We start from the raw sequence: 144,179 nt of genomic DNA on the forward strand, positions 1-144,179 counted from the left end.
GTGTCATTCATATTCTAAGTAATACCACTGTTATTGTATATGTCGTTATTCTTATTGTATGTTCGATATTCTTATGGTAAAAGTCATCATTGTTGTTCAATATCTGACGATTCTATTTACAAAACGTGTCATTCTTATTCTATGTTATGTGATTGTATAATTTGTATAGCGTCGCTGTGCTATTTCATGATATCGCGTGTGCTATTTATATCGCGGGAAATCCCACATACAATAAGAATATCAAGCTTACAAAAACAATAATGAACATACAACAACAATAACGTCTTTTACAATAAGAATATCGAACATACATGTGCAATAAAAATAACGACATATAGAATAACAATGGTAACACTTAGAATATGAATGACACGACATTGAATAACAATAACAAACATACAATAATAATAACATGTATACGTATATAATTTAGCAACGTTTGACATGCCATAATGCATTGGAATTTGTTATCAATTTTATCACGGCTTCCGCACACTGTCGCTTATAAAAGCATTGTTCAGAGAACGCGTGAAAATGAGAAATGATTCTGTAAGGGTGACAATGAGCAATTCCCAACAGTTTTCCATTAAATCTAGAAGAGCTTTTCAAATTGTTATAACGATAATAAAAATACACGAGAAAATTTCTCATATCGCACAAAAATCAATGTCACGTTGAGATACATTAAAATATACAATTACAAGTTTGAAAGCAATAATATCAAAGTTAGGCTTCAGCGAAATAGATCTAATGACATCCATGTACGATCTCGTAAATGTTATACATTTTTATTAAATAAACAAATATAAACGTAACCGGATATATATATATATATATATATATATATATATATATATATATATATATATATATATATATATATATATTACATACTCAGCGATCGTGTTATTGCATACTAGATGTACATCTGATTCATTGTTTTAGATACACAGTATAATAAAACGACACCTTAAATAACAAGAAAAGTATGTATAGGAAAGGAAGTTTAACATTTATTGTGTTCTTGATTTTTCAAACGGGTAAGTAAATATATTTTATACTCTTACGTTTAAAGCTTATAAAACCGAATTTATCGAGTATTCATAACAACTATCAAAAAAGTAGAGCTTCATATTTTAGTAATGGATAAGATCTTCCGGGATTGGATTCAATCATTACCATCAAATATTGTCACCAATTATCATTGTCATCAATCAGTCTATCAATCAATCAATCAATCAGTCATAAATATTAGGATGTATAATCGTGCGAGCTATGAAATGTATGTTGTGAGCTGAAGCCGACCGAGAAAAATATAAAGATAACATTTACATTTCATTCTATAATCAAGGTCACTACCATTTGTAAGGAAGAGTAATGTAAAACTGTATTTACTAGATTATGACTCGGGTATTGATCTTCACCAATATTTACCTATCGTTCCGATACCTAACAGAAGCAATTAAAAATGTTCCTTTTTATAAATACATACAAAACGATATAATCTCAAGAAAATAAAGGCCAATCATTGCATGATAACTGCTCAACTTTATAACAAGTTAGAATAATATTTTCTCAAAGTCTTAAAAATGTTTCATTTCAAAAATGAAATGCTAAAAGGATTAAATGTGTCAGCAGTATTAAATAAGTAATTAAGTATATATTAAATTTGTGTATTTCGCTTTACAACTGTAGGAAGCAATTTAGAAAAAACAAGCATCATGTTTAATTTTGGGTTGTGTTACTTTCTTTCCATGAATACATAATACATTAATGTCGAGGGCTTTTTGTATTAAAACTGAACAAGCTTTTTTAGGAAATAATATTGTGTTTATCTATTCATTTTTCTTCTGTTAAATTACTAGACATTAGAACATCTTGATTGTATTGTTAACTCTTATCTTTAATTCGTTTTTTGTACTATATTACATCATAGAGAAAATAATATATCTGTAAATAAACACCCTTCATCTAAATTATCAATACAAACAGACCACGCATTCACCCCTTTTTATAGGGAGTGTAATTTGAGTAACATTAAGTTAAATGGAAATAAGTAAAGGTTTATACGGTCCTACCGTCACTACCTGGTCCCGACAAATACAGTAACCTGAAAGGATAATAAGAAATCAACATGTATAATAGATAATGTATAATTCAAAGAACTAATCATAATAATTCGACATACATAATACATATGCATCTTTCAAAAGAATTTATCATAACAATTTTGATTTGATATTCTGTTATATTGATATATTCCGTCAATGTTGAATATTCGGACTTAAAAACGCTTAAATGGCTTGAGATTTCATTTCTAAGAGATAAAGTGATATTAGTTATATACTCTACAGCAATAAGAGTTTAGAGTATTTAACATCTGATTTTCTGTCAATAGTTGCGAGTAAGAAAAGGATAATATAATAAAATGCCGTTTTTGTTATATATCATTCTGTATCAGATTTAGTTTATTTGCAGATCAAGATTTATAAATTAAAATATGTGTAATGAGACAAAGGCATGGGCATTTTTGAGAACACATAATCTATATTGCACCGGGAGCGAACTTAGAGTAAGTGAAAGGAATCAGGCAAAATTCAATAGATTTGCTGTGTCACGTTTGTAAAGAAACCCAAAAAATAATTGTATCAAAGGTCTGACCTTTGTTCTTAGAGCTGTAGTGAATGATTGCATCAGAATTAAACAATTAGATAAAAGTTGCCACACATGACATATAGTGACCAAAATTGTCATAACGTACATGATGAAATCACGAAGGAAATGACTTAAACCAGCATCACATGCTGTATTGTCATTGTTTTCCTCATAACCAGCTTGATATTTACAATCACATGGACTGATGAAGTTATTTTATTCTTTATTGTAGTCTCATCCATATACAAATAATACAAATCATTAAATATACATAAACATAAAATGTACATGAGAATTCAAAGAGACGTTTATCTTTACTAAAATATCACATTCATAACTATAGTACCTGCGTTAGTAAATGTATCACAGTCACATTCGCTGTTTAGTGACTACAATCCAACTTGTGATGATGGGCACTCGGTGGTCCCGAGTGTTTCAGAAACTTGAAAGAATAATAAGAAATCAACATGCATGAAAGATATGCATCATTCAAAAGAACTTGTTATAATATTTCAATGTGATATTCTGTTATAAATATATATTCCTTCAACTTTGAATAATTAAGTCTTAAACTTTATTCTTGCATAAAAACTACTTTTTTCACTGGATCCGCCCATGTATAAACGGAAGAAAAACCGTGTGCAAACAAAGCAATTCACGTGCTGTTAATACATGATTTTTATTTTTGAAATGCTTTGCCAGGGACGTACGTATGTATGTATGTATGTATTTTTGCGCACACTGATATTTGGCATCTGCGTCTTGTTTCTTCCATAACAACCTCTTCTTGTAGCATTATAGATACAATGTAATCCATAGTATGTTTAGCTGTATCAGTTTCCAACCCCGAACGTACTGCCCCCATCAATGTACGCACTAGCTTCTCTTAGAGTTCACTTCCTTTACAAAGCGTCTGTTCAGTTATTGTAAATAACTGAATAAATAAGTATCGCGTGTAACTTGTGCTATTGCTCGTTTTTATGTATTATATTTATGATTTTTATATGTATCAGTCGGTATGTTTTTACCTGATATTTCGCAGAATTCATATAATAAACCTTGAAAGCTAGTCACTATCCTCGTACTCATCCGTACTCTAAATGTGTTCGTACTCAAAATAATTCGAATGTAAATTTATCATTCTTAAAATTGTGTTCCTGTTAATCGAATTTTTAAGTTATATGCACAATTATGGATACTATAACGTTTATAATAACTAGAAATATAAATAAGATGCTCAAAAACCTTCAAATCACGCTTTTGGTAGTGTTGTTGATATTTGTGCCCTGGTTATGGATATTTAAAACATGTTTACCGTTTCCAAGAACAACCGAATGGTAACTAAAAATGTACCGGAATTGTTAAGTCATCACATATGAAAACAATGCATTAAGTCGTCGTGTACTGTTTTTTGGTGCAAGAATAGCGACAGTACACGGTCGAGGTCACAAACATATCCCAAGGGCTTCTGCAGACGTTAATACCCGGTCACAAACAATCCCGCGGGCTTCTGCAGACGTTAATACACAAAAAAACGTGCATTATCCCTACAAAAACACTTTTATCGCCTAAGATTCCGTTTCTTAATATACAGCCAATTTTATAATATACTTCAACACAAAAATATTTTAACATATTAACATCAGGATTACTGTAAGTGCTACAGAAAAAGTATATCATCTAACAATTAATTAAAGATAGCTTTTCTGAAACAACCGTGAAGAATAAAAGAACGACTCAAAGCTATTTATTAACTTAAGCTTTTTTCATTCTCGAACTTTTGAGTCAGATTATATTGTTACAGGGTGTTATTGATAGTCATGAGTGAGTTTTCCATGCATATATAGGCTGTTGATCGGGAATAAGGAAAACGAAGAAAGTAACGAACTTGACGCTTTGATATTCTCAGCGGACGGTAATGAAATAAAAAACTCATTTTACCTTGCAGAATTGATTTGTAACGCCATTTAAAATGTGCATGTCATATTCACATAATTTTTACATGTAACTTGGCTCAGTAAGCATCCTTCATGTTTTTTTTATGTTCGTGATTGATTTTAGAATTTAACGCAACAGCGGAATGCTTTTAATTAAGCTGCTAATCAATTCTCTTCATCCGTTTTTTTTATCATTCATCATACAGGAAAACGCTCATACGGAACATGTTATGTGTAGCGGAAAGTCCTGGGTTCGTTTTCATCAAGAATTACATACATTTCATCAATCTTCGTCACTGAAGCTCCTACGTTAATGATTTACATGTCTAAATCTCACTTCCTAGACCGTTATTTTATATATATATATATATATATATATATATATATATATCCTTCCCTCTCTCATTTTTTTGTCACCCGTTCTTTTTATCTATCCTAAGAAACAGACCGTACTGATTCGCACGCTAATATTTGATGCCGCTTCTCAGGCCCAAATTCTGTCTAATTTAAAATTGTATTCGTAATCGTACGTCGAACATGTCACTCCAATAGGAACACTATTGTCATGATTGTGAAGGAGTATCATTTGGAAACAATCTGACTAAAGTACATCTCCTATTACGCTACGCATAGGATCTGAGAACGACCTATTCATAGCCTCGTTCTGACGACCCTTTCGCTAGCCAATCAGAGCTTAACTTACAACATTTTGCAAATCTACCTGTAGCCTTTACTTTTGATATTTACAATTCTTATATCGTAATGTGTCAGATAGTCGGTTAGCTCAGTCGGTAGCCCGCTTGCGTTGTAAGCGAGGGGTCCCGGGTTCGAATCCTGGAATGAACGCACATTTTCTTACTCTTTGACTTTTAGAACAAGTCGTCTGATTGGTTAAAATAAAAATAGCCATACTGGAAATCCAAAATATACAGAAGACGTATGTGAATGGGTCGTTCTCAGATCTTCGTTTAGAAGATCAAGTACTTAAGTCAGATTGATTTGGAAATGACGTAAACGGAAAATACTAAACGAAAAAAAAAAATAAATAAATAAAAGAGCAAAATTATAAACTTATTGATAATTCTTATAAGTAATAGGTACGAAAAAAGAACGTTTTGTCGCGACACATTTCATGTAACATCCAGATAGGTATTGTAATTATAGTAAACACCACATTATGGTCCGGCGACGGTTTGACAAATATTATATAGTCTTTCGGATTAGCTACAATTTCTACGTACAATAAAACCACAACACGATTTTCATCTGTAAGGTATCATATTGTATGTTGAACCGACATCTGTTCTCAAAGAGCTGGATCAAAGAAGTAAAACTGTTATATTTAGGCATCCAAAATTTCATTTACAATCTTATTCACCTTTATTGTAATGTATACGAAGATGTAATCGTTTTTCTCCTTGACCTCTACTGGCAAATATTACCTTTTTATCACAGTGGACGCCCAGTACAGAGATATAAGCCGGCTGGTTGCTAAACTACAGAATGGGTACAGGAAAGATGTATTGCCGACGAGGACGTCGGGATCGTATGTAGCAGTAAAAGTCTACCCGGCGATAGTACGGATAGAAGATCTTGTAAGTGTAAATTTATCATATATTAGAAAAAAAACACGCACGTTGTGAAAAAGAAACAAGCACTAATTTGATTGTAAATCGAAAAGTTATTTTTACGTATAGATACGTGCTTCAATTTTGTCGTGGAGATATGTACTAATATGGGCTTCAAATTCACCCCCTATCGAAATTCCACTTTATGAAAATTTGAATTTCGATGTTCGAGCTGGCTTGAAGGTCAAAGCTAGCTCAGAATTGAATTTCGATTTTCGATCTTCAATATCGGTGCCAACTTCTCTAGACTGATATAATTCCAATATTTATTAATTTAAGCAATTTGACTGATTTAGAAAAAGAACTAATAATTATGTTTGCGTTATTCGCAAGGGTTAACACAAGACCAAAATAAATAAAAAGATAATAAATAAATAAATAAATAAAACATTAATTCGATATTAAACAAACTTTACCCCACTATTTTATACATTTTCTAATTTAAGAGGATGTAATTTTAAAGTTGTAACTATTACAGGTCTATTTCAAAATGTATGATGTCGAACAGTATTTGGACTAGGTCGTAAAAATCAACCTAGGGTAAATAAAACGACCTACTTACTTGATCATACCGTATATAATTAAGTATAATGAATGCTATCCATTTAGGATTTAAACAGTAAGAGAAAGCGTTAATTGACTCCTTACTTGATGCGGAAACGATAGACGTTTTGGCATATTTTATTTCGACATTGTGTTATCTCATGTAGAGATATGTATATGTTACGCGTTGATGTAGCAATTTTCAGTCGCAGTAAGACGACATGCCTATGTAGAAACAAAGTGTGGTCTAAGCTCAATTTAATACACCAAGTACTGTGCATTCTGCAATATAAATGTAATAAAATATTTGACAATAAACGCATTGTCTTGGCCTTACATATGTCGCTGCCAAATTGTAACTAGATTACTAGTATTGTATTTCTCATTGTGTTCATGCAAATCGTGTATAATTACCATCATGGAAATACATAAGAGTACAGTTATTTTGTGGCGTGTCTTTAAGCTCTGAATCTCAGGCGAGCAATCTAGGACCATCATGGCCCTCTTGTTAATGATTTTCTCCTTACACTTCTTTCTTGGACATAACTCAGAATTACATAAACTACTGCAAGGACATTGTAAAGGTGATGAAGTTTAAATTTCACACAATGACAGATTCAGAAACCATTGAGAGAAAGTGCAGTCTGCTCTGTCTTACTCACTGTTTTAATTATCGCCCTTTATCTGATTTACGTATAAAACGTTTGTGCAGAGTATATCTCCAAAACAATTAAAAGAGTTTGATAGAAATTTAACAATGCTAGATAGTGCTGGGAGGACATGTATTGCACAAGAACCATAACTCAGCTTTGCTCACTTCGTTAAATATACCTGTTCTCCGCAAGTAATTAACAACTTCTCCGCATGAATCTGATGTGGAGGACGAATGATTTCAGACAAAATGTCTGTTATCAATCGTCGAGGAGAATAAACGCCTCGCCCGGAGAACGAACTCACGATCCCGCGTTCCGTAGATATGCGCTCTCCCAACGGGCTTATACCTGTTCGAGGCATATATCATAAAGTGTTGAAGGGCTTTTATTCTAACTTAATACAAAGATGACATATATCGACTGAAAGGGCAACGTACAAAAAACTGCCTTCTAAAGTTTTGACTTACTCCCACATTGAGCAGAACTATGAAAACTAGTTTCGGCTCAGTAACTTTAACTTGTCACAAAACTAGGAACAGGGATAGCTTTTATTTGGACAAAGAAATGGATAGGGTGGTAGATACTGGTTTGTTGTATATACCTTGGAACTTGAACATATATTTATATCCATATCAAAGTGTCAGATGTCAAACGTTGAAAACCCGTTTTGGTGGTGGTGCCGCGTTTCAGATGGAATTTCTTGGTTAAAATTTTTGTTTAGGTCCATTTTAATTGAATATGAGTGCAACGGCCTTGAAACTGCACACACTGATATATTGTTATCATATGAGTATGTTATGACCCTTTTTATACTCAAGAAAATTGAAATTATTTTCATTATATATTTTGCTACACTCTACTTTAAAAACTAAGAATAGTAGCTTTTAAACTCTGCACACTCATCATTATTAGGTTAGGATTTTTGCCAGGAACCATAACTCCAGCCTACATTTTTCAGAATAATGGCCTTTTCTGTACTAAGAAAATTGAAATTTCCTAATTAAAAGCGTTGTTTAGGTCCACTTTACTTGAATACTATGAGTCATTGCTTTAAAAATTATTTATAATTATAACGACTGGCTATTTTTGTAGTATGTTAAAAAAATCATTAGAAATGTGCTTTGCCTATTTTTTTTTTTAAACTGTGATGTTTGAATTTTATATTGTAACAAGTTGCGCAATAAGTATAAGTATAAGTATAAGGTAGAAAGGGAAACCACCATGTATGAATGAAGCGTTATTTAGTAAATAAACAACAGAAATTTGCTCACTTAATAACATGTTACAATGGAAGAATACTAGAAAATGGATTCATTAAATATTGTTTGAGAAGATTAATGTCCCAAGTGTAAAAAAAATCAAGAAAACATGCTTTTTAAGGACCCTATGCCTTTTGAGCATCTTAGTCTTGTCTTAAGCATCGTCTTCCTTTCTTTGAGTATCCGTATTTGTTGTGCGTATCTTAAAGATATCAGTAATATCATTATAATACTATATATTATCAATATACAGATTTTAGAGTTGTCATTGTGAATATTAAAGGCCAGAAGAGATCTGTCCAAATACTTTTAAGGCTTTTCTTTTTAAAGATTATTATATAGCAGATGTATTTGGTAATAATAAATGCGGATACTTGATCGAACAAATGACAGCGAAAAATGTTACACCAAATACGCAAAGAACTGCTGCGCGCTTCTGAGCAATATAGACCTATTGAAACTTTACGACAAATTACATTAAATTTTAAATGATATGTATATAACTGATATTATTTACGCGTATTTACTTTATTTAAAACAAATAGAAATTAGATTGTTCACCATATTTGTAACATTTTACTTTTCCACTTTTTCTTTTTTTAAACATGTTCCGTATTGAACCATCTGTTATAAAGCTTTCTCACTTAATTTATTACATCAGGTAACGGAGAACCAGCCCTGTATCTCCTCGCATCAAGACGTTACCACAATGTTATTTGTAAAATATATCATTAACCATAAATTTCTTTCCGAGCACATTTTTGAACTTGTTGACACCTAAATCAGGCAATATAGCTTTTTACAGCAGAACAGGCTAACATATAGCTGAAATGACAAAACAAAAATTTATTACGCAATATAATTATTAATATATTAGTAATACATTTGCTACATTTTAGTACAATGAGCTGCTTCATTTTATATTAGCGCGGTAGAAAAGTGGAAGGGATACCTAGCCGCAAGTTGATGAATATGGAAGCCATAATCTAACGAATGTGTAGAGAAACAGACGTAGTACCGGTTATGGACTGTAGAATGCTGCTCAAACAACATCATCAATGTGGAGTCCGCCGTGGAGTTTCGGCCCTCAAATCCATGAACATTTTCGGGGCGGATGGGCCCACAGTGGTGATCAGTCACAGTGCGTTGGTTGATTGTTTCCAGCTCTTCTCCTCCAATCTCAGCCACAACCAGCTAGACGCACGTTCAGCAGCTTGGCTCAGTCTCTGGATAGCCTTCCATCTCTCTCTGCTAGTAGTTCCAAGTTTCGACTGTTGTCATCAGTCGACAAACGGACTGCGAACAGAACCCTCTAACGCCTACTTCAACGGGGAACAGCCAAGTATGACAACCTCGTTGCCTGCAAAGTCTCACTTGCATTCTTTCCCTCGTAGGCCTCCTCATATCTTATCTCCCTTGGTACTGTAAGCTCGATGACGATGAGCTTCTTCCCCGCCTTGGACCACAGAACGATATATGGTCTCAAGGTAGTCTGGACCAATGTCTGTGAATACAATAAAATCTGTAAAAGATACTTTGAAAGCAAAGAATGCAAGAAGAACAAGTCTCATCCCGAGGTCCACTTTCATGTTCCATCCGGTAGTGCCGTCTAGGATCGATGCTTGCTGTGAGTTTGCTCTCTTTGCAGTTTCACCCGGCTTGGCAAAGGCGAATACTTAGGCGAAATGAATTTGATGGGGTATTACTTCCACGTTCTTTCTTTCTCTCTCCCTCCAGTCAGTCAGCCAATTCTCTGAGGACTGTGTCATGTCTCCATCTGTATCTTCACAGTGTCAGTGATGTTGAACAGGATGAAAGTACATACTCTAGTGTGCCTGGCCTGGTCTGTCACGTAGGCGGCATTTAGGGTTGGCTGGGAGTCGCAATCGGCAGAGGTTCGAATGTAATGGTAGAAGATCATAGACAGACCTGTGGAGAAACAACAGTCTCAGTGGTTCGTACTTCACGATGTCTCCTCCTGTCTGTGGTGTTCCACCTTGTCTATATGTTCACTGTGATCTCATTTCCACCGCCCTCGCTTGTCTGGTATGTTCTTCCGCTCTCCTGACCGTTGACTTGATCATGGCTCGCCTCTCTTTCTGGTCTGACCTGCTCCGCAGTAATATCTTGGTGACACCGATACCTTGACGTCCGACAGCAGTCATTCCGACCATGTCTTTGTGCTTGAGTGAGCTCTCTGCCTGGCTCACTGCCTCTGTTACAATCCCTGCTTCACGGATAAGTTCGTCCTGGGAGTCTCTCAGAGTTACCACCATTCTTGTCTTGGCTGTCTTGAATTCTTCCACCAGTGAAGACAATGGGAGCTGTAGTGTGTTGCTGTTCTCGTACATTCTTGCGCTGGTGAAACTTGGGGACATTCCTAGCCGACAAATGTCGGCTGGTGAGTCTCTCAAGGGATTTCACTGTTGAGCTAGGTACCTCGTATATTATCAAAGGCCAAATCAGCCTTGAGATCGAGTAGGGCGTGCTGGTAGAGTTAGGTTTTGAACTTGCCAGTTAGTCCTCTTCCTGGTTCTCAACTTTCTTGACATTGTCCCTATCCAGTGAACTAGCGTCAAATCACACACCAAGGTACTTTATCGGGCTCTTCACTATGAACGGGATCTCCTTGTTCTGTACCTGAAGTTTGAACCTCTCTGTCGTCTTGATGATGAGAGATCTGGATTTAGCAGCCTTGAACTTCATTCTTGTCCATGAGGCAACGTCTGTCAGAGCTGTCAGCATCCATCTAGCTTGTATTGCCAACATGAGGTCGTCCATAAAGCCTCGGCTAGATCGGAGGTAGATCCCTGATTCCGTCTTTGGTCCACAAGTCTCTCGTTGGGCGGCGTTGATCAGTAGGTTCATCCCCGTGATGAAGAGTACCGCGGAAACTGTGCATCCTGTGACGATCCCTTTCTCCAATTTCTGCCAGCCGATCAGCTGGTCACCAACAGTAAACCGGAGCTTGATTCCATCCAGGTAGCTGGTGATGGTTTTCTGAATGTGTTGGTCACACTGCAAAAATAAACGTTTTGAATTCTTTTGTTTAGGTACAGGAAATCCAGATTCCTTTTACAGAAATTGAATTGAAAAGGTATGTCCATCCATCAACATTTTTGAGTAAATCGCACGTATATCACGCAGAGAAAATTATTATCTATGAAGATTTACTAGGAAGAAACTGTAAATTACCCAGTCTAGTTCTTTGAGAAATGCCGTTTTTCTTAATTATACTTTGAACTCTAAATTCATTTTTATCAGATTAGTTCCAGACATATCTGATACGCATGAAACTGTTTCTAGTCGTAAAATGCTGATATAGTTTAAAAGATCGTGGTTTTAAAATCAGTAGGATTGTATTTGTTCATGCCATTCAATATATAAAGCAATTCGTCCAGTCGATTAAGGGGGGTGGTGGTTTAGTGAATAAGATGTCGGCCGCTCAGTCCAGGGGTCGTGGGTTCGAGCCCCACTGGGGTTACGACCATAACTTCTCATATGACACCAGTACTGGTTTTTCCAGGAAGCGGACTCGAGAGTGGTTCTAATAAGCTTGAAGTAAATAAAAAAGACCAGTACACAATTATACATGTAATTTAGTTATTTCTCATTACGTTATTTCACTACGAAAGCCAAAATGTAGCATTAAAATTTTCATCTAGATTTAACCTTTAGCCTGCTAAATTTCTAAAATGGACTGGTCCATCATTCAATTTGGACAATACCACTTCAAAGAGGTGTTTATATAAATTGACCGACTGAAAAGCGAACCGTGCAGACCATGATCAGCCTGCATGGATGTGCAGGCTGATCTCGGTCTGCACTGGTCGCAAAGACAAAAATCACTTGCTGACACATATTACAAACACATCTGGCTCATTGTACACCAGACATTTGCAATAATTGCCCATCAGTTATGAAGAAAACATATCTTTTTGCATACAACACATGTTTTAATACAAATACAGTATATGAATACATTAACAATCAAAGAAATTATAGCATTTGGGCCGGGCCACAAGTTCTACCTGCATTAGTAAAAGTCCCTTCCCTTGAAAAGATAACTATGATAAAATAATCAGTTTTACGAAATAAATATAAACGAGTTAGTTGAGCGATGATAACCGACCAGTCCGTGACTATGTTACAAACCAGTTGGGCACTATAGTTGATCATTGCTCGAAACAAGTGTCAGATACTTTGAAACTTCGGTTCCTATTTGAAACAGCCTTGGAACATAGCTAAACAATTTAACATGCTTCCCTAAACGACGGTACTCGGACCCCTGTCCTCTGCTAAACAGTTGGTCATTCAAAACCTATTTTCTATGAAAATAATGGGTCAAGTTTAAAACATTTTGAAATATACTATTCTTCTCCTTCTTCTGCTTCCGATCATAGAGAAGTTGTCTTTAACATGCAGCGTAAAACTTCGTACTTCTTACAAAACAAAGAGCACGGTGTATTTAACCTGCATACCTGCATATCCGTATACTAACGTATACTAATGCTCTTCTTCCATCACAATACAGATTTCCATCTTCACTATGCGCCGCTGAAATATTAGAAGCAACATCAAACAATATTAATGGTAATTTGCTAGCAAAACAAATCCATTGAGTCAGACCTTCAATTAAGACAGTAAACACAGAACTTTCTCTCGTAATTGTAGAAAAAGCTAATATTGAAGCCTGCACGGCGACGATAATTGTCTCAGCACGAATTGTTAAGCTGTCTCCATGAATTACTTATCAGTAATATTTTCTATAACTTCATTGATTTCAAGCTTTTAAATGGCATTTAATATGAATCCGGTGTATGATTCACACAGCGCCAGGAATTAACTCCTGATTATTTGTTCATTGTCGTACCTTGACACCCACTTTCCAAGATATGTAGTCGCCCAGGTCATTTTGAAATTGACTTAAAACTCTTGTGAAGACTCTAACAGATTTGATTCCATGAAATTTTCTATAGTGAACTAAAGTATATGTATATTGCTTTTGATGCTTTAAAATGATTCGCATATAGCTATTTGCTCTGTTACCACATTTAATGGCATTTTCTTCGTTTAGATACATTGTGAAACCTGTAAATGTAAAAGGAATGATGTAACACGTGTACATGAAGTCACGTGCTTGATGTTGAGCACGGTTCCACGGAGGCCATCATTAGCCACCATACATCATAAAATATGACACATGTCACAGTTAAAAACCAAATACCTGCAATTCAAAGATGTTTAGTTAAAAACAATTGTTTCCTTGGTTGAAGTCACATCAATTTTTTGAAAACAAAACAGATAAACAAAAGAATATGCTTTCTGTGATGAAGCTTATCTGTTTTAATCAAAGGCAAGAAAACGTTTATTCAGAACATCTAGTTACTCAAAGACTATTTATCCGTATTGCACGCCACAAGCGCATTTTCCTACCACATATATATAGTTTATAGCATATTTAAAGATTCAATTTCTATTTGTTTTCTCTCGTTTCAGGATGCATATAAAGAAGAGCTGACTTCTACAATCAGTCTATCTTTGGTACATATATAAACGCGAAATGTATTCAAATGAAAAGGATCGTTTTATCTGTACCCATAGCAACGCTTTCAAATTTATTCAAAGTTTCCTATTTCCATCTAAAATTGCATGAAATTTTCATTGTGACTATATTGTAGATGTCATGAAATAGGAGGACAATATGTCTCACTGCGGTAATAACAAGTGGAGAAATATTGATGTGAGAGCAGCCTCTTTTCTTTGCACACACATGAATTAAAGTGGACATCACGCTTATTGTGCACAACTCAGCGGGCGCAGTGGGCTAGTGGTAACTCTGACCACGAAAGCAGGATCGAGAGTTCGATCCCTCGCTTCTCCAACAAAAAAAAATACTAACATTTGGATAAGAGTCTCGTGTATGTGTGCTATACACAAGGCGCGCTAAAGAAGCAGTGAAGCTTCTGGAATTGGAACGTCTTCTGTATCTTGCACTATCCTCCCACTAAAATTACTAACACGCCCATATGGGTTTCCGATAGCGACTATCATTAATATATAAGCCATTTAGTACGGATATGATCAATACTGCATTTCTTAATGACTAATTTGTTTTAAACGTTTCGTGATGATAAAGAAGCAATCATAATTGTCTTCGTCTTCTTCTTAAATCACTTTATGAATGTCTAAAATGATTGTAGACTGTCTCACTATATATGAGATATTTATCAAAGCCATAATTGTCATCTTTTTCCTTTTATGACAAAATATTCCACTGAAGTTATTCAGAAATGTATTTTTTCAACAACAGTACTGGAAAGACGAGAGACTGGCATGGGATCCAAGAGATTACGGCGGTGTCACAGAGGTACGTGTTCCAGCGTCTACAATTTGGCTCCCGGATATTTCCGTCTATAATACGTAGGCATTTTATATTTATACAAGATAAAAATATGACTCAATTTCAAACTTTTTTTAAGTGTTTGTAGTTGGAAATTTAATCTAGCAAATATAGGTTTAGAAAAACTTCGGACACACTTTTCTTGTTTGTAAGAGTAAATGTATACATGAATACCGTTCATCTGTATTCGGTCGCGGCACTAACGACAATAAACAAAAAGCAACACAACGAAGTATTTCTGGTCTTTACCACAATATTTCATGTCATATGCATCAAAAACTGCGTGAAAATGAATATGATACCATCTAAGAAACAATTATGTGTACTTCTAATCAAGAAAAGTCGGCCATTGCCATCATGTGACGTCACATCACTAATTTCGCGGTATAGGTCAACAACTATAGAAATCAAACTATCATAGGTTAAAGAACACTAAATATTATTTAAACAATACAAAGCAGTAATTAATCATAACAATGAATTTTGAAATGTGTTAATTTTATTTTTATGTTCAAATTTTACCGTATTTTTTATATCTATATAACGTTTTATTAAAAATCGTCAAGTCCAAATGGCTATTTTCAGTCTGTATCCACCAGAAGCATTTCAGGACAAATTGGTTGAGGTGTCAAGTCTAGGACGTGTACTTTTTGTGAGAAACGTGCATGCACGATCATTCTGTCACGTAGATTTAACGTGGTTTCCACGTGATGAGCACACGTGTGAACTGATCTTCAGCTCCTGGATTTATTCTAGTCAGGTACACTCAGGTCATTTACGTTATATAGTAATTACCAGCACAGTCAGAACTGTGTTAAAGACCACCTGTGAACAGTGACTACCTGGCTACCGAATAAGAGGAAACCACTGCAGAATGACAAATAAGTACTGTCGAATGACAAGCTAGTGTTGCTGAACGACTTCGAACCACATCATAATCTAAAGTAACTACATAAGAATGGCAAGTTAGTATTGCCGAATGACAAGTAAGCACTGTCGACTGAAAACTTACCACAGCCGAATGACAATTAACCACAAAGTCGTGTTTAGCGTTCCATATATTTTCATGTATATTGCTTTAAAGGCAGCAGCTTCTTTGGTTGGACTTCTGTTCTTCTTTTTTATTACTATTCACGTTCCATAGATCGATCCTTTGTAGAGTATCAATATAAAGGTAAAGCGTATGACTTTTTGTACAGAAAGTGATGATGGAGTTTATGCACGTGAACACGAGCAGGACAGATGTTCCTGTCCTTGCTGACACAGACCCCAACATCATCAACCTAGACGGGAACAAATGGCAGCTGAGAGGACGAAAAGCGAGCGCAGAAATAAATCTGTTTACTTATTCTTGTTGTTTAGGTAGGTTCGCGTTTGTTATGGTCAATTATTTATTTCTAACACATAAGATTTAAAGGCTGAGCAGATCTTGTTCCAGGTAACTTGTAACAAAAATAGAATTTATTTTTGACTGATTTTCAATCAACTTTTAAAAGTCGTTTGTGTAAACAAAACCTTAAACGGGTCCAACTGTATGTGTAAGACGAACGATTTATAGAAAACCGAATCGGGGTCAGTTATAAGTAACATATCCTTTCAAATTTCCTGTTACCATAAGGTGAAGACTGTATTCATCTTGCTTTCCGTATGATCTCTTATTCACTTTTTATAGACATTCATTTAAGCCCTAAAATGAGATATTTTACATTGTGTACATATAAATTAATTATTGCAATTTGAAATGAAGGATTTGTAACCACCGTAGCACTACCATACTGCTGCCATTTCATTTATGACCTAAATCACTTTAATATGTTTTGGTAAATGGTGGGGTTTGAAGTTGGGGCAGGAGGGGGGCGGAGGGGGTGGGGTAGATTATGTATTAATTAATTTTGTACTTCGATGTATAATATGAGTTGCACGCCTTATTAAATTATTTATTGGTTATTTCCTTCACATGTTCTTACTACAGATGAGTCGTATGTTCAGCTCAAGATTGCAGCAACAGTAAAGAGAAATGCCTCACTTCTAACAGATATTGGTCCGTGGGCCAAGGCCAAAAAATTTGAAAGTCGTAACCCAGAAATTAGGCAAAGGTTGAGCTATACCATGATTTTATACTATCATTCAGGAAACTTTTAAGGGTGGATGTCGGTCTGAGCGACATGTCAGTAAAATTTAATGACGATTTTAAAAACGTTGGTGTCTAATAAATACGATTTAGCATTGCATAGGGATATCGCCGATTTGGATGGTAAAAGAGACATTTATGCGACATTTTTTATAACAAATCTTATCTTTTAATGTCTGAAATAATCAATAATTTACTTTTGTTGTCAAAGAATGCTACGATATGTATTATATACTGAATAAAATGTAAAAAGTAGGGGTTGATGTACCCCACCCACCACATTAGTACATATATTTATGCGGGAAATCTTTAGAACTTTTAATCCTTTATAAAGGAACAGAATCCTAATGTTTACAGTAATGAAAACGAAATGAATGAATAATTAACTAAAATTTCAGACACCTTTACACTTTAATATCAGTTGGCTAAACCTATGGTTTATGTTTTATTTCTGGGCTAATTGCATACTGACAGACCTATTCTTTGCTAGTGCAGTAAAAATGATGAAAGTATTGCAAAAACTAAAACGACCGCAAACGTTTTATGGAAGTTCCCTATGGAGAACATCAAAATGGAAGCAGATCCAGCAATATAAGTCTTTATTCAAGATGACAGCTATTTCAAATTAATCCAAAATTATTATACATATGAGTTAATGCAACAAAAGTTTTTATATTTTGATGACTTTAGTTCTCTTCTAGCTTAGGTCTTCTTAGTAGTCATTTTGTACGTAGTTATTAAATCACCCAAAATTTATGTTTGTTAAACTACCAACAAATTAGGTTATTTAGTTACGCAGACTATACAAATTTAGACGGCCACCACTTTCCAATTTCCAAATAACTGCTTTAAATTTGATCACACATGCACATATGAAAGAGGCGTAGCTCTTTAAAAGTCAAAACTATAACACGAATCACTTGATATTGATTGAAACATGTTACAGAGGATTTTACCGCTCACAAAATGACCACCTGAAATCGGCTACATGTACAAATATTGATGAGCTACTACTGTTTAGATATTCAGTATTATAAAACAAACCAAATAAGTTTCCAAGGATTGAAGTTTGGTTATCCAGATCAATCTAATAAAGATACTGTCCTGTCATTTTCAAACTGGTCGCCAAAAGTAAGTTTGCAAACATACATATGGATAAGATTTAAGTAATCATTGCTGTAATAGAAGTTAAAATAATTTCAATTGAAAACTACGTTACCAATATGAACTACTTCTATTGTTTTAATCAAGATGGCGCCATTTTCAAAATGCGTACCATAAAAGACATAACAGTAATATGATTTAAATACTGCTTTTATTTCTTTTAAATCTAAACATGTTACTCTCAATTTTCATTCAAAGGATTTTGAATGTAGTTAAAATGTAATATTAATTTGTATCAGAATGGCTGCCTGATAGATGTTACATATACAGTGTATCCTAGTGGAATAATGAGAAATGGAGAATGGAACATATCATGAAATTGTCACTTTCTTCTGAGGTAGTGAAAAAGATCATTGTACAAACACCTTTGTCTTTTTAAACATTTTAAAGGATTTATAATGTTCAATTGAAAACTACGTTACCAATATGAACTACTTCTATTGTTTTAATCAAGATGGCGCCATTTTCAAAATGCGTACCATAAAAGACATAACAGTAATATGATTTAAATACTGCTTTTATTTCTTTTAAATCTAAACATGTTACTCTCAATTTTCATTCAAAGGATTTTGAATGTAGTTAAAATGTAATATTAATTTGTATCAGAATGGCTGCCTGATAGATGTTACATATACAGTGTATCCTAGTGGAATAATGAGAAATGGAGAATGGAACATATCATGAAATTGTCACTTTCTTCTGAGGTAGTGAAAAAGATCATTGTACAAACACCTTTGTCTTTTTAAACATTTTAAAGGATTTATAATGTTCAATTGAAAACTACGTTACCAATATGAACTACTTCTATTGTTTTAATCAAGATGGCGCCATTTTCAAAATGCGTACCATAAAAGACATAACAGTAATATGATTTAAATACTGCTTTTATTTCTTTTAAATCTAAACATGTTACTCTCAATTTTCATTCAAAGGATTTTGAATGTAGTTAAAATGTAATATTAATTTGTATCAGAATGGCTGCCTGATAGATGTTACATATACAGTGTATCCTAGTGGAATAATGAGAAATGGAGAATGGAACATATCATGAAATTGTCACTTTCTTCTGAGGTAGTGAAAAAGATCATTGTACAAACACCTTTGTCTTTTTAAACATTTTAAAGGATTTATAATGTTCAATTGAAAACTACGTTACCAATATGAACTACTTCTATTGTTTTAATCAAGATGGCGCCATTTTCAAAATGCGTACCATAAAAGACATAATAGTAATATGATTTAAATACTGATTTTATTTCTTTTAAAACTAAACATGTTACTCTCAATTTTCATTCAAAGGATTTTGAATGTAGCTAAAATGTAATATTAATTTGTATCAGAATGGCTGCCTGATAGATGTTACATATACAGTGTATCCTAGAAATGAGCATATACAGTTCTAAACCTATCAAAGCAATTTAAGATACATGTATATTGATGTACCTTTAGGTTGTGCTTGAAAGTTTTATCTGTTTTGTTTGAAATAGAAATAGTCAGATATATCATACATCATTCAACAAAATCCTTTCAATGCGTATTCCTCTGAAATAGTGCCAAACTATTATGAATATATCTGTAGTCATGCATTTGCTTGACATAATGAACAGGTAGTACAGAGCTTCGCAGCTATAAACTGAGCAAGTCCTGGAATCAAAAAGTCGTGTATCGTATCTGTTTTTTTTTTTATTTGGTTGTATGAGCAATAATTATTGGTATTGTTGTAATTAATATTTAAAGTAACGTATGTTTCAATCCCTTTTAGGATGTAGCTTAATGATTTTACTACGGAATAAAGCACTTAACTAAAAAGAGTTTTTACAGATATGTCATGAAGATATCAAATTACCACTGGCGTTTTCCAAGCAAATAGTACAGACTCTGTAAGTATGTACATATGCATTTATACGTGTATGATGAACTTATTCTGATACTGATACCGAAAAGTGACTTCCACGCAACCTCTCATATCAAAATTTAGAGTATATTTCTGTCATATGGTGTACATAGGTGTTATAATGTGTCCTCTTGTGTAGTTCTGAAACATACGTTACCGAAATTAGATTAAGGTAGTTACTAGACTCAATGGTTGAAACACAGTTACATACCAAGGTAATCTAAATGTAACAGTTGAAATACACAAATTTTTGAACGAACTAGTTTCTTTGTATTTGTTAATAGTTTTGAAAATAGAATATTGAATTTTAGTAAGAACGCAGCACTGACAATAATGATACCACAATCAGGATATGAACAAGGAGTCTTATCTATGTTTCCGTTAAGGGAATGTAATATGAATTCGTAGTTCAGTAATTCCGTCCCACATTTTAAGTGATATTTGAAAATCATCATGGTCAGAAACAGAACTATTTTAAAAAGCATGTTTTACAAAAAGTGTCATTTGTTTCACTACATGTACCCATGTTGTACTGTATATGTATGATGCTCCATAAGTTCAAAATGTGCCGTGTTTATTTACTTCAGGAATTATATCAGCAACTTTGAACACATAATGCATATAAACCGATAATTTCAGTGATGAATACAATCTTACCTTCCGTGAATATCAAAACAACGCATTAAAATATAAAATCCTCTGTCTTGAAACCGCCTAAGTCCATCGAAACCCCAAAACTATAATAGCGTTAATGTTACTTAATGTAGCTTTAATATTACTTAATGTTCTGTGTAATCTGTATATTATTCATTTCATCTTTGTAATGCTGTAAAAACTGACTGAGTTGGTGCTTTGCGATGCCAGTAAGCATGATTCATGTATTAGCCTAGAATAATTATATACGAAATATAAAATTGAATAGGTGACCTTTAAAACCTAGGTAGGAGAGGTGGTCTAGTGGATAAGGTGCCGGCCGCTCAATCCAGTGGTTCTGGTTTCGAGCCTCACTAGGATCACGACCATGACCTCTCATATGGCACCAGTATTGGTTTCTCCAGGAAGCGGACTCAAAGAGTGGTTTCAAAAGGCTTGAAGCTTTCATTACAATCGAGCTATAACAAATAAGTATAAACTAAAACCTAGGTAACGTACATTTGATTCTTAGATACCCTCACGTTCTGTATTTATTTTGAATGAAAGACAAAAATATTCAGACTGCGTACAAACTGTAACCAAGTCTATTGTTAATTATCAATATGCTATCTTTTGAAGCAGAATCCATAAAATGCTATTAAATCTATGCTATCTTTACAGTGATGCTGAAAGAGGCACCGTTGTTTTACTGTAGTTTGTCGACATCCTATAATTGAGAATAGTTACAGGGTTAAGTCCAACAAAATTATAACGGTCATGTGTGCATAGTTTATCTTAATTAAAAGCATACAAATGCAATTGCTGGAGTATTTTCAATGTTGCTAATTCTTCAAGGTGGAAAATTTGAGTGGCGGCTGTTACGTATGTTACATTTTAAAGTATCTTTATCAAATAAAGGTTAAAATTATACATGAAAGCTTACTTTGACATCTAAAATAGAAGAAAATTATTGGTACCCAAAACCTTTCTGAATGAAACACAAATAGGCTTGATTTATTGAGAAACAGCATGTGATTTATATGTATTACATTTGCATGCACGTTGTCTATAACCTAAAGTGATTGCAATATTTCATATTTTCTCATGAAAATATATAAAATTGTGAATCTTAACACAATTATTTGATGATGTCTTATTAAAAAATATAGTAATTTTGATAATTTTATGAGTTATTTAAAATGGCAAAAATGTAGCTCGGGTGGGTGGGGTATTTTGACCCCTTAATTTTGGTAGAAATCGTCAAAATTTGGTAAATTTTTGTTACAGTGAAGCTTTAATTGATTTAGAACAGTTACATAAGCAAAACTCTAATATCTGAAAGTCAGTATTGAAACAATCTGTTAAGAATTCGTGTGTAGCCAACAATACTTTCAAAGAGAGAGAATTCCGCATTTTTCATACACAAGGTTTACTAAAATGTGTATAATTTTTATTTGACATACGGTAGAAAGCGACATCCGGTCTTAAACAATCCCGGAATGAATGTATTAATGGCTGAAGTGGATGAACCTTTGCCTAATTTCTGGGTTACGAAATCGAAAAACTAGAGGACTTTCAGAAACTGGCCCACAGACCATATGTTTATATTTCCAATGCTCGTGATTTCCGTGCTAGTGCTGTTTCAGTTTCTTCTACCAAGTAAAAATTCACCAAGACAAGCATTTGGTATGATTGCATCTACCATTGTTTTCTACTTTGCTGTTTTTAAATTGTTACTTATGCATTCAATAAGCTAAGAGAACTATTCCTCTGTTACGTTGTCTACTTAAATAAAACTCAGAAACCTGTTTTCTCTTTATCATATCTCCGCTTACGTATCTAACAGACATTTTAGTTGATATTACTTTATTCTAGGTCGACTTTTAAACAGGTTCTACAACGTACATTTATCACTCCTGATAGCATTCATCTCCATGAGTTGAACGCAAAGCAGGGAAGCTACTGGTTACCAGGTTCTAGGTTCATGACTATGGTATGACGCGACCATGGATCGAACCCACGGCCCCTCAACTCCCCGCAGTCAATGCGTACGCTCTAACACGAGGCAAGTGTGACGTCTAGCATTTTTTTGTATTTCACACCTAAAAAAACTAACTGACTATACTTGCAGTTAATGCAAATATATTTCAGGTCTATTGTTGGTGTTTGGAGAAATCCTTCCACTCATTGCACTGTGCCTTTATGTTCCAGCATATTCTAACTTTCCGTTTGTTGGTAAGTGGTCAACACTCAACAGTAACCTTTTTTTTTATTCTGTTGTGATATAAAATTTAGCGTCCTTTTGAGTTTCTTTGAGTGCTAGTAATATACACGACTTGGACACCGTCAATCAGTTTTCAAGAAACACGTGACTGTGTTGCTCGTCTGAACGGAATGCAGCTCGTGATATTCTCTGAGTGACATGCGTTTTGGGAAAAAACATAATGCATTAAATTCCAGCGTTTCTTACATAAAAAAAAAACAAAAACTGTTTCCGTGTTCTTTAAAGGTAAAAAATAATCTGGCCGTGTGCATTTTAATCCACAGAAATCAATTTAAGTGAATGCACGTTTACCACGCGAGATGATTATCATTTTCAATATTGTTACATCAAGGCATGTAGATATTGCATGCCAGCTAGGCTTTAGAGACAATTAATTCCTAAAATCGCATCGGAAGACAAATATTTATAGAAAGATAGGGTACAATAAGGGTCACTGTTTTAGATGAAAATAATAGTCTTACCGGAAGATGTAAGGAGAATGTTTTGGGGATTGCAAAATACTTTTAAGGTCTATATTGCTTTATTTCGTAATGCACAGTCAACGAAAATGCATAATTAAATTGTTAGAAAAACACTGCTTTCAAAGTTACACATGAACTTATACTGACATAACCATACTATGAAGGGATATACTAAAAAGAAATGATTTCCAACAGTTTGTAATATGTTGATGAAATGTCAATCCTATTACACGTTTGTTTGAAATAAGTATTTCCGAAAATAGGAACAAACAAGAAATTAATATATAATTATGCTTATAACAAAAGATGTGGAAGCCGCTTTATTATGATAATTTTACAGGAATGATAAACTTCTTCTGCATAATTTCTGCCACATGTGCTCTGATATTCTCTACAATCACAACAAACCTTAGTAGCATGGACAAGATGCCACTACCAGTTTGTCTACAGAATGTAAGTATTTTCTCTTCACCTTAAACAATCTCTGTCTCAAAATGGTGACTTTCGTCTTAATATTATATTCTTATATTAGTCATTAGAGATTTCGGAAGAAATGGATGATCAAATAACTGGAAATATGCAGGTCTAACTCATTTTTGTGATATATCTATTTTATACTCGAGTGCATATCTTTGTCCCTAGTCTGAATTTTACTTTTGTTTCCAGTTTCTCATTAAAGTTACACCAAAAAGGCGACCAGTTAACAGAAATGAGAAAAGCTATACCATAAACAACATACGTGAAATAGAATGGGACAATCTTTTACATGAGACTCATGAAATGGACGTCATAAGTTCCTCTAATGAACCTAACGGATCAGTAAATAGACCTAATGGATTAGTAAACCAACCCAACGGTGTAACAAATGAAGTCAACAACACTGAAAGAAGACAAATTACTGACATTGTGAATATAAAATCAGCTTTATCCAATATTCTATATGAACTAAAACAGATTCATTCATTGACTTATAATATTTTGGCGGGGAAAGAAAAGCCAGACTGGTTAACTTTTGCAACTTTCCTGGACAAAGTGTTCTTTTTGGTGTTTTTGGTGCTTTTCATTGTGGAAATAATTGTTCTTTTCCTGAGTCTGTAACAATAAGATTATTGTCATTATTTTTATAATCATACATTCATGATATTCATGTTAAACATCTATTGTTACACTGTACTTATTTTTCAAACATGTTGATTTAATGTTTCCTATTGATGTAATTTGCTGTTTATTTTTTTTTATTTGCATTTATTAATTATCATCGTCAAATGGACCATTTACAAGAAATATGTTTAATGAACGATTTTTGTTACAAGCAAAACCGCACCTTAACAATAAAATTGCTAACCTAGAAGTCGGAGTAGTTGAAAAGCAAATTTCTTTTGTTACAGTAAAGGACATGGAGATATTTTGAAATTTTCATTTTAGTCCTTTTAAATGTTTGCATTTTTGTAGTAGCATTTGTACTTACGTTGAAGAATACTTAGGCTTTAATTCATTGTTTAATTTTTAGGTTATTGAACATAATTTTCACAAACTACAATTATTTTTGTCCCCTACTTTTCACAGACTACAATTATATTTTTCTCCAGGGGACATTCCCTTTCATGCTTTTGAACTAAGAAATGACATCATTTAACTCGCCGTGATGCATTTAAAGAAGTATAGTGTACCATTTGCTGTGGCATATTTCACCATAGTGTACCATCTGCCTTGATTTAATGTTTAGAACATTTAATGTGACTCTTTATTATAATATGTAGTAACAGATTATGTTTGACATACAAATTTGATTTTATCTTGTTAGAATATTATATATTTAAAGATTTTCTTGTGTAACAGGATAAATTGTAAAAATAAAAAGATTTTTCTATGCTAAGTATTTATGTCGCTTGTACAATGTTTCAATTGATTCATGTTGTTATACAGCCTATGATGAAGATTTAGTGAAATTCCAATCACAGCAGTTGCTGTCGACCATATAAGTGACATCTTAAGAAGACTGTAAGTAATTGTACATACGGATGGAGGATAGTGCAAGATACAGTGGATACTCAAATTACTGGCTACCCTTGTCGCATGCCAGGTGAAAAGCTCCCATACAAGCGATTCTTATCCGAATGCTATTTTTTAGCTTGAAGACCGGGGGCTCAATCTCACAACTCTGGTTTCTAGGTCTGGCAACATTACCACTTGGCCACATCGTCCACTCTCGCTTAAAACATCATTCTGACAGCGAGTGCCCTTCAGGAAGACACTGAACTCTTTGATAGACAGTGTGTTGTCAATGACCCTTAATATGTTTACACTGTTCTTATCAGTGGAATTTGGATCATTATATATGACATCTTGCTGTGAAAGTATGTTATTTTAAAGTATACGGGCAGGGAGTCAACTTTATAATATGAATACAAGCGGATGCGGAGTGGCTATCGTGTTAGCAGCCGTTGTTATGGCAACAACCGGACTTATATGTCAGTTCCCACATTGTGGGATGGTAAAGTGTAATTTCGTAGATCCAGAAAATTGCACCGGAACAATCAGGATGGGTGGCGGCTACTGCGGCTGTTGCAAGGCATGTTTTACGGAAGTCGGTAAGTATTTAAGTTTTACTTGGGGGAAAAACTCAGTTATTTAAACCTCAAGGATATCCGGTACATATTGTAAAGCGCCAGCAGCAGCACTCAAAGGTCTGTATATTTACAGCTGTGATTTTGAAACTATGCAGTATGGTGTTAAAAATAAAGAAAAGTACTACCATATGTATGTCATGATATCCACCTTTGAAGTTTTTAAACAATTAGCAGAGATGGATTACTTATTGTACCTTTATGAAGTTTTCAAATTTGAAAATCTTGTATTGGGCCAGTGACGTTAGAATAGCTTGTACCGACATATTGGGCCAGTGACGTTAGGATAGCTTGTACTGACATATTGAGCCAGTGACGTTAGAATAGCTTGTACTGTTGCTACTTAAAATCAAAGTGTCATTATGCGCATCTTACTGCATATAGTGTGTTTTGGTGAATGTTTTATGAAAGCAGTTTCCGGTTGCTGTGCATTTAAATGTGTTAAATTATCGACAATACCGCATTATTATAGTATTTGAAGATGATGCTTTAAAAATAAAGAAATCGGTGTAGTAAAATAATAGTTCTGTACGCAGGGATCTCCCATACCTATATGTAGAGATTTCTGAAGTTGAAGGGAAGCAACTCCTGCGTGCAGTTTGAATTTTCTTAAAATACTGCCCAAGTCATTAAACAAGAAAAGTCACATTTGGATAACTTATTATTTTGTACTGATAACAGGAAGAGTATGGTATATCGGTTTTAAAATTATAATTTCCTCCACCCTTTTTACACACATCTATTTCAACTGGATTTTTACTTGAAAAATACGCATAATTCCACTTTAATCTTTTTCACTTTTTGTACAACAGATCTATAACTTCTTCCCAAAACTTACTGTTTAGTCCATCTTTTCCGTAACAAGACTTTTTCTTGATTTCTTTCAAAAAAAAAAAAATTACATCATTTTATAGAACTCCAAGGGTGATAATATAACTTTTTAAAATCTTAAAAATATGTTAATACGTTTTGACTTTATCGTTAAAATACAAAAGCTATTGGGACAGCAACGCTCGGCTACTTAACAGCCTTTCCACTAAAGGAAATGACCAAATGGATGAATATAAAAGTAGAAAAAGAGGCAAAAATTTGTAAAAGATACAAAACAGTTATCGAACCTGTACAATGCATGTCAGCTCATCACAGTGGACAAGAAAATGAAGTTTCAATCGATTCCCATGAGTGGGTAATGAGCTACCAGCTTACATACAAAAACTCAATCAGAATGTATTCCATTGTAACTTTCAGTCATTATTGACATATCTTTTTAAAATGTCAATTTTGGCTCTACCTGTTCCCGGATTTTATCAAACTTTCATAACATTTTATTAAGCACAAAAGCAAAATTACCATAGTAACCCGTAGTAAAAGTATGGATAATTTCAAGAAAACCCGAAATTCCGCAAGCTGCAGAATTTTATGCAGGGACAACTACAGTTTTGGCAAAAAAGGACATTATTAAAAATTCACAATGTTCCGACTACGATCCTTGAGGACCTATGGAATGATGTATTGTGTATATCTGGATTTTGCAAAATTAAGCTGTAATACACGGAACCCCTGTTATGGAGCTGGTGGGTCAAACAGTAGTCCCAAACATAACTAGAATCCAAGGCGTCGGAAAATTACTTGAAGTTATCGACAAAAATCCGAGGGTACAGTCTCGGACTGAGGTGTTTCTTTTTCAAAAGGAACCAATTTTATTTCCGACAAGTTTATAAAAGTCTAAGAATTATTGATTAATTAACCATTTTTCCATTTTCATAACATCTTACCGCTTTTACGTTCCATTTACAGGTGCTGGCGAAACATGTGAAAAAAGTAAAGACCCCGTCGATGCATTATTTTACCCGCCAACTGTTTTATGCGAGACTGGGTTCTACTGCGAGCACAATACTTCAACATGTGAACCCCTTCCTGGTTTCAGTCTTGGATAGACACATTTTGTTGTTCAAAACTATTTACACCGCAATACGCAAGACCTAATTGTTTTGTCCCCTACTTTTCACAGACTACAGTTATTTTTTTCTCCTGGGGACATTCTCTTTCATGCTTTTGAATTAAGAAATGACATCATTTAACTCGTCGTGATGCATTTTATCTTGTTAGAATATTATATATTTAAAAGTTTTCTTGTATAACAAGATACATTGTAAAAATAAAAAGATTTTTCTATGCTTAGTATTTATGTCACTTTTGAACAATGTTTCAATAGTTTAGTGTTGTTGTACAGTCTATGATGAAGATTTAGTGAAATTCCAATCACAGCAGTTGCAGTCGCCCTTATAAGTGACATCTTAAGAAGACTGTAAGTAATTGTATATACGGATAGAGGATAGTGCAAGATACAGTGGATACTCAAATTACTGGTTACCCTTGTCGCATGCCAGGTGAAAAGCTCCCATACAAGCGATTCTTATCCGAATGCTATTATTTTTAGCTTGAAGGCCTGGGATCCAATCTCATGAATCTGATTTCGCAATCTGGCAACATTACCACTTGGCCACTGCGTCCGCTCTCGCTAAAATCAAACAACATTCTGACAGCGAGTGCCCTTCAGGAAGACACTGAACTCTTTGATAGATAGCGTGTTGTCAATGACCCTTAATCTTATCAGTGGAACTTTGATAATTAAATATATGACCTTTTTGCTGTGAAAGTATGTTATTTAAAGTATACAGGCAGGGAGTCAATTTTATAATATGAATACAAACGGATGCGGAGTGACTATCGTGTTAGCAGCCGTTTTATGGCAACAACCGGGCTTATATGTCAGTTTCCACATTGTGGAATGGTAAAGTGTAATTTCGTAGATCCAGAAAATTGCACTGAAGTTCCCCTTGTTGTTTCGCATGCTAGGTGAAAAGCTCCCATACAAGCGATTCTTATCCGAATGTTTTTTAGCTTGAAGACCGGGGGCTCAATCTCAGGACTCTGGTTTCTCGGTCTGGCAACATTACCACTTGGCCACTGCGTCCTCTCTCGCTAAAATCAAACAACATTCTGACAGCGAGTGCCCTTCTGGATGACACTGAACTCTTTGATAGACAGCGTGTTGTCATTGACCTTAAACCTGATTACACTGTTCTTATCAGTAGAATTTTGATAATTAAATATATGACCTTTTGCTGTGAACGTATGTTGTTTTAAAGTATACAGACAGGGTGTCAGCTTTATAATATGAATGCAAACGGAAGCGGAGTGGCTATCGTGTTAGCAACCGTTGTTATGGTAACAACCGGACTTATATGCCAGTTTCCACCTTGTTTGTTGGTAAAGTGTAATTTCGTAGATCCGGAAAATTGCAACGGAACAATCAGGATGGGTGGCGGCTACTGCGGCTGTTGCAAGGCATGTTTTACGGAAGTCGGTAAGTATTTAATTTCACTTTGGGTAAAGCTCAGCTATTTAAACCTCAAGGATTGTAAAGCGCCAGCAGCAACACTCAAAGGTCTGTATATTTACAGCTGTGATTTTGGAATTATGCAGTATGGTGTTAAAAAAAAAGTACTACCATATGTATGTCATGAGATCCACACAATTCGCAGATATAGATTACTTATTGTACCTTTATGAAGTTTCAAATTTGAACATATTGGGCCAGTGACGTTAGGACAGCTTGTACTGACATACTGGGTCAGTGACGTTAAGATAGCTTGTACTGTTGCTACTTAAAGTTAGTGTTATTACGCGCATCTTACTGCATATAGTGTTTTATGAAAGCAATTTCGGTTGCTGTGCATTAAAATGTGTTAAATTAACGATAATGCCGCAAAAGTATTTGAAGATGATGCTTTAAAAATAAAGAAATCGAAGTAGTAAAATAATAGTTCTTTTCTTTAATCTTGTACGCACTGGCAGGGATCTCCTATTAGCGGCTGTAACCGCCAACATTATTAAATATACAATCCATTCATAAACAAGTCAGTCAGTGCAGTGCATTTCAACGCCGTCTAGTTTAAAACTCCATCCTGTCCAATAAATTTGCATTCAACGCATTGTATTTTAAAACCATTTAATGCAAAACTTCATTCCATCTATTTAAACATTTAACGATGCATTGAAAAACTTGTTGCGATGCACCGTACTAAGAAATTATTCAACAAAACATGATACCATGCAGCTCAATGTGAAGTTTCAATCCATTCCCATGAGTGGGTAATGAGCTACCAGCTTACATACCAAAACTCAACCAGAATATATTCCATTGTCACTTTTAGTCATTACTGACATATCTTTTTAAAATGCCAATTTTGGCTCTACCTGTTCCCGGATTTTATAAAACTTCCACATTTTATTAACTAAAGCATAAAAGCAATATTACCGAAGAAACATTTTGTATAATTTAAAGAAAGCCCGAAATTCCGCAAGCTCCAGAATCTACAATTTTTGCACAAAAAAAACCCCAAACCCGGACATTATTAAAGATTAACAATGTTCCGACTACGACCCTTAAAGACGCTTGGAATGGTGTATAATCTATATCTGGATTTTGCAAAATAAAGCTGCAACACACGGAACTCCCGTTTGCAACACACGGAACCTCCGTTTGCAACACACGGAACTACCGTTTCCAATACACGGAAGCTCCGTTTGCAACACACGGAACTCCCGTTTGCAACACACGGAACCTCCGTTTGCAACACACGGAACTCCCGTTTGCAATACTCGGAACCTCCGTTTGCAACACACGGAACTCCCGTTTGCAACACACGGAACTCCCGTTTGCAATACACGGAACACCCGTTTGCAATACACGGAACCCCCGTTTGCAACACACGGAACCTCCGTTTGCAACACACGGAACTCCCGTTTGCAATACACGAAACCTCCGTTTGCAATACACGAATTCCCGTTTGCAACACAAGGAACTCCCGTTTGCAACACACGGAACTCCCGTTTGCAATACACGGAACCTCCGTTTGCAATACACGGAATTCCCGTTTGCAACACAAGGAACTCCAGTTTGCAACACACGGAACCTCCGTTTGCAACACAAGGAACTCCCGTTTGCAATACACGGAACTCCCGTTTGCAACACACGGAACTCCCGTTTGCAATACACGGAACCTCCGTTTGCAATACACGGAACTCCCGTTTGTAACACACGGAACCTCCGTTTGCAACACACGGAACTCCCGTTTGCAATACACAGAACTCCCGTTTGCAACATACGGAACCTCCGTTTGCAATACACGGAACTCCCGTTTACAACACACGAAACCTCCGTTTGCAATACACGGAACTCCCGTTTGCAACACACGGAACCTCTGTTTGCAACACACGGAACCTCCGTTTGCAATACACAATCTCCGTCTGCAATATACGGAACTCCCGTTTGCAATACACGGAACTCCCATTTGCAATACACGGAACCTCCGTTTGCAACACACGGAACCCCCGTTTGCAATACACAGAACTCCCGTTTGCAACACACGGAACTCCCGTTTGCAATACCCGGAACTCCCGTTTGCAATACACGGAACTCCCGTCTGCAATACACGGAACCTCCGTTTGCAACACACAACCTCCTTCTGCAATACAAAATGTACACGGAACTCCCGTTTGCAATATACGGAACCTCCGTTTGCAACACACGGGACTCCTTGTTGCAATACACGGAACCTCTGTTTGCAATACACAACCTCCTTCTGCAATACACGGAACCTCCGTTTGCAGTCTCGGACTGGGATGGTTTTTTCAAGAGGAACCAATTTTATTTGCGACCAGTTTTTAAAAGTCTTAGAACAAATTGATTAAAAAACTTCCGATCTGAAAATTATTTTTCCATTTTTCAAATATCTTACTGCTTTTACGATTCATTTCCAGGTGCTGGCGAATCATGTCACAGTGAAACTAAAGACTCATTATTTTACCCACCAACTGTTTTATGCAAGACTGGGCTCTACTGCGAGTACAATACTTCAATGTGTGAACCCATTCCTGGTTTCAGTCTCGGATAGACAATTTTGTTGTTCAAAACTGTTTACACTGCAATACAAAAAAGACCTAATTGAAACTACTAGTCTTGTTTTTCCGTTCCTTTATTTTTCTTTTCTTTGAACACTCCTTTTTTATTTTCTACTCGTTTCTTTTAGTGCTAGCATTTTTCTGGTTTCGTAAAATACTATTTCAACACGGTATCCCGAAATTCCTTATCTCGAAGAAGTTAACATGTTCCGTCCCGAAAACACCTAAACCTATGTTCAATTTAAAGTCCAGTTTCAGTTATCGTCCGATGGAATTCGAGATACCGACTTTCAACTCTACATCGTAACATGTTTGTTCCTTGCCCCTCACCGATGTGAGTTCGAGCCTCACTCGGGGCGCTGAATTCTTCATGTGAGGAAGCCATCCGGTTGGCTTACGGAAGGTCAGTGGCACCTGGAGTCTTCCTCCGCTATTAAAGCTGGAAAGTCGCTATATGACCTATAAATGTGTCGCTGCGACGTTAAACCCAACAAAAACAAATAAAATCTTTGTTCCTCATTTCTTAAAATACTATGATCCAGCAGGCGTCGATCCGAATTTAGGTGTAAAAAAATCTTTACAGATGCCAGTACTGGTTTGACGTTACGGGAACGTTCTTCGAGCGCGCCAACATTCTTCTTGGGATAGTGTTCATCTTACTTATAAAAGGCTAAAACTTGGAGACGAGATGTAGCTCTACTCGAATAGTTTGCATCTCAGTCAGTTATTTTGATTATTTCTCCAAGAGAATGTCCGGAAACTTGAATTAACTTATTAAGGCATCACAGAAATAATTTCTATTTATATTATTAATTGCAAGTGTACTAAAATATATTTGAAATAAATACATTTCAACATGTTATGTTATGTGTCATTTGGCGTTGTAATCCAGGTCAGAATCACGCGACAGGTCCTTAAAAAGACAACGTTAAAACTTGTGATACAGTACCGGACACTTAAACCCCCATTGTTCAACTTCCACGAAATGTACATGTATTATGAATATAATTGGCTGCCGATTATATATAAAAATCATTAATCTTAAAGTGTGTCGGAAAATTGAAGCCTAAAAATATTTGATATTTAGAGCAAGGGGTTTCGAGTGGATTCAGCCTCGTTTCAACAGGAAGGTCTATCAGTTGTTCCAGTTAGTTATATGTCATGACAGTTTATTAATTTACCACCGTGGCTTATGGTAGCGGACCTGCAATGACAGAATTACGATATTTTTTTCATTTTTGATAGGCTGAAATAATCCTAAAAATACCAAAAATGGTAGTGTTCACCATAGGTGTGAGAAGTCCCGGGTTCGATTCCCTGTCAGACCTGAAGTACTTTTAGTCTGTTACAAACGAATCGATTTATTTACTACTGTAAATACTTCAGACATGACCGGGAATCGAACAAGGGAACTCTCCCATCTAAGACGGACACTACCGCGTCGTTATAAAAGCTAGCTCAATAGCAAGGATATAAGTGCATGCACCCTTATACTCTACCCTACTACAACAACAATATCTATCTGTTTCCAATGTAATGAACTAGATGGCCCAGTTTTAAATGCCATCTAGATTTCATAAAGACAAACATTCTGCTTTCATATAAGTTTTGACCCAAGATAGCCCGTCATAAAGTAATCTATTTTGAGTAGGTTTCATGTAGATCAGGAATAGAGTGTGTACAAAGTTTTTTCTATGATTTCATATAAATGACCTGTCAACTTCGTAAAGAAAAACCTTCGGAGTAGATCAGTCTCATGAAGATCAGGCAGAATATTGTCCTCTAAAGCTTAACCTTGATTTGAGGTCCAGTAAACTAGCCTGAAGATGTTAATCCCGAAGTTGCAATAACTACATGTTTATAAGTTACCTATTTTATAACGTAACTTTTTGTTGATTTTTCTTTAAATGTCAGATAATGACATTGATACTGTACATAATGCTGAGCACCTTTTAATTATCTAAATGACAGTTTTGTTTTAAATTCTTCACTTGTTATCGAATATGACAACATTAAACTTTCAGAATATCTTAGCTTGCAGAATGCAACATATTTACTTTTCCATGTTAAATATTTGAATTAGTTTTTGGTTCTTACAGAAATATGAACAAGAGCTGTCTGATGACAGCGCGCTCGACTATTCGAAGAATTGATTGAAGAATGGGGTCAAAATATTTCCACGGATATTAAGACAAAAGAAATAAATATATTAGACAAACAATGTTCCTGTATTACTTTGATTTCGATAAGTCTTGCACTAAATGGCAATATATGAGCCAATTTCAAAGTCCAAAAAGGGCCATAATTCAGTCAAAATAGTTATGTACTCTTGCCTACTGATGTAAATCATAATGATAAGCAAGTGTTCAAAGTTTAAAAGCCATATGTCAAATAGTTTTGACAAAACATGGCCTTGTATGAAAACAGAACCAATTTCAAAGTCCAAAAAGGGCCATAATTCAGCCAAAATAGATGACAGAGTTAATATGTTCTCTTTCCTACAGATAGAGACTATTATACTAAACAAGTGATAGAAGTTTCAAAGCCATATGTCAAACACTTTACAACAAAAATGAACTGGTACGAAAAACTTAACCAAGATTTCTAAGTCAAAAGGGGCCATAATTCAGCCAAACTCCTTGATGGAGTTATGTACTCTTGCCTATAAATGGACATGGTGATGGTAAACAGGTGTTGAAAGTTTCAAAGCTTTATCTCAAAAGACTTTGTCAAAATATGAACTGGTACGAAATATTAACCCAGATTTCTAAGTCAAAAAGGGCCATAATTCAGCCAAAATCCTTGATGGAGTTATGTGCTCTTGTCTATAACTGGACATGGTGATGGTAAACAAGTGTTGAAAGTTTCAAAGCTTTATCTCAAAAGACTTTGTCTAAATATGAACTGGTACGAAAAACTTAACCAAGATTTCTAAGTCGAAAGGGGCCATAATTCAGCCAAAATCCCTGATGGAGTTATGTACTCTTGCCTATAACTGGACATGGTGATGGTAAACAAGTGTTGAAAGTTTCAAAGCTTTATCTTAAAAGACTTTGTCAAAATATGAACTGGTACGAAAAACTTAACCATGATTTCTAAGTCAAAAGGGGCCATAATTCAGCCAAAATCCTTGATGGAGTTATGTGCTCTTGCCTATAACTGGCCATGATGATGGTAAACAAGTGTTGAAAGTTTCAAAGCTTTATCTCAAAAGACTTTGTCAAAATGTGGACTGGTACGAAAAACTTAACCAAGGTGTGACGCCGACGCCGTGGTGAGTAGGATAGCTCTACTTATTCTTCGAATAGTCGAGCTAAAAATTATTGACAAACTATGTTACAGAACTGACACTTGAATTATAACTTCAAAATTTTAAACATTTATACCACAAAAAAGAAAACAATCTAAACAATACAGAAGTACAATTTTATTTACAACAGAAAACTGTCTTCAAACATGGATAAAAATACAAAATATGTATATGACTGAAGTTCACAGCGACATTTAATGATAAAAACATACTTGGGTCTTTTTTCTATAGTTTATTCATAACATTTTCGGAAAGGTCAATTTAACAAATATCAGTACATCTACCATCATCTAGTTTTAGAACTTCTAGCACTTTACCACATCTTTTTTTTATATATAATGCCTGAGTATGAAATTTTAGAAACTTTAGAAAATGCTCATACTCCAAAAACAATGCAATAAGACAGTTGTGAATGTGTGTTGGTTGTGGTCTATTGGGAGCGCTTCATCTAAGTGTGACTTTCCTATCTATTCTGGAGTGTCGGGAATGATATCTTTGGGGCTATTAACCGGACTGTGTTTCGTATTTTGCATGCGAGTCCAGAAAAGGCAAAAAGGAAAGTAGACTATCTAGGAACACAGTAGGGCACTGCCTCGGTTTGACTGCTACAATGGAAAAGACATAACTGTGCCCAGTGGTGTTTTTGTCACTGACTGTTTCAAGACTGTGCCCCATTGTGTTCCTTTGTTCATTTTATTCTCTTTCAGGAAAATTCAAAATTGGCATGTGCCGGCCACTGAAAGAAATATAGAAATGATTTTTTACGGATTTCAAATTCTGAGTATAAAATGAATTGCATTTTACTTATTCTTTGGGATTTGATTTTGTGGATTCACTCAGCCATTAAATCCACGAAAATTAGTCCTGGATGAATATTAATGATTTCACAGCACATGGCTTTGAATATACTGTTACAATGTATGTATCTATCCTTTATACAAACTCTGTCGCAACTCAACAAATTAGACCTACATTTACTCCAACAAGAATGTGTTTCTAAACAGAGGTAAAACTTTGAAGTGTTTGTACAAGAAATGACTGCCACAAACCAAAGAGCACACTGGAAAGTAATTACCTCCTTTGTACTCAATTTATTTTTATCACAATGTAAACACTGTTGATTTTGCAAAATGTTGACCACACCTCAATGCCTATTCTTTCTACTATTATTCCACCAACTTCTAATTACTGATTCACTTTAATTTCTTAACTTTACAAAAGATGTCCTTTCTACCAGAGGACTTTGAAGTACTTTATACAATCAAAAGAGGCTGCCTTACAACAAGGTGCTCTTAATTTAATATCTGACATTTTCACACAGATTTTAGTGAGCTACTTTCACAACTGGAACTTATGTGTTTGGTAAAATATTCACAATACATGGAAAGTTGTGAAACATATGAGTAATGGCACTTTCAGGACTACTTATTTTTGCAAATTAGTAAATGCAGCAAACCTAAATCCCTCAAGTAAATTCCTGATTTAACAGTATACACTTCCATGCTTTTCTACTTTCTAGATATAGGTACAGTAACAAGTCTCCAGATCAGTTTCAGTGGTAGATTATCCAGAAAGTTCAACATTCAGGCATACATTAAGAGAATGATAGAGCACTGTTTATGCCAGACTTATCACAGTGTAAACATTATTGATTTCACAGCTCTATGTGGACATTGCCTCAATGTCTGTTCTTCCTATTACCCCATCCTCTTCTATGATCTGTAAGGATAAAAACAATATTTTATAATCAGATCCTACACTTCTGGACAAAGGGACATAACTCAAGCAAATAACAATCTTTATAAATCAAAGTAAGTGAAATAATCATTACAGCTAAAATGGGCTTGGTGATAAACCTTTGTAAAAAAAAAACTATAAAAAGTCATTTTCTAGCTCTGGTAGTACCACAAAAGCACATGGAAAAGTGCAAGTATATTTCAAGCTGTGGATTGAAACAGATGAGAATATTCTAGCAAATTACCAGCCTTTTTTCCATTTTAATAGCAATTTCTAAATAGAATGCAATTAAATCCAATTTATGTTTTTGCCAATTTTCATCAACACCTGAACACAATTATAAATGACTTTAGATGACTTTAATAGAAATTAATTAAGCTGATTTATTTGTAATTATGAGGGACTTTGGGGTAAAAAAAATCTATTCATTACAGGTTTTTATCAGTAAAATTATATATTGTTTACTGGCACTTCAAGAACTGGAATGCTTGTGAAAACCAGGCAAATTCTTATATATACATGTATGTAACATGCGGTCACAAGACTGTGTTATTAAACACTTACTGGATGGTTTGCTGGTCAACAGGCAAACCAATAATCAAAATGACCAACAAGACACTTAATAACAGTTTCAATACACCACAACAAACTAAATTCCTACATTTCTTTTCTTCAAGATTGTGTGCCCAGTAAATTTGTTGCTGAACTATAGACTGGTGAACAGTACAGACTATTGACCAGGGATTTATATGAGTCATGTAATTATTATTACATTTCTATTTATAGCTAGTGCAAAATTCCACTGGATATTTTAGCATCTCCATCAGAAAAAGAAAGATATCTCCATTATATGACACATGCACCCCCACCCCTCCCCCCTGAAATTCTAGACAGAATTACATCATAAAGTCTAAAATTGGAGCTTTTTTCAACAAAAAAAACAACAAAAACAACTAGAGCTATCACTAAAGGTGATGAATGTACCCCCCTCATGCACTGACACAGTACATTGCAATCTGACACACACAAGACTGCATAATTATGTGGACTGTATGTATATAGACTGTATGTATACAGTATAGTAACAAAAAAAAAAGTCCCATAACTATGCAGAATAGTTATCTAAAAGAATGTAACATGCCCCATGCACAACTAGGGTTGGTACTGATCACTTGTGTGAAGTTTCATTAAATTGTGTGAAAGGGTTTGGTAGATTAGGAACGCACAAGATTGCATATGCAGACTGTATGTACATAGTATGTTAACAAGAAACAAAGTCCCATAACTCTGCAATTTTTGTCGCTGAAAGAACCTAACATGCCCCATGCACAACTACTGTTGTTACTGATCACTTGTGTGAAGTTTCATTAAATTGTGTCAAGGGGATAAGGAGAGATGGTGTGCACAAGATTGTGTCTATGTATATAGTATAGTAACAAAAAAACAAAGTCCCATAACTCTGCAAATGGTTTTCTAAAAGAACCTAACATGCCCCATGCACAACTACTGTTGGTACTGATCACTTGTGTGAAGTTTCATTAAATTGTGTCAAGGGGATGAGGAGAGATGGTGCGCACAAGATTGTGTCTATGTATATAGTATAGTAACAAAAAAACAAAGTCCCATAACTCTGCAAATTTTTTTTCTAAAAGAACCTAAAATGCCCCATGCACAACTACTGTTGTTATTGATCACTTGTGTGAAGTTTCATTAAATTGTGTCAAGGGGATGAGGCGAGATGGTGCGCACAAGATTGTGTCTATGTATATAGTATAGTAACAAAAAAACAAAGTCCCATAACTCTGCAAATTTTTTTCTAAAAGAACCTAACATGCCCCATGCACAACTACTGTTGGTACTGATCACTTGTGTGAAGTTTCATTAAATTGTGTCAAGGGGATGAGGAGAGATGGTGTGCACAAGATTGTGTCTATGTATATAGTATAGTAACAAAAAAACATAGTCCCATAACTCTGCAATTTTTTTTTCTAAAAGAACCTAACATGCCCCATGCACAACTACTGTTGGTACTGATCACTTGTGTGAAGTTTCATTAAATTCTGTCAAGGGGATAAGGAGAGATGGTGCGCACAAGATTGCGTCTACGGACAGACAGACAGACGGACAGACAGACAGACAGACAGACAGACAACCTGAAACCAGTATACCCCCCCTTACAACTTTGTTGTCGGGGGGTACAAAAAAAACAGACATGAAGCTGCTATAATATGCGCACGTTCTCTTGATGCTGATGAAACAGACCAAGTTTCATTTTGTGATGTATGGAAATTATAGGAGAAACTAAGAAAACAAAGTACAAAACTTATGTATTTGTGTGTGTATTATTAGTTACACTGCTATACATGATATACCCTGTCGAGAAAATCCATATCAGGCGAGAGAAAAACCTGCAGGTAATGTGGGTGGGACCTTGAAGGCATATGGTAGAGAATAACCCAAGGAATATTTGTGTAAAATTATTTTCAGCTAGTAAGCAGCTCCAGAGAAGAAGATTTTAAATTTCATACAGAGAAAACTAGACCCATTTCCAGGCAGCCACGTTTCTTAACAGATCAACATGGCTTAAAATAATTTGGTACATTCACCCATTGAACATTGCTGTCAAACTGTTTTGAAAAGGAACCAGCAGTTTAAGAGTAGAATAGCCATATGGGGAAAACTAGCCTCGCCCTCTGGTGCCCATGTTTTATAACGTAACAAAACAATTTGAAGGAGTTTAGTAGAGGGTCACCCCTAGGATCATTTCTGTGAAACTATTTTCAAATGCAGCCAGCAGTTTCAGCAAGGACGATTTTTAAACTTTTCCATATTGCCATAAAAGAAAAACTAACTCTCCTCCACCCCCTGGAAGCCATGCAGAATTATTTTAAGGAATTTGGTAAATGGCTATTTAAGGTATATTGCAGTGAAATTATTTTGAAATATGGCCAGCAGTATTACAGAAAAGAAGATTGCAAAGGTTTTCCATATGGCCATATATGGAAAGCTAGCCCCACACCCTGGCCACAGAAACAGAATTACCTGAAGGAATTTAGTGGGGGGTCAATCAAGGATCAATTTTGTGAAATTATTTCAAAATCAGGCCAGCTGTTTCTAAGAAGATTATTCAAGTTTTTTCCTTTCAGTTATTCAGCATGAATTACCTAGATTTGAAGAAATCTGAAAGGGTGCCTCCCAATAAACATTCCTGTGAAGTTTGGCAAAAACTGGCATAGTGGTTTAGGAAATGTTCTTTAAAAAAATTGTGGATGAAAGACATCCAACCATCCTAAAAGCTAACTATGTCCATTTCATGCTCAGATGAGCTAAAAATATTCATGACAAATAAATGAGGACATGTAACTATCAAGCCAGAACTCAAAGATCTTGTCCAGTTATTTCAAAGTTGTCCTAGATTTACAATGGGACACATCCTGTACAATTATTGTTTATTTCAAAAAAGGAAAGCTAAGTGGCCATTGTCAATTTTAACCATATTTTACTGTATTTCAATGGACATAACTATTAATGTACAGGTAAAAATGTAATACTGTTTATACAACCTTAATTCTGACTGAAAAGGATTCGTATTGAGATGCTCAAGTAAAATATATACAAAAGTAAAGTGTGTATACTTCCTGAAGTGTGATTCAAGTAGACATGAATCAATGTCTCTCTCATCCAGTTCCCAATCCCAAACAAGTCAAATGGCGACAGATCCACTTAAATGTTAGCCCAGTTTCTAAGGGTACGAAACCTGAATCTGAAGACCAGTCTCAATAGCTAGCCTGTTCATTGGTCAATTTCAAAACTGAGCCTAGAATCAACCAATCTGAAGCTGGACATTTTGACTTGTCTCCAAACTTGGTTTAATAATCTTTGACCAAGGTTACAAATGCTTGTCCATTTACCACTACATTCTACACTAACCATCTTTGTATTCATCCCAATCTCTTGCTTTCTTTAGTTCATCTGGATCATCTTTCTCTACTCTTTCCTCTTTCTCTCCTTCCTCTACCTCCTGTTGTATTTTATCTTTCTCTGGATCCTTCGCCCAGTCCTCCATACTGTGTCCTCCACTAAAATATAGATAATGATAATAATACCACACAGTGATTCCCATTCACAGACTCAAACATTTTATCAATAGCCAACATTTCTCATATTACAAGCCAATGTAGCATAAAAATGATACTCTGGACAATATCCTCAAACATTCCCCTGCTCAAGTTGATGAAGGTGTATAATCCCAGCTCTGATTCTGTTTAATACAGTACAACCTCTGTAGAGCAAAAACTTTTGGGAGATACAAATATTGACTGTTATGTAGAGGTTGTTGTTACAGAGATGTAAATTTGATAGTATATTTCCATTTTGGGAAATTTTTATGAAGTTGTTATAGAGAGGTTTTTGCTTAAGAGAGGGGTGCTCTGGAGAGGTTGTACTGTAACAACATCAAAATTTCAAAACTATCAATAATAACAAAAAAAAAATTTTTAAGTGATGATTATACTTATTTGGATTCACTTGTATGAAAATAAGGACATGTTTGAAAAAAGGGGGTATATTTGTCAAAATGAACAAAGCGGAATAAGCCTTTATTCTATAGGAGAGATCGCCGTGACGTCATGCATTAACACCTGTTTATCTGGTGGTGGGCTAAATAAATGTTTTTACATCGTTTGTGTATGGGATTGGAATTTTTAATTTTTAATAACTTTTTCGCTAATTTTTGGATTTTAAAAATTCAAAAAGTTTTGAAATGCTTACGATTTTCATATTTTCTCATTTAAATATCTTTTTGAAATGAAAAACCATTTTAAATGACAAACAAAAAAACATGGACGCTCGGCGTCTGCCCACCCGACCTTTGTCTTATCAGTTCTAAAAATAGAATATACAACAGATTTGTATACAAACACGATCTCTCCTATTGGAAGTATAATGAATCTCTTTGCTTAAAACAGATTTTGTTAACACTGAAAAAACAAGATGTGTTTTGAAAACGCAAAATCATGGCCCCGGTTGTATGACCATAGATGTTGTGTTTTGAGGTTAAAAATTTAAGGTGCAGATCATTTGAAGCCACTCAAGGTCAAGGTCATCCATGTATAGGTCAGTCTGTAGACCTTGCCACAAGGCTGAGTGTGAGTATGGACTTAACTGAATCATTATATCTCCATATAATGGAAACACAGTGGTGCAGAGGTAGAGCACTGGACTCCTGGTACAGATGTCAAAGGTTAGAGTCATGGTGAAACTGAAACTGCTCCAAGTCTTCTATATCCCTCACTGAGGTGTGTTTAATTCTAAGAAATCTAGGGCACAGTGACCACGATGGATAATGGTCAGAAATACAGGAAGATGTCATTGCAACTGATAATAGTTAGAAAAAGAGTAAGCAGTAATTGTTATGGATAATGAGAATTTTTGTTATTATATTCTATCTTTAGAAAGATAGCAAGATTGCAGGCGTCATCAATATATGCAGGAGTTGCCATTTACCTGTGACATGTTCCACATTTCTATGAGCCAGATCAAGGTTGCTATTCTTTTATCTGAATAAATGGCTTCTGGTTTACAAAAACATGCAGAACTACCTTAACAAAACATTTCAGGCACTGCCTCTTACGTGTGAGCATGTAAAGTTCCTTCCTCCACTTTTTTGTCAAAGAATTCCTCTATAGTCATGGTTGGTATACCCGGATAACCTAGACCGTAAACCTGTTTCTGGATCATATCTTTTGTAATGATGAATGGACGGAGCGGCTGAAAACAGAATATGAAATACTGTTATCTGTACTGTATCATCAGGAATAACTATGAGGGATAAATTTTCACTACTCTCACTTTTTAAATAATTTTATGGACAACATTTTCTAGTTAACTCAGATCCCCATTATCATGAAATCATTTAATTTTACTGCCATGAGTGTCCATGGTTTGCTGAAGTGATGAAAGCCATGAAAATCAGTCCCTCATGAATGTTAACAGTTTCACAGTATTCTACAGGTGTAAGTCTCAGTTAATGAAAAGATAAACTTGCACTCATTTAACTTTAATTAGATTTGGCAAAATTTTGGTTCAGTGAGTCTACTGATACAAGAGCTAGTACGTGTGTTACTGTGCACCAAGCTACAAGAAACATAATAATAAGGCAAAAGTATACAAAGCATAGTTTATATACATTAGTTTTACATTTCAATTAAAATATTACTATTGTTTGTTTACAATCTATAAGAGCTCCAAGACTGAACAACTTACATGGTAAAAACCCAGATACTGCTAGTCATATGTTTTAGTTGCCAATAACATTGTATTGCTGAGTTCAAATCAATGTAGAAGTGGGACAAGTGTTTATTAGTGTCCTATACCTAAGTTAGGACTTTATTTCATACCTAATAATTAAAGTGAACATTTTATAGCAAAAAAAAAAATGTTAACAGATTTTTAAAGTGTTTTTATTTGACAAAGAAAAACTGTATAATCATGCCAGGTACATGCCAAATTAAAGTAAAAAAAAACAATTTGTCATAGGCATACAGGTATTTCCAACGTTTACGACATATCTCAAAATGATGTAAAATGTATTTTCAACATTATATAATGTTAACAACTTATACAACAAGAGGGTCATGATGACCCTGGATCGCTCACCTGAGTAATATGAGCTACATGTTTCAAATGTCAAACTGATGATAAAATATTAAGAAAGTCAGTAGGTCACATTCATGGTCAATGAAATTCAGTTTTACGATTTGTGTGCAAAACTGTGTATGTCATCAAAATTTCAAGACTGTATCTTAAAAAACAAGAAAGTAGGCCAGTAGGTCAAGGTCACAGTCAAGTGACATCATATTACTTGGGGTCATCAAGTAATTATAATTAAACAGTCTTGGAAATAGGATCAGATAATTTTTTAAGTATTTTTCCTATATAACTCACATAATAACTAAGTGACCCCAGGGCGGGGCCCCTTTTAACCCCATGGGCATAATTTGAAAAATTTTGGTAGAGGACTACTAGACAATGCATCTTGGGACCCCCGGGGCGGGGCCATATTTGATCCTAGGGGGATAATTTGAACAATCTTGGTAGAGGACCACTAGATGATGCTACATACCAAATATCAAAGCCCTAGGCCATGTGTACATGAAGATTTTCAAAGTTTTTCCTATATAAGTCTATATAAACCATGTGACCCCCAGGGTGGGGCGCTTTATGAATTTGGTATTATAATAATATTTGACCCTAGGGGGATAATTTGAAAAATTTTGGTAGAGGACCACTAGATGATGCTACACACCAGATATCAAAGCCCTAGGCCCTGTGGTTTTGGACAAGAAGATTTTTAAAGTTTTTCGTTTCGGTTGCCAAAGTTCTGCATGGACTTCAATTCTTTGAACAATTTTGAAAGGGGGCCACCCAAGGATCATTCCTGTGAAGTTTAGATGAAATTGGCCTAGCGGTTTATGAGGAGATGTCGTTTAAAGTAAAAGTTTACGGACGACGGACGAAAAGCAATCACAAAAGCTCACCTTGTCACTCCGTGACAGGTGAGCTAAAAATCTACAAAATCCCAGACACTTATAGATTTGTACACTTTTGTACTGAAGTCTTGTAGGCTACAAAAATAGTACTGCAAGTCAATTTTTCCTACAGTTTAGCACTGACATCAATGGGACACCAGAAATTTCAAAATTTCTATGTTCTCTACAAAATTATAAATGTTTATTGGAAAAAGTTTTTATAACTGAAATAAGTATATACATGCAGGAAATAATTTCTTCTAGATATGTGACTTTTATTAATTTTGGTCAAAAATATGAGAAATACTTGTAAATCTATGGGAAAATATATTCCATGAACTTTAACTAGGCAGGTAACTACAGAACATATAAAACTCACTGCTGGTTTATGTTCTTCTTTCTTAGGAGGTTCAGAATGTGATTTATCTCCCTTTCTTTTTGCCATCAACTCTAATATACCAATCTCTCCTGTAATTAAATGTATCAATTATCAGCAAAAGTCTGGCTTGGAAACATGTATACATAAAACTAATGTATAAAGGCAAACACTTGGGACAGCCGAAAATTTCTTTAATACCTAAAAGTGATTATTATTCATAGGTTTATACATACTGCAAATGTTTCATATAGAAAAGGAACAAGTGGTCTTCATGGTCTATATTCATCAATGTTCTAAGTCTGAAACTTAAGACTCTGAAATGCTAAAATTACTTACACAAGTTACTGCCCTTAATCTGTAAATTTTGTATCTGTAAACATTTACCCTGCTAAATTTCTAAAATGGACTGGTCCATCATTCAATTTGGGCAGTACCACTTATCATTCAAAGGGGTGTTCACTGAAAATTTTTTGATTGAATAGCGAACAGTGCAGACCATGATCTGCCTGAATCTTGGTCTGCACTGGTCGCAAAAGCTAAACCACCTGCTGCCAGCATTCTATAGGTTAATATATATACCACAACAAACATTATGTTAAGTATCAGTGTTATAGATACTTGATAAATGCAGTAATGGTTACTTGCAGATTTAGTCTAGATTTCAGGCTTAGAATGTTGATGAAAACAAGCCCAGAGCTACAGTAGATTGTCTCTCTTTCTTGCTCTTCTTTAGTGCAGACTAGTAGTAAGTGATTTTCTGATTTATCATGGTGTCGGTGAGTGATGTAAAAATGTGTTGATTTATCATGGTGTCGGTGAGTGATAAAACAATGTGCTGATTTATAACAGTGTTGACGTGACCTGTTTTGATCAGTTTTAATATTCATAAGTGACATATCTGATTTTAATCAACACAAATCGAAGATCACGCTGTATTTCTGCTTATTATTTGTTTTTTTTTTTAAGGTTCAGCACAGATTTTAAACAGTATCTAAGTTATGTAATGATTCAGTGTGCCTGCATTCTGTACCAGTACTAACTACTGCTGAACTGAGGTAAAGTTCAAATGATTTCGGACATACTGTCTTCTATCAAATTGTCACAGAGAACATACACCTTGCCCAGAGATCAAACAAATATTCACCCATCCTCATTCTTACCTTCAATACTGTCTAATTCATCTATACAAATATTAACCCATCTCTTCAATAATGTGAGGTAGTAATCTCTCTGTAAAGGAAAGCTGAATATGTTAGTTACAATATAATTTATCATTTACACTTAGAGAAGTTCTAAAAAGGGAAATACTGACCAACAACAAAATAGGGGAAATCTACTTCCCAAAGGAAATCATCAGATAAAAGTTTGTTGACTGTAGGCCAAAGCATTGTGGCAACTATTTTCAATCTCAAGGTCACTGTAACCTTAAACTTTGACCTACTGATCCTTAAACAATAGGGGTCGTGTATTGATCGTAGGCAACAATCTTAATGAAGTTTAAAGGCAATAAGCCAAAGCATTCTGAATACTGAGTAGAACCTATTTTCAGTCTAATGTACACTGTAACCTGCATTTTTGACCTCCAAAGCAATAGGGGACGTCTACTTACCACAATCATCTGAAGAAGTGTGACAACTGTAGGTAACAAAGTGTTATTCAGTTATTGGGCAGAAACCATTTTCAGTCTACAGGTAATTGTGACCTTCACCTTTCATAAAAAATGATTCCCAAAATATTAGGGGTAATCTAATGACAACAGGCAATCATCCTATGAAGTCCTACTGTAGGCCAAATTGAGTGGCAATTGCTTTCAGTCTACAGGTTACTTTTTCCTTTGACTCTAACCTTCAGACACCCAAACTAGTTAGAAGACTTTAGGCCAAAGCCTTCTGTAATTATTGAGCAGAAGCCATTTTTAGTCTCAAGGTCATTGTGACCTTGCCTTTTGACCTACTGACCTAAAAAACACTACTGACCACAGGCCTGTCAAGGTTGACCATTGTGGGACCAAACATTCTCTAATATTTTTTTGGCAGCCAAACAGACTACCGACCGAAACAATATACTCCCTCTTTTTCATAGAGAGGCATTATTATAATGGTCACTTTCCAGCTTCAAGGGTGGAAGAAGACCCAGGTGAACAGTACCTAGGTAGCACCATTAATCTTCCCTAAGTCAAATGCATGGCTTACTTACTTCAGGATCCAAGTACAGCTCAAACTCACTGAGACAATGGCTATGTGATTCAAGGCCAGCAACGCTTACCATTCAGCCAATGAGGTCCCATTTTTTCATCATTTGAAATGGCTATTTGGCAATATCAATTTACATAAATAAACTGAAAACGTTATAGGCTGGGACATAGAATTCAGCAAGTTTCATTTATATGTTATAATGAAGTATTCCAAGTTTTTCATCCAACTCAGATTTCAGTCTTAAACTAAATTAATCTATTTTTTTTCAGAACTGCATAACTCCTGTCATAAGAACATTTTCAAAAAGGTGTAGATGTGACTTTAGCTGAAGTATGCTCCAATTAACCACCAAAATGGCAAGACTATTGCCCAGCAAGAGGCATCTTTTCATATCTGCTGCCATAAAAACAACATTTTTTACATTGAAACTACTTTGGGAAGAAAAATATCCCTGAATTACTAAAAGCAGTAGAAAATTTGCATATTTTTAAAGATAATTGCTTTAAACTATTTTCTACTGGTGGATATTTGGTGATATTTTATAGGGCATTTAATGGAAAATTTAGGATGCAATTTTACATTCTATAAACCTGTTTTGCACTTTTGGAACTCTTTTTATATATTTAATGGTGACTGATGTCAACCTGAAGTCACAAGACAGTATACTAATTCTTTGCTTCAGGTAGCAAGATTCCAGCATGATGAATAAGAATAAACAAAAGATTCTCTTAAACTAAACTACATACAGAAGCATTGTCACATACTTCCATATTTAATTTTTGTTTAGTGTCCTGGATACCTGTTTGAAGAGTTATTCTTTATACAAATACTGTAAACTTTTTATTGGTAAATTTTAATCCTCTTAAATAGTACATTTTCCTCTGATAGCTAAACCATCTTCAGCTTCCACTGTTAATGAAGGAAATTTATATATGAGACATATGACAGACAGAAAACAAGAGGGTCATTGACCCTAAAGCGCTCACCTGTACACAGCTTCAAATGCATTTGTATAATGTAATGGTACAAGTACAGTCAGGTTTCTTCTATGTTAGCCTAGTATATTATATACATATCACACAATTTTTAAATTTTCCACTATATACATACAGGGAAAAGTAACCATGCTCTCTGGCAGCCATGTTTTTTGACAAATAAAATAATCAGAGAGTCACAGAAGGACCATTTGTGTAAATTTATTTTAAAATCAAGGTAGCAGTTTCACAAGAGAAGATTTTTTAAATTTCCTCCGTATACATATAGGGAAAAGTGACCATGTCTCCTGGCAACCATGTTTTTGACGAATCAGAATAATTTGAACAATCTTGGCAGAGGGTCACACAAGGACCATTTGTGTAAAATTATTTTAAAATCGGGCAAGCAGTTTCACACAGGAAGATTTTTAAAGTTTCCACTATATACATTATAGGGAAAAGTAACCATGCCTGCTGGCGGCCATGTTTTTTGACGAATCAAAATAATTTGAACAATCTTTGTAGAGGGTATCACAAGGACCATTTGTGATAAATTATTTTAAAATCAGGATAGCAGTTTCACACAAGAAGATTTTTTAAATTTCCACCATATGCATATAGTGAAAGTGACCATGTCCCATGGCAGCCATGCTTTTTTGACGAATCGGAATAAGCTGAACAATCTTAGTAGAGGGTCACACAAGGACCATTTGTATTAAATTATTTTAAAATCAGGCCAGTAGTTTCACACAAGAAGATTTTTAAAGTTTCCACTATATACATATAGGGAAAAGTGACCATGCTCCCTGGTGGCCATGTTTTTTGACGAATCGGTAAAATTTGAATAATCTTTGTAAAGGGTGACATAAGGAACATTTGTGTGAAATTACTTCAAAATCGAACCAGTGGTTTAGGAGGAGATATCGTTTGAAGATTTTTCTATTTATAGCTCTGGTGGCCCCTACGTGCAACACATGCGGAATGATTTGAACAACCTAGGCAGAGAACCACCCAAGCAACATCCAGGCCAAGTTTCATCAAAATCCATTTAGTGGCTTTAGAGATGTCATTTAAACACAATTGTTGACAATGGATGGACGACTTGACGGACACAGCCGAGCGTGATCACAACAGCGCATCATGAGCACTTTGTGCTCAGGTGAGCTAAAAAGGGATAGGAGCCAGTCTAATTCAAAGCTGTCAGCAGCTAAGATAAATCATAGAGTGAGGCAAAGATGGGAAACTGGAAACAACAACCAAACTTCTACATCTAAATAGTGTTCTTTCAAGATAGTGTTCACATAACCAAACTTTTGTGAAATTTGAAAAAAAATTCTTAAAACAGGAGATTTCACATTAGTAAGCAATAAAGCTTTCCAACACAAGCTATTTCAATAAAATGACCAATTTTCGCAAAATTGTCAAAAAATGTAGAATAAGTAAAAGCTTAATCCCTTATAAAAAATTCTGTCTTAACACAATCGTTTGACAACTGCTGAGACTTAAACAACTACTATGACCCAGTCAGCAACAGGCAGAGTGACTGACTGTACTTGTACCTTAACTTCATCGTCCACATGCTCTTGTTCTACTGTTACTTTTAAGTCATGCAACTTCTTCTCTAACTCTTTCTGTTCTTTGTATCTCTGAATTTTGTTATTTCTCTGTCCTGACATACTCCGCAGATCTGCTGGACTGAAAAACAATTGAGAACAATCTATTACAACATAATGGAGCATGTTATAGGTCTAATTTAACTTGTCTCATTTATTTTGCTTGCCATGGTTCCAAATAAATTTTTCCACTTTTTACATGTGGGAAAAATTAATTGACTAAAACTCCAATTCCATCAAGAGTTAAGCTGAAGAGTGAACAGTGAATACAGCTGTATATATTTTTTTAACACAGAAATCTGTCACTGACCCCACCATAGCTATTACTTTTGAGTTTTGAATTTTTAATTCAAATCATTTTCATATAAATTTATGACACAGTACTAACATATTACATTGGGGAAGAATACATGTATGTGTAATGCAACCAGTTAGCTTAGTAGGTAGACTAGCCACTAGACTGATAATAACTGTATTTCTATATTTTTTTCCTTTTTTGACGAATTCAATTTCATAGAGACAAAAGCCAGTCTATTTTAGAGATTTTCACATAGGACTGATGTTGAAATTATCAGTCTAGTACAATCCGAAATGTTCTCAGAGAGATGATTGGCACCTATGGCTATTAGATTACCCATGGATAATTTGGTACATCATGCTAGTGGTCAAGTGTTACGCTGCTGATCATAAATCTGTTTACCTAACTGATTTTTAATGGTGATAACTGAAGAACCATTCTCATCTAGAATAAACCATTTTGCTACTTTTGAAATCTTGATGTGTCATCTTGCAAATATATTTATTAACAATAATATGTTAATTTTATTTAAAGGATTATTCTAATCAGTAAAATTCTGATACTAAAGAATGGATTTTAAAAGTTTATGTCATTGTCAAAAGCACATTTTAATTAAAAGATATGTTCAATGAGTTCAAGTTTATTCAAAGATAAAGAAATTGCTTTGTATAATATGTGGCAAAAAAGAAGATTATGATTGCTTCCATATAAAACTTTTCAAAGGTGTTAATAAAACCGAGACTTATTGTCCCACTGGAAAGCCAGTAGATATATACAAAATTATGAGAAAGCTGACCAAAATTAAAAGAAACACAAGTGTTAGCAAAAATGATTTCTATTCAGTGACCAAGCACCATACTGCAGTCACTGCAGCACCAAACAAAAAAGACCTTTTATTTTCTTAACAAAGATTGACAAATAACAAAACTATTGAAGGTCGTTGCATATATAGAAGGCTGGTGCACCATTCTTATTGCCAGATATCTAATGCTAATCGCTAAATACAATATTCTTGCTCTCATAATATGCAAAAATTTCAAATATCTAATGTTAATAATGCTGAAAGATAATGCTAATTGTCCATTGATTTTATGAAATAAAGATCTGCATCATGTTTCATGTGTCTGATTTGAAGCATGTTCTACCATGTCATGCCAGCATCGGACAATGCATGTTAGCATTCAGCTTTGTATGGTGCACCATGCTAATTGCTGAATGTCAATTTTAATGCTAAATGCCAACAACCTTATGCTAAATACATATCATTTAATGCTAAATACCATTTTTATTAAATTATTTGTCATTTAGCATGACGCACTGTCCTTCCACAGTATTGATTTGCCATCGCATTTGACAATTATGACTCAATGTTTAAGATTTAGCATTTGGCATTAAATATTTTGCATTTGGCATGTGGCATTTTTCAAATGAAAGGGCGGAGTTATAATGTTAACTTCCTAAGGCTTATTTTATGTGAAATATCAAATGCTTACTTGTGTTTAAGGTATTAAACATTTTTGACCTTAAAATGAGGTATTGGGTAAATTGAACAGGCCTTCCATGAATAAAAACTATACTATTATCAACTATATAGCAAATGAAGTGGTCTAATAAGATATGATAACCAGCGCTTAAAATTTCAAATAAAATTACTTTATAGTATACATAAGATTTTCAACCATCTCCAGTCCTCTCTACACGATTACTACGATTAATTGAACAAATGCATGTACCTTATAAGAGATATGTAACTTAATGTAGAGTTACCTTTTCAACACCAATACATTTTGAAACTACATGTCTTTATTTAACATTAAATTTTTCACAAATCAATTATTTTTTATTTTAAAACATTTGGCTCTGTAATCTTTACTAAAGATTATACAAGTATGGGGTTTTCTTGATTTGTACAGAAGTAGATAACTAACTGGAGTTAACTGAAGAATATAGTATGCAACATGCGCAATTTGCACAAATAAGAAACATACAAGAATTATAAGCTTAAATGTATATCTAACTTTGAGACGTTTCTATCTGCTGCAGAAATACCAATTTTGATGTGAAAAATGTGCTTTCATGTATTTACATACAGATTTTTAAAGCTAAAAATTCCCTTCAGAAAAGCCATAGACCTTCTTACTAACAGAATACAGGATAACAAGAAATGAAAGCATTCTGTCCGAATATTCTCAGAGCAAGATTGCAGAATTATGTGTCTGTGCTTGTTGTGTTTCACTGTCCTTCAAATACAACACTTCAATATGCATTATTCAGCCCCTGAACCTGGATATTCATTAATGCACCAAGAGCTGATACCACTATATTATATGTGCATTCCGTCTATTGAAGTTCAAGGTTTTAACACAAATATCGCAAAAGCTAACTTTTTCTGCAACCAGTCCGGGTTGGAAGTACCAATACAGATAAATGAAAATTCATTTCTTGCAAAATTTCAACTCAGCTGACCCCTGCAGTTGTAAATCCCAGCTACCCAGATGGTCTCAATAAATTACATAAACATGTGGCAGTAAACCACTGATCTCTATCAGTTAGGCTGTGGTCATTTCTTGACATTGATTGATAACAAACCTAAAAAGAGGTTTGTGAATTTTCGGATTGTACTAGACTATGATATTGGACATAGGATATAGACTGGCTCAGTTCACTACATTCAATCATAAAAATGTAAAAAGATATATCATAGTCTAGGAGCTAGTCTACTAAGTAGGTAGAGCAATCACCCTGTAATCAAGGGGCACATTTTTCTCACCCTTTGATAATTGGCACCAAATGTGGGACCATCGCTAACTTGCTTGCCATTGGTTAATCTTATGATGTTTTCAATTTTGTACCTCTGGCCTTTAAGGATGAATTTCAAATTTGAATGGTTGTATGCCATGGTAGAAACTTTGTAACATAAGAGAATTAGTCTTACCTTGACTTCTGTTTGGGAGCGCGCGAGGGACTAGTCTTACTATGGTCTCTGATTGGGAGGGGCTGTCTTACTTTGACGTCTGTTCGGAGGGCTAGTTATCTGGTTTTAGTTTGAGGTACTGTTTTATCTAGTCTTACGTATGTTGTTTGGGAGGGGCTGTCTTACCTTACTTTCTGACTTGGAGGGGCTAGTCTTACCGTAATGTCTGTTTGGGAGGGGCTGTCTTACCTTACTTTCTGACTTGGAGGGGCTAGTCTTACCGTAATGTCTGTTTGGGAGGGGCTGTCTTACCTTAGTTTCTGACTTGGAGGGGCTAGTCTTACTTTGACGTCTGTTTGGGAGGGGCTGTCTTACCTTAGTTTCTGACTTGGAGGGGCTAGTCTTACCGTAATGTCTGTTTGGGAGGGGCTGTCTTACCTTACTTTCTGACTTGGAGGGGCTAGTCTTACCGTAATGTCTGTTTGGGAGGGGCTGTCTTACCTTACTTTCTGACTTGGAGGGGCTAGTCTTACCGTAATGTCTGTTTGGGAGGGGCTGTCTTACCTTAGTTTCTGACTTGGAGGGGCTAGTCTTATCGTAATGTCTGTTTGGGAGGGGCTGTCTTACCTTAGTTTCTGACTTGGAGGGGCTAGTCTTACTTTGACGTCTGTTTGGGAGGGGCTGTCTTACCTTACTTTCTGACTTGGAGGGGCTAGTCTTATCGTATGTCTGTTTGGGAGGGGCTGTCTTCCCTTAGTTCTGATTGGAGGGGCTAGTCTTACCTTGGTCTCTGAGGGGATGGGCTGGTCTTTCTTTAATCTCTGTCGGGAGAGACTGACCTTACCCAGGTCCCTATATGTGTGAAGGGTTAGTCTTACCTTGGTCTCTGTGGAGGATGGGCTGGTCTCGCCTCTGTTGTGGAGTCTGACGTTGTCTCCTTATTCTCTGGGACTTCATATGTAGTAACACTGTAGCAGCGACACATTTTCAAATAGTCAGTATAAAACTCCTATAATTCAAAGATTATTAAAATGTTCACAAAAAGGAACCCTGTAGTAGAAATATAATAAGATTTGAATTTGTTTTCATAATCCTATTTCTTTTAATTCCTTTATGTTTTAAAATACAGGTATAAAATTTGAAAACTGCACATGAATGTAATATTTATTTAGACAAATAGAAAAGTTTAAGTACGCAATTTTGAGTGGTCAATTCATTAATGCCATGTAACTGTCTGAAATCTCAAAATAACTATTAAACTTCTATTAAATATTTTCAGCTGTATCATTAAAAAAGTTTTAAATATATCTGGACATGATAAATGATCAAAAAAGTGTGCTCAAATGTTTGAAGACTATTCTTGTTATAGGAAAACTTCAAAATATTGTTTGGAAACAAAGTAATTTCAATTTTGCCAACTTACTTTACTTTCTGTAACCACTTTTAGCCGGTCTCTTACTGTGTTCTTCATTAGAAAATATCCCATCAGGGCAGGCAGCAATAAATATCTGAAGATAAATAATTTTTACATTTCATTTTTAAATAGGTGTTTACCTTTAATGGAAATGTATAATAACTATTCCTTCAAACAGCAGTTCCAGTAAAAGAGCAAAAGTATGGTTTTTTCCAAATCTCAAAATGTTCCCAATAAAGCCAATACATTTCAAAATATCAGAAGTGAACAATTTCCGAGCTAACTTCCGAGCTAACTTGTCTTTATGAATCACAATAATGTAGACAAGGGAATGTAGGACAAATTATACAACCCCCTGCCCCTCCCTGCACCTTCCCCAAGCTCAATTTGACCAAGGCAGAAAAAATTACCCCTTTGATTTTGTTGCATAAAAAATCTAAGATTAAAAATTATCAATTTTTAAACAGGATGAAATGAAAGTTTGGCCTGGTCAGATTGAGCAGGGGTGGATTTTATCTAGCCTGGTCCGATTGAGCAGAGCAGGGGGGATTTTATCTAGCCTGGTCAGATTCAGCAGGGGGGATTTTGTCTAGCCTGGTCAGATTGAGCAGCGGGGATTTTGTCTAGCCTGGTCAGATTGAGCAGGGGGGATTTTATCTAGCCTGGTCAGATTGAGCAGGGGGGATTTTATCTAGCCTGGTCAGATTGAGCAGGGGGGATTTTGTCTAGCCTGGTCAGATTGAGCAGGGGGGATTTGTCTAGCCTGGTCAGATTGAGCAGGGGGGATTTTGTCTAATCTGGTCAGATTGAGCTGGGGGATTTTGTCTAGCCTGGTCAGATTGAGCAGGGGGGATTTTATCTAGCCTGGTCAGATTGAGCAGGGGGGGATTTTATCTAGCCTGGTCAGATTGAGCAGGGGGATTTTATCTAGCCTGGTCAGATTGAGCAGGTGGGATTTTATCTAGCCTGGCCAGATTGAGCAGGGGGGATTTTGTCTAGCCTGGTCAGATTAAGCAGGGGGGATTTGTCTAGCCTGGTCAGATTGAGCAGGGGGGATTTGTCTAGCCTGGTCAGATTGAGCAGCGGGGATTTTGTCTAGCCTGGTCAGATTGAGCAGGGGGGATTTTATCTAGCCTGGTCAGACTGAGCAGGGGGGGATTTTATCTAGCCTGGTCAGATTGAGCAGGGGGGATTTTGTCTAGCCTGGTCAGATTGAGCAGGGGGGATTTTGTCTACAGTCTAGCCTGGTCAGATTGAGCAGAGGGGATTTTATCTAGCCTGGTCAGATTGAGCAGGGGGGATTTTGTCTGCAATCTTAGATAAAGAGCCCATACTGCTTTCTTTCTTTTCAATGTTCAAATTATGTAGTTGTCATTGTTTACTGTTTTCATCAAAGTTTCTGAGAGTTACTGGTATTTCATCTGGTATAATCAAGGCAACAAAATCAAGGCAACAAAGACTTATTTCACACAATGTAAACACATCAACAAAGACTAAATTTATCTCCCCTGATATTACTATGACAACAAAAACTTTCTTCATTCCTCCCGGTCTAACTGTGGCAACAAAGACTGCCTTTATTTCTCCAAAAGTAACCACAGCAACAAAAAGTATTATTATTTCTAGATAATCTTAGCAACAAAGACTTACTTTATTTCTCCTGATGCCACCTCCTCAATTTCCTCATTTTTGCTGAACAGTTCCAATTTATTCACCATCATAATGGCCTTTTTACACATTTCACAGGCATGGTAAACATAGCCCTGGAATAAAAAAGGAAATTCATACATGTCTCGGTTTTTGAAATCTGACTACTGGACTAGAGACATTTCATGAACAAAAATGTTAGTTCTGAGAAATAAACCAAACATGAAATGTTTCAGTCATTTAAAGAGGGGGGGGGGTAGGGAAATGGGGACAGGGTCCATCAGGAGGTAAAAATCGCATTGTAATTAGCGAAATAGGGTAGAAATTGCATCAAAAATAGAAGCGGTATCTTTTAATAAAGATGTTACATTTCAGTAGAAAACTATTAAAAAAGTGCATTGCCTTGTGACCTAGTTTAAGGCCACAGGTAACCCAGTGTTGAAACTGACTTTTATAGAGACAAACAGTTTGAGAAAGATTAATGATGATCAAGTAGAAAATATGGCCTCTAGATTGTTTACAAGGTCTTTCCATGATTTGACCTAATGACCTAGTTTATCACCGCATGTAACTCTGTTTTGAACATTATCTAGGTTTAACAGGAAAAAAACATTCTGACAAAGTTTTAAGAAGATCAAACAGAAAATGTGGCCTCTAGAGAGTTAACAAGATTTTACTATGATTTGCCCCAGTTTTAAACATGTTATAGAATTCATACAGAAAACATTCTGACAAAGTTTCATAAAAACAAGGTAGACAATGACTGACCTCTAAAGTGTTAACAAGGTTTTCCTATTAATTGACCAAGTGACCTAATTTTTGACCCCAGATAACCCAGTAATGAACTCGTCCTAGATTTCATTGAAAGTAATATTCTGACCAAGTTTTATTAAGATTGGTCCAAAATTGTGATTTAACCTAGTTATCATAAAATATTACAAAGCCCTCCTGTGCCAATTCCTCATTTTGAATGAGACTAATACAATTATTTCCTGAATCTTTGAACTTTTATCTTTCCAGCTATGCAGTAAAATTTTTTTACATAAGGCTGATAACAATTTACGCAAAGTTTTAAAGCCATAAAACTCTTAACATCCCATTATGCTTATCAGGTCATGATCAGACTAAAAGAAAATTTGATTAACCACAGTTTGCAACTAATTTCACTTTAAAGGTCACTGTGTGAGAACAGCAAAAAGACTTTTTTTGAATAACTTACCTGAGTTAACTATATCTTATAATTAATACAGGTTATAAAATGCTTGAAAAAGTAACTGAAATAGGTTACATAACTTAAAACAGTTACACCCGACTGTTCAGGGGCCATAACTCTGGAAATAGGGGGTGGAGCAAGATGAAACATAGGAGGTGCGCAAGTTCATATCATGATTAAGACTCACGAATGAAAGGTTTCATCAATCTATATCAAATACTTTTTGAGCTAGGTGCGTCACAAGGAGATAATGTGCATTTTTGACTATTTCAGGGGCCATAACTCTGGAAATAAGGGGGCGGAGCCAGACGAAAAATAGGAGGTGCACAAGTTCATATCATGATAAAGACTCATGCAAGGTTTCATCAATTTATATCTAATACTTTTTGAGCTAGGTGCGTCACGACCTTTGAACGGACCGACGTACGGATGCACACACTGACGGACGCACGGACAAGACCAAACCTATATGCCCCCACCACTCATGGGGGGGGCACAAAAATAAAAAAAGTCATAATATACTAGTCAGACTTACTTGCTTTAATAAATTAAACATTAATATTCATGTAGAAACTTCATATGGGTTGAATTTAATCCATAATTTTAAATAAGAGACTTAAATCTTCGAAAATATGATGAGACGGGTGCGAGTGGATATCAACCCTGACACCGGTTTCAGTAACGGCAGTCTTTCGATATGACACTAAATTACAGAAATAAAACACAAAATATACATTCATAAAATGTCAGCGAGGCAAGTTTATGCTTTAATGTCAACATAAATTCATTATCAGAGATATTATCATTACAAATACTTTGTACAGGTACCAGAAAATGTTCCCAATGGATTTTAATTGGGGATTTCCTAACAGAAATATGCAAAATAAGTTTGGACGTGACGGAGACAGCGGCAGTCAAAAGTTATCACGCTGTCCCGAAACGTCCTAGCCTCCTTGTACCAACTATCGAACGCTACCATCTCTCGACTGATTTCAATATATCACCGGATTACCGCTTTCTGCAAAGGTACTTTACAAATAAATCTATTGGCATTTTCATTGGTCTTTTGCCAGTTTTTAGCAAAGAATTGGTAAGTGTTTTATAGAATATTTTATTCATATTCTTTTCTAACTGACTAAGTACACCGACCGAATTTACAAGAAAATCTAACTATGTTTTGATATGTTTCACGTCTGTCAGATCTAACACATACATTGTGTTCAAATTTTCTCATTTTGATGAGAATATATATAAACTTATGGACTATTTAAATAAATGCATTAAATTTTATTGCTGAAATATTTGTCTGATTTGGTGTCATGACACTGTAAATGTAGTACTGGTGAAAGGTCGAGAATTGGTTCTCTGTAGAATGTGATTATCGATCAAACAGACCTACATGTACATTACTGTATTACCTCATGTAGTAGAAGTGAACATCCCAAAATAGAATACACAGCTTTGAAAATGGTCAGTCTACCAATCAATGTCGATGTCTTATATTTAATTATTTCTTAACCTATATAATTACCACAAAATAGTGTAAACTGGGTCGAGAGATGGTACATGGAGGCTATTATTTGGACTAGGCGTCCGTTTACCGAACGGCTAGAACGCAGGTTAGGCGTCCAGTTACTGAATGGCTAGACATGTCCTTCATGTTATTCAGACCTTAAACAGTGCCTCCCAATCATAATTGTAATCCCCAAAGGTCTACATCCGAAACTTCAAGCTATCTGAAAATATAACACTTGATATTCAAACACTATTTCATGTTTCATTGACAAATATTCACCTGTACTTTATCTGAACTAGTTGATTCTTCAGTTTTCTCTAATATGTCAAAGTATTTCCAGACTTCATTGAAAGTATCTGGTAAATTTTTATCAGAAAGTGCGTTTTCTGCCATTTCGACAATTTCGATTTTTTTGTTGTTGTTGTTATCTCCAGACGCTCATAGTTTTCTCAATAGATTTTAAGCGTTTGAGAGATCAAGACTGTCATGGCAGCCTCCAGGCAAATTTTGACCTTGTACAGATCATTGCTTCGTGAACTGCGATCTGTTTATCCAAAGGTATTCTTAACAATATATTTAAACCTTTAAAACAGCTCTAATTTGCCAGTAGATATATCTTCAAGGGCAATACGTTAGAATAGCTGAAAAACGTATTTGTAATTTATTTTCGCGAATGAAGATTTGTAACTTGTTTCATTTGCCTCTTAAAAACTTCCTTTGTTAGTGTAAGCTTGATATAAAATTAGGTGTTTTCTCAAAGGCAAATCTCCCTTGAAAAATAAACAGACAGATAGCTTCTGTTGCTGTTACATGTAAATGCAGTTATACTGCCGAACGTAGACGTTGTCAGCCGAGTCTCCATTAGACAAGCTTACTGTCGCTGAGTGGCTGCTTTTTAATTTCTGACATTTGCAGCCACCGCAGTTTGCAGTTTACAGTCTGACCGTCACAATATAAAACAAACTGTATGCGTCAGATTAGTTCGGCTAAGTCTCCATCTGTCACTAGATGTTTCACATTATTTCGGAACACCCTCTAGATGGCGGGGCAGGTAAGGCAGGGCAGGTAGTGTTGATCAGTCACTACCTCGTCTACGTTGGCTGCCAAGTTGGTTCATTGCGTTGTAGCCAGAGCCAACTGGACGCTCTGTCTGCAGCTTTCCCAAGAGTGTGGGCTGCAGTCTTTTGGGCTTCCTTTAATGCCCACTGCTCCCAGCATTCTCCACAGTGACTGTGATGGAAAGCCTCTACATCCAACTTCTACTGGGAAGGCCCATGTCTTCCAACCTCTATCTCTATAAGTGTCAGGTATTTTCCCGTCTTGAGCTTGTACGCCTCGTCTGCTATCTCCTCCCAAAGGACAGTAAATTCCACCAATTGCACTAACTTTGGAGACCTGGACCACATAACTATGTCTGGCCGAGGGATGTGTGGGTCACTTCCTCAGGGAACTTCAGTTTCTTCCTAAGGTCTACCAACATTTCCCAGTTCATGTAGAATGCCAGTACTCGTTGATTTTATAGAATTCTTCTCTCCTGTATTGACAAAGTTGATAAACTGTGGTCCTGTGCGGTTTAGGGGTCTCTCTTTCTTTCTCTCTTTCTCTGGGATGTCTACCATCTCGCAAAGAACATCATCAAACTTGGTCTGTAGCATCCTTAAAAGGTTCTCTCTCAAATTTGCTCAATGGTTGTGCTTTACTTAGTCATTTTAGGGACTGACAGTCTGAGTGCCAGAGCTAAAAACAGAAAGAACCTTTAAACAACTTTTTCTTGAACTGCTTGATGGATCTGTGGCATCCTCATAAAGTCCTCTTTCAATTTTTAGCTCACCTGAGCACAAAGTCTCCATCAAAAAGTTTGGTTTCATTGAGTCTGTTCACGAAAAGTGCATCACTCCTTAAGGTAGGATTGTTTAAAAATAAATAATATTTCTATTGTTTTTTTTTATTTTTCCTAGGAAAAGTTAGCAGACAGCCCAGCTTATCAGCATGTGAGGAAGCAGTTCCATGAACACCATTTAACCACAGAGAAATTATGCCGGAATAAAGTGGAGATGGAATACCTTGCTAGAACATACCTGTGCTTTGTACGGAGTGTCAAACAACATGAGGTAAGACCGGTCTGTCATAAAAAAGTCAAACTTAACCTGCCTTAATTACACTACACTTCAGTGTTTCTTATATTGTTAACATGAGGTAATGTAAAGGGGAATTTATTCTTGTACTTTTGCGAAAAGGTAACAGAGATTGTTCTGATGAATTAAGAAATATAAATAACATCTCCCAAAATGATATGATAATAGGCATTTGAACATTTTGTTCAAGACAATATCACTGAGATATATCATTTCGATTCTAATGCAATATCAAAGATAACTATCTACCTCCTTTATGACTTCACCAACTATTGGCCTGTTTTGTATAGAATTCCTTTCTAGCACACCATGATGATTTGTGATGCTATGAGGTAATAAATATGCTACACAAACTGTGATTCTGTTGCATAATAATACACAGTTTCAGTCTTCTTTGTTAAATAGGAAAATAATTTTGGTCATGTTGGAATGGATGACAACAGATTAGCAAATTGCTAATCTGTTGTCATCCATGTCAGAATGTTTACAGGCACTAAATAGGAAAGTGACACAAAAAGGAAGATTCATAATTCAAATGCATGTAGCTTCCTTTTTATACGCCCGTTTGAAAAACGGGACGTATTATGGGAACGCCCCTGGTGGGCGGATGGGTGGGCGGGCGGCGTCCACAGACTTTGTCCGGAGCATATCTTCTACATGCATGGAGGGATTTTGATGAAACTTGGCACAGTTGTTCACCATCATGAGACGGAGTGTCATGCGCAAGAACCAGATCCCTAGGTCTAAGGTCAAGGTCACACTTAGAGGTCAAAGGTCAAATTCAAGAATGACTTTGTCCGGAGCATATCTTCTTCATGCATGGAGGGATTTTGATGAAAGTTGGCACAATTGTTCATCATCATGAGACGGAGTGTCATGCGCAAGAACCAGGTCCCTAGGTCTAAGGTCAAGGTCACACTTAGAGGTCAAAGTATACAAGAATGAAAACTGTCCGGAGCATTTCTTCTTCATGCATAGAGGGATTTTGATATAACTTGGCACAAATGTTCACCACCACGAGGCGGAGTGTCATACGCAAGAACCAGGTCCTAGGTCTAAGGTCAAGGTCACAGAGGTCAAAGGATACAAAAATGAAAACCTTGTCCGGAGCATTTCTTCTTCATGCATAGAGGGATTTTGATATAACTTGGCACAAATGTTCACCACCACGAGACGAATTGTCATGCGCAAGAACCAGGTCCCTAGGTCTAAGGTCAAGGTCACACTTAGAGGCCAAAGGTCAGATACAAGAATGACTTTGTCCGAAGCATTTCTTCTTCATGAATGGAGGGATTTTGATGTAACTTGGCACAATTATACACCATCATGAGAAGAAGTGTCATGTGCAGTTCCCTTCTTTAGAATTACTTCCCTTTGTTGTTACTATAAATAGCTTATATTGTAACTTTTTCATTACTAGTCATAGGGAAAATTGGAGACCACTTTTCTGTAGTACAACATGCATGCTACATCCAACTTTGAGGTGTATTTTGACCAATCTCTACCTGGTAAAGATTTTTGTGTGGACTTACAATTTTTTTTTTTTGGATTTTTTTTTTTTTTTAAGATTAACTTCCCTTAGTTGTTATTATAAATAACTTATGTTGTAACTTTTTAGCTCATCTGATTTTTTGAAAAAAAAATGATGAGTTATTGTCATCACTTGAGCGGTTGTCGGCGTCGGCGTTGCCTGGTTAAGTTTTATGTTTAGGTCAGCTTTTCTCCTAAACTATCAAAGCTATTGCTTTGAAACTTGGAATACTTGTTCACCATCATAAGCTGACCCTGTATAGCAAGAAACATAACTCCATCTTGCTTTTCGCAAGATTTATGGCCCCTTTTGTACTTAGAAAATATCAGATTTCTTGGTTAAGTTTTATATTTAGGTCAACTTTTCTCCTAAACTATCAAAGCTTTTGCTTTGAAACTTGGAATACTTGTTCACCATCATAAGCAGACCCTGTACATCAAGAAACATAACTCCATCTTGCTTTTTGCAAGAATTATTGCCCCTTTTGGACTTAGAAAATCAGTTTTCTTGGTTAAGTTTTATGTTTAGGTCAGCTGTTATCCTAAACTATCAAAGCTATTCCTTTAAAACTTGCAACACTTGTTCACCATCATAAGCTGACCCTGTACAGCAAGAAACATAACTCCATCCTGCTTTTTGCAGTGTACGAAATTCAGATTTGAATCCAATAGCCCGATCGGGCTACCAGATTAAGAAATTTCCAAGCCCGACACCAATTTCACTAGCCCGAACTTTAACACCTTAAAATACATAATTTTTGCACCATATAACATTTTGTTTCTCTATGCATGTTTGAAGTAATAAAAAAGACATACAGAGATTACAGTAGATCTACATGTTTTTGAAACATTTTAACTTGAAATACTCCAGTCCAGATCAGCATCGTCAGAGTCCAAAAGAATCGGACATGACACTCCTTGCCAAAACGAAATCTGAACTGTTATGCCCGATTTTGTAGGATCCGCACTCGCCAATTACTGCAACTCGGACTGTTGACAATTTGTAAGATGTAATACCAAGTGCTGAATACACATTTACACACACGCTGATAGCATAATTTAAGCTCCGCCTACTGCAGGTACTTGTGAGATTTTCGCGAGAAGTGTGAAAGCTAATCAAATTATCCGTTACGCTAGACACGGGTGGTAAACGCGCAATCCAATTCCCGCCGGGAATACGCTTAAATGGGTTGCGCAACGTCCCGTGCTGGTGTTGCGCGTAAAAAAAAGACGAAATTGAGGTATGTGAAGTTATGATTTTGCTTTAGTATGAGGCAAGTATAAATTTTCTCGAAAAAAGCAAAATGCTATTCGACACAGATTTGATAATTTCATCATATGTGTAAAAATATCTGGTTTGTAATTTATGATTCGGCTCTATTATCACAAAAACTCTGGCGACACGAAACGTGAGAAAAAAGTATGAAATCAACAAAAATGGCAGTTTCTGACCTCATATGCCTAATCTGAGGACATCTGATGCTTTTTATGATAACTCAACTGTTATAAAGTAACGAATTCAAACTTATTTTTTTCAAATCCTGCTTACGGGGGGCATAATTGACAAAATAATCATCGGGAATGGGGTTGCGCACCGGGAATGGAGTTGCTCATATACATCATAATGTGTTATAATGTATACGCGCAACTCCATTCCCGGGGCGCAACCCCATTCCCGATTATTTTTTGCAATCTTTCCCCCAAAGGCAACATTTCATTCAAGTGTATGTAATATTCATGACTGTTTTACACGTGTTTGACCATTCGAAGCGTCACATTTCAGAAAGGAAGCAAGAGTTAGAAAATTTGCATTTTTCATGATTCCATGCTTTTTTGACAGCTCGAGCCATCAGAGTTTTCGTGATAACAGAGCTGATTCTTAAATTAATAAGTTGGTATTTCACACATATGATCCGTATTCATTTTTGTGTCGAATAGCATTTTGCTTTTTTTCGAAAGCACTCGTAAATGTGTAATTATTTACAAAAACAAAAACCCACCTACCTCGATTTTGTATATATTGATGCGCAACACCAGCACCGGAAGTCGCGCAACCCATTTTTAGCGTATTCCCAGTGGGAATTGGATTGCGCGTTTACCACCCGTGTAGAGGTGTTTGTATTCAGCCAATTAGCGCTGCGGTTACGTCTTTGACACTGTGTTTGATTGTCAACAAGTAAGAGTGCAAAAACCAATAATTCCATAGGCGTTTCTCAGTTTGGAAAATCTCGATGCAGTACTCGTTTAATTAGCATGTTTTTTTAAACAAATGAGGAAAATTCGGTAGCCCAGTCGGGCTTGTACCTGTGGAAAATCGGTAGCCCGAGCTGAACTTTGGTAGCCACGGGCTGTCGGACTACCGTGAATTTCGAACACTGTTTTTGCAAGATTTATGGCCCCTTTTGGACTTAGAAAATACCAGATTTCTTGGTTAAGTTTTATGTTTAGGTCAACTTTTTCTCTTAAACTATCAAAGCTATTGCTTTAAAACTTGCAACTCTTGTTCACCATCATAAGCTGACCCTGTACAGCAAGCAACATAACTCCATCCTGCTTTTTGCAATAATTATTGCCCCTTTTGGACTTAGAAGAATCATTTTCTTGGTTGAATATTATGTTTAAGTCAACTTTTCTCATAAACTATCAAAGCTATTGCTTTAAAACTTGCAACAGTTTTTCACCATCATAAGTGGACACTGTACATCAAGAAACATAACTCTATCCTGCTTTTTGCAAGAGTGATGGCCCTTTTTAGACTTAGAAAATCATGGGTAGGACAATATTTCTATTATACAAAAAAAATCAGATGAGCGTCAGCACCCGCAAGGTGGTGCTCTTGTTTATAATTGACCGTAGGGAAAAACCAAGACCACTTTTCTGTGGTACAACATAGATGTTACTTTCAAATTTTAGGTGCATTTTAAGGTATCTCTACCTGGTAAGGAGTTTTTTTGTGGACTTAGAAAAACAAAAGACTTAAAATGATTACTAAACAACCACAAAATTAAAATTCATTTGCAAATACAGGTGCTAGAGTAAAGAAATTTGCTGTGATGGGCGTATATTGTGACATTCTGGCACTCTTGTTTTGTTTTGCACTGTTGTAACTTTGCTATTTTATTGCAAGTCTGTGCTTGACATTTTGATAGTATTTTAATCAAATATTTTTTTGCATTAAACACAATTCCTTCTTTTCTTTTGGTTATTACTAAGCACTGACAATGTTCTTGAAAAAATTTTTTACAAACTTTTAAAAAGGGTCCTGTTATTTTTTATATAGAATAAAGAAGGCTAGCTTTAGTAAGTTTATGCCATACCTGTCAACACATCTTAGGGAGTCAGTGGAGCAGTGGTTTGCAGGTTGGACCACAGTGCCAGCAATTCTCGTCTAAAGAATAGTTTTTCACAGCCATTTAAGTTTGGCCATTATGCATTTCTCTGGGTGGTTATCACATATTTGCAAGCTGCAGCCAGTGATAAGTCTCAAAATGAATGCAGCTGAACTTGTCATATTTGAGGATGTTGCAACAGAGTTTAGAAATTTGATTTGTATATACAAATACATAACTAATTTATTTTATAATAATGCGTGTTTTAACATGTTTAGGCATACATTTGACACTGTGAAGAAGACCTTAATTTAAATTGTATTTCAGTTTAATTTCCTACTTGTCTAATTTTGTGAATATATCCCTTCTTCAATTATATTGGATTAAAGTCATAAAAAAGAAACACATTTAAGATCTTAATAAAAATGCTACATATCTTTTTCAGGAGCTTCATGCTACCTATAAAGGAGGAGGGGAGAGAACTGTAGAATCAGCAGCAAACCTTGTTGGACTGAAATTGCCAGAGAAACCAAACGATAGTGATTAGTGATGTGATAAATAATCTTGAAATGAATTTGTGATACAGTGATTTTCTTTGAAGAGAACAAGCAGGAAAATAGTTAGTCCCTCTTTTGAGAGACAAAACTGTATGACAGAAGTTCCAACAATTTAAGCTGTGCCAGCGATTAATAAAATAAACAAGGTCTTCTTGTTGTTTAGTGTGTGATCAACCATGGTACATTGTGTAGTTACAGTTACATGCAGAGAGCTGAGTCCTTTCTCTAGTTAACATTTGTACAATGAAATTGTTATTTATACCTGGAAAATTAATTCCCCTGTAAACAGAATGTGAATGGACAAGAATGCAAACAACATTTTAATTAGAACAAATACCTTTTAATTTAGGAATAATGTAATAATTATGCTATTAATAAACGAAAAACAGGTTATATGTTCATGGAATAATTTCATGAGGACGTAGTCTGAGTGAATTATTCTGGTGATGTATCAGGTTGGGGAAGGTATTAAATTTAGCAAATTTAGCTATTTATAGCTAATATTGCTACATATGGCTAAAAAGTGAACAAAAGAAATGTATATTTTTCTCACCCTTGCTCATATTTTTAATATGAGCATCCTGTCACTGTGTCCATCTATTTCACACAATTTTCTACACATAACTGATCAATCAAGTACAACATTTACCGATGCAGTTATTGTTAATTGCTTTGTTTAATTGGAGTATTCAGCCCAGTTGTTCCAGTAACCACAATAGCCTGTATTAAACACTAAGAGTAACTTTAAGGCCAATGTTAATTGAATCAAAGTTTAACATCCCCTGAATGGTAGTTTTCTGCCCATTACTAGATCTATTTCAAAGTATTTTGATATTACATAAAATTTTGATTGTTTAGCTTGTGCTACAAGTATGCACAATTTTCTTTAATTGCAATTAATGTCAGTTAGTTATTGTTGACACAAACACTGAAAACAAAAACAACTTGTCTTAGCCTAACAACAATGTGATGACCATGCAGTGTTTATATATGATATTAAGCTGGTAGGAGGAAATCATGTGTAACTGTATTATTGCATGGAATTTCCATGAAAAATGTGCAAGTTTAAATCAACATTCAATTCTTTTCACCTCCCTTGGATTGCTTACACATTATACATGCCAGCTATAAAACATGTGTGATATCACAGATCTTTCACAAATCACAACTTTCTGAACATATTTTCATAGATGTGTTAAGAGTGCTTAGGAAAGAAGAGCTGAAAATTAGCAAAATTGTGAAAATAATGTTTGTTTTGTGTACTTATCTGATAATTTACTTTGTGTGATGCAAGGATAAATTGAAATTATTTCTGAAAAAAAAAAAGCATTGGAAAATATTTTATTTTAATTCTCTAAAATGTTACAAATGCCAACTTAAGTTAATACGCAAGTAACTAATATGCACCTTTTTACAGTTTAAAAGTAATTAATGGAAACGTGCAGTTCTTTTGTTCAATTGTTAGCCATATATAGCTATATTAGCTATAAATAGCTAAATTAGCTAAATTTGATACCTTCCCCAACCTGATGTATAACCAATTTTGAGTGTACTGATTTAAGTAAAACATCATCTTGCTCTAATACATTATTTCGATACTAATACCCCCTTTATTTTAAAAAGAATATACAAATGTCGCAGCTAAAACATTGACATCATCGCCCGTTAATGTGACGTCACGTTAGCCTGAGCATGTTTTAACAGTAACAAGCATATTAGAATATATTTACTTGCAAAAACTACACGCTCAAGTATGTTTTATGTATTGTAGTTATTTTTTTGTTATGAAATTAAAATTAAAGAATATTTGATGATTTATGTTGCTGATATAGTTAGAAGCCAGTATATATTATCGGACACTGAATTCACCTAACACAAAATCAGTGACATAATAAATACATATTAATCAGAACGAGCTTTCCTAACTGTTAAATTGGTGTAAAAAAAAATTACAAGTGAGAGGTGAAGATCACACAGATAAAAGATGTGTAGGTCATCTTTTGTACCGGATCAGCAAGTGAGAGGTCACAATTGGCATGTTGGTAATTTTTCAATTCTGGTCTGCAACTGGGAAGTCAATATTGCAGAGATAAAAGACATGTAGGTCATGTTTTGTGTCTGATCTGTAGCTCTGATTGTTGAACTCAATTAAGTGACATTACTATCACAGACATTCTCACATGCATATGTCTACAAACGGTTCCGATGTTTGTCCAAAACTGCAAGGCTTAGATGTGACATCATCTACCCTGGTTTGAAAAGAGGCCCTGGCCATGGTGTCCCAAGTTTTACATAGACCTATATAGGATCTTCTTCTCTGAAAGTTCAAGGCCTAGGCCTTTCATATTTGGTATGTGGCATTGCCTAGTGGTTCTCTAACAAGATTGTTCAAATTATGCTCCTGGGGTGAAAAGAGGCCATGCCCCGTGGATCTCTTGTTTTACATAGAGCAAAATTCTTAAAACATTGTCAGTCTGATCATATTTCTTAGACTGTTTAACTATGATTACCTGATGAACCCAAGTAATTAGGGGTCACTTGACTGTGACCTTGACTTACTGACTTTAATTTCTTGTTTTTTAAGGTACAGCCTTGAAATGTGGATGACATAATATAGTTTTGCACACCGATCTTAAAACTGACTTTCAGTGACCATGAATGTGACCTGCTGACCTGCTTTCTCAATATTTTAGCATCAGTTTGACATTTAAAACATTTAGCTCACATTACTTAGGTGAGTGATCCAGGGTCATCATAGCCTTTTTGTTTCTAAAATTACCTATTATTTCAACAATGGATCGAACTGAAGACTTCTCAGTAGATCTAGCTAGGTCCACACCAATTTCGCACTGCTAGATTTATTTTGGTCACGCGTAATCCATCTTTATACTCCTGTCTGCGGGCATGCGTATGGGTGAGTGGGCAGCATCCACAAACTTGGTCCAAAGCATTTCCTCTTCATGCATAGAGGAATTTTGAGGCAACTTGGCACAAATGTTCACCATCATGAGACGGAGTGTCATGCATAAGAACTAGGTCTAAGGTCAAGGTCACACTTAGAGGTCAAATTCAAGAATGACTCTCTGGAGCATTTCTTCTTCATGCATGGAGGGATTTTGATATAACTTGGCACAAATACTCATCACTATAAGACAGAGTGTTGTACGCAAGAACCAGGTCCCTAGGTCAAGGTCACACTTAAAGCCAAATGTTCACCACTATGAGATGGAGTGTCAGGCGAAAGAGTCAGGTCCCTAGGTCTAAGGTCAAGGTCACACTTAAAGGTTAAAGGTCAGATACAAGAATGACAACTTTGTCCGGAGCATTACTTCTTCATGGAAGGATATTGATGTAACTTGGCACAATTGTTTACCATCATGAGACGGAGTGTCATGTGCATGAACTAGGTCCCTAGGTCTAAGGTCAAGGTCACAGAGGTCAAAGGTCAAATTCAAGAATGACTCTCCGTAGCATTTCTTCTTCACGCATGGATGGATTTTGATGTACATGTAGCTTGAAACAATTGTTCACCATCATGAGACGGAGTGTTATATGCAAGAACCAGGTCCTTGGGTCTAAGGTCAAGGTCGCACTTAGAGGTCAAACGTCAGATACAAGAATGACAACTTTCTCTGGAGCATTTCCTCTTCATGCATAGAGGGATTTTGATGTAACTTGGAACAATTGTTACCATCATGAGACGGAGTGCCACACACAAGAACCAGGTCCCTAGGTCTAAGTTCAAGGTCACACTTAGAGGTCAAAGGTCAGATACAAGAATGACAGCTTAACAAGCTCCCGACAGGCGTATTTTGTGACTATGGCAACCTTGTTACAAAATAATATGACCTAGAAACACACACTTCTTGAAATAACTCTAGTACTTGTCTAGTACTGCTGTCTGGGTGAAACTTCTCTCCCTAGAAAATGTTGTCATCTAAATATACTAAACATTTTACATATTTTATTAACGACGTCACTTGGAATCTAGCTCATATTTTCAACTAAAGCAATTGTTTTGTATCTTGGCTTGCGTAGTCTTGTGAACTTTTGAATCTTTTTGATAGAATCTAGAGGGTCTGAAGTTTTAATGACATGATTGTCGCTAGACTGTTCCATTGCGCTTGTCCCTTTTTCAAACAAACGACGATTTGAAATTGCTTTAAAGGCTTTTGGGTAGACTTAACATTTAGGGAGACTGCTTCCTGACGTTTATTTGTGTCGATGACTGTTCTTGCTATCATCACTCCTTTATGCATAATCTTTTGATGGTTATACAGTCAGTAAGTGCTCAGTACTGAAACAATTAACATATGCGTTAACAATAATTTCGGACTTTCTAGGTATCATTTTTGTTTGGCACAACTTGATCTTTGCACATTTATTGGCATTCTTCTTGCGTAGTCTCGCTTGCCCTTGTCTGTTTTGAAAAGTTTCTTTTTTACTTTGATTCTTGCATCATCCTCTTCCATGAAAGCCATCCCTTAGATTTTCGTCAACAACTGCGATTATAAAATTCTGAATACACAAGAAATGTTCTTTTTCCACCATTAGTTCACATCGGCTTTTAACTACTAGTATTATCTCTATTATAAGCTTATTTTTATAAGATTCTACTGGTACTTTTATTAGCTCACCTGTCACGTCTTTTGTGATCGCTCTGTGTCCGTCGGCGTTGCCCGTCGTCCGTCCACAATTTCTTGTGAACACAATAGACCACATTTTGCAATTGATTTTAATCAAACTTGTACACAACTTGTATTGGCATAATATCTCGGTTCCTTTCGAAAACTGGTCAGATCCCATCATGGGTTCCAGGGTTATGGCCCCTTAGAGGGCCAAAATTTGCCAATTTGGCTTTTGCAGCCATATAGAGACTTCGTTTATGGTTTGATTTTATACAAACTTGCAATACATCTTTAACACTTATAGATCTTGTATTTCATAATGAATCCGTCTGATCCAATCACAGGTTCCTGAGATACGGCCCCTAATTGACTCCTGAAAGTGCCAAAATTGATTAATTTTTACCTTGTGAACACGACAGAAGTGACATTTTACATTTGATTTTAACCACACTTAACTTAAGCCAAAATAAGATATTGGTTCATTTCGAAATTAGGCTAGATTCCATTATGGGTTCTAGAGTTACTGCCCAAGATTTTCTATTTTGGCCCTTTAAGTCATATGGAGGTTTCATTTATGCTTTGATTTGATACAAACTTGCATCGACTGTTTATCTTGATGATCTCTGGCCAAGTTCGAAACTGGGACATTTCGAATCAAAAACTAGGTCACCAGGTCAAATCAAAGAAAAGGCGTGTAAAAATCCTAGAGACCACATTTATGACCATATCTTCATGAATGTTGGTCAGAATGTTTATCTTGATGATTCCTATGCCAAGTTCAAAACTGGGTCATTGGATTCAAAAGCTAGGCCACCCGGTCAGATCAAAGGAAAAGCTTGTTAACACTCTTGAGGCCACATGTATGACCCGACCCTATCTTCATGAAACTTGGTGAGAATGTTTATCTTGATGATTCCTAGGCCAAGGTCGAAACTGGATGATGTGGGGTCAAAAACTAGGTCACCACTCAAATCATATAAAAACTTGCTAACACTGTAGAGGCCACATTTATGGCCCTTTCTTCATGATATATGAACAAAACAATGCGCATGACCATATTGTATTCGTTGGCAAAATTCTTTATGTATATCGCGATGTTTTAAAACATTATGATGTAATCAAATTCTATATTGTAGAAATTTTTTTCTAGCATATCCTGTGATAATGCAAGCCACTTAAAAATTGTCGGATATATAATTATGTTCTACTGAAACAATTTCTATCTGATAGGTAGACGAGAGGATATCACATTCCAGGTGGCACCTTTAACTACCATGCCTGAGCTTCAGCGGGAAGTTGTAGAGCTACTTCCACCACTGTCAACAACAGACTTTCTGATCTTGCTTGGAAGAAGGCCCTGCAATCTGGTACATGTGGAGGCAAACACCCTTGAAAAAGACATTAAAAGGCAAGCTCCAAAGGAAATACTGAGACTACGGGTCCATCCCACTGTTCTAGTGTCTGGCATTGATCTGATTACACCAACGTGTACAGGCACCTCAGATTAAAACCCAACTGCACATACCATCAATGCAGAACAGATACAAACAACATTTACAAACAACGCAGAACACGTACTACCAGCGCCAACCAGCAACACAGAACAACCACAACCAACACGTACAAACACAGAACAACCACAACCAACACGTACAAAGAACAACCACAACCAACATGTACAAACACAGAACAACCACAGCCAACACGTACCAACGCAGAACAACCATAGCCAACACGTACCAACGCCGAACAACCACAGCCAACACGTACCAAGGCAGAACAACCACCACCAACACGTACCAATGCAGAACACGTACCAATGCAGAACGACCATCACCAACACGTACCAATGCAGAACAACCACCACCAACACGTACCAACGAAGAACAACCACCACCAACATGTACCAATGTAGAACAACCACCACCAACATGTACCAATGTAGAACAACCACCACCAACACGTACCACCACAGAACAACCACAAACTACACATACCAATGCAGAAAAACAACCATCAACAGGTACCATCGCAGAACAACTACAACCAGCACGTACCAATGTAGAACAACCACTACCAACACGTACCAATGTAGAGCAAGCGCCACCAACACGTATCATTGTAGAACAACCACTACCAACACGTACCAATGCAGAACAACTGCCACCAACACATACTAATGCAGAACAAGCACCACTAACACGTACCAATACAGAACAAGCACCACCAACACGTACCATTGTAGAACAACCACCACCAACACGTACCAATGCAGAACAAGCACCACCAACACGTACCAATGCAGAACAATCACAGCCAACATGTACCAATGCAGAACAACCGCCACCAACATGTACCAATGGAGAACTGCCTCCACCAACACGTATCAGTGTAGAACAAGCGCCACCAACACGTATCATTGTAGAACAACCAACACCAACACGTATCATTGTAGAACAACCACCATCAACACATACCAACACAGAACAACCACCACCAACACGTACCAATGCAGATAAACCACCACCAACACGTACCAACGCAGAACAACCACCACCAACACGTACCAATGCAGAACAGCCACCACCAACACGTACCAACGCAGAACAACCACCACCAACACGTACCAATGTAGAACAGCCACCGCCAACACGTACCAATGCAGAACAAGCACCACCAACACGTACCAAAGTAGAACAACCACCACCAACACGTACCAATGTTAAAACAACCACTACCAACATGTACCAATGCAGGTCAACCACCACCAACACGTACTAATGTAGAACAGCCACAGTCAACACGTACCAATGCAGAACAACCACCACCAACACGTACCACTGCAGAACAACCACCACCAACACGTACCAATGTAGAACAGCCACAGTCAACACGTACCAATGCAGAATAACCACCACCAACACGTACCAAAGTAGAACAACCACCACAAACACGTACCAATGTTAAAACAACCACTACCAACATGTACCAATGCAGAACAACTGCCACCAACACATACCAATACAGAACAAGCACCACCAACACGTACAAGCCCGCCCGCTTAGCTCAGTAGGTAAGAGAGTTGGTCTACGGATCGCGGGGTCGCGAGCTCGATCCTTGGGCTGGGCGTATGTTCTCCGTGACTATTTGATAAACGACATTGTGTCTGAAATCATTAGTCCTCCACCTCTGATAATTCATGTGGGGAAGTTGGCAGTTACTTGCGGAGAACAGGTTTGTACTGGTACAGAACCCAGGAACACTGGTTAGGTTAACTGCCCGCCATTACATGACTGAAATACTGTTGAAAAACGGCGTTAAATCCAAAACAAAACAAACAAAAAAACCAACACGTACCAATGCAGAACAATCACAGCCAACACGTACCAATGCAGAACAACGGCCACCAACACGTACCAATGTAGAACTGCCTCCACCAACACGTACCAGTGTAGAACAAGCGCCACCAATAGGTATCATTGTAGAACAACCAACACCAACACGTATCATTGTAGAACAACCACCGTCAACACATACCAACACAGAACAACCACCACCAACACGTACCAATGCAGAACAACCACCACCAACACGTACCAATGCAGAAAAAACACCACCAACACGTACCAACGTAGAACAACCACCACCAACACGTACCAATGTAGAACAACCACCACCAACATGTACCAATGTAGAACAGCCACCACCAACACGTACCAATGCAGAACAACCACCACCAACACGTACCAATGTAGAACAACCACCACCAACACGTACCAATGCTAAAACAACCACCACAAACACGTACCAATGCAGAACAACCACCACCAACATGTACCAACGTAGAACAACCACCACCAACACGTACCAACGTAGAACAACCACCACCAACATGTACCAATGTAGAACAGCCACCACCAACACGTACCAATGCAGAACAACCACCACCAACATGTACCAATGTAAAACAACCACCACCAACACGAACCAACGTAGAACAACCACCACCAACATGTACCAATGTAGAACAGCCACCACCAACACGTACCAATGCAGAACAATCACCACCAACACGTACCAATGTAGAACAACCACCACCAAAATGTACCAATGTTAAAACAACCACCACCAACACGCACCAATGCAGAACAAGCACCACCAACACGTACCAATGCAGAACAATCACAGCCAACACGTACCAATGCAGAACAACCGCCACCAACACGTTCCAATGTAGAACATCCACCACCAACACGTATCAATGCAGAACAATCACCACCAACACGTTCCGATCCAGAACAACCACAGCCAACACGTACCAATGTAGAACAACCACCACCAACACGTACCAACACAGAACAACCACCACCAATACGTACCAATTTAGAACAACCACCATCAACATATACCAACACAGAACAACCACCCCCAACACGTACCAGTGCAGAAAAACCACCACCAACACGTACCAATGCAGAACAACCACAGTCAACACGTACCAGTGCAGAACAACTTCCACCAACACGTAACAAATTGATGTAGAACAACCATCATCAACACGTACCAGTGCAGAACAACCACCACCAACACGTGCCAATGCAGAACAACCACAGCCAACACATACAAATGCAGAACAACCACCACAAACACGTGCCAATGCAGAACAACCACAGCCAACACGTACAAATGCAGAAAAACCACCACAAACACGTGCCAACGCAGAACAACCACCACCAACACGTAACAATGCAGAACAACAACTATCAACACATACCAACGCAGCACAACCTCCATCAACACGTACCAACGCAGAACAACCACAGCCAACACGTACCAATGCTGAACAATCACAACCAACACGTGCCAATGCAGAACAACCACCATCAACACGTGCCAATGCAGAACAGCTAACACAATCAGCCTTGGATCACTACAGAAGTGAAGCGACTGAGCAGGTGGAAGGGGCGTGCATACGCTCGGGCTCGAAAGACAAAGAGACATAAGGACACCAAAAGATATGAACATATCAACATTTCTTCGAGAAATGCTTGTAGATCAGCATATAATAATCATAAGCCCAGAATCAACAGCAAATTCAAAGCGTTTCTAATTTCTGGAGTTCTATCAACTGTAAACACAATAGCAACAATGGTGTTTCACCCTTGAAGGCAAAAGATGGTTTAACTCACGTGGATAGTGAAACTAAAGCAAATATTTTAAATGAACAGTTCTCATCAGTGTTTAACAAAGATGAAGATGTAAACAAAATCCCTGATATGGGCACAAGTCCTCACCCACCTGAAGGCAACATTAAAGTGACAATGCCTGGTGTCGAGAAACTTTTATCCGGAATTGAACCACATAAAGCTAGTGCCTCTGACGGAATCCCAAGGCGTCTGTTCAAGAAACTAGCCTCTGAATTGGCACCAGTATTCACACTTTTCTTTCAGGTCTCACTTGATCTTGGTACAGTACCGGATGAGTGGAAGACAGCCTATGTGCCACCTATTTTCAAAAAAGAGAGATTGAAATAAGTCTAAAAACTACCGACCTGTATCACTGATATCAATCACATGCAAGCTTCTAGAACATACACTGAGTAATCTGTAGTCACATAAATAATCATATGGATAAACATTCGATATTAATTAACCGACGCCCAACATGGTTTCCGTAAAAGATGATCTTGCGAAACTCAACTCATTTTGACAGTTGAAGATCTTGCTAGAAACATTGATAATAAAGGCCAAACAGGTGTCATCTTGCTCGATTTTTCAAAAGCCTGTGACAAGGTGCCACACCATCGGCTTATGATGAAACTAAAATACTATGGGATTCGTGAGAACTTACATTACTGGGTTAGTAGTTTTTTGGAGAACCACGCCCAAAAAGTTCACCTTGATGGGTCTCAATCCTCAATCGCGCCAGTACAATCAGGAGTGCCCCAGGGAAGTGTCCTCAGGTCTTACTATTTTTGCTATTCATATATGACCTTCCGGAATACATGTCATCTAATTCAATGGTCAGATTGTGTTCTTTACTGAAATATCAAATCAGAGACAGATTCTCAGACTCACCAGCAGGATTTAGATAGCTTTCAACGCTGGAAGAACGACTGCCTTATGCAATTCCATCCGCAAAAGTGCCAAGTTCTACATATTACCAACAAGCGTCGACAAATCAAAGTTCCATATACGATCAATGGACATATACTTGAAGAAACTGACAAAGCGAAATACCTGGGCGTAAATTTTCAAAAGACTGAGCTGGAACCATCATATAAACACAATAGTTAAGAAGGCCAATAACACCAGGTCGTTTGTACACAGAAACATTTATCAATTTCACAGAAAGACGAAAGAGCTATGCTCTACAGCTTTGATACGCCCTCATATAGAATACTCCTCTGTGATCCGTTTACGGCAGCTAACATCTACAAGCTGGAGATGGTCCAAAGTACAGCAGCAAGGAAGAATGGTTTGTTCAGACTTTCGCAGCACTAGTAATGCTACAGACATGCCGCGCCAACTCCAATGGCCGAGCTTGCAAGAACGCAGAGCAAAAGCATAGGACACAATGATGTATCGGATAGTCTATGGTTTTGTTGACATCGCACTGATACATCTACAACCCATTACTGCAGCCATGGGGCACAATTAGCGTTTCCTTGTGCCCTTTATACCAACGCTTATTCTTTCCAGACCTCATAAGGTTATGGAATAGCGTGCCACTGACCACCACCAACTGCCAATCTGTTGACAGCTTCAAGGGGGCAGTACAGGCAGTCACCCTCCGTTAGACCAATACTGGACGCTGTTTTTAAATGCACTGTATATAGAGACACTTAATGACACCTATACAGCTTTACAACCACTCACATCACTATCGTACCAGTACGAGTATACACCAAATGTGGTGTCTGTACCATATGGAAAGGAACACGTACCCAAGCAGAACAATCACCACTAACATACCAACGCAGCACAACCACCACCGACACGTACTAATGCAGAACAATCACAACCAACACGTACCAACGATGAAAAACAAATACTACCAGCACCAACAAACAACAGAGAAACCACAGCACCAGCGCTTGAATCAGAAGGTACTGAAGCGCTTGATTATAGTTTACATCTGGAGTTGGAAACCTCAGTAGATGATGATATAGTTTATGGTAAGAACCTAGTACGTACGAACACTGCTTTGTGCATGTAAAGAGGAACGTTTATTTTGTTTAACACTTAAAAAGACATAGCTGGGGCAAGGACTGTCATTGGCATAAATTTTTGTATCAGTATTTCAAAAAACAAATGTACACAGTAAATTAAGCTATAAATGGACTTTTGTGGAGTTTTGACTGGGTGAGATAAAACAAAAAGCATGTGTAGTTAAATTGGTTGTTCTTAACCCCAGTACTGTATATATGCTTATGTTGTACAAATATGTAAATCTGTGTTGATATAATCTCATGTTCATCTATTTGAAACAAAATAAGAGATGACACCTTCTCCGTATATAGTGCATTGCTAGATGATCAGTAGAACCCTTAATCCTTCGTACTTTAACGCTACAGTTTTTGCTAGTTCAGAATGTCCTGTTGCTTTTTATTCTGAGCAGAACGTTTGTGCTTGTACATGCACTTTTTAAAGCTGGTTTATATCAACACAATTTTTGTCACGTGACTTGCTTTTGTTATAATTGTGATTGATGTACATGTTCACATTGGTCTATGGCCTGTGGAATCTGAAATGAAATCTTCTTCCTTTACATTCATATTCTAGAATCATCATTTGCATGAATGCTGGAAAATACACATGTACATTGCAGTTCTTTAATGTATTCTTAGGGCCAGAATTTTAAATTACATTTATGTATTGTGTTTTGTTTGTTTATTTATTTCGATATTGACAACATGGCTACAATGACAACATTCATGATATAATATTAAGATTTATTAGCAAGGAAAAAAAAATGAAATATGCATATGTAATGAACCATATCAGTAAATCAATATCAGGGATAACACAAAAAAGGGAAGAAATCCCTTATTTCCATTGTGGTCCCTGTTAGTGATGTTCTGATATAGAGAGGCATGAAACATGATATTAATAAAAAATGATAAAAGACTTAAGATATTTAATAATTAAGAATTGCACTTAATTTAAGACTAGGTACAAAGTTTGGCACAATAGGACAAAATTCTGCATGTGTAATTTAATATTTAAAAAAAAGATCCTTAACAGCACTTTTGAAAACAGCAAGGCCTGGACCGATTCCTTATTTGAGATGGAAGCATATTCCATAATTTACAACCTATAACAGAAAAAAGACTTCAAACCAAAGCATTTCGCCCTTGATAGCATAAAAGACCCACTATCACTAGACCTTGTTCTATATGAATGCACAGAGTCTTGGGTCACAAAGTATTGACTCATAGTCAGGAGATTGACCATTCTTAATTCTAATTATTTCTTCCACCCTTTTACGGACGGGTAACCAATTCAATGAAATAAAATGTTCTTGGGCAATATAGGACCTATTTTCCAGATTGAGTATAAATCTGATTAATTTATTTCGGGTAACCTGTAGCTTATTTTTCCAAATTTGAGATAAGCCGTGAAACCAGAAAGAACAGGCATAGTCAAAATGACACTGAATCAAAGCTAAGATCAAAAGTCTTTTAGTACGATCAGTAAGAAATTTCTGTTTCCTATACAGAAATTTTAACCTGGCATTTGCCTTTTTGATAAGTTAGCCATGTATTCACCAGTAAGACTCTGATCTAAAGTTGCACCTAGATACTTGACAGATTAAGTGGACTTTATAGTTTGACCATTGCAATTAATATGAAGGTTATTATCTGACCTTAACCTGGGCTTTGAGCCGAACAAAATTAACTCTGTTTTTCCTAGATGCAGGGAAAGCTTGTTATCAATAAACCAATGACTAACTGATTCAAGATCTTCTGTTAGCTCTTTTTCAATGGCTGACCTATTTTTACCAGATACCAAGATAGCGGAGTCTTCAGCATAAAGCAGTAATTTATTTTTGACTACTGCAGACATATCATTTATCTAAACGAAAAATAAAAGAGGACCTAGAATTGACCCTTGTGGAACACCACACGTTATTTTGCTAGGCTTAGAACATGTACCAGAAACATCAATAAGCTGTTGTCTCTCGGATAAATATGACCTGAACCAACGAATAATATCTTCCGCAAGACCAAGCCCTTCAAGTTTTATCAGAAGGATGGAGTGATCAACAGTATCAAACGCTTTCTAAAGATCAAGTAAAACCATACCGATGAGGTGACCTTTATCCATTTCAAACTTTATATAATCAGAAAGATGTACAAGACAAGTTTCAGTTGAAAATCTTTTTCTGAAACCAGACTGGAATCTATATAATAGCTTTTTATCATTTAAGTATGATTCCACTTGGTCATACACAACCCGTTCAAAGATTTTGGAAATAATACTAAGTATGGACACTGGGCGGTAATTATTGTGCATTTCCCCCATTATCCTAAAACCTTCATGTAACATTATAAACACCTCCGTACTTTATGGTCAACACTGATACTTTTTCCATTCCTTTGCCGGATATATATCTTTGTCATTCCTTACAACAAACCCATTCGGCGTGGGATACCAATTCATCGAATTTGCTTGTTGTATTCTTTTTTTCTGTTGAAAACCAAAGAAGGTGTTTTGCACTCAAAGGCAAAGATTCTGTTTGCTTAGTCCTTCCTTCTGTCTGTCACAACTTCCCTCAGTCAAGATTTATAACTGTGACATTGTGTTTTATTAAAATATGTCAACTGCTAAATGGAAATGCAGCCCTGAAAATTTTTCAGTGTGATAACGTTGCTGGATAATTTCAGGACTGGTCATGCTCTTGACAGCCAGAATTTCCGTATATAACCATATTGAAAATCCGATATTGAGCCGTTTGGTTTTTGACCGAGTCCCAGGTCAGATTGACAAAATATTTTTACTTTTATGGTAAGCATATGATGAAAAGCATATATGATACTGAAATGATTTTGTTTAAAGAAGATATTGTTTTATGGAGTGTTCCCAAATATAATATAATATTTTTGTCAGCTTATTAGTACAATCAATATGTACCCATATTGCCTGCCAAGAAAAGTTAAGTACACATCCTTGCAAGTTACTATCATTCTTATTCTTTACAGGAACAGAACAGATGAAAAGACGAATACAAGGTGTGGCACAACATGTAATTGTGAAACGAGAAACGACCCTTGAAGACCTTATTGACTTGTAATAAGATATAATTGATGTGACACGCCCTGTTAACCACCTAAGAGCAGAAGGGCAAGACATGGGTGGAATAACAAAAGATATTTACTCCCAGATTTGGGATAGTGATTTAAGAGTGTACTTTAAAGGCGAGGGTGTTTGTGTGTCGTATCTCCCAGTCAACAGAAGCAACGGAAGTTTTTCCTATCCTTGGACGAGTGTTAGAACATGTTATTAGTATACAAGTATTTGGATCGTTTTCTGTTGCGTTTGTGCAGATGTGCAATCTTGGCTTCGTCAGACTCTGACCAGGAGTCTGATGAAGACATACTTATGGAGGATTTTTTAAAGTTCTTACCAGAATCCGATAGAGATCTTCTTGAGCATGCTCTCTCAGAAACCTCTTGGCCAGTGGTAGTTTAAAGAGAGCTAGAGCTGTTCTCTACCTTGCATGGTATGACTGTGCTAGCAACAAGTGAGAACCTCTCTAAATGTCTTCTAAACCTATCCCAGGTTGATTTTCAGGTCAAGCCAACAACATACCTGAGGCTGATGAGGAGAAGTATTACACCTTTTGCCATGAGCACTTTCTTTGAAAGGCTGAATGCAGACTGTCTGCGAAGGTTTCTGTCTGCATTTCAACCTGACAAGGACAAGCTGGTTAGCATGCTTTCAGTTTAATCCACAGCAAGTTGTAATCTATTACCTGATGGCTCTGGTAAGGGATTTTTCAGGGGGACAGCTCCGACATTTTCTGCGGTGGGTGATAGAGACCGAGACTATGCCAGAGTCGCTGTCCGTCATCTTTAATTCGGTGTATGGTGCAGCTTGGCGCCCTGTGGCACACACATGTGGAAATGTTTTGGAACTGTCCAAAGAGTATAACTCGTACCAAGATTTTAAGAAGAAGATGTTTACATTTTACTATGTAAAGTGCCTTCATACATATGCTTATCGTGTCTGATATATGATATATTTGAAATGAAAATAAATTAGTCCTGTTTAACTGTTAAAGGGTTACATATTTACAAGTTTATACCTTAAATTTTCGTCAAATTTTGAAACTTTGCCCACTGAAAAGATTTGATTTCAAGTGTAGATATGCGGAAAGACTAGGAAAGACGTCTCTATCTCTTTATTTACACTGGATGTTGTAGTGTTTCCTATGATATTCATAATATGATTATATTGATTGCACTACATTTATAGCATTAACATCAAGGTCAGCATGGAATTTCATATCAAGCTGCTTATACCACATTTCTTTTTCATGTCCACAATTTACTAGTATACAGTCAACTCCAAATTCAGAACTTTTTGAACGTTGTTATAAAGAATTGACTGCAAGCATGCATTAATTTTACAATTAATTATTGTCTCTGTAATTTAGTATGTACCTGTTTTCGGGAAAGAGTTTCTAAAAAAGCTTATTAGCGTACTTTTTTTTTGGTTGGATTTAACGTCGCACCGACACATGATAGGTCATAAGGCGACTTTCCAGCTTTAATGGTGGAGGAAGACCCCAGGTGCCCCTCCGTGCATTATTTCATCACGAGCGGGCACCTGGGTAGAACCACCAACCTTCCGTAAGCCAGCTGGATGGCTTCCTCACATGAAGAATTCAACGCCCCCGAGTGAGGCTCGAACCCACATCGATGAGGGGCAAGTGATTTGAAGTCAGCGACCTTAACCACTCGGCCACGGAGGCCCCCTTATTAGCGTACTACTAGATCGCTTGCTTTTGTTATATATATTGTATCACATGCTATTTGTTGAATAAAATATTGTTTAAACCAAGCTGCTTATACTGTTAAACATAAGTCTGATAGTAGTGTGAAGGTAAAAGCATTTTACCCTAACTTCTCTGAAACTGCTTTATTTGATTAAACGCCTAATTTTACACATAGTATGTTCACTTGCGTTGTACATTAAGTTAAACATTTTATGATATATATATATTGGTATCAAACAATGAAACATGACATATTTGACAAAAATATTATACAGTGCAAATTACAACATTGCATATTAAACATACGTCCATCACACTACATAGTAGAGTATACTCAGCGTTTCTTCCGTATTCAGTCCATCAACAGAGAAATAATCAAAACCATGATTCAAAGCTTCTAAAAAACAGTGTTTTGAGCTTTTTCTTAAAAGTGTCTCACGTCTACTGGTAGTTTGTTTCATAGTTTTGGCCCTACAGTTTGAAAACTTTTATCACCAGATGTTTTTCGTTTGTTAAATGGTACCTCGTAACAACTTGTAACAGAGTCTGAAGACCTTTAACTACTGCTTGGTGCTATAATAATTCAGTCATGTAAGATGGAGCTTGGCCCATTGAACAGTTAAACATGACAGTTAAAATCTTAAATTCAATTCTAGCTTTGACAGGAAGCCAAAGCTTGTTTTGAACTGTCGTACTTAAAATATTGTACTTAACAGTATTGGTACAAGTGATACTGTTACTACAGTTAATCCTAAATTGAACATTCATGAATAGTTTCCTGTTGAACTAACAAAATGTTATTGACATCTACAAGATAGCATTGATCTGTCCGATTCCAACTATCCTTTGAATGAAACAGTATCTGCATTCGCTATGCCCTTGTCAATAGGAACAAGACAGGGTTTCTTTTTACAAGCAAAATGAAAAATAGCACTTTACCTTTGCCATGAATTAAAAGAAGCATACAGTCATGACTGAGACATCAACCTAAATCCAGTCAGTACAAAAAGTATGTCCTCTTGCACAAAAAGTAACAGATGAATAAACAGATTTAACAGTTTTCAAAATGTTACCACATATACCAGAATCATGCAGCCTTCCCTATAACTTCTCTTCTGTTAGTAATATCATATGCTACACTGAAATCAATGAAAAGCTGACTGCTTTTCTTTCTTGTATCTATGATACTTAAGTTGTAAGAGATGAAATTTGTTCAATGGTACTGCAATTCTTACGGAATCAACCCTGCTCATCCTCTAACTTACCATTATTTTCTACCCAAGAACTTAATCTGTAATTTAAAGCTACTAGTCGACATATTCCGCGAACATTTTTTCTCTCTTAAAATTCCAGTAAAAGTGACCAGTGGTGCAACCTTACTGACTTATGAATTTTGCAGAATTCCTTATAAATAACCAAATATAATGTGCAGAAAGGAATAAACCTTTGGAACTCTTTTTTTTAATAATGCAGAAATGCTTTTTTTACCAATATCTAATACTTAATTTTACTCACTTAATATTTTACTGTGCCAAACTTGGTTGGAGTCAACACATGGAAACTTTTCACCTCAACTGCGGGCAAGTATCTCTAAGATACTAATACAGCTGGTAAACTACAAAGCTGTAAAATGGGGATGGTTTAAGTCTAAGTAAGATGACTTGGGTATTGGAGAAGAAACAAAGTGTATACTTTGCAGAAATAATGATTTTTTTTAAAAACCTCACCATGTATACATTATATTGTCTTAGTCTTTATAGTCTTAAAATTTCGTTTCGATTAAGGCTTTTGATCTGGTGTGGTTTTCGTATATATTTTCTGCCGAGATGGTTTGCTCATTACTGCTTTCATCAACAATAGATTTATATATTAATAACGTTCTAGTATTACACAGACTTTATCATATCATTGGACCATATATAATCGGGTACGACGGTAGCAATTCGGAAAACGCAAAATCACAAACCATTATTTAGAAAATCTCTCTGTTAACACACGTTTTCTCTCTTGTTGAAACACCCCCAAAGTGACAATAACAGCAGTTTTATGCTAGAATAATTAATTAAAAATTATTGTATCAACACTGCATTGGCACGTGAGTAAGCGTCAAACCCAATACACCCGACACAACTAATTCATCAGTATAAATGAAAACTAAAACACAATTGGGAAAAGGCCGCGACTTTATTTAAAGATTTATCATGGCAAATGGCAAGGTGATATAATGTTTAAAATGAATACACTATACATACAACTCAACATGTATACTGGAAATTACATTACTTAATTTCATTTACCATAAAAGCGAAAATAACTGACAAGGAAAAAAAATGAATCAATAAATAAATTTAATATAATTTGTATCCCAGCGAAAGAACAGTTATCCCAAGCGATGACTGCATGGGGAAAACTTGCCAAGGATACACACGAGTCAATTGCGAGAACAGAAGTACGTTACTGATAAATCAAAACAGTATACTCGCAAAGAAGAGCCAAAATATCACGGCATTATAGTATTATTTTTCATTTAGATGCTACAATCGAAATCGTATTAAAACTGAAATATAAACCTTTTTGTTACGAAAAACAAATTCGATTGTATATTTCTCAAACGGAATACGAGCCGCCCACGAAAAACCCCCTCCCTTATTTTAACTAGGGCAGGAGGAATCGTGTTTCCGTAGCCAATGTGTAACACATTGAAATGCTCAGACTATCCCTCGAAATACTGAAAAACGGAACTAATTCATGCATGCTCAGATATATACCAAACCAGTACAGGTTGCGACACTATATGCGAGACTATTATCTATGATATATTTCTACACGGACTCGTGAGCTTAAGTTATGAAATCAATAATTTAAGATATTTTTTTCCTTTTTTATGTAAAGTATTCAGTTTAAAAATACTCAAAAGAAGTCCCTGTCCAGATAGCCAGTCACGTGATCTAACTTTCAAACAAGATTTGAATACGTTGAGAAGCTGTAACATTTGATAATATTCCTTAACTAACAGATACTTTACGTAATTGCCATGTCTGTATTTGCAAAATGCAGGAGCAGAAGAACACCAAAACAAATGTATTTGATAACAACATTTGACATACATATTTTTATTATTATTATGATTAATTGAATAACAGTGCTCATCATGACCTAATGTCCCGAAGATAGGTCTGCAATGGGAAACGGAAGCACGTATAGAAAAGACTGCAAACATCCTTGAAGCATATAAGTGCAGACCCATGAACGAGACACTATGTCAAGGCTCCCTGTAACACTATTAAGGGCTCATTTTGCGTTCCATAAACCTATATAAACCATGGTCAGCCGCTACTTAGCTAGACAGGACGAACAAACAACCACAGCTAGAAGATACAAGGCGCATTTTCACACGCATGAATATTCAATTTACTTGATAGATTACTGATTTAAAATTTGAGAAGAATACTTTTGCTTTGGTACTCCCCGCCATGCAATATCAAATTAAAACATAATTCTGTGTAAACATTTAAAGTCGCGATATAAATGAATGTAAACTTAACATGTTTCTTCCAGAAAGAGTTTCTAGCAATTTAACAGAACATTTTCTGGTATTTTAACAGAACATTTCAAACAGCATTAACACCTAAAATGTTTGTCCACTTAGATACTTCATTTAATAACCTAGACATTTTATGTCCACAATATTGCTATTTCTATAACTATTTGCACCACTACATGTTTCATTCCAAAGAATCCTTATAGATATTTTTCATTCAACAAAATTGACCAGTTATTGTATATATCTGTAGGAATAATATTCCGCTATTGTCCTTTTCCCAGGTAAGGTATATGCGTCTAAAACTGATCAACCAGCAGCCTGAAAAATAGATGAACAAAAGCAGCAAAGATTTCCGATTCATTTCAAACTATATATAACTATAAAGAATAACTTGACATATGGGAACGGGTGGGTGGGATAAATTCGGTGAAATGCTATGATATAATCGTTGTCGTCACGATCTTCCTATACATGGGACAGGTTTGCAGGAGTCCATGAAAAATAAGCAGATTTATTATGCACAAATGTAACATAAATCCAATCAGTTTAATACTTACATTTCTTCACCATTCAACAAAATTTATTCATTCAATTATGCTCGTTTCTACAAAGAGTGAATATGAAACCTAATTTTGCTACGCGAAATTATATTATATAGATGTTTATCTGCATGTAATTATGGACATTTGTATCTCAACTACATTTGTAATTCGCATGTACATATATTTCGTATATACTGTGTCTTTATTGTATCTAATTGTATTGTATGATTCACATGTCCTTCACTAATGGAGGAAATAAAGAAAGATATATTATTTAATTTTACTTTAATTACTGAAAGGACGCCTGACACTAATTACTATTACAAATGTAATCCAGCAGATGCCTCAAAAATGCATACGTTTTGTCATAAATGTTTTAACAAATCTGTATATATAACGTGGGACGTTTCCAATGACACATTTTGAAGTGAATTCTGACCCTGTTCCCGATCGGAAACTGCATTGATATGATATATAACAACATATAAAACATAATATATAGAGAATGAGCAAATATATGTTCAAATATTCTCATAAGTTCAATTATTAAACCGAGCGCTTACGACTTTTATAAAAGTATTTTCGCGGTCTTGTATCGTGTTTTCGCGTTTTCGCCCTACTTACCGCGAAGGCGAAAACACGAAAACACGATGGGAGATTGTACACTATCGCACTTTCGCCTTCTTGTTGGACATGCGCAAACATGGAAGACGAACTGGACCCGCGTATCAGGAAGTATTTTAGCCGGTTTTGTCGTGTTCTCTTTAAGAGATTTTGAGATATTTTGCTTAACGGTTTATATAATCTGTAAAAACGTTTAAATGGTGAAGTATTTTAAACATACAAAACAGTGTATGCATTCGTTAAAACACTGATGCACATGTATAACTTTAGCAGAACAATGATAAATTTCAATTAGGAAATTAGGAAATTTTAGTTGATTAAATCTGCAAACCGGATCCTGTTTGTCTTCTGTCTAGGAATATCACCTGATCAAGGTCAAACATCAATATTCTCCTCCTGTATTTGACTGGACTTAATTCCAGGATATGGGATCACGTGATTAAAATGCACAGATATAGATACCGAAATACACAGAGGTAAAAGTCGAATTTTTGTTGCTTGGTGTTTTTATTTCTTTCATACATGTTCCAATCTGGAGCTATTTTTATGCTATTTCTGTTTGGCTAAAACTTTCTTTTTCGTTCAAACACATCAAAAATGAACATTATAGTCATCGCCTGTACATAATTTGAGGTGTTTAGACTAAGTAGAACATTTAAGCTAAAAAGCGATATACCTAAAGAAACAGCATAAAACATCTCTAAACTTCAATTTTTCTGATAGAACAAGCGCCAAGCAATAAATAAACAAGAGGACCAACTGGTCCTGCGTTCACCTGAGTAAATGCAGCTTACTGCATTTAAACAATAAGAAGATACTAATATAAGCCTATGTAGCACTAAGTTACTCCTGGGGTGGTGCCAATTTGACCCTGGGTCCATGATTTGAATATCGTTCGTAATTGTCTAGTAGACAATGGTACACACCTTCAGGTGACATATAAAAGCACGAGTTTTTAGCTAAGTGTATGTTCATGTTGGTATCAGTACATCTGTATCCACGTCTGTCATTACATAATCACAATATCTCATACCCTGAATTATTCGCATATCAAGGGTTGAGTGGCACAATGTGCCAAAGATATGTATTGAATGAAGGTATACCTTTAAACTAAGGTTCGACAAAACGTGATTCCAATTATCATACACAAGCATACAATGAGACTGACACTATAGGTTGAAAAAAAAATAGAGCCATAATTCTTACTACTTACGATAAATAGGCAATCACTCTGCGTATCAGGTCATACCTTCAGAATGCCTGAAAAGTTCTAACATATATGTTAAATCATCGTGTTTTTTTTGCGGTTTCGCCTTCGCGGTTGAGAGGGCGAAACACGAAAGTACGATACAAGATCGCGAAAACACGATGCGAAAAATATCGCGTTTTCGTGCTATCAATATCACTTCGAAGGCGAAAACACGAAAATACGATGGGAGATGGAGGGCGAAAACGCGAAAACACGATATTAATAGCGCGGAAACGCGATATTTTTCGCATCGTGTTTTCGCTTCATCGCATCTTGTTTCGCGTCAATGTATCGTGTTTTCGCGATTTCGCCCATAGGACGACAGCGCGAAACCACGATGGCCCTCTGGTCAGTTCGCTCTGTGTCTGTACTAGTAGAGGATGAATTTAGCGCCCGGCTAGCTGGTTTGCTATATGGAAAGCGCCTTTGAACGTGTTTATCATGAAAAGGGCGCTATATAAATCAGGTATAATAATAATAATAATAATAATAAAATAATAATAATAATAAAATGCCAATTTCAACGTGAGCATTGAAAATAACTCACGGCAGCTTAGAAAGAAGAAAATAGAATATTGTGTTATAGTGTTAATACTAGAGTACAAGACATTTCAGTAAGTGCGTTATATGGTGTAGACTCCATTTGCGATTTTTTCATAGAAATGTTGTTTTTTTTCCCTGCGTTTATTCACCTGGGTATAACTATTCAAAGAAGTAACCGATGTATATTTAAATTGAAATGTATAATAATAATAATACATAAATGCAGTTTCCGATCATGAACAGAGTCAGAATTCACTTCAAAATGTGTCCATGGAAACATCTCACGTGTCTGGAAGAAGAACTGACTAGCATTCTGACTTTTATCGTCGCAGCGGGAATAATTACCTCTCTGTTAGACTTCCAATTTTCTCTAATGCGAACGGCTAAAATCTCGAAACCACCCAGAAAATCAGTTAAGAAGTTTTGTTTTATTCTTTTATTTGCGTGATTATCACCAATTAAGCCGTATTCAGGATGACATTTTTGTATAAAGTAGACCGTACGATTATTTTTTTTCTCAGCGCGATGATTTTTTCCGATCATAAGTGTATGATCAAGTCCACAGTATTCCGTATAGAGAATTACCGACACTCGGCATGCGCACGCCGTAATCTGTTTATAAACCTAATAACGACCTATTGTATTCGCTACTAAAATTGGGAAAATGTCCCCTAAATTGCAATTAACGTGTCTCAAGAAAAGAACGTGTGAACGAGTTTGATTATCGAATAAAATGCTCTTATCTTGAGTGCTGCTTCTTTATAGATAAAAATAACAAAGGTAAACAGTAGTTACGTCATAATACACCAAAATATGGCCGATGTATTCAAAACGCTTGTGTTGAAAAGATCATTTTTAGGTTGTGATTCTCCACGGTGGATGATATATCAGAGTAAATAATTTAGTGGATGTACAGAAATTGTCGCAGAAAGGAAAAGGGATTTCTTTATTTTAAAAAAGGGACCCGAAAGATTCAACGTGACGCAATGGTTTTTATTAAGTGTAAAGAAGGCCACATAAATGCAGGAAATTAAGTATCATTATTTGCTTGTTTCTTATACGCCTTTTCACTTTACATAAAACCATTGGAAGAACATTCACATCTTGGATAGAAATTAAAAAATAAGCATAATTCATACAAATATCTGACTAAAATGTTATTCATTTCGTCGAATGGTTCATTTCATAATCAGCCTTCTACTTTCTGATTTTCGACAAAAATAAAGCACATGTTTACAAATGAACGTGGACAATAGACAGAAATGTTCAATTATAAACGCAAGATTGTATAATTTGTAACAATTCAACACCACAAGTGTAACTTAAAATAAATTGAAAACCACTTCATATTCTCCTCGCTAGCACCGCCCCTTCCTGCCACAGTGCCAGTATTATAATTAGCTACAACACGCGTTCAGTTGACAATATGAAAAACTGGAAATTCATTGGATAAAAGAGCAGCGCGGTGATAAATCAGCGGTTTGTGAGTTGCTGACACTATTATCAGAGTTTTGTGGTAATCACACATAAAGCGAGAATAAATTATGATTAATTTGGAATTATTTGAAGCGTTTTGTCGCATTTTCACCATTGTAATGATGCGCGTTGTGTATTGCTAAGCGGCACATGAATTGCGGAGAAAAATCTTCTACAAAATAAAGTCTTTGATTCTACAAGTCTACCATAGGGTAAGTGCTAGCAATTTAATTTGTTTAATTAAGTTCAATAAATACATATGATCCGCTAAATATTTTAATACGTTTTGTGTGCAAATTTTATTAATTTCTTTTTTTTCTGTTTTCGCACTTTAGATTCTGTGTTTTTATTATTTTTTTAATAAAATAAAATACATCCATTTTATTGAATACATATGCAACAATAAATGACATAAAAAAAATTATGAATGAATGAATAAAGCACGCACAATATAGGCAAAATAGAAAAAAAGTCGCGTCGTTTTAGTTTCGCACAAATAATATTATAAATACTCATCTGTTTCAATAACTATTATAATACGCACAATTTGTGCGCCACATAAATGGAAATTGTTAAATTAAAAAGAATTCTTTCCTCCCCACTGCCCCACTTCTTCGCTTTAATTAAATTAATTAACAAAATGATATTATACTAGTACCACCGGAAAATATATATCAGAATTTAACATTATTTGTTTCGACACACGGAAGTATCAGAAAAACAGACGGTATATATATATTACTTTTTAATTTTTACTTATCTTTCCATAAATATTGAAAAAAGAAATGAAAATGGACACCCAAATAATATCAATCAGTTTGTTTTATGTGTAAAACTGGAAAAAAAAGAAGAATTTCTTTTTGTTTAATTATTTTTGCATAATATTATACAAACATCACTGAATGAATATTTCATTTCAATATTAAGAAAAATATGCAAATAAATAAGCGAAAAAATAACGAAACGTTTTGGAGAAAAAAAAAAGAAAAGCAGGTTTCATTGAGAAAGTAAAATCATCGTAAAAATATATTCACCTTTCAGTCAATTTACTGTTTTATTGAAATGATAAAATATAGAATATCAGCTTGCGAGGACGTATTGTCTGAGTCATTCATTAATTTTCAGAATTATTTTTTGTTGTTGTACATAGTTTGAAAAAAAAAACTAAAAGAAATGGGGAAAAAACCTGCCAAACAACTTGATATATTACATTATCACAAAAATAAATTTCTTAATATTTGAAAAACGTATCTGGTTTTCATATATTTTTGAAAATATTATATATAAGACACGGCATCGTGTTTTATCAACAAATAACATATCGTATTTGTGCAGTAAAATATGTAAGGAAAATGCATTTTGCATGAACTAGAATTTTCATCAAAAGATATATGTACAGCACAGAAAACAAATTCAGTCCCACGCTTTTATAGAGTTGTCAAATGCTGATGAAAACTAGAAAACATTTTTGTTAAGAGTCTTTTAGAGCAATATTACCCGTTTCAGGTCTGAGAATAAATATCGCTACTTTAATTTATTTGAATAAATAATTTAAAATCATTTAAAATAAAGTATCAAACTATTATTTAAGGTAGTGATATTTATTCTCAGACCTGAAACGTGTAGTATTGCTCTAAATCAGTGTTTTCAAATGACTCTAAACAAAAATGTTTTCTAGTTTTCATCAGCATTTGGCAAAATTGTAAAAGCGTGGGACTGAATTTGTTTTGCGCAGTTTTCAAAAGGTATATGTAGAATAAAAAGTGAATTTTTGAATAGAAATTATTCAACAATTTTGACTCAGTCTTGTATGAATATACAAGTACTACATTATTTATCTGAGAGTAGAAACATCTTTATTATGGTTTAAAATAAATGTCTTTTATTCAGGAAATCGCCATCTATTTTTTCGGTGCATAATTTTTCCAAATGGTGCTTTACTTTAATGCAACAATAAATTTGTGATATAACTGAAATTGAATTTAGGGTTATATTTTCCACCATGAAATAAATCAAAACATCGAATTTATAAATAAGACAGAAGTATATATTTTTCTAGAGATATCATTGTAAAATTAACTGAAATACATGTATATGAAACAGACTACAAAATATTAGCACTCTTATCGTCCGTTTTATGTATTTCTGTATTATATCAAATTTAGATAAAACAAAAAAAGTTTCACCATTGTCCCCACAAACAGAAAATGTATATATCACCAATACCAATACCCGTTTGTGAATTTCTTGTATATATGTTTTGTGCACATGTTACTGCAAAATGATTTTTTTTGTAATCAGTGTTCCTTCAATGAAATTCTTTTCTGTTCTGTTCTAACTAATAGAGATATAACAGGCATGTGATCTAAATGTTTGAAGTATCTTCACGTAAAATATATATACATTGCAGTAATAATGCAAAAGAACAGAACAGAAATGTTCTAGCCTGTTCTATTCTGTAATAATGAAAGGGTTTAGCTTTTATTTCTCGTGGAAAATGCAGTAGTTTCAGCTAGTTTTCAAAGGTTTAGATGCTCAGTACCATTTATTAGCTTATCATACATGTATATTAGTATTTGTGGCCTCCTGTAACTAGTGGAAAATAAACTTGTTACAAGCATATTTTAAATACTTCTGTAACATTGTATCAGTTTAGAATCATATAACCAATGAATTGCCGTAGCAACTTTAAGACTTAATATAATTTTATGTTATCCAGTGATACTTATATCAAAATTTTAGTGTATTTTCTGCAGTAGGCATGTGCAAGAACTTTACTGGTATTTCTTTTTATTTTACTGATGGGATTCAGCTATATGTATATGCAGGAACTGATGTTTGTTTGTGTGTATGTGTAGATATGGATTCACGCTACATGTACAGAACATTTAGTCATGTTTCAATTGTAATTTACCAGTGCCCTGTGTCACTGGGTCATCTAGAAATTGATGAAAGGAAACCAGCTAAAATTCTAATCTCTGATCGAGACGGCATTTAGAAGAATCGGATAAAAATCATATAAAGGGAAAAATTCATCACTCGCATTTTATATATACGCTCATTTACTATAGAGTTTAAACCATCTTGTGTATAAAACAAACTTTCCATGTAGCATATAACAATTTTGACATTAGATTGAAAAGAGAAAGTACATGAAAATTGTTAGCAGGATTAATTATACAGATTTTTCTTTAATTAACGGATATTTTCTGAATTTTACATCCAGGAAACCGGAATAGTTACGCTCTATTTCCATCCCATGGTTTCATTTGCTGCATATCTAAAATTCCATTTTTGAAACAATTTACAAATAAATTGTTATCAATTAAGAGAATGACTACATTTTGATTTGACTGCTTGCTAACTAAATTTGAGGAAATTGGAGGTAATCATTAAAAATAAAAGACCTCACTATTTGAATGCACAGAAAATATAAATGTATATTTTTTTCAACGGATTTATGACAATTTATAATAAAAAAATCTCCCACAAAAGCAGTATATTGAATCTAATTTTATCAAAGATCCATATATTTACAAATATATCCATTAACAACATACATGTGCAATTTTTCTATTTCAGTATTTTTATTTTTGAGTAATTGAATATTACTGTAAAATTAATTATCTGGTAATTTTAAAGTGATATTTTTCACTGCCTGGTTCGGAACTCTTTGCTTTAAACTATGGAAAAAAATAAATGATTAGCGTTTTTTTTTTGTCTTACATTTAATATAAAAAGCATCCTTCACTCAAGAACACCAAATCTTACATTCTTTTGATAAAAGATATAGCCATTTGAATACAATCTTGTTAATTAAAAAAAAAAAAAGTTCTTCTTTATACTATGTCACGTGTAAAAGCATGCTTTGTTTAATTGTATTATGCATTGTACACTCTTGTGTTACTGTAATATGTAACTAGAGTTAATAAAGTGATGTTCTGTTCTGGCAGCTATTTTGGGCACAGTGATATCAACATTCTGTCCTTCTATGGGCATCACCATAAATTGAAAATCAGTGAATAACAACTAAGAGAAACATATATTGTGGGCCAAATATAATATTAACCTTAGTACGTGTGTAGAAGTGTATGCCTTAAATTTAAGCTCCATGTTTAATTGTATTTAACATAATTTTTACATAAATACAATATTTGGTAATGCCCATAATAATATAAGTGCTAAAAAAGGCTGCCGTTTAATTAATTGATATTTAAATTTCCATATCTTTTTTGTTTATAATTTTTTCGCTAGTTTATAGTATTCATTGAATTCTTTCCAAATATATACATTGTCAAATGTTGAATATTTCCCTTTAACACAAGTCCCGGTCCAATGGACCTTTAAGTCACGGTATCAATTTCATGTGTAACTTGAAATTAAAATCACATATAAATTTAAATATGCCAAAAATTGTAATCAACAAGTTTATAATTGTAGGCAAAGAGGCATTATTATTATTTCTAATATACTTTTCTCTGTTAAAACACTCTTACGCTAGAATGACGTCACGTTAACGTGCGGTAACGTCAATGTTTTTGTTGCGACCAAGAAAGGGCGCTACTATATCTTATCTACTGTTTTAGATTAAGGGTATATTAGAATCGAAATAATTTATAGCAAAATCGTGTTTTAACACTATTTATACACTCGGGCGGGAATATGTCGTACAAAGAATTTCACTCGGGCTGCGCCCTCGCGAAATTATTACGCCCGACGTATAACCGCCCATCGTGCATAAATAGTGTTAAAACACTCTTTTGCTTTAAATTATTTCTTAAATAACCGAAATAGTAAGTTTTATACACAATGTCACATATCATTTGACGTTATTTTAAAGTATTTTGCTTTTACTTTTGATAAAGGTAATGTTGTTGTTGTTGTTGTCGTCGTTGTTGTAGAGATTTCACGAGTAGTTAAGCAACATATAGGATTATTGTTATATATTTCAATAAGCGCATCTGGTTTAAAAAAATCAGAACATTGTTATTTAAATCAAATTTATGCACTACAGTTTATAAAACACTTGTACGACACGACTGTGTCTTTCAGACATTTAAGTACATTTGTTTAAGAAATTATTTATAGCAAGAGTGTTTTAACACTATTTATGCACGATGGGCGGTTATACTTTGGGCGTAATAATTTCGCGAGGGACGTATTACCGTCCGAGTGTATAAATATTGTTAAAACACGGCTTTAAATTATTTTGCTTCTAATATGCCCTTAATCTAAAACAGTAGATAAAATATAGAACCGCTCTTTCTTTATCGCAACAAAAACTTTGACGTCACCGCACGTTAACGTGGCGTCATTCTAGCGTAAGAGTGTTTTAAAAGAGACATGCATATTAGAATTAATCATATTATATCACTGTTTGAAATACACTTATTTTAGTATCATTATAATGTCTACGAAGAAAAATATGAAATCAAGGGTTTGACAACACGTTCTTCCAAAGAGCACACACACACACGGAACGAAAAAACACATACATACATGAGCAATACTAAGATAACATATACGACAGGTTAAAATTGCGTGTTTTCAGAAATGTTCAAGAAACAAACAAAATAGAAAAACGCAGCAAATAAACAACAATACATTTTAGCATTTGTTACTCGTACACGTACACGCATTAACTCTCAACCGTTCTTATTGATGCAATGTTCTTGGAGTTGAAATGCAAGAACAAAATCAGGGAAGTTTTAAGAAAAAAATGAGTTGAACATATTTCTGTAACCGACTTTTAGGCATCCACTTAAATACTTATACATAATGCACTGAAAACTTATTGCTAAATTTTAATGTTTTGAAGCACCGAAAGCTTACAGTAAGATGATATTTGATGCAGTGAATTCTGTCTTGAAGACAAGATGCTTTATATAATGATAACATATGCTGTAGAAAATTGATATCCACAGAAAATCGCAGTCTTTGTTAACCTTTAGACTGCTGGTGGCAAGTGATTTTGCCTTTGCGACTAGTACAGACCAGGATCAACCTGCACGTCCGTGCAGGCTGGTCATGGTCAGTACTGTTCGCTATTCAGTCAATACATTTTCAGTGAACACCCCTTCGAATAATGAATGGTACTGTCCAGATTGAATGATAGACCAGTTCATTTTAGAAATTTGGCAGGATAAAGGTTAAGTCACACAAAAACACTTTAGGTCATATAGCAACAATAAAGGACGAACCCAGGTGCTCCATCGGGTATTATTTCAACCGAAGATAAGGACCTTGGAAGAACCATTGGCCTTTAGCAAGTCTTAAGCAAGTCACCACTTAAGTCGGTGCTAGGGGGCATGAGAGGTTTTGCACATTGCATTACCTCTCATGAACCGACTCAGTCAAACCGAGTCTGCTATTATTCTGCTTGGTGCATTCTGTGCTTCCAAAGGATACTTTTACAGATTTTATTCAAATGGAAGAATTACAAACGGCAGAAACAGCAAGTGATTCGAAAGTTACTTGTAGTCTGAGGAATATTTCAGCTAAATTCTGCAACATTTCATCTTGAATACTACAATAATTTATAGCCTGATTTCTGTGCTTGTTGCATTTGAATTACGCATTATTTGAACCACACCATAGATATTTATTAACATTTTAAATTGACGACAATGGATTTCAAGAAAAGAAATGGCAGTAACCTGCAAAACAACTTCATGGATTGACTTTCTACTCTCCACACATCTAACACCAGCTTTTTATTCTTAATAATTGTAATTTCTTGACTTGTTAAACAACAAATTGACGTTTGTAGAAAAATAAAGTAACCTGATAGAAACTGCTTGAAAACAGGCAATTTACCTCTAAGAATCTTAGCGTTATAGGTATCTATACGAACTCGCATAAGAGCGTGCACAAAAGCTTGTATAACGCAATTCTGGACAAACATTACTCGAATTAATGACGAAATATTACTACCTGACGACGTTTTAGAAATTACTTAAAGTCCCTAATTCGCCAATTAATTCTGATATTTGTCAGAAATTGGCACGGCATGGGTCCATTTTCAGCGACTTGTGTTTCCACTTTGCAAATAACCAAGTTACACTTTGCAAATGGTCTTTAACTACGTGCTCATTTGTTAAGGAAATTCAATATCCGCAGGAGGCGACTTCCAAAGGCATGATTTCTTCGCGACTGGCGTTTTATGGCAATTTTCTTGGCATTTTCCGATATTATACTGAATTAGCTCACATTATATTCAGTTATCAAAGTAATTTCTTCAAATTTCATGGTATTTTTGTCATTTTGAAGCACTTGGAGTTGTAAGGAGGTAAATCACGGAATTCTTTCTGTTTAATGGATTCATTTCTGCCTGTAGAGTGGTCCATTAGAAGAACACTCGGCTTAGTGAACATATTGTAGCACGATAATGTACAGTTACAAGGTGCAGTTAGTCCGAGGCTTGAACCCGGAACCCATCGCTTACAAGGCGATTGCTGTATGATCTAAGTTTATCAACTGCCTACACATATTATTTCCTTTTAAATACATTTAACCAACAATATTTTCCCACCATTTTGCAGAATTTCAGAGGGTGCTTAAATAAGCAATTAAAAAGTGTTGGCGAATAAGTAGTGATCTACCGTCTGAATCGCCTACACATGTTCTGTCCTTTAAAGTTATCAATTCATATACAGTACTGAAATATGATTCTGATTGCTTGAACGACTGCGCATGTGCATATAACGTTATCACCATCGTCATCATGATCCTGTACATCACCAGGATCATCATCATCATCATCATCATTACATGATCATAATCATCATCATCATCATCATCATCATCATTGTTATTATTAATGTTATTATTATTATTATTATTATTATTATTATTATTATTCAAGTAATATACAAGTGTCAGTGCCAGGTGACACAGTCCACGATAGCCTTACCACATCAAACGCAAGTTCAATATATAAATGCGTGCTACTACATATAGTAAACAGCTAAAACTATACTGCATATAGTCGTTCAATACGTTAGAATTTTAAGACACATATATCTTGCTAAACTCTATCTTTCACTTATACCCGTTTACCTCAATTAAGTATATTTAAATATGGTTCTTTATTCAGTCATTTTACTGATCTCTTGAACGCTTACTAGATGAATACATGAAGACCCGCTTCAACTTGAGGAAATATTGAAATTAAGCCACATCATACCACTGACAAGGACGCAACATCTAAACAACATACTTTCACAAAAATAGTAACAGTGTATAAATTTGCAGAGTCAGGGAGAATGACGAGACTGGTAATTAAAGACGGAACAAGTCATTTTCTTTCCTGAATGGGGAGTGAAAATGTCTCTCCCGAGATCGTCTTAACGTCCAATTAATTGTTAATTGCGAGTTCTGGTAACTGTCTCATATGTTTTCATTCCGTACCTCTTTCCTTTAAATGTGTTTGATCGAGAAATAGAAGCGCAATTTGCAAAATTAACCTCATTGGGAATTTGTAAACGTCTTAAACAAGCACTCATTATATCTGATTGTGCTATGAATGACAAAAACATCGTTAGTTCTCCTCACTGATTTCTTCATTTGCATCAAATACACCGGTATATACTTACGAGTGCTAAACTGAAATATTTGATAGGAGTGTCTCAATATGACACTGACATAATGATATCAGTAACGAACATTTTGGAAGAAATAAAAGTATCTATCTGCTATTTCTGTAAGAACCAACTTCTAGGTCAAATATTAGCCATTGCGATGAATGTAGTCACTCTGGGCATTACAATATCTCTCGCATTTTTCTAGTCACTCTGCGTTTCGCAATATCTTCCCTTTATTTCAAATACTTCACTTGTGTTATTTTGTTCATTTAGCATTGCTTTTTCAAATGAAATAAATACGGTTTATACAACCAGTCTTCAGTGATATAATATTCTTTCTCTAGATTTAAAGTACGTACACATTATTAGACAATCTTTGTCTCTCAGTGTTGGTTTGAGTATAAATACAAAATATATTTATGAATATTCTCATGTTGAGATTTGCCAGATTGTTCTTCAACAATATATCTATAGCGCTGTAGTTCTGTTGCCAGATTGTTCTTCAACAATATGTCTATAGCGCTGTAGTTCTGTTGCCAGATTGTTCTTCAACAATATATCTATAGCGCTGTAGTTCTGTTGCCAGATTGTTCTTCAACAATATATCTATAGCGCTGTAGTTCTGTTGCCAGATTGTTCTTCAACAATATATCTATAGCGCTGTAGTTCTGTTGCCAGTTATTTAATTGTTTCTCCAATGAATGATTCGTTTTGCGCTGTAGTTCTGTTGCCAAGATTTTCTTCAAAATACATCTATGCGCTGTAGTCTGCATTGAATAGATTCGTTTTTTGCAAAGCTGGAATATTGTTAAGCAAATAGCACTTTTTTCTGATGAAAATTTCTCAACTATCACTCGATCACATACAAATTGTATAAAGAGTGAGATAGGAAAACTAAAATGACTAGATTAAAGAATCTATATGCTTTAAGTTATATATATATATATATATATATATATACTCTTTATTTCCAGTTTTCAGTGAGATACTTTTCAAACACAACATAAATTACAGATGAGAATGAATATTACAATGTAGCAAATAAATATACACAAACAAAATGAATTGTAATAGAAGTAGTTAAAGTTTTCTCTTTTAATCAAAATTATCTTGTTTATATACAATGTACATATATAGAGAAAAAGGTGTAAAACTTATATCAAACATGGTCACGATTCATTACAGAATACATATGCATGATGCTTGTTGTTTTGACTTAACTCGGGGAACGCGTACGTTTTTACGTGTTCAAAGATAAACTGACAATTGACGTTTAAACAGACTTGGAGATTTTACAATTTTTGTAATCATTTACACATATAGTTTAGGACAAAAGCCCAAACAAGAAAAAAATCCGCCATGAGGACGGTAATGATCTCCACTTGATTTTCGATGTCGGGGAAACCCGCATAACGGCAGTAAGTGTGCCTCTGGTGAGATTTCATCCGCTCATGTGCAAAACACATTAAAGAAACAATTACAAGGACATTTCATCTTTCACTTTTATTTGAAATTAAGCTGTTTGAAAATAATCTACGCGTCGACTCATGTATATACTTTGTTAATCGACAATAGAAACTGAGCTATGAATTACAAATTTAGTTGAAAAATTCACTATTCCTGAACATGCAAAATGCCTCGTATTAGACTGAAAGAACGTTTTTATTTGTTCGCAGATCGGACAGGTTTGTATTCCAAGCAATTGTATAGCGTATGTACAAATACCAGTGGTCAAATGATGTCAGAAAATTAACTGTTGTTTTACGAAGCAGAAAGTACAAATATCGCCATTTCGCATTAATATCGCCGCGGCTGTTTTAAGGATACGAAACTAGCAATTTTACAGCTGATATATATCTCAGCTAATTTGTCCTTACAGCGATTTTTAAAACAGCTCCTGGTGAAAAAAAAAAAAATACATTCAAAACGCCACTTATCAAATTTAACTTGTCATAATATTGTTTGTCTTAAGTAGTATTTTGGCAATAAATAACTTAGTTCTATAAAGTGATTAGAAAATTTAAAAATAAGAATAGAAAGTGATAAATTTTTAATGTTTAATTTTCAGCCATTGCTTCAGAAATGTGATGATATAAAAGAAAACACAAAAAAGTTCTACTAAATCCTCCTTCCGTGTGGAACCGTTTCTGAATGTTTACGTGATGACATATTACTTGTTTTTGAGAGCACTTTGGGGCCAATTAGTACTTGTTCGAACCTTAATTCAGTAAATAATCTCCAACGCTCTAGGAATATTTGATGATCATTGTTCACGCAGCCAACCCCTTTTATCGCCAGAAGACGTCTTAATTTGGCAGAAATAACTCACCAGCTTATAAATTACGATAATTCTCTTATTATGGTTTAAAGATTGTCGTCTACGGGGAAAATTAGGTATTCCAAGAAGACCGGTGCGGCGAATCTGTTTGCCTAAGCAACTAAAATGATCCATGCTATTAACTTAATGCGATATTTTCTCTCGGAGGCTAAAATCACGACAAATTTCAAAAGGCAAGGAAAACTCGCTAACACTCAAATTAAGCTGTTTTTATCCTAAATTAACTTAAGTAATCAGAAAATTTGATTAATTTATCAAATTTCTGAGCTGAATTAGATCCCAAATGGAATGCATTATGCATTTCAATTGTTACGTGAAGGCACTTAATTTCCGCTAGAAGCTAACAGAAGTTTGGGAATGTTAAATGATCACATAGAATGTATCAGATCTGTAAGAATTTCACTTGGACGGAAATCAAATCGGAGAAATCAAAATCTTGTTTTAGATTACTGCTTATAAGTATTTCTTACTATACTTGTCTCGTTTTTCAAAAAAGTCTCCTGAAAAGTTATTTATTTTATACAAAGTCATTTTCAATAAAATTTGGTTTAGCTTCTTATATTTAGCGGAATGAAATAAGTATTTAGAACGTGGAGAGTGGAAAAAAATGATACTGTTCGGAACTTGTATGTTGGAAATTATATTTTAAATGTAAAAAGCGGATCACTTGGCTTTTTTTCAAGGTTTATGCTTTTATACACGCCTGCACAATTTCAACAAATGTAATTGCTTTTATATAAATGCTCCCAGAAACAACTGACCGCCATTAACGATGAAATGATATATCTGGTCATATTTTCATAATTTCTAATTGTTCCTCTGCACGGTTTGCTAACGCCCAGTCCCTCGCGGAACTACTTCCGTTTTTGATTACGACCAACTTAGGGTCCATAATTAAAAGCGGAACAAGATGTATTGAGGCGTGGATATGGGGATGGTGTGTAATTATTTGGTAATTTGTTGGACATTAGGGATTAAAGCTTCCTATTATGGTAACAATTCTCCATCAAAGAATTCATTAATTCCATTTGGATCCATTTAAGTCCTTCAACAACGCCTTTGGTCTTTTTTCCGTGTCTCTCTTAGGAAGTTATTAGAGATGACAACGCGGCCATTCAAATTAAGATTATTTTCCTGACAACAGTGCTAAGTTTTTTCTGACTATTTTTCTACATACAATAATTTTGATAAGAGGGCATCAAGATTGTGCAAAAATAAAAATAAAATAACAAAGTGACTGAATTAAGGATGAATAAAAAAAATATAAGCGACGTTAAATTATGCTTGTTTAATTTGATAAATCGCAGTTTTTCAACAGTATTTCAGTTATGCAACGGCGGTCAGTTAATGTGAGCAGTGCATTTGGATCTGCACGAGTACTGACTTGTTCTTCTCGGGTAATACACAAGTCTTGCACATGTCTCGGAGGAGGAGGAAAAATTACGTCAGACATAAACTAAAAAAAATCGCTATACATTCAGTTAGCCGGTGTGTCCACCAGCCTGTCATGCAGTTATGCACATTTATGTTATATTAATTGATCACAACAATTTCAAAACTATTTATTATAGCAATTTAAATCTTAAAAAAGAAATGAAAATATTGTGTTAATCTATTTTTAGAGATTGAACGATGGAGCTAGGACGACTGAAGGAAAGTACATCTACATCTCGACCCTCATCATTCTTCATAGAGGACATTTTGTTGAGTAAACCAAAGCAGTTATGCAGAGAATATTCTAATCTCAGCAACTTGTCCGCCATTATGAGACCATCACTTCCGGCGGAATACGCAGCCGCGTACCACTGTTTCCCGGCTTCACCAGTATTCTTTCCACACGTATTACAGCACGTGCAGGGACTGGCAGCCAAACATGCTGAACATCATTTTATAACGCCAACATCTTCCGGTAAATATTTCATTCTCGTTCCGCTAGTATGAATTACATCTTCTGAAAAAATGTTTGAAGTTGATTCTAGTATTAAGTAAGAGATAATTGTTTTAATACTATTTAACTTTTCAAATTTTCATAATGAGCTTGATCAATAATCGGAGTAAACAAGGCATCTTGTCCTTCTTCTGACAAATCATGGTATACGTACTACGGAATAAAGTACTATAGATGTATACTACAATGCATACAATTACAATACCGTTTCTTGCATAAATATTTCATATTTACAGCAAAATAATTATACAAGATATAAAAAGTATCAATATTTTAATCAGGGTTTTCGCAAGTTGTTATCTAATATTGCTTTAAATTCGAGTACTGCTCGTGTAATACAAGATAACGTAAGACAGTGTAAGATCCTTGTATGGGACAACATTACGCTAATATTTGATAAATAAAGATTAGTTTGTAAGACAGTCCAGCCCGTGTCTCTCTAATATGTTTTCTTGTGTACAAGAGATACTCCACAGGTTTCAGGCGTTATCGTGAAGTGTTAAGGACACTTAAGGACATAACAAAAGATGGATAAACAACTGACAAAAGGGGCGAGCTTAACCCTGAACCTGTTGAATCCCTCTCCTAACGATTTGCTTTGTGCACGTACAAGTGTAATTAACAACATGGGGTTAAAGTGGTAGTCAGGTTAATTGCAATTTAGTCAAGGCAAATTGTAATTTCTCAGTCTTTGATAATTTAAACATGTATTATCGTATTTGACAGTTTCATGTTAACTGATATTTGTATTTTAACAGGTTTGGTTCAGTAAGGTGACGCAGTGTTAAATAGTTTTGATAATGTTATTGTGAAGGAGTGTTAGACAAGATATTTTGTGGTATTAAAACGATACCATGCAGATTTAATTAAGACAATTTTCAAATATTCGTCGGTTAAACGATAACATTAATAGAATGTGTGACTTTGTTCTGTTAAGGCGACAATTAATATACAAACTGCATATCATTTACCTTTTAACAAATCAACAAGAAAATAACACGGAATATCCCCACGAGAACATCGTGCTCATAGATGCTATTTATTTTAACAGGCACACCTATAACATTAACACTGAATTTGTAAAAGTCGGCATTGTAAATCATGATGAAGAATATAATATGATGTTAACACTGAGGTACCCGTTAAAGCTTTGATTTCGCAAGTCGCTAAATAAGTAATAATAAGTAAATGGTGACATTTAAAGTGATTTTCTAGTTTTTTATATTTTATTCAGAAAGTCAGATTGAGCCTTTCATATTAATTTTTAAATGTATACATAATTTTAAAGCAGCCATTTCGCATATTTTTCATTGTTATGTTCAAATCAGTTCCTTTATTTCATGGCGCCATAAAACTTAATTAAAAGCGAGACATTGTTAATGAAAACAAACATGTTACGTAAGCGTTGATATATATACTTGTACTTGCCATTCATAATCTTTTTGCGTGTCATTTGTTTCATATGTTATGGAGACAGATGATAAGCTGTAATGCTTAAATCTAAATAAATTTTCTGCTCTGTTCTGTTCTGTTCTGTTAATAGATGTCGCAGTTAAAAAAGAAAAATGATTGAACTATCATAGCGGATTATAACTTGATAATTCCACTTATAGTATGTAAATAAAGGGATTTTGTATGTATCCTTCAATAAAGAATGTACATCTAGACTTTCTTACATGAAGATAACAAAATAAGCTTCTTCGTATCGAAATGTATTACAAAAATCATTACACAATTTAACTTTAAATTTTGTAATGATATCATGAAATTTCACACGAAATTGCTCTCGTAGAATTGCAAAAGTTAATAAAAACCAATGAAAAGATATAAACTGAGGAGACAAGTTGTTTCTTTGAAAGTAAAATCTGTCTTTGACTCGTGAATTTTTCTTTCTGGTGTTTACTTGATTCTTACACACAAACAAACACCTTTTGTATTACATTAGACCTTACATTCTCAATGTCGGAGGATATAAGTCATTTCTGCAGTGCTTTGCTTTATATATTGACGAGACTGCTTTTCTGCGGTATACGAAACATCCGTAGGAAAACCGTTACTTTAAGCATTTATGTAAGATGTCAGACGGAGCTTTATCGTAAAAAAATAACTCGCACAAAATGATTGCTTCAGATTAATTAACTATGCGATGGTTTCAAATTGTTATCTTTATTGATTTATATTGATAAAAGAAGAATCATATCTTATTTTTTTCAAAGCAAAATCTCACGTTTTCTTTTACATGCATCAAAAATACGAAACATGGATGTTTACAGCGCTATATCCCTCCTCTTTTCTTTGCATAATTTTCTTTTATATACCAGTAATTTTCAATATGAGCAGCACTGTCATAAGAGCACGTATGCTATTTGATTTATTGATGTATCATAGCTGATTTTATTTCTATTTTTCTCAAGGGTTTCCGCTGGGTCCCCTGTTTCAGCACGATAGTCCAGGAAAGCACTGTAGACGGCGGAAAGCTCGTACTGTGTTCAGTGATCAACAGCTAAATGGTTTGGAGAAAAGATTCGAGTCTCAACGTTACTTATCAACCCCTGAACGCGTGGAGCTTGCGTCACAGCTTAGTCTGTCAGAGACCCAGGTACTGGATTTTTTTTTTTTATAAAAAAGGCATTTTCTTTGACGTTTCATTTAGAGTATTTGTGTACATGAGAATACATATATTTCAAAATGCTACCATTTTGATCACCTCATTCTAAATTGGGATATTTTCATAGAAAAAAAAATAGAAAAAATTTTAGTTTCCACTTTACGGCAATATTTAGAACATTTTACCCTCACATAAACGTTTAAATGTTTATAAATCATGTCAAAATACACTAGTAAGCAAGAACTTAGTATCTATATTTACAGGTATATGTAAGATCTTTTTGACTACGATAAACATAATTTTAAAATCAATAAAGAAGTTTACTATAATCTAAAACTTTCTATGTCTGTACAATGACATTGTCAAGGGAGACAATCGATAAAAACGATTGGACAGCTTTAGTTAAAACTTACCAAAGCAATATATGCTTTGACTTCTTCTTGGTGGTGACGTAAGCTTGTAGACGTGTCTTTGTTTATATATTAAGGTTAAAAGACTACCCTCTCAGATATCATCTGTTATTCTAAATCTGCCATTTACATGCTTGTGTACTATTGCAATCTGTATAAGCTGTATATGCTTAAGACAAAAATAAACTATGTTCTGTTCTGTTTAAAGCGTTGTCGGGTATTGAAGGACAGGTTTGTCTCAAATTATTCTGATTAGCAAAAAATGAAAAAAAATATTTATAGTTTGAATTCCCAGACACGTCGCATTAAGAAGGAATAAACCAAAGACAGTGCTGATAAAGTTGCTTTGTTCCACCGTATGAAGTTCTGGTTCTTTTTTGAATAAAAAATTGCGGAGCGCAAAATAAAATTTAACTTTAAAATCGCATTTTTCTAAAATATGAGGCTATATGTAGCCGAACTATACGATAGAAAATAGCAAATCTTAAACAGTTTAAGATAATGAATTATAACCGTAAGTAATACGGTTAAAAATATGCTTCAGTAGTGTAGTCGAAAGAAGTTCAAAGTAAACAGTTACTAAATTTTCATTTTTTTTGGCGCATTGGTGCTAAAATCACATATCCAAGTGTTAGAAAGAGTGAGCTCTGTCGTGCTCATACTATATATGATTATAGAAAGATAATAATTAGTGACCTTTAACCTTAGGTACACCCTAATACCACACCGGAACATGACTTATTTTTTGAATGAATTTGTGATAAGCTGAAAACACGTGTATTTTGAAATTTTGAATTTATCGTTTTTCATTTTGGAAAATGTGATTTTCGTTTACGTTGCTTGCACATCGTAATTTAATATTAGATACAAAATATCTGGATTAAATTTTAAACTGTTTAAAGGCCCATAATGTTTTTGTTTATAATGTTGTTTGAACATCTTTTGTCATGAACATTAAATAGTTTCGTTTCATGTTAAATTCTATTTTCGATAATTAATTTCTGAAATATAAGACAAAGTTTTGAATGATTAACGTAGTAGAAACTATTTTTGAATCCATTGCTTACATACCCCCTTTGTGGCTGTGAAGTGCATGTATACTACTGCAGCTGAGGATGTTTTGCCTTAGTGGTTGTGCGTAACATCTATTTGGATAGCTACTGTGTCTATTTCAAACCTTGTAGAACTTGCTTTTTTCAAAAGTCAATATACGATAATATTATGTACTCGCTTCATATTTTAAAGATTTATTTGTAATATATAAGCTTGTATTCTAGGTGAAAACGTGGTTCCAGAACAGGAGAATGAAACATAAAAAATTACAAAAGAAAGGACATAATGATTCTGATGACGTCACGGAAATTAATGAGGATGACAGTGATAGTGGAGCATATGACGAACATTCTGTGTCAATTGACGACGAGCAGACGACATGTACCACGTCTGGAAAATTTACAAGATATGACGTGGAAAGTCTCGTGAAAGGTCAAAGTTCATTTACATCCGGGTGTTCAAACTATCGTGCCAACTCGGACGAAGAAGACAATGAAGAAATTGACGTTGTTGAGTCGGATCGCGAAAACTCGTGATAAAACGATGTTGTGAAATCTGAAGTGTCATATTGTTAGTATTTCGATTGTATTTATTTTGTGAAAGTACAGTGAATTATGTTAATTGAATGGCCAGTAAGACACAGCAATTTTAGTGCAAAAGTAAAGTAAACCAGACAAGAGGTTAAGTGAGTATGCTTCTAGTTACATAAACAGACTTAAATCTCCACATACTGTGTAAGCTTAACTTCTGTTCACAGTTTACATTATAACATTTGTTTCCAGACAAATTACTTACTTTCTAGTATACATGTACTATATTTGTTACCAAGAAAACAGTCACAATTGCGGAAATGGATATAAGAAACGAAAGTTTTAAATTGGCTCTGCATTTACTATATTGCATACTTTCTGGTTCACCATATTCGTCACACTGCTTTTCGTTAATTTCTGTTTATTTTTACATAGGTCTCAAGGTGGTATTACTTGTTCAAACTTTTGAATTTGGAATATAATTTTATGGACAAAACCGTAATTTGACCTGTGAAAATTTCGGGAAACTGCCATTGTCAGCATAATGAAGTATTTCACATAATTAGGTTGATTTTGTTTCTCCTAAAATATATGTACGAGTATCCAGCAACAAATTAAATCAGGATTCTAGATTTAAAACTGGCTAAAATTTACAGTTACAAGTACCATATCATAATCGTAAGTTTTAGAGATATGTTGAACAATTAAAAAGGTCAAATAAGCACCCTTGGAGTTCTTTCGTAAAATGTATAACAATACTGGTATTGTTTAATATTTGAGAGAACTTCTTACATAATACGTCGATCAGACAGTAAACTAGTATAATATTGAACGGTTCTTATAGAAAAAAGGCTTCTACGCCTTAAGTGAAACTTTATTGTATATTTTTATACTTCATATTATATACATGTATCAAATAATTAAGAACAATTTTGGAAAATTGGGAAAATTCGAAAAACGTGTCTAATTTGAAATGTCGCGTTGGCAGTTCTATTGTCACTCTCAATTTGGCTTTTACCTCTAACAAATGTCCATGTTTGTTGACATCTTTTAACATCTTTCAGAGCTGGTAATGAATTGAAAAATGTGTTAAACACACACTGTTTAATATTACCGGAATAAAAATGTATTTTAAGATGATATCCTCTATGAAAAGTAATTAGTAATGCCAGTATAAGACAAGTTGAAAGATTTCATGCGGCCAAAAGTTATACAGACCAGAGATTGTTGTGGGAGAGGGGTGATTTAATTGTTCCGGTTGTTGCTAGGATATTAGCGATTGTTTTCCGGAAAATTACGGACACTGACGAAAATGAAATTAATTTTCAAAAATGAAAACAATAGTTTATTGCTGTCCATAAACAATATCTAAAACTGATTTTTTACGATTATTAATAACTTGTTGCCTGAAAATTATCTATGCCAGCTATATAACGAAAACGGCGTTCCATAAATGCGAGCCAATCGCATATCGGTAAAAAATCACGCAAAAACACCCATGTGCTACACTACCTGTTGCTTTCCAGTAATTCTGCAGGTTATAATTACATACATATATAAACAAAACAAAAAACTCTGAAGAATACTATGTATGGAAGACATGTGTGCCATACTAATTGCCAAATACTATATGACTAAAATGTTTAGAAAAATGTTACGGAAAAGAACAGGTGCTCGTCCAGTCTTGGTGTCCATATAATAGGTCCCCCATAAAAAGTTAAAGACTACTGTTTTTAATCCTAAAACGAAAAAAAAAAATTTTTTTTTACTATATATACCGATACATTGAATTGATTCAATGTATCAATATAGTAAAAAAGAAAATTTTTAATATTTCTTTTTCGTTTCAGGATTAAAAACAGTAGTCTTTAACTTTTTCATTGGGGACCCATATATAGACACCAAGACTGGACGAGCACCTGTGATGTATACAGCAGTTTGTTTAAATGATCATTCTACAATAGCTTTCGTATTTTGTACTTAACAATAAACTTTTATAATTTGTCAGTTAAAATTTTTCAACAAGCATTTGGCATCAAATATTCGTATTTAGGTAATCGATCTTTCATTAAAGGCAGTCACGTTATACCAATTGCCAAATACAATATATTTGATGTCGAATGCTTAATACTAAATGTCAAATACTTATAGCTCAATACAAGATTCGAAATGTTTAATCATAAATACTAATCAACATGCAAATTGTTTAATGTAAATTACTTCATGATTAATGCCAATTGCTAATTGTAGATTAATTTGGCTTTACGGGTTAAGGGACTGTATTATATGTCTAACTTTTATATTTGAAGATTTACAATTATCATGTTCTACCAGTCTGGTATGAAGCACATATATCTTCTACAGGTAAAGAAACTGTTCACTTTAAAATGCTTATTAAAGGTCTTAAAGAGACAAAGTCATGCATAGAAGGCCTTTGACCATTTAAAAGGTGAATTTATCAATTTTCGCAGCACTATGATATTTCAAATATGTACTAAGCAACATGCATTTTGCATTCATTTTCCTTTATTTAACACTTAGCATTTTATCATTTGATAATAAGCAAATGACAATTGTAGTTTACATGCAGCATGGCACATATGCCTTCCAGATCCTATCATTTTCTTTATAAATTATGAACAATGATATAATGATATAAAACTATATACATATACAAGAATTTGTCTTTTTGTCCAGGTAGAGAAGAGATACACTGTATATAGATCATTTTGTATATTAAATTCAGGAAAGGACAAACAGATATTTAGTGCTTGTACATAATATTTCTGACTACATTGATACACTTATGTGCTTCTGTCATATATTGTACATTATATTCATTGTGCTAGGATCTGTTGTGACAGCATACTTGACAGGTGCGTTCATATAAATGAATCGAGCAAAAATTTGTGATTCAACTTTTACAGCATTTTTTGAGAATCAGAGGCAATAAACATACCTTTCATTATACGATGAGCGATTTCATTTGACTTGATGACAAAGCGTTTTTAGATGGGGCAAAGTTTCACGTGTTCCACTGAAATAGCCATAGTCCGACCCGCGCTCGCCAGCGATGTTCATTCCAGTACTGAAACTGTACCAAATGAGGCCGCCCGTTTTGTTGTATTTCATTTTTTGATTGATTGTCAGTGTCACTTTTTTGGTCATTGAATTGGCATGGAAATTTGAAGAAAATTTAGAGCACCAGTTTGAAATAAGCAGAGAGCTTGTAATAAAAGTTAAATATTGTGCTGAGAGAAAGGAAGCTTATGTTGACATGGTTCAGTTTGTACATATATTTCCTAATCAAAATGGGCCTTCATTATTACAATTATGTCGAGTATAATAGGTAGAATTTTTGTTGTAATTGTTGCTAGTCGTTTATTTTATTACTGTTAATAAATTTGTGATAAGATTATCTACTGTTGTTTTCTAATTGTCCTGAAATTGTCTTGAGATTCCGTAAAATGTCCGTCATATAATTTCTGTAAGGAGAGCCAATGGTGTTCAAGTAAAAGTCGAGATGGGTATAGACTTACTCCCACATATATAAATGGTCATGCTTATAATCATATCATATCGATGGGTTAGCGCCAAAGTGTAGTAAGTGCTTTCTTTATTTATATCTAATCATGACCGTTTGGCTCTAATCCTTCGATATGCTGATCAAATTAAGATTTTTAATATCATAATTTCAGTACATTGTATATAGAAATTCATACAGACAAGACATCCATTCCAGTGAAACAGCTGTTTGTTATCAATAAGCAAATTTTAATTTATTTGTAGCATTTTTCCAAAACGAATAAAAGCTGTAACTTGATGAGAATACTTCTTATTTATGAAAACGTATCAGTTGAATAGATAGATATAAACATGTTTCTTAGTTATAATTGATACGGGTGAAAATATCTATCTCTTCTACAATGATCTCCTCGTGCATACAATGTAAATATTTTCTTGACACGCCATTAGTTCATTTATATTTAACCCTTACCCTGCTAATTTTCTATGATGAACTTGCCCATCTTTCAATTTGGAGAGTACCATTAACTGTTAAAAGGGGTGCTTAACAAAACAAAATGAGACTGACTGAATGGCAATCGTGCAGATCTTGCTCAGACTGCACGGATGTGCAGGTTGATCATGGTTTACACTGGTCGCAAAGGCAGCATCCAGCGTGTCCAGCATAGTAAGGGTTAATACGTGTCATAAAATGCTTATACCGAACGTCTCAACTGAATAGCTTTCCTAAATGATTATTACTATGTTGAAATGTTATACCAAAATAGCAACAGATTAGTCTCCGTCGGTTCTCAACTCCACCAACAACCAATTTCTAAAAATCAAGACAGATGAAAAAAAAGTTAACTAATTGAAAATATCCATAGAAGACGACTAATCATGTGTTATTCGGGCACAGAAGCAGGCAGGAACTGTTTCGCAAAGGTGTTTTCAAACTCTTCTTAATATTCACAAACAAACATGTATTTAGAAGATAGAGCCAGTCTCATTTAAACAATCTTGTATGACGTTTTCTCATTTTTCTTGTATGATGTTAACTATTTTAGGTATAAGAGGTCTATAACATAGAGTTAGATCACTGAAATGAAGGTTGTAATTACACCTTTTAAGAAAGGTGCTGTATTTCTGTTGATATTTTGGATGTTTCAATGGCAAACTTTAAAATATCTGTATAAACCAAACAGTAAGTGAATGACCAGTTGGAACAGTTTACCTGACCAGAATTAGGCTGACCACCTTCATGCATGGAAAGGTAGGTATGTACTTTAATACATAAACAAAAGTACATAAACTAAAAATACACGTATTATAGTATTAAAAATACAGAATCGTCTGCCAAATTAAATCAAACAATATGTTGTGTTTTGACACAATTTAGATGATTTAGATATCAAACTTTGACAGTGGTAACAGAACCCAGACGCCCCTCCGGACATCAAGGCAGGCATCTCGGTTGAACCACAGACCTGCCGTGAGCCACATGGATAGCTTCCTCATATGTTGATTACAGTATCTAGAAGCAAGTTAACCACTTGGTCACGGAGGCCTGCTTTATTACAAAAAATCTATATAATATCATATATAAGTTATTCACCAAACATTTGATAAGAACCAGACGATTATAACGTACAAAAAATGGAAAACAATTTTGTTAAGCGGTCTAGAAGTGGAATGATATTAATAAAACCATGAATTATGTACTTGCGGTGAAACATAACAGGTCTTGTAGTATATAGAGCACCACTTCTTGTGTAATTTACGTGTATTAGGGAGATTAAACCTGATTTGTTACACTTAAGTTGGTATTTTAATGCGTTAAAAAGGACACTAAACCAAAAAGTAGATTACGATTCCAGCGGTTGACCTATATAATCAGTACACATCTACAAGCCTTCTCCATTTCTTGTCTTACATATAGGTTTTTTTTCCCTTTTTATAAAGCCTCCTTGAGCCAGGTAATGAGATACTGTTACTTTTTTATTTTTGAAAACTGCCACTGGAAAAGTACACACATGTTTGCTGAAACAATTTTACGTCAATAGTGAAATTATGGAGCGCCGCAGCTGCCTGATGTTGTAGAAATATTTATAGGATATCCTATTTGTTAAGATGCTATTTTCTGCCCTTTTGATTAAAATGTTAAATCAAATAGTTATGTTATCTTGTTCCTTGAAACGTTCTCTCCCACAGATATTATCTGTTTAGTTGAAATGTCACTGTTTGCTGGAAAAGATACCCTGTCACGTGGGTTTTACTGTCCAGTTTTTTTTCAAACTTTTACTGACCTGTTAACCATGCTGTTAAGTAAACTTGAAGATTAATGTACTGTGTTGTGCATAAGTTCATATTTTCTTTTAATACAGTGTACCTGTTTCAGGTGTCTAATTGACATATTTTGTCGAAAAAAAAAAAAAACAACAATGAAGACTGAGGGAAATCAAATGATATGGAAGCATATCAATTGACATCATGTCACTACAACATCTTAATATGGAAAACAGTATACCATATCAACCTAGACGACAATGTAACAGTTAGGCATGTTATCATTTAAACTAAAAAAAAGACAAAATTATCAGAATAAGTTCGTGCGTCCATTAATAACTTAAAGGTGCAAATTAAAGACAAATGAATAGACATAAATCTTAAAAAAAGACTACACATTTTGTAATATAGTACTAAACATTATGATAGCCGTGCAATATTCCCTTGAAATCAACACAAGAACAGAGAAACAAATGATTGTTTCTATATTTTCTTAGACTGACATGGGGTCATTTTGACCTACTTTCATGTTTTTTCGTTTTTCCGTAATCGGTCGGAAATTCTTCGGGATCACGTGATTTTAAAATTGTTTCAAACGGATATCCGTTTAAAGAAGCGCGACAAAATAACTGTATTTCCATGATGGTAATTATACACGACTTGCACGAAAAATATGAAATGTACAAAATTTATGTTTAAAATTGACAGTGACATATATTAGGCCAAGACACTGTGTTTAATGTCTAAAATCTTATTAAATTAATGTAGCCATATGTACATAAATCAGTGTATTCAGGTAAATTTGAATCATATTTTGTTTCGGCAGTGTAAGACAGTTATTCATTTGTATTCTTAAAACTATACTGAAAAGAGATTAACTGAAAAAGTTTGCAGACGAAGTTGTAAAAACACTTTTATTCGGGAAAGGCCTGAATTGTCTTCCCGCAAACTTGTAGTATAGCTGTTTATTACCTGTATTATAAGAATGATTTCCATGAAGGTTTTGTGAGTTATAAAATTGTTGAATTCCATGTGCTAAGTTTGTAAAAATCACGTTATCGTTTGGGCATATATTATATTTTGCATCTATTTATAAATTATAGCCTCGTTTCGGAGGATTCTTCCGAAAAAATCCGAAGATGCTCGACGGGTTCGTAAGCAGTCGGAAAACAAACTTTCGGTTTGACACAGGCAACATTTTTTGTTTATTTGTTAGTTATCCGTGAACATATTCATGACTATTTGGTCAGATCTGATGCAGTGAGCCATATTTTCAGTAAATAGAAGTCTCAGCTACAAACTCTAGTTTTCATATGATACTCGTTCGGGTTTTAGTAATGGACCTTTAAAGAACGTATGACGTTTGTCACGAGGTGATTTTGGATTGAAAAAAAATCATTTTGATTAAGAAAGTAAGACTGCCTTTCGAAAACGATTTTGTTTCATTTAACAATATTATATATCTATTTGACATACAGTATACAATTATTTGTTGATTTGGCTTTTACGGCGCACCAGCATACTTCGGATTATAAGGCGCTAAACAAGACTAAAGTTTGGTTTTAAATATCATTTTAATCAAATGAAAATAAGATGTATGGAATCAAAACTTTTGTACTCGCTGGAATCACAGAGATACAGCAAAACCTAGTGTCCAGATACCTATTAGTCGCCTGTTACGATCATGTAAAGGCAAGGCAGTGTTTCCAATTGTTTTCCAAGAATTACATGAGATGACAGTAGGATATAGTATAATAAATGACTAACACACATAAATTTTAACATACCACTTAACTTGATGATACGTTATACCATTTAAGCTATGAAAACAGAATAGAGAAATAACCTTAAATTACTTTTATTTGAGATGGTATCATTTAAAATGAAGATAATATGGAGAATATTTGTTTAAGCGTAAGACGGAAATATATTTCACCGATGAAACACCAGATGTAATATTTTCAGGACTGGCGTAGTCACAAGTGAAAATGATACACCAGGGATTCATGAAAGATTTTTTGATCTTACACGCAAAACAAACAAATTTTCTATCTATTTCATGTATTTTCAATAGTTCTGACCCGATAACGTCACGTTCATTGGGTCATGACGTTTAAGTATTTAGACGCAAGAATACCTACGTCAAATAGTTCAGTGAGATTTCTATATTTCTTTTATAATGTACATTTGATTTTGGTAGAGTATATCTTTATGCTGGAATAGGTATTTATTATACATCAATAGTTTCATTGAAATGTATTTAGGAAAAAAATCAGATTAGATACATAATTCATATTCTATCGCAATAAACTGGCAATTTCAGATCTGCTATATTCAAGTATTTCACCTAACAACATAATAATAGCATTATCCTTAGAGTTTAATCAAACAGGGTACAATCACACCGTTGTGGCGTTCCATATAAAATGATAACAATATCTTCCGCCTCTACCAAAAACGTGTTACATTTTTCGTGCATATTTTAATAATTAAAGAATGAAATGTTTATCCATGTGATATAAAATGTAAAGTACAATACTATGTAAAGCGGGCACCTTAAGTATTCGTTTTACTTTATGTTACAAAAAAGGAAACGGTGAAATGTCGACATTGTCTACTTTAAGCTGGCATTATAATCTGAGAAAATCACTTCATTATTGAACTTAATTCTTTGAAGGGCTTAACTGCTCTTAACGACATGTTCTTTTGTATTTTACCGGCTACTTATATCGTTAATATAGAATTTAGGATTAAACCGAACCTCTTAATACACCATTAAGGTTGATTTCATTATTAATTTGAAAGGTGTAATCAAATGTTTAAACTACAATTTATTCAGCAAATACTGTTCTAAGATTTGGTGAGAATATGAGTGAATATAGATTATTAAATGCCGCGACAGAATAAAGCGCGACACGGTATACTGATTAAAATTTGGCACTGAACACGTTTCACTGAAATAGTGCCACTGTGTTTAATTTAGTGTAAGTGACATTATGTCAAATCGAAAACTTTTCATAGAATCAGTTCATCCTAAAATTCAAATTAAAAGACTATAGAGTTTGAAATTCTAGCCACAACGTCTTTACAATTAAAAGGAAAATTTAATTCAAATAAAATAAGTAGATATACAATATACAGTAATCATATGCAGATTTTAAAGTATTGGCAACATTAAGCCATCGATATTGCAAATTGAAATCAAAACCTGTCTAATCTATGTGCAAATATGACAAACGGGGGCGCTCTCTTACTGAAGTGCTATCCAAACGATAGCCAATTATTACGAGCCACCGCTAAGCCTTTTACCCACAATGCACCAATACAATACCGGTTAGAGGTTAACGCGTTCCCCACAAAACGGAACACAACATAATAACTATACACTTTTGTTGTTTTGTGTATTTTCAAGAGAATAAATAACACGGTAATAGCTTAACTGGGTTGGAATAAAATGTATAAAAAGTCGCTCAAGGCAAAACTAACAGTTTAACGAGACTGTCACACAAAAGAATCGGCGGAAACTCGTAATGTTTTGTCAAAATATTGATACCGGTATTATATTTATGTGTAAATGCTATGAAAACTACAATACGTGTCAGCAGTTGTTACATATACATTAACAACTCAAATAAAGTCGTTTCTATTAATTTTTTTTTTAATAAATTTATAGTTTTAATTGAGTCTTTATTTATTATTTATGCCATAAACATATACATAAATAGAACGGATTCTTTTCAAAACAGCAACACCGGTTATATATATCTGTATATTTGTTCACATGTTATTACAAAATGTATGTTTTGTGAATAAAAGATCTGTTCTGTTCTGTTCAGCAAGTCGTAAACAAATGTAAAAACGGTTGCATTAGAATAAAACTGTCAATGTATTGTATGAAGTATATGTTGATACCGCGTATTTTTAAGGTGCGAAGCATGCATCCACTGCGTAATCATATGTATATATGATATTTCTATATCCTTGTGCAGCATTATCTCCCTTCTTTTCTGGAAACAAATACGTGAACTTGATGCACTGAAAGAAAAGGCTATCAAAACTTTCTCGAAAAGTTCAACTATTAACGTACCGTATTCTACCGTTAATATATTACATCATATCTCAAAATACTGAAGACCCAGATATATATTTCATTAGGTGAACACAAACACAAGTTTTCTTTATCCTACAAACTTTTAAACTTAGACCTAAAAACTAATTCTTGTATAAATGGTAAGGTACAGACATCAAGATTTTCGCTCGAGGTTTCGTTCTTAACTGTCTTAAAAATGCCAAATAAAGAAAAAAGACATGTCGAGCCTAGGCCACCGCGGCAATAAAAATGTTCCTGCGTTCTGCCTTCTAACCCTAACCCTATTATAACATACTTACAGTCGTTAAATATAAAGATTTATCATTAAGGCAGGTCACCTCCGGTATTCCGTTACAAATGCTTTTCAATTTTGAATGGAAAAAATAATAAAAGCAATTAATTCTTATGTGTTTCCATAACATATATTCTGTCAGTACCTAAGTTTTAAAGCCTTCTTAAGAAATATAGCAATAATTTTTCTGATAATTTTAGCTGAACTCTAATAACTCTTCTCTAAGGCAAGATTTGCTGGCTCTCTTCTTTAAACGGTCGTGCAAATCGGGCAGGGAAACAGCAATTTTACTTACTGCCAAGGCCAAGAATGTGATCAAAGAACGGGCGCACTGGTGCAATGGTAACATTATCTGACTGCGAAGCCAGGGGTAGAGAGTTCGAGTCCCTGCTACTCCTTCTAAAGTTACTAACTTTAGGATAAGAGACCCGTATATGGGTGATTTACGTCAGGTACGCTAAAGAACAAGGGACGCCTCTGGAATCGGATGTCTTCGGCATCTTGCACTATCCTCAAAACAGTCTTTTGGAGGAGTCGAATATATGGGTTTGCGGTGATGACTGTAAATAAGCTTCAAACAAACATGTGATTGGTCATTTGCTTTATAAGTGGGATTACCATGACAAGCTACCCTACCATAGAGAGTTTAGTTGAACTCGAGGAACGCCTGGATACCCGAGGGAATCTGAGTGAGTCCCACAGAATGAGTTCACAACATATTCTGAAGGATTCTGAAAACGTTAACACACAAAACAAGCGAGTTGTATTGCTATACTTGCATTAAGACTATACGTATCTTTTTTACAGATGATGACTTTATGGTTCCGATACAATATTCATTTACTTTTCTCGTTCTTGGTAACTGTCAGCATGTAATACAAGAAACCATAATCTTGACGGGAAAAGCAACATCACACTTAAAATGTTAATGCGTATACATTTGTATTCCATGTTTAAAATGATTTTTATTTCGCATTTTTACAAGCCTGACATTAACAACACGACAGTTTATTGTTTAATTGTTCAGAAACCAAGTACACACTTCTAAAAATGTTGAAATTGTACAAATTGATTTAGTATGATCGCTCAAAATTCTTCGAAATAAAAAGTTATGTGAATTTTGTTAGAAATTAAATAGAGACATACCTATACACTTCCAAGCATCGTTGAGTAAACAATCGCACAAGTTGCATTCAATTCACTGTATTCACGGTTATGTCTTCTTTTTCGGAAGTAAACAGGGGGAGTAACCAGAGGGAGTTATCGAGTACACTATAGGGCGGATCTATGTGGGGGGATGACAGAGCGTTGGGGTTGGAAGCTATTATAGCTAAACAAAGTACTGATTGGACTGCAACCTTTATGCTACAGAAATACAAGAATTTCATTCAAAGAAATTAAGATGTATACACACTGGCCATAGCTTTATCAGATCAAGTGGTTCCAACGTTGTTTGAGCGGTGAATTTTACGCCGATCAGATGGAGAAATATGGCCGATACTACAAATTTCCGGTATTGTAAGTATGATTTAAAGGAATTTCTACCCGTTAAATAACGAATCAAATGAAACCGATGGGTGCACCTGGAGCGTAAATGTGTCTATATTTTAGTACATGTGTCTATTTAGCTGAGGTTTGTGTCGTTTATTCAAACACTTCTGTACAGTCCGGCGGGGGAAGGAGATTTTTGACAGTTTTTGACAATATCGCCTCGAATATAGTGTTTATCGCGAGCAAGTAACTGTTAAAACAATTTTTATGTAAAGGACTACCTCTTAAAACAAAGCGTGTGTATTTTCATAGAATTATTCAGGGTTGTTTCTGAACAATCGGCCGAAAACCTAATGCAACGCCGTTTCGAGTGGGTCGCTATGCAACGCAATCAAGTGGATACCGTTCTGTGTCTTACTTGCGAAGTCTTATCCGTCTAAAAACAGTCATTATTTTCAAAGCCTAACAATGAATAAATTAATTTGGATAGTTTTATATCATCATATTGATCCCGCCATTTCTAATATATTGTACTTTTACATTTTTATGCTCGCTTAACATTTAACATATTTTTGCGGACATTGTCAAAAAACATCAACACATAAACATAAAGCAAGGATGAACATCGAACAATATCATTAAGTAAGTAATAGTAATAGTTCGTAAAAACAAGAACCAGTTCAAGGACATTTATCACATCCACGAATGGTACTGAACAGCATACCAAAAGCGGGTTGACTCTTTATGAGGATTGTTCAAATATGAATGCATCTGAGCACATAAAAATGTATCCTTGATAGGTTTCAATGAAAATTTTATTTGGTCCCCTTGAAGTATTCGCCTTCAACAGATTTGCAAAATTTCAGTCTTCTAATCCAATCCTTGAAGCCTTTTTCGTAGTATTTTCTAGGTATACTATGAAGACACTGGAATATTGCAGAACCGAGGTGTTTGCGCTGCACAAAGTTTCGACCAGAAAGGTATTTTTGCGCCTTGGGAACAAAAAGAAGTCACACGGGGCAAGGTCAGACGAATAAGGATGGTGACGAAGGGAGCACAACAACCTTTTCCTGCTTCAGAAAGTCTTGTACAATACACGCCTTGTGCGATGACGCGTTTTCATGTAGTCTGACATTGGACAAACCAGTTGCGGGTCTTCGAGTTTTGAAATATTTCTTTCGTTTTCGAAGAACTTTAGTGCAATGCATGGTCTTTTGCCAGACTTTGTTGCCCATATTTTGTTCTGAATCTTTCGTTTGAGCTCATAAAAAGTGAACCAATGTCTCGTCACCAGTGACGACATTTGCGAAAGATCGTGCATTGTAATTTGGAAGCTGTTTAAGCAACAAGTTTGCGCATTGCACGCGTGCCCTTTTCTGCTCATCTGTCAACAGATGGGGAATCCATCTAGCACAGATCTTTCTCATTTTCAAATTACGTTTCAGAATTGTATGAGCTGCTCTAATGAGATGCCAACCATACTAGCTATTTGTCTAGCGGTGTATCTTGCATCAGTAGCAACTATTTCTTTCACTCTAGCAACCATCTTGGCAGACGGTGCTGTTTTCGGCCGACGGCCATGTGGTTCATCTTCTGTTGAAACTAACCAACATTTGAATTTCTTAAACCAACGGATAACTGTCGAAAAAGATATTTCATTATGCCCATAAACAGAACATATATCATTAAAAATGTCTTTACACCCTATGCCAAGAACACAACGATTCTTAATACAGGACCGTACGGTGTACGCTGACCTTCTTCCAACCATTTTTGTATTAGTATACACGAGTAGGCAATGTTAGCGAGCGATAGACACAGCTAAAGTGAACGGATTTTAATGGGTGTGGTATCAATGTATAAATGAACAAATAAAATACAGACACCAATGAAAGAAAATAAACGGACTAGCAATACTAAGAGAGACGTGTTACAGTTGTATTTAACTGTCTCCAACAAATCTTTTTTTTTTCACTGGTGTCTGTATTTCATTTGTATTTTAATTTTTAAACGGCGACCGTAGAGTTTTATTACATCGTTTCTGTTTTATGGAGGACCAATAAAATCTTGCCTTTTAACGGTCTCTTTGATTTATCTCCTGAAAATAAATAAACGTTTCACCAGGAATATGAATGAAAATATATACAAACAACTGATCAATACTTTTATCATGGACCAAACTTTATTTAAGTTTTGTATGAACAGCTTAAATGCTCAACAAATCAGTAATGAAATCGCAATGTATTGGTTTTAAGGGACTGAAAGTAACCAACTGTAACTATACTGATTTAAAGAGTCAACCCGATTTTGGCATGCTGTTCAGTACCATTCGTGGAGGAGAAAAATATCCGTGAACTGGTTCTTATTTGAACGAACTAATACTTTTATTTACTTAATGATATTGTTCGATGTTCATCCTTGCTTTATGTTTGTGTTGATGTTTTTTGACAATGTCCGCAAAAATATGTTAAATGTTAAGCGAGCATAAATATGTAAAAGTACAATATATTAGAAATGGCGGGATCAATATGACGATATAAAACTATCCAAATTAATTTATTCATTGTTAGGCTTTGAAAATAATGACTGTTTTTAGACGGATAAGACCTCGCAAGTAAGACACAGAACGGTATCCACTTGATTGCGTTGCATAGCGACCCACTCGAAACGGCGTTGCATTAGGTTTTCGACTGATTGTTCAGAAACAACCCTGAATAATTCTATTAAAATACACACACTTTGTTTTAAGAGGTAGCCCTTTACATAAAAATTGTTTTAACAGTTACTTGCTCCCGAAAAACACTAAATTTGAGGCGATATTGTCAAAAACTGTCAAAAATCTCCTTCCCCCGCCGGACTGTACAGAAGTGTTTGAATAAACGGCACAAATCCCAGCTAAATAGATACATGTGCTAAAATATAGACACATTTGCGCTCCAGGTGCACCCATCGTTTACATTTGATTCTTTATTTAACGGGTACAAATTCCTTTAAATCATACTTACAACTCCAGAAATTTGTAGTATCGGCCATATTTCTCCATCTGATCGGCGTAAAATTCACCGCTCAAACAACGTTGGAACCACTTGATCTGATAAAGCTATGGCCAGTGTGGTATATAATGATGTTCATTTTAATCAAGTTGAAAAGTCATATGTTTATAATCTAAACAAACGGCATATGACTTGAGATAGACATTGTCTTACAGAACGATAAATAAAAGAAAATTAAGACTTAAATGCTAATCTGATTATTCAATAGTTTCTGATAGCAATTTACAAGTAAGTTCAGTTACATTTTCTTTCACTAGATCTAGTTCCCATAGTAAGTTCAATTATCTTTTCTCATTAGTTCCTGAAAGCAATTTACTGGTAAATTCAAGTGTTTTGTTGTCGGGCCCGCTTGCGGAAGCGAAAACATAGTCGTCCAAATGGTTGTTCGGTGTATGTGCGTCCGTGCGTCTGTACGTACGTACGTGCGTGCGTGCGTCCGGATTTCTTTGTCCGGACCATAACTTTGACATCCATGGAGAAATCTAGTTTATATTTGGAATAAATGTTACCCTCAGTAAGATGGAGTGTCATGCGCAAACTCTAGGTTCTTATCTCCAATGTCAAGGTCACAATTGGAGGTCAAAGGTAATGTCAGATCTTGTCCGGCCCATAACTTTGACATGCATTGAGGAATCATGTTCATATTTGACATGAACGTTAAACTCAATGAGACGGAGTGTGATGTGCTAACCCCAGGTTCCTATCTCAAAGGTCAAGGTCACAGTTAGGGGTCAAAGGTCATTGCGTGCGTCCGGATTTGTTTGTCCGGACTATAACTTTGACATCCACGGAACAGTCTTGCTTATTTTTGGCATAAATGTTACCTTCAGTGAGCGAGACGGAGTGTCATGCGCAAACCCCAGGTTCATATCTCAAAGGTCAAGGTCACAGTTGGAGGTCAAAGGTCATGTCAGATCTTGTCCGTCCCATAAATTTGACATGCATTGAGGAATTTTGTTTATATTTGGCATGAATGTTTAACTTAAAGAGACTTTGACATCCATGGAGCAATCTTGTTTATATTTGGAATAAATTTTACCCTCAGTAAGACAGACTGTCATGCGTAAACCCTATGTTCATATCTTAAAGGTCAAGGTCACAGTTGGAGGTCAAAGTTCATGTCAGATCTTGTCCAGCCCAGACTTAGAATTTTAGACTTGAAGCTATTACAGATATTGGCTTATAATTTAAGATACTTATGTATTATGATGACCTCATTAAGTAGAAAATGGCATAAAACTCAATTATGTCCTTTTTTCAGACTAAGAAAATTTAAATGTTTGTCACTTTTCTTTTGAAACACCTTTTAATATACTCACTCTTACAAAATTATACAATCTTGTATGCAATACCTAGCCTTTACTTTTGGTGCAGTGCTTCAGCTTACCTTTCATGTATCACCTCATATATATAGTGTAGCATTTTCCTTGTAGTAGTTTCGATCTTTAAGTAGTGTGTCCATTGTTGAGTATATTCTGGGGTGGCCAAATGGCCATGGTAAAGGGCTTGGTTCACTTATAGGTTAAAATGGCACAACATCAAATGTTGTTGAAATATTATTATAATGAATGATCAACAACTCAGAATGCAAAATCTCATATTTTAATTCATTTGAAATTGTGCTGTTGCCATGGCAACCGATTGATTTTCTTTATGGAAACACGAAAATCTCTTATAACAATTACATCAGAACGTATAATTAACATTCAGATATGCTAAGATATAACCCTAAGCAACGCCTATAATTTGAGGCAAAAAAATATATGGTTGCCATGGAAACGGAGATAAAAATGAGAATATTTGCTATGTCTGTTTTTTATGGAATAAAACCAATTTAGGTCATTCTTTAAGAAAAATAACATATGTAATTTGTTTGTGAAGATCATTATTCATAAATAATACAATATATTTCTGTTGCTATGGTTACAATAGAGTTGCAGTATATGCTTCAATGAGACAACAATGACGTTTTTGCTAAGTTATTGTAGAACACTTTCAGCATTTACCATTACATGTAAAAATTAAAAAAAATGCACCACTGAAAAGTGTTCTTCAAACAATGTTTTTTTCAAGACATAATATAGAACAACAGAAAAATGTTTCCATGGTTACGCAGTTAATTCCGTAAACATAATACTACATAATCTCATTTAACACACAGTAATAGTTTAAGAAAACTGCCTTATTAAATGTCTTGATCATATTAAAGAGAATTCCTATAGTTTTTTTTCTTTCATAGAATTTTTTTAAATTCACATATATGATAGGAAAATTTGTGCTGAAAACAATGAACAAATAAAACAATAGGTCACCAGGCTTGTTTTTGTGAAAAATTGTTTTGAACACACCCACTGTTGCTGAAACTGCTAGCGATTTTTCAACATTTTCATAATTTTCTGCTTTTTTATAAATACCAACCAAAATATACATCAAGACAGCACAATAAAGTTTTTACTTTTTACAGATTTTATCATATACTTATTTGATATCATAGTCATATTTGTAATACTCTATCCTTACAATAATGGTACAAATGAACAAAAAATATTGTTACATATTTACTTTTTTTGAACTTTTTTCAGTGAAAAAATACCCCTAGTGAAGAATATTTTTTTAAATTTTGAAAAAATTCTTTCATAGAATTTTTTCCTATTTTTCTTGTGTATAGATAATTGTATTGTGAGCATAAAAATGGCTAAAAATGTATGGGTCACCAGGCTAAATTTTATGTTAAGACCGCTAGAATACAACACCTGTTCGGACGGAAAATGGCGCGAACCTGGCCAAATTGATTACATGTATGTCTGCTAGAAGTTAAAAACAAGTTTTAAAAATTCTAATCCTTTCTATAATTGAATACTAAATAATCTGAAAGGTGATATTGTCTTATCAGTACTAAGTCAATTATCTTACATTATATGAACAACACTGTCTTTGTCCCCAAAATGCATTTGAAACAAAACCCACAAAAGTAGCAAATACCTTCGGGCAGTACTTGTCAATACAAAAAACCATATCAACATTTGTTTCTGATAAAACTTAAAAAAATGTTTTTTCATTAAAGTTTCCTCATTTTAAATTGTCTGTAACATTTTTCACAAAGTTGACTTCAGTCATTTTTTCCATAGAAAGTGTCGGCGCGCAGAAAGTTTCGCAAAAAAAACATGGGAAATTTCCCCTTTAAAAAAGATTAGAGATACTAACCAAAATATATAATTAGGCAACAAAAAACTAAATTGTTTCCACAATAATCCAATGTATTTTTAAAAATTACATATTTTGTGTTTTCAAACGGGTTTAAAAATAATTGTTCATAAAAAGGGGAAAAAATAAACAGATACTGCCGACGAAATGATTACATCATTTGAATACAGCAAAAAAAAACGTAATCAATAATCCAACTGTCGTAATGAGAAAAATGTACATTCACCATAAATTGTTTGAAAAACTTCCGGTGTTTTAGGGGGAATTTCTATTATACTTGTTCAGCCTTACTGATATAGTGAGAAATTTTTTTTTAACAAATCAATACTTTTTTTTGACACCAAAAGTTTTAATTCAATTTTTTTCATAACCTATGATCATTTGTTCTTTTCAAATAAAGGAAATTGGGTCAGACATTTTCAAAAAAAAAAAAAACACTTTCAAATTAATCAAAATTTTCAGGCTCTTCCTGATTACTTTAAATGGGAACATTTTTTCCCCTTTTCATTCTTCGTTTTAAATGACTTGAATTTTCAATTTTAATGCTTTGACATGCTGGTTTTGGCAACATTTCTGTTGCCAAAGGGGCCCCCTATTTCATTAAAACAGGGACCACTGTCGACTGGATCCAGCTCAGGAAAAGGGAATACGGTTGGGGAATTTGCCTGCAGCCAACCCCCTGCCTAAAAATATTAATCTCCGCCGTGTTTAAGTTATAACCTTCAAGAAAACTATCTATACCAGGGCATGCAAAAAATTCTGAATGAAAAATTTTTCAAATATTTTTTAAAACAAAGAACACATAACCTTTTTTTTCAATCCGAACAACAGCATTCCAAAAGACTCCCACACAAATTCATTAAAAAACATTTAGAATTTTTTTACGTAATAACTTTTTTTCATGAAAAAATTTAACACACACATATCACACAGTAAGGGGCCCGATTTTGACTCATTTTTAAAAATAAAACCGGTTAAGAAAAACAGTTACTTTATTAAAAATTATTTATTTCGAAACTTTCTTCAGTGAGCTAGACACTCTTTAAAAAACACAAACATAAACAGAAACTTTGGGATTTTAAAGTAAGTGGCCTCTTTACAGACAGACTCTGCACAAATTTTTTCAATACTTGATTATTTAAAAAAAACTAATTGATTAAAGAGGGGCCCAAACCAAAATACCTAAACTGTTTTAGGACGAATTCTGTAAGCCGGGCCTCAAATCAGGTTTACTCCAAGTCATCAGTAGACCCATCAAACAAGCCAATTTCCTACAAAATAACGGGGATATTTAAACAATGAATTCTTTAAAAAAAAATCTAATAGCAAAGTGAGTCCTTAAATATAACAAAGCACACTTTATTTAAAAAAAATAAATGCCCTACACATTTATTTTTTAATACCACCTAATCTTAATACAGTATGTTGTGTAAGTATGCAATATTCAAATTGTAATTCAATGTTTATCAGTGGAGATATTATTTTCTTTAGATAAAATTATGCACATTATATATATAAACTGGACACTAGTGACTTTCCAAACTAAAGTGTATAACACACTGTAAAATTAAATATTTCAACATGAAATTCTGTGTGCTTAATAAATATTCTTTATTTATTTGGAATTCTTACCTTATGACAACACTTTTCTTATTTGTCCACTATAATTGTCCATATGTAATGAAACATTCTTTCTTCCATAGTCATGATGCTTGAAGTGATGGTGGACCATAGATACCACACTGTTTGCTCCTCTTCCAACGGCAGTACTGAACTTTTCATACAAAAACAAGAACAGTTTATAAGAAATGTATTAAATTCTCATCAAAAATGGAGTGAATCAACACTGACCAAACAGTTCATCCTTTCTTATAGATATTGCTTAACATTAACTTGTATTAATCAAAATTTAATTGAATTCCAATTCACAGTGCTTATGATATAGCATCTTTATATAAAGCAATGCAGTATTTCAACCCAATTTCAGGGATTTACAGAAAGTTCAGTGAAAAAAAAAACCCATAGAAATTAGTAATATCAAGTCTTAACAAAACATAACTTCCTTTAGATAATTTTACTTGACAAAATTTCTGCAAATGTGTCACTGTAATTCCAAAGTAAAATGTGCACTGCAGACCTGAAGCTTTTATTCATAGAGTCATGATTTGTTTGAAGACTATGGAGTTTAATTTAGTGATATATGGAATTTCATAGTTAAAATTGATGTTGAAAAAGTGCATTTGAGGATACTGACACTGATATGAATGTAAACACAACTTCAAAATCTTATACCTGCAAGAGGATTCACAGAAATACAAGGGCCCTACTTGCTGAGCATAGTATGGGGTCAATACTTGTTGAGCACTCAAAACTGCAGTGAGCCTTTATATTTCTTACTGCTGGAGGTTATCCTGAAAAATATAAAAAAAAGATTTTCTCATTTATTTAGTAGCTTACCAGCATGCTGTCTACCAGTAATGGCAGTAGTGAGAATGAAAAAAGTAGTTTTTATTGTAATTTGCATGTAGAATTTTTAAGAAATTTTCAGGAGGTCTATTTTAGTTGCTTTAATTACAACAAAAAGTGATAATTTAAAACACCACTTTTCCTGTGTTATTGTACTTCAATTTTCATAGATTCCACTGTGCATAATGACCATGTAATTATTAAATTGTTCACATCTGTGACAGTTTAAACAATGTACAATATCCTGTAACATTGGGCTATTCCAGAAAATATCCACCCCCTCCCTGTGGAAGCAGTTTTTTTGGTGGGCCCTACAACCTGAGAGGAGGGGAGGGGGTATTTTGAGGGATCCTATTGGGAGGAAGGGGAAGGGGGTATTTGAGGTAACCGGGGTGTGGAAGGGGGAGGGGGGATATTTTCTGAAATAACCCGAGAGGAGGGGAGAGGGTATTTGGAGGGATCCTATTGGGAGGAAGGGGAGGGGGGTATTTTCAGGTAACCGGGTTGTGGAAGGTGGAGAGGGGGGGTAAAATGTCTCCAGGGGGGGGGGGGGGGGGGGGGGGGGGGGGGGGGGGGGGGGGGGGGAGGGTAATTTTCTCCGAAAAAACTGCTTCCACAGTGGGGGGTGGATATTTTCTGGAATAGCCCATTCCCGTTCATCAGTTCATTTACCTCTTTACAATTTCTAGAAAGTTTCATACAGAATGTAGGCCTACTTAACATAGTAGATGCCTGACTGTCTTGGCTACAAGTATATTCTGCCATCATGAAAACTTACAAATACACAGGAAAGATATTAAAAGTATCTGACAGCAGACAGTCAAATCGAAATGTCAACAGTGCTATTTTTCGCTGCAAAGTTGTATCTTCGATAAGTCAACAAACGAAGCGGTCTGTCCATTTTGTTTTTTCTCCAATTACGAAAAAATTTATAATGAAAATTAACACTTACCATAACAATTATTAAATCCGCCATGCACTTTAAATATCCGCGTATATTCAGATCAATAACTGCATGTATTCTCTGACCCAGTTTCAGACATGTATCCACCGATAATGGCGTGTTGATTTCAAAGGGAAACAATTCGCTAATTCACTCATTAGGTTTGTGATATTTCACTATATGTTGAAACGTTTAAACTTAAAAATCTTCGTCCGATATTATTGATTTTAACACTAGCTCTAATGGCTGTTGCTTGAAAAACAAATTAATGAAAACAAATATCTTATTAAGGATGTACGAGCGTTTTTTTTCAGGATATCCGCCATTTTGAAAAATGTTTCTTCAAATATTGCCTTCCAACAAAAGTTTTGCCGGAAATTAATGCTAAATCATTAAAATATGGCTAATAAAGTACCATTTAAGCTAAAAGATTCTGCTTTTTGCGAAAAAAAAAATTTCACCCTTATTTTTGGCTGGCATTTGTCTAAAATTGACGTAAGTTTTACAACGGGGTAGGGGTAGGTAATTTCAAATATCTATGAAAGTAGATCAGGTGTCGTTTTGATATTTTTCTGACTGATACATATAATGATAAGCTATAACTGAAATAAAAAATTTCAAGATATCTCTTTATTTTATCTGGAAAATATAAATTAAATAAAAAAGAACACAAAATATCAAAATTCACCAGTTTTTGACAGTTTTTTCTCAATAAATCTCTTAGATGCACGGTGACACCTACTTTTTTTCTTTCCATTTTAAAGCATTTTTGTGCGTCATTAAAGCTGCAAAATATTTTTAAAATCTTACCGTCAGAAATTTTTTTGTAGACCTAAATACATTTTTTCCATTGAAAATAAAGTGGGTGGGGTAATTATGTCAACATGTAAAAACGAAAGATATTTGTTTGTGACATTTATGCTTATATAATACTGACATCACCTTGTATTCATATTAACCTGTAAGACATAAAATCCCTATAACATTAAATGGGATATTATATGTTTCATAAAGTACAACCATTTTTTTCAATTTTACAAAATTTCAGAAATGCTTAAACAGTGGGTGTAGAAAATGCCCTATAAAATTAAAACGAGTTCGGTGACCTATGTTTTTTCTTCTCTTGTTTGTCTTGAAAACTAATGTTCTTCAAGCTCACAAATTATGAAAAAATTCTTAACGTTAGAAAAAATTCGATCGTACATCCTTAAGTGACGTCAACTTCAACGTCATTTTACCGAAATCGAGGCTTGTGTAATTTCGGATAAAAATGTGTCTCTGAGACGGACGTTTTTTTCGTTTTTGAATATGGCGGCATTGCTCACCAGCGATAATTTTTGCACTTTTTGTTGGTTTTTAATGTACGAAGTAGTGGTTAAAATATTAAGACTGGTAAAGGATGCCGCCAAGGCGAAAATCATAAATAAAGTCTCAAATTTCATGGAAAATTCACATTTTTTTGGAAAGTGGGGCATGTTTGGAGTAATATATAAACACAACAACACATTATTTTTCAAAGTTTATTACTTATATATGAAGCATTGTGTTTACTTGTTACGAACAGCATATGTATTAATGTAGAATAAGTAATGTATAAACTGGCTAAATTCGGTGCCATTTACGTACATTAGTGAACCAAGCCCTTTGTATGAGATTACTAATGCAGCATGATGATAACTGTAAAGTCAGATATATAATTAAAACGGAACATTTGCAATAATGATGTAAAAGAAATCGATACCAACAAACTCAAAACTATTTTCAGACGGAGTACTTTAAAGTGATATCATACTGTTCAAAGGCACCGTTATAAATTAAAAAAGTCAATGTTAGAAAATAAATGAATACTAAAATTACAATTGAAATATGTTGACCATAATAACAGTTTTTTTTATTCCTGTTGAATATTCTAGTAGTAGAAAAGAGTAAAAATCTTAATTCACTACCCCACTCTTTTATTGGAAAAGCACACAATGTGTACACAGTATGTGTAAACTTTCGACAATCTTTAGGATTTATCTTCACTTTATATTAGCAAAAAATAAACACTACCAAATATAACTTAGCTCTTACATATTTCATAGCAGGAATAAGGGTTTTACATTTCTTTGATAATCATAGATAACTATTTCTTCCACCTATTACACTCAAGCACCAAGCGCAAGCAACTCTATTTTCAGGTCAACAATGAGCTCTACTCAACACAAATCCAAGTCAACTTTCAAAAGCCCAGCTCCATCTTCCGGCAAGACCCACGGACATTGTAGCAGAGAGAGCCAACCACAACTGTCCTTCAAGAGCCCAGCTGCATGTTCGGATAAGGACCCATCCAATATGCACAGTTCATTACCAGCTTACGGAAAAGTAAGATCTTGGTACATCGCTTGCAGAGGGTATTTGTGCATCTCCTAGCAAGAAACCATATTTATCCTCTATGCAGCAAGTTCCACCACCAGCTAAAATGGCAAATCCATCTATAACCAGTCTAGAGGACTTTGGTAAAATAATGAATGCTTTCCAGGAGGATCTATATCTATATGAAGCTTAAGGCTGAACTGTACTCTATGATAGTTGGTGAAGTTCAGACTGCAAAGGAAGACGTTGATAAAGTGAGGCGAACATCTAATGCCCTTTTAATAAAGAGTGTATTTGCGCTTAAAGAACTTGCAGACTAGCATAGCAGCGCTTAACCAGAAACTAACCACTAAGAACAACATAACCTGCACCTTGTCAAGGAAAATAATGACCTGAGGGGAAAGATCAAAAGTATGAAGAGGAGGATTGCATTGAAAAATGTGGACTGCAGTATTTTTGAAGTAGACTTTGATGCGATAAATGTTGGCAAAAGTCAAAGGATAAGAAGTGTGCTTCTGCAAGTCCAGCATGGGTGAAAAAGAAGTCAGTGATGAGAGCAGAAGAGGATGAATAAATGAAAACAGAAAACAATAATCTTCAGTGATGTATATGTACAGTCTTAAAGTGTTGCTTTTATCCATCACAGACATTTGCTTTCTCCATCATGGACTTTAAATATTATATTTATTTCTTATGCGTGTACTTTAAATTGCTTTTTGAATGTTTATATGCATGACTGCAAGTATATACTATTGTAAATGTAAATCTGTTCATAATTTCTTTTTGTTAAGGCAGCGACTTTGGTTAGCACAAATCTAAAAGTATATATCTTCTCAAAGGGTTTTGAAATATCTGATTACTCATATTAAGAGTAATTCAAATAGACATGTGACCGTTTCACTAGAGAAGAAAATTGCATTTTGATGCTCTTTTTTTGTAATAGAGAACAATACTACAGAATTTCTGAAAGTTGATTTGTTTAAATCTTATGACTATATAAGTTGACCCTTAATACTTACCAGCCTGGAAATCAAATTAACACCTTTCAGAAAGTATGTCCTTTTATATAATTTGGATTTAAAGTTCAAAAGTTATGACAGTTTAAAAACTTTTTGCATACCTGGGTCATTACCTTCAAGCTGCATTAAAATGCAATGTTTTCATCTGTAAAACTTTAAAGCTGCATTAAAGCAAAGTCTGTTTAAAAAAAAAACGAGATCGAGTGGCAATATATGAAAATGCAGCTCATGGCTTCAGAAAGTCTGACTTTTTCTCCTTATCTCCCAAGGGCATTGATTTATCCAAGTTGGGTCCTTCAAAAGTAGTTCAGACCAATTAAGAGTCTACTGATGAGCTAGGAAACAGAAGTCTGAACCAAGGGAACGCCGACGGTTCGTTGTCAGTAGAAGCTACTTACAGCCATGAGGTAGAAGAAGAGTCGTCAGCAGAAGGAGCGTCTGTTTAATGTCAGGAGATATTAACAGATCAAGACAGACAGACAAACAAGAAGATTTCCTGACACACAAATTACTTGCAAAACTGTCACACTAAAACATATATAAAATTTGTCAAAAATTCTCATATTCTCGTTGGTTTCTTACTTAATATATCATTAATAAATTAAAACACTTGGTATTGAGAACCATCTTAACTGAACGTATCTATATTGTAAGTCTAATCCTTATACTTTATTTACCTCTGCAGGGGTGCCAAGATATTGATGTCCATGAACAGTCATTCTTTAGCTTCCAAGCAGACGATGTCCTGAATGGAGAGTTATAAATTCAGATTATTGACTTTATATCCCGTATATTAAAAGTACAGTTTCCTCATGTACATGGACTATTAGCGGCTTCATTCCTACTGGGACTGGAAATGTCACATCAAGATCATCCAGAAATAAAAAAGACAAAGATGTTATGGCAGTGCAGATACATTTTGTTAAAAATAATTATGTGGTATCCGCACACAGACACGGACAATTGTTTGTGTATGACAGTTTATATAATCTCCACCATTTGCAATCCTTACATTTTCAGCTGAAAATCCTGTACAAAGATGTGAATATGAACAATATGAAATATATAGTAGCACAGTCACAAGGGCCAACAAATCTGTGTGGATTTATTTTCAATTGCAAATGCAGAAACACTGCTGAGAAATGCCGTGCCAGGATCAAGGTTCCCCAATACCTCATTTATGAGAAGTCATTTTCATACCTGCTTACAGAGAGCGCACATAGACCAGTTTTCTCAGTTATTTTCAGTTTCACAATCACGATACCGGTAGTACAATGTATAACACAAAAATCAAAACATGTGCCGGATGTAGGAACAAGCAGTAGTCAACCTGTCAGTACCAATGAGTACTTTCTAAACACGGACATGTTTGTTCAGTCTACAAAAGTAAAAGAAAACGACATAATTAGAAAACAGCTGAAGAGGTTTAACCAGTCACTGTCCAGAATATAAAAGTGAGAGAAAGAAAAAGATGAAAGATTTCAAAGCAGATCCTTTTTAACAGGAGACAGAAAAGTGTACGTCTAAATTAAGGACGGAAGTCAGGAAAGATCCGAAAGCAAAGGAGAGAGACAGAACAAGAACTAAAGAGTGTATGACTAAGCTTAGACAAAACCCGAAGTATAAGGAGATAGACAGAGTAAGCCCTAAAGAGTGTATGACCAAGGTATGGACAGTTTGTTTGTTTGTTTTGGGTTTAACGCCGTTTTTTCAACAGTATTTCAGGTAAGGACAGATCAGGAACATTTGGAAAGAGACAAACCGAGAACCTGGTCAGTCATGCAGAAAAGAAAATTAAATAAGACATAGAAAGACCAAAAATGAGAAAGTATATGAGAGATAAAAGAAAGAATCCAGTTACTCGACATAGAGAAAGAAAAAAAAAACAAGCTAACACGCTGTCCAAGAATAAAAATACTCCTCATTCTCTCAGGGATAACGGATAAACAAATTACACAAAAAACTATTATTTTGAAAAAAATTCATGAAAACAGGTTGAGAAAAGAAAAAAGGACAACAAGTACTCAAGCAAAGAACAAATACAGAAGAATCTGCTGCATCTGTGTTTAGAGTTGCTGTTGCTAAATGGTGTAAATATGTATGTACTTGCTGTCATCAAACGTGGTTTGCAAATTCTGTAGCAGCAAAAATTTTCTTTGTAGTTGTATATCAAATATTAAAATAAATATCATAGATATCAAATTTTCTGTTGTTTTTTTCTTAATATCTACAAAAATCGAGTACTTTGACATTTTGGAAACTGTCAAATGCAAATGGAACGTGTTAGTGTTGGCTTCAACTGTTAAAAGTGATGATTAACATTTACGCAATGACTATTTTACAGGGAAAAAAGTTGTGATAATAAAGTGTGGATGTGTGTCACTTGTGCATCTTCAATCAGCAAAAAGAAACTACATGTACCTGTCTTGGCACATAACAATAGTATATTCTTCCCCGCAAACCACAAGAATAGGAACTGAACTCTCTGGCGGAAAGACTTGTAGCTCCAATAAATCCATTCATGCAGTTAAGAGAGCTGCCAAGTGGTGGACAAATAAGCATCAGAGGAATTGTAGTGAATGTCCCGTCGGATAATATTCAAACTGTCACCACTCTACCAAGAAGGTCAGATGAAAGTGGAACAATACCAGTTAAACTAAAGAGAAGATTGCGATACAAGTCTCACTATATGTATGAAAATGTGCGACAAAACAGTTTAGAAGCTGTTCAGCACTTGCTACAAACACCTCTGTTTCAACAATATGTTGTAAATAGCTTAGATCCACAATGGCTTTCCAAACTTCGTACGATTTTGGGTCATGGCAATTTTCCAGTTGTACTTAGTAAAGTAATTAAACGTTTTATGAAAAGTGGTTATGACCCAACTGTTTTCAGACACACCGCATGTTTGGTGTTCAACCCTTTTACAGTTGGACGCTACGCTTTCCTCTTTGATTGTGTCTGACGGATCAGGTGGAGGACTCTATGATTAGTAGTTCTTAAATCCCACCAGGACGGTGCTGTTTTGATTTCCGTCTTCTGGCCTGTTTTGTCGGGCCCTTAAGGGTGTTTCCCTTGTTGCTCTGTGTTCTGCAAAGCCATTGAGTACATGCGTTTAAGGTTCTTAAGGATTGCATTTTTATATTATATCTACAAGGGCATCTTTGTGTTTTACATTTAATTTACATATCTTCTGTTGCCTTTACCTTAGTTAGGATTTCACCTGGCGGGGATTACTTTTATTTACACTGTCTTGTGACTTTGGAACATGGTGGGGATAAGAGTGAGGTTAGGTGCACCATAAACCCGTTTAATCCCCCCAGTGGTGGTTTTGCCACTGACCGTTCCAAGGCGGTGCCCCACTGTGTTCCTGTATTTGTTTGTTTAGTCATTTTGTGTTCATTTTTTGTGTGTGGTGTGCGAGAGTTATTCATGAGTGTCTTTAGGGAGGCTGCGTGTTTTGAAAGTGGCTTTCCCTGTTGGACATTCTTCCTTGTTTTTTTTTCTGCATGTACAGCTCAGGAATATAATAGTCGGTGGCGTGATTTCTTCAAATCAACCTCTAAAATAGGGACACTGGTAGTCATTTGAAATACAGAGTCTTCAACACATTTTACTTCAACCACTTCAAATTTTTCAAAGACAGGCAACACACATTAGACACTAAAATACATAGGATATCATCAGCAGTCAGTATGTGGTGACTGATCTGAATGCTCAGAATGAAATAGGTACGCCAGCACACAGTGAAAAAGACACTGAGAATGAAGAGAATAGTCACACTCAGCAAATAATAGATTCTAGCAGATAATCACCAAAGCAGTATAAGAGCAAAATATACTGAACATGATAATTCTGATGCATAGAGTAAAGATGACAATACTGAAGAGGGCCCCGCTGGTGCTTTTAATACGATGATGTTCGATGAAATATTCTAATTTGCTTGTCTCTGTTTAAACACACTAATGCTATAATGATGTCACGTTAACGTTTGGTGACGTCATGTTTTGTTGCGACCAAGAAAGAGCGCTAATATATTTTATCTACTGTTTTAGATTAAGGGCATATTAGAATCGAAATAATTTAATAATTTATTCCAAAACCGTGTTTTGACACTATTTATACACTCGGGTGGTAATACGTCGTACAAATAATTTCACGAGAGTGCAGCCCGACGTTTAATTGCCCATCGTTAATAAATAGTGTTAAAACACGGGTTTGCTATTGACGTTGAAACATGGTGGGGATAAGAGTGAGGTTAGGTGCACCATCAACCGGTTTAAACTCCCCAGTGGTGGTTTTGCCACTAACCCTTCCAAGGCGGTGCCCCACTGTGTTCCTGTATTTGTTTGTTTTGTCCTTTTGTGTTCATTTTTGTGTGTGGTGTGCAAGAGTTGTTTGTGTGTGTCTTTGGGGAGGCTGCGTTTTTTGAACGTGGCTGAGGGGATTACTTTTATTTACACTGTCCCATGTCTTTGGAACGTTGTGGGGGTAAGAGTGAGGTTGGGTGCGCACCATAAACCGGTTTAAGCTCCCCAGTGGTGTTTTTGCCACGACCGTTCCAAGGCGGTGCCCCACTGTGTTCCTTTGTTTGTTCGTTTTGTCCTAATATGTTGACTTTGTGTGCGCGCGTGTGTGTATGCTTATTGTTCGTGTTGTCCTTATGTGTTGGCTTTGAGTGTGTGTGTGTGTGTGTGTGTGTGTGTTGTTCGTTTTGTCCTGATGTGTAGCTTTGAGTGTGTGTCTGTGTGTGTGTGTGTGGTGCACGCGTTTGCGTGCTGGGGGGTTCGTTTTGAGGAGGCTGCGCTTTTGGTGCGTGGCATTCCTTGTTTGATATTTTTCTTTGTTTCCCTGTTGGATATTCTTCCTTGTTTTATTTCTTTTGCTATAAATTATAAATCTGATTCTACGTACACTCAAGCCGTTGTAAAGGTATAACTTCTTTTCTCAGGGGGAACCAATATTGAAACTATTTCTGAAATTGTTAGTAATTTCCTTCAAAGAATAAAGTTACGCATTGTTCTTTAGAGTTACTTTATTGCTTCAGGTATTAGTTAATGCATTTCACTTGCCCCACCCCAAGTGAAGGCAGTCGACCTTTGACAGCTAGCATATCTTACCATACTCTGCGGAGAAAAAAGAGTGAACAATAAGCAAAGAAAGAGGACTGTAAAATACAGTGAAATATATAAATCTGACCCTAGGTGGGAAGATCGTAGAGCTACTATGTTCACTTCTAACATTTTCTTTAAAACTAAAAAATAAAACTTCAGTACAAACTTCTTCAAGACAAGGTTTGGCTTTCGATGAAGAGACTCCAGTGTTACTGCAGGAGATTTGAAAGAATCACAGAATGTAGAACAGCTTGTAAAGCTTGACGAAAACTACATGTTTAGAATTTTCAGGACTCTGAAAGGGTCCCCACCATATTGGTAAGCGACAAAGAAAGATCTTTTTGCCATGCTTAGACAGTTTGGGAAACCAACATTGTTTCTCGACCTGTCTGCAGCAGAAATAAAGTGGACCGATTTGCTGCAGAATTTATCTCTCTTGGTGGAAGAAAAAACTTGTCATACAACACGAAAGCTAGACTTATTCGGTTTGATCCAGCGACAACTGCCAAGTACATTAACCACAGAGTGCAGGCTTTCTTGATACAATTCCTACTTATTGCAGTAAAAAACAAAGACAAATATTAAACAGGGAATGCCACGCACCAAAAACGCAGCCTCCCCAAAATGAAACCCACAGCACGCAGACGCGTACACCACAAGCACACACGCACATACACATACACACGCACACACACAAAGCCAACACATAAGGACAAAACGAACAAACAAAGGAACACAAAGGGGCACCGCCTTGGAACGGTCAGTGGCAAAAACACCACTGGGGAGCTTAAACCCTCTCAATTAAGTAGTTGAATACATTTTGCGTGTCGAGTTTCAACACCGAGGATCACCCCATGTACATTGTGTGATATGAGTTGAAAATGCACCATTAGACAAAAATGATCGCCATGAACTTGTATAGCCTTCATTGACAACTGCATTTCGGTAGACTTCACTGAAATTCCAGACCTCATTCATCGTCAGTCACACCGCTATAGCCATATCTATAAACGAAAGGGAAACACGTGCAGATTTGGAATTCCTCCGCCCCCAATGCAGTGTACACAGATACTCTCAGCTCTCACTGATGCTCTCCCTCACGAACTGTTGCACCACAAAAAAACTTGTCGCATGCTTCTGAAGCTATAAGAAATTAAAACCTAATACTGAAATGAACTTTGAAGAATTCCTTGTTTCAAATGGTTTGTCAAATCAGCAGTATGTTTCAGGTCTCCGAACAACACTGAAAGATAATCAGGTGTTCCTACGGCGAAAGCCAAATGCTACAAGAATTAATGCATGTAATGCTGATATTCCTAAAACATGGGAGACAAACATTTACAAACTTTGTAAGTAACTTTCCAACTGTATTTGGTAAAATTATAAAACGCTTTATTAAAAGAGGTCACGACCAAACTGTTTTACGCATACCGCATGTTTAGTGTCCAATCCGTTTACAGTTGGACACAACGTTTCCCTCTTTGATTGCGTCTGACGGAAGGGGGAAGGATTCTATGGTCCAGAAGGGTTCCACTGACAGAGCCTCTGCATTTTGGAGGATATTGACCTCTTAGACCTATTAATGAAATGTTGAAATAATCCCATTTGGCTTCTTAAATGATGGTATTCCTCTGGGGGCCTGTCCGTTTATGTGCGGTTTGAGTCGGGCTTGGGTGATGACGATGTTTATTATACTTTATTTTTTCAATCTTCATACATTTACAAATATGATGAAATGGAAAAATGTTTTTAACAATATAAATAGAACATGTATTTAATGGTCATCTAACAAACAGACATTTGAAGTATTACAAGTCAAAGAGGGTTTTTATGTATAATTTTTGTAAGTGAAAATTTAGAGAAAAAAGTTTAATGAAAGCGAAAAATAAAAAAGTAGATGAATCTCGGGTATTGTACTTTCGGGTTGTGACATCTTCACCAGGTAAAAGTCGTCTGGTGGAAGAAGCTAAAATATATAACATATGGTAAGCACCATAGCAAAACAAATAAGTCAGGGCATAAAACTGCTCCTTTGGGTACACCATACCTCCGTAGACTTCCATAAATAATACGTGCTACTTATACAAAATATATGTGCTACTAAATTCAGACGTCACGTGATTAAAATACGTCACTTATTACTTCCATTATTACTAAAATTAATTATTTAAAAGTCTAAATTTAAAGTATGGAAAAGATATGAAAAGTTTATGATAAAAAAATTATAGATAAAGAAATGATAAACTGCAGCTATTATTAACAGCTACAAATTAACAAAATTCAATGCAAATCAAACGTTATACCATAGCTGGTATCAGTATAATATCAAATGCCATACAACAAAACGGACATTGTATGTATATAGACTAGCACACAATAATTTCAAATTACAATAACATATTACATAGATGGTACTAGACTTGCCAGATTTAACATTACAATGCAATGTAGTATCGGCGTTCCATAATAAACAACGAAATGTTTGACATATGTTTATGACAAAGAGTACTTTACAATTATCATGTTACACAAATTTCAGTACAAGTCTTACACTATGTGTTCTGTAGTGGCTCCTGGATCCACTGTACGACACTATGACATTCGTTGTCGTATTGTGGTTCTTAGAGCCATGATACAGCATTTATTTATTATACAACGGCTCTAGAGGCCACTGTATGACAGTTGTGACATTATGTGTTGTACAGTGGCTCCTTAGAGCCATGGTAAGACAACTTTGACATTCTGAAGGTCACAATGTTGTACAGTGGCTATAAGAGCCACATCATAGCAACCACAAAAGGTCTTACAGTGGCCTCAGGAGCCACGACACAGCAAACCTAAATGGATCCTAACCCAGAACCCTAACCTAAATGTTGTCTTATTGTGGCTCTAAGAGCCACTGTTCAGCAAACACCCAATTGTCATATAGTGGCTATGGAGAGCCACAGTATGACAAACACAAACGTTCTAGTTGTACAGTGGCTCTCATTATCCTATCTATTCCTAACTCTGACCCACATGTCGGGCAGTGGCTCTCACTTTTTTACACTTTAGCAATTTCTACCCCTAACCCAAGTTTTTGTACAGGGGCCCTCACTCATTCTAACCCATTTTGTTGTACAGGGGCTCTCATTTTCTTGCACTTAGGAACATAGACTGGCACTTGGCTGGAAAATTTTCTAACCCATTTTGCTTTACAGAGGCTCTCACATTTTAACACTATATCGGATAGCCGCTTTTCGAATACTAGGGTTCCAACACATTCATTGTCAGACCATCAGACAGACAGACAGACAGAGTAGCTGAATTGCAATTTTATACAGTTAATCCATTTGTATTGATTGAAAAGTTACCTGTCTTTAGCACAACCCTCTTCCTTTCTCATCCTGGGCTTGGGACCAGGCAATGGCGGAGTTAAAATCTTTTTGATTTTTCTGTGCTTTAACACAACCCTCCTCCTCTCTCATCCTGGACTTGGGACCAGGCAATGGTGGAGTTAAAATCAATTAAATGAATGCAAATTTTTGTTTTTCTAACCAAAATGTCTTACAGGGGCTTGTATATTTTTATACTTCGATTTGTTTCTGAAATTTTAACTAACATTTTTTAAATACTAACCGAAATGTTGTACAGTGGCTTTCAATATTCTAACCAAAATGTTGTACAGTGGCTTTCATTTCTCTAACCCACTATGTTGTACTGGGGCTTTATTTACTTGCCCATTTTTGTTGTACTTTTTGTCTGCCGTTGGCCACATAATTGTCAATGAAATAATGTTCAATGACAATTATGTGTTACACCCTCGCGCCAACGGTGAGGCCGGAAGACATGCGAGGGAAAAATTTGATTAGCTAACCATTTCATTGCATATATGTACAGGCGAAAATTTAACAAATATCAATCAAATACAATTTCATTTTCTTTTAAATAAATATATACACCATTGAATCAATTAAATAAATAAGCTATCACAGTCATCAATAATAAATAAATAATAAATAGACAATTCCTGTATATATACAAAATTTTAACAAAAATCACATACTGTGGAATCATTAATATTCGTGGGGGACTAATTTTCGTGGATTTCGCGGTTGAGCCAATCCACGAAATTTAATCCCAACGAACAAATAAAATTCCCATTCACTTTATGTTCAAAAGTTGTAATCCACGAATTCATATCCCCACGAAATTGCCATTTTTACCAAAACCACGAAATTTCATGTCCACGAAATTTAATGATTTCACAGTAATATTTTTACTATTTTTTGATTATTTTTTTTTCTTTTTTTCCAACACGTATATATAGATTTTTTTTTCAATTTCATTTCTCAAGACTTTCAGTCTTGAAATGAATATTTACATCAAAAATGAATCAGTTAAATAAATTACTTTATATAAACAACAATAATAAATAGATAATTTCGGTATATATACAAAATTTTAACAAAAATCACATAATATTTTTACTATTTTTTGATATTTTTTTCTCTTTTTTTGCAACACGTATATATAGATTTTTTTCACAATAATAAATAGATAATTTTGGTATATACAAACGATTATAACAGATTAGGTAGAAGATGTGCAACCCTTCCCCATCCTTCTTCTGTAGGATGGCCCAGCAACTGGACTGAGAGACGAACATGAACTTCCTGTCATGTCGACATCACAGCCCAGCTGCTGAGCAATGGTGACGGTAATACCGAAAAGTACGCAAGGTATTACACCACCTGCCACCATAGACAACACTGGGAAGGGTGCACTTTCAGTGGAAAATTATAACAACAATATTAACAATGATTAGAATAAATAATGGTTCACTTCTTTTGCTCTCGTTTGGCCATCACCCAGATTTTGTCCTTAATATTGTCACATGTCAGAGAGCGCCAGCGCTCGGACATTTCCGGATAACTACTGAGCTTATGAACGATGGAAACCTTTGACGGTTTCTTATTTAGCGAAGCCGCCAATTCTATTTCCAGGCGCCAATCAAGACTAAATAGGCGCTCAGCATCCACTGTCCATGTTCGCCGTTTCCTTTCTTTTTTCCCAGACGAATATGACCTTTTCTCAGATTTACTGAAGACGGATAAAGAGTCTGCCTCTTTAATGGTTAAATCAAGCCAATAGTTGACCTTTGCATTGGCATCCTGAGTGATCAGGAGAGGCATAGATGTTGAGTCGTGGGGGGCAGTTGGAGGTATCACAGACGATAAGGTTGGGGGCTGTGAGGACAAAGTATGGGGCTGTGCTGCACGTCCTGGCAGACTTTGAATTGCAACTGAATAGATACTTTCTGTGATTGTATCACATTCCGCACGTCCTGGCGGGGAAGGGGGGAAGTTTCAAGTAAGTGGGGGGCTGGGTTTGAATATTCGATAGCCGAAACACTTGCTGCGCGATTTTCACTTACCGGCCGCAATCTGTCAGGGTAGCTAACACTTGCCGCACGTCCTGGCGGCAAGTGGGGGCCTAGGGGAACATCGCGTACCGGGGAATCGGGGCATCTAGCTACAGTTGATGTAGGTGTTTTTCTAATCCTTGTATATGTGCGTTGTTTGAGAAGAGAAAATTTGAGACTCTGTCGGGTCTCGTGCATTTGCACGGACAGCTCTGCTCCTGTTGAGAGATCATACGTTGTTCTCTCAATAGCAGCAGAGTTCTTCGTCTGTTTACTCAGACTTTCGCGCAAGTGTGGGAACTTTTTAAGTACCAATGTTATAAAGCGTTTGCGGTTGTCGGTGGGACT

At 35.1% G+C, this 144,179-nt stretch overlaps 6 protein-coding genes across 6 annotated transcripts; 5 read left to right on the top strand and 1 right to left on the bottom strand.

Annotated features, from left to right (window-relative positions):
• Positions 1-883: 883 nt before the first annotated feature.
• On the top strand, positions 884-32,291 carry LOC123561190 (neuronal acetylcholine receptor subunit beta-3-like). Its single transcript, XM_053516570.1, has 11 exons — positions 884-1,040; positions 6,048-6,187; positions 14,175-14,219; positions 14,989-15,098; positions 15,664-15,838; positions 16,278-16,440; positions 23,052-23,135; positions 23,986-24,098; positions 24,312-26,236; positions 28,070-29,642; positions 32,102-32,291. Exons 1-9 carry the CDS (start codon positions 989-991, stop codon positions 24,741-24,743), a joined length of 1,314 nt encoding a protein of 437 aa, XP_053372545.1. The 5' UTR covers positions 884-988; the 3' UTR covers positions 24,744-26,236; positions 28,070-29,642; positions 32,102-32,291.
• A 3,363-nt stretch (positions 32,292-35,654) lies between these two features.
• LOC123561187 (immunoglobulin-binding protein 1-like) lies at positions 35,655-59,415 on the bottom strand. The gene is made up of 10 exons (XM_045353427.2): positions 59,261-59,415; positions 56,256-56,368; positions 54,615-54,699; positions 54,070-54,200; positions 49,926-50,061; positions 46,358-46,427; positions 45,198-45,286; positions 42,922-43,058; positions 41,220-41,368; positions 35,655-37,271 (listed from the first exon to the last, which is right to left on the bottom strand). Exons 1-10 carry the CDS (start codon positions 59,372-59,374, stop codon positions 37,231-37,233), a joined length of 1,065 nt encoding a protein of 354 aa, XP_045209362.2. The 5' UTR covers positions 59,375-59,415; the 3' UTR covers positions 35,655-37,230.
• Positions 59,416-59,423: 8 nt separating this feature from the next.
• Positions 59,424-68,338, top strand: LOC123561188 (protein FMC1 homolog). The gene is made up of 3 exons (XM_045353429.2): positions 59,424-59,539; positions 60,940-61,092; positions 66,421-68,338. Exons 1-3 carry the CDS (start codon positions 59,468-59,470, stop codon positions 66,520-66,522), a joined length of 327 nt encoding a protein of 108 aa, XP_045209364.2. The 5' UTR covers positions 59,424-59,467; the 3' UTR covers positions 66,523-68,338.
• A 4,352-nt stretch (positions 68,339-72,690) lies between these two features.
• LOC123560137 (uncharacterized) lies at positions 72,691-73,941 on the top strand. Its single transcript, XM_053517012.1, has one exon. It carries the CDS (start codon positions 72,691-72,693, stop codon positions 73,939-73,941), a length of 1,251 nt encoding a protein of 416 aa, XP_053372987.1.
• A 179-nt stretch (positions 73,942-74,120) lies between these two features.
• On the top strand, positions 74,121-101,845 carry LOC123560136 (proteoglycan 4-like). The gene is made up of 12 exons (XM_053517013.1): positions 74,121-74,205; positions 74,526-74,933; positions 74,977-75,234; positions 75,308-75,655; positions 75,703-76,115; positions 76,329-76,658; positions 77,511-77,637; positions 78,143-78,337; positions 81,365-81,452; positions 81,710-81,845; positions 81,957-82,091; positions 101,792-101,845. Exons 1-12 carry the CDS (start codon positions 74,121-74,123, stop codon positions 101,843-101,845), a joined length of 2,577 nt encoding a protein of 858 aa, XP_053372988.1.
• A 1,848-nt stretch (positions 101,846-103,693) lies between these two features.
• Positions 103,694-109,311, top strand: LOC123560171 (brain-specific homeobox protein homolog). The gene is made up of 3 exons (XM_045352428.2): positions 103,694-103,970; positions 106,424-106,608; positions 108,305-109,311. Exons 1-3 carry the CDS (start codon positions 103,694-103,696, stop codon positions 108,614-108,616), a joined length of 774 nt encoding a protein of 257 aa, XP_045208363.2. The 3' UTR covers positions 108,617-109,311.
• The last annotated feature ends 34,868 nt before the right edge of the window (positions 109,312-144,179 follow it).

The sequence above is a fragment of the Mercenaria mercenaria genome, chromosome 10 (genome assembly GCF_021730395.1).
Source record: "Mercenaria mercenaria strain notata chromosome 10, MADL_Memer_1, whole genome shotgun sequence".
NCBI classification, from domain to species: Eukaryota; Metazoa; Mollusca; class Bivalvia; order Venerida; family Veneridae; genus Mercenaria; species Mercenaria mercenaria.

Excerpts from the sequence above, each read along its gene's own strand:
- LOC123561190 (XM_053516570.1), top strand. The coding sequence starts at position 989 with ATGTATAGGAAAGGAAGTTTAACATTTATTGTGTTCTTGATTTTTCAA. Across the intron at positions 16,441-23,051 it reads TACTTATTCTTGTTGTTTAG|GTCTATTGTTGGTGTTTGGA; the intron begins GTAGGTTCGCGT and ends AATATATTTCAG. Across the intron at positions 23,136-23,985 it reads TTCTAACTTTCCGTTTGTTG|GAATGATAAACTTCTTCTGC; the intron begins GTAAGTGGTCAA and ends ATAATTTTACAG.
- LOC123560171 (XM_045352428.2), top strand. The coding sequence starts at position 103,694 with ATGGAGCTAGGACGACTGAAGGAAAGTACATCTACATCTCGACCCTCA. Across the intron at positions 103,971-106,423 it reads TATAACGCCAACATCTTCCG|GGTTTCCGCTGGGTCCCCTG; the intron begins GTAAATATTTCA and ends ATTTTTCTCAAG. Across the intron at positions 106,609-108,304 it reads TTAGTCTGTCAGAGACCCAG|GTGAAAACGTGGTTCCAGAA; the intron begins GTACTGGATTTT and ends CTTGTATTCTAG.
- LOC123560136 (XM_053517013.1), top strand. The coding sequence starts at position 74,121 with ATGTTAAAACAACCACTACCAACATGTACCAATGCAGAACAACTGCCA. Across the intron at positions 74,934-74,976 it reads AGAACAACCACCACCAACAC|AACAACCACCACCAACATGT; the intron begins GTACCAATGCTA and ends GTACCAATGCAG. Across the intron at positions 76,116-76,328 it reads GAAGTGAAGCGACTGAGCAG|GCAAAAGATGGTTTAACTCA; the intron begins GTGGAAGGGGCG and ends TCACCCTTGAAG.
- LOC123560137 (XM_053517012.1), top strand. The coding sequence starts at position 72,691 with ATGCAGAACAGATACAAACAACATTTACAAACAACGCAGAACACGTAC.
- LOC123561187 (XM_045353427.2), bottom strand. The coding sequence starts at position 59,374 with ATGGCAGAAAACGCACTTTCTGATAAAAATTTACCAGATACTTTCAAT. Across the intron at positions 46,428-49,925 it reads ATGTGGACGATGAAGTTAAG|AGAGATTACTACCTCACATT; the intron begins GTACAAGTACAG and ends TTTCCTTTACAG. Across the intron at positions 41,369-42,921 it reads GGAACTTTACATGCTCACAC|TGGAGGACACAGTATGGAGG; the intron begins GTAAGAGGCAGT and ends TCTATATTTTAG.
- LOC123561188 (XM_045353429.2), top strand. The coding sequence starts at position 59,468 with ATGGCAGCCTCCAGGCAAATTTTGACCTTGTACAGATCATTGCTTCGT. Across the intron at positions 59,540-60,939 it reads TGCGATCTGTTTATCCAAAG|GAAAAGTTAGCAGACAGCCC; the intron begins GTATTCTTAACA and ends TATTTTTCCTAG. Across the intron at positions 61,093-66,420 it reads GGAGTGTCAAACAACATGAG|GAGCTTCATGCTACCTATAA; the intron begins GTAAGACCGGTC and ends TATCTTTTTCAG.